General features: G+C 49.4%; 2 protein-coding genes and 3 long non-coding RNA genes across 6 annotated transcripts; 3 read left to right on the top strand and 2 right to left on the bottom strand.

The window, feature by feature from the left end:
• Positions 1-14,177: 14,177 nt before the first annotated feature.
• On the top strand, positions 14,178-15,597 carry LOC122462991. Its single transcript, XR_006285914.1, has 3 exons — positions 14,178-14,258; positions 14,698-14,803; positions 15,339-15,597. It is a non-coding gene; the product is annotated as an uncharacterized LOC122462991 (long non-coding RNA).
• Positions 15,598-15,931: 334 nt separating this feature from the next.
• LOC119567810 lies at positions 15,932-20,630 on the top strand. The gene is made up of 6 exons (XM_043528907.1): positions 15,932-16,292; positions 16,691-16,826; positions 17,059-17,153; positions 18,600-18,752; positions 19,648-19,794; positions 20,512-20,630. The coding sequence occupies exons 1-5, from the start codon at positions 16,068-16,070 to the stop codon at positions 19,741-19,743; spliced, it is 705 nt and encodes a 234-aa protein (XP_043384842.1). The 5' UTR covers positions 15,932-16,067; the 3' UTR covers positions 19,744-19,794; positions 20,512-20,630.
• Positions 20,631-28,275: 7,645 nt separating this feature from the next.
• On the bottom strand, positions 28,276-29,618 carry LOC119567811. The gene is made up of 2 exons (XR_005227801.1): positions 29,570-29,618; positions 28,276-28,709 (listed from the first exon to the last, which is right to left on the bottom strand). It is a non-coding gene; the product is annotated as an uncharacterized LOC119567811 (long non-coding RNA).
• Positions 29,619-33,404: 3,786 nt separating this feature from the next.
• On the bottom strand, positions 33,405-80,688 carry LOC119567806 (butyrophilin subfamily 1 member A1). 2 transcript variants are annotated; one of them, XM_037915210.2, is made up of 9 exons: positions 80,419-80,684; positions 63,495-63,540; positions 58,095-58,211; positions 50,478-50,825; positions 48,175-48,459; positions 46,485-46,589; positions 37,283-37,303; positions 36,321-36,353; positions 33,405-35,055 (listed from the first exon to the last, which is right to left on the bottom strand). In XM_037915210.2, exons 3-9 carry the CDS (start codon positions 58,198-58,200, stop codon positions 34,538-34,540), a joined length of 1,416 nt encoding a protein of 471 aa, XP_037771138.1. In that variant the 5' UTR covers positions 58,201-58,211; positions 63,495-63,540; positions 80,419-80,684; the 3' UTR covers positions 33,405-34,537. The 2 variants fall into 2 exon arrangements, with proteins under 2 accessions (XP_037771138.1, XP_037771137.1); XM_037915209.2 differs by lacking the exon at positions 63,495-63,540 and having other exon boundaries at positions 80,419-80,688.
• Positions 56,370-58,101, top strand: LOC122463004. The gene is made up of 3 exons (XR_006285927.1): positions 56,370-56,445; positions 57,601-57,645; positions 57,840-58,101. It is a non-coding gene; the product is annotated as an uncharacterized LOC122463004 (long non-coding RNA).
• Positions 80,689-118,799: the final 38,111 nt, after the last annotated feature.

The raw sequence follows: 118,799 nt of genomic DNA, 5'->3' as shown, positions 1-118,799 counted from the left end.
AGGGCCCCCCATCCCAGGAAAGGTGGGTAAGGGGGACAGAGGACCCCCTGCAGCCTGGGAAAGGGGGGGAAGGGGGACACAGGGCCTCCCCCAGCCCGGGAAAGGGGGGGAAGGGAGAGGGGGGACACATGGCCCCCCCCAGCCTGGGAAAGGGGCTGAAGGGGGACACAGGGCCCCCCACCCCGGGAAAGGGGGGAAAGGGGGACACAGGGCCCCTCCCCAGCCCGGGAAAGGGGGGGAAGGGAGGGGGGGACACAGGGCCCCCCCCAGCCCGGGAAAGGGGGGGAAGGGAGAGGGGGGACACAGGGCCCTCCCCAGCCCTGGAAAGGGGGGAAGGGGAACAGAGGGCCCCCCCAGCCTGGGAAAGGGGGTAAGGGGGACACAGGGCCCCCCCCCCAGACCGGGAAAGGGGGGGAAGGAAGAGGGGGGACACAGGGCCCCCCCCAGCCCAGGAAAGTGGGGGAAGGGAAAGGGGGGACACAGGGCCCCCCCAGCCCGGGAAAGGGGGGAAAGGGGGACACAGGGCCCCTCCCCAGCCCGGGAAAGCGGGGGAAGGGAGAGGGGGGACACAGGGCCCCCCCCAGCCCGGGAAAGGGGGGGAAGGGAGAGGGGGGACACAGGGCCCCCCCCAGCCCTGGAAAGGGGGGAAGGGGAACAGAGGGCCCCCCCAGCTTGGGAAAGGGGGTAAGGGGGACACAGGGCCCCCCCCCCAGACCGGGAAAGGGGGGAAAGGGAGAGGGGAGACACAGGACCCCCCCCCCAGCCCGGGAAAGTGCGGGAAGGGGGAGACAGGCCCCCCCCCCAGCAAGGGAAAGGGGGGGAAGGGGGACACAGAGCCCCCCCCGCCCGGGAAATAGGGGGAAGGGAGAGGGGGGACACATGGCCCCCCAAGCCCGGGAAAGAGGGGAAGGGGGACAGAGGGCCCCCCCAGCCCGGGAAAGGGGGGGAAGTGAGACAGAGGGCCCCCTGCCCCAGCCCGGGAAAGCATGGAAAGGAGGACAGAGGGGCCCCCCCAGCCCGGGAAAGGGGGGAAGGGAGAGGGGGAACACAGGGCCCCCCAGTCTCAAAAAGGGGGGGAAGGGAGAGGGAGGACACAGGGCCCCACCCAGCCCGGGAAAGGGGGGGAAGGAAGAGGGGGGACACAGGGCCCCGCCCAGCCCAGGAAAGTGGGGGAAGGGAAAGGGGGGACACAGGGCCCCCCCAAGCCCGGGAAAGGAGGGGAAGGGAGATGGGGGATACAGGGCCCCCCCAGCCTGGGAAATTGGGGGAAGGGAGAGGGGGGACACAGGGCCCCCCCCAGCCCAGGAAAGGGGGGGAAGGGGGACAAATGGCCCCCCCAGCCTGGGAAAGGGGGGGAAGGAAGAGGGGGGACACAGGCTCCCCCCCAGGCTGGGAAAGCGGGGGAAAGGGAGAGGGGGGACACAGCCCCCCCCCAGCCCGGGAAAGGGGGGAAAGGAAAAGGGGGGTGTCACAGAGTGTGGGGGAGTCCAGGCCCTGCACCCCTCTTACTGGGATTCACTGAGACTCTCAGCCAGCCAGTAAAACAGAAGGTTTATTGGACAACAGGAACACAGTCCAAAACAAAGCTTGTGGGGACACCCAGGACCCCTCAGTCAAGTCCTTCTGGGGGAGCAGGGAGCTTAGACCCCAGCCCTGGGGTTCCCTGCGTTCCTCCACCCAGCCCTAAACTGAAACTAAGGCCCCCCAGCAGGCTCCCTTCGGCAGCCTGTCTTCACATTCCTGGGCAGAGGTGTCACCTCTCCCTCCCCCTCCTGGCTCAGGTGACAGGCTCTCAGGTCTCCCATCCCCAGGGCACATTCCCAGGTCAACACTCCCCCCTCCCTGCTGTGTCACATCCTCACATCTCTCCCCCCTTCGAGACTGAACTGAGCAGGGTCACTGTGACCTGGGGAAGTTCGGGGCCCCCTCTCCGGGACAGCGCATACGCTATCGGGTTGGCACTTCCCTTCACGTGGACCACGTCCATGTCGTAATCCTGCAGGAGCAGGCTCCACCTCAGGAGCTTGGCGTTGGCTCCTTTCTTCTGGTGCAGCCAGGTCAGGGGAGAGTGGTCGGTGTAGACGGTGAAGTGTCGCCCGAAGAGATAGGGCTCTAGTTTCTTGAGGGCCCACACCATGGCCAGGCACTCCTTCTGGATGGCCAAGTAGTGTTGCTTCCAGGGTAGCAACTTCTTGCTCAGGTACATGATGGGGTGTCTCTCCCCCTTTTCATCCTCCTGCATTAATACCTCCCCCAGTCCCATGTCTGAGGCATCGGTGAACACCACAAAGGGCTTGTCAAAGTCTGGGTTTGCCAGAACTGGGCCACTGACCAGAGCCTCCTTCAGCGCCCGGAAAGCCTCCTGGCACTGCTCGGTCCAGACCACCTTGTCTGGCTTCCCCTTCTTGCATAGCTCAGTGATAGGGGTGGTGTGACGAAGTGGGACTGTTCTTAATGTTTCCTCTGAATAGTGTGTGGGGTGCCTCAGTTTCCCCTAGGCAGTTCTTAAGTATCTAGGGGGTGGAGTAAGGGTGTATGATCATTGCAGAACCCTAGAGGGCAGGTGTGTGCAGGGGTCTGGACACAGAGAATGGCCGACACCCTGTTTCCTGGCCACTGATGGCCTGGGCCCTTCCCCCCTGCAAGGTGAGAGCTGAAGGGTTGGAGAACAAAGGAATCAGGTGACCTCCTGGCCCGGGAAAGGGACAAAGCCCAGGGGAGGAGGGGCTGGAGGGAGTTTCAGTTTGGGGCTGGCTGGGACATGGAGTGAACTGCAGACGTGGTTGTCTGACTCACTGCCCCCCAAAATGGACTCAGCCGAGGGGTCCCGTTCTCTGCACCTGCAAGCTCTGTTTTAGACCATGTTCCTGTCGTTTAATAAACCTCTGTTTTACTATCTGGCTGAGAGTCACGTCTGACTGCGAAGTTGGGGTGCAGGACCCTCTGGCTTCCCCAGGAGCCCGCCTGGGCGGACTCACTGTGGGAAGCGCACGGAGGGGCAGAGGATGCTGAATGCTCCGAGGTCAGACCCAGGAAGGTGGAAGCTGTGTGAGCTGTGTGTCCTGCAGACAGGCTGCTCCCAGAAAGGCGACTTCCCCAGAGTCCTGACCAACTTCGTAGGGAGCAGTTCCAGAGCATCACCCAGGGATTCCGTGACAGGTGGCTATGGTGCTAAAGTGGGGCACAAATCTTCAGTAGTATCCTGCCATCCCAATAAAGGCTTGGACCTGCTTTTTGGTGTGTGGAGCGGGCCAGTCTCTGATCACCTCCACCTTGGTTGGTTCCGGCTTTAGGCGGCCGCTCCCCACCCGATGGCCCAGGTAAGATACTTCAGCCATCCCCACCTTGCACTTCTCCGCTTTTACAGTCAGCCCAGCCCCCTGGAGTCGGTCCAGCACTTGTCTAACCTGGGACACGTGGTCCTCCCACGTCTGGCTAAAGACACAGATGTCGTCAATATACGCCACGGCAAAACTCTCCATCCCCCTCAGGAGCTGGTCCACCAGGCGCTGGAAGGTGGCCGGCGCTCCCTTGAGGCCGAAAGGCAGGGTCAGGAACTCATAGAGCCCCAGAGGGGTGATAAAGGCCGATTTCAGTCGGCATCTGCATCCAGCGGCACTTGCCAGTAGCCCTTTGTAAGGTCCATGGTGGTAAGGTACCGAGCTCCTCCCAGCTTGTCTAGGAGCTCGCCAGGCCTGGGCATGGGGTAGGCATCAGATACAGTGATGGCATTGAGCTTCCGATAGTCCACACAGAACCGGACAGACCCATCTTTTTTGGGGACCAGCACCACCAGCGAGGCCCAAGGGCTGGCAGACGGCTGGATCACCCCCAAAGCCAGCATGTCCCGGACCTCTCTTTCCAGGTCCTGAGCAGTTTTCCCTGTGACTCGGAAGGGGGAGCATCTTATCGGCGGGTGCGACCCCGTCTGCACCCGGTGGACAGTCAGATTAGTGCGTCCAGGCTGGTTGGAAAACAGCTGTCGGTACGGACGCAGCACCCCCCTGACTCAGCTTGCTGGGCAAGGGTTAGCTGATCCGAGAGGGGAATTGTTTCCAGGGGGGATCCAGCTCTGGTCCCAGGGAACAGATCTACTAAAGGGTCATCTCTCTGCTCCTCCCAATGTCCACACACGGCCAACACCACATTCCCCCTGGCATAATATGGCTTCATCATATTCACATGGTACACCCGGCGGTGGTGCGCCCGGTTCGACAGCTCCATCACATAGTTTACCTCATTGAGCTGCTTGACGACCTTGAAAGGGCCCTCCCAGGCGGCCTGTAGTTTGTTCTTTCTCACGGGGATGAGAACCATCACCTGATCCCTGGTGGCGTAGGCACGGGTCCGCACCGTGCGGTCATACTAGACCTTCTGCTTCTTCTGGGCTCTGGCCAGATTCTCCCTGGTCAGGCCCATGAGTTCAGCCAGTCTCTCTCGGAAGATCAGGACATACTCCACCACTGACTCTCCATCGGGAGTGGCCTTCCCCTCCCATTTGTCTCTCATCAGGTCCAGGGGGCCCCTCACCCTCCTTCCATATAACAGTTCGAAAGGCGAAAATCCGGTAGACTCCTGGGGCACCTCCCTGTACGCGAACAGCAGGTGAGGTAAGTACTTGTCCCAATCCTGCGGGTGCTGGTTCATAAAGGTTTTCAGCATCATCTTTAGCGTCCCATTGAACCTCTCCACCAGCCCATTGGACTGGGGGTGATACGCTGAGGCCCAGTTGTGCCGGACCCCACATTTCTCCCACAAGCACCGGAGCAGGGCCGACATGAAGTTGGAGCCTTGGTCTGTCAAGACTTCCTTGGGGAACCCCACTCGGCTGAAAATGGTCAGGAGCGCATCTGCCACGGTGTCTGCTTCAATGGAAGCTAAGGGCACTGCCTCGGGGTAGCGGGTGGCAAAATCTACCACCATCAGAATGTATTTCTTCCCCGACCGGGTCGTCTTGCTGAGAGGCCCCACGATGTCCATGGCCACCTTCTGGAAAGGCTCCTCTATGATGGGCAAAGATCTCAAAGCTGCTTTCCCCTTGTCCCGGGCCTTCCCCACCCTTTGACAGGGGTCACAGGACCGGCAATACTGCCGGACCGTGGTAAAGACCCCGGGCCAGTAAAAGTTCTGTAGCAACCTCTGCCGGGTGCGCCGGATTCCCTGGTGCCCTGCGAGGGGGATGTCATGGGCCAGGGACAGTAGCTTGCGGCGATACTTCTGGGGGACCACCAGCTGCCTCCTGATCCCACAGGACTCTACTTCCCTTGTGAGAGCCCATTCTCGGTACAGGAACCCCTTCTCCCACAGGAACCTCTCCTGGCAGCCTCTCCTCATGGTCCGTCCCACACTGAGGTCGGCCAGGTCCCTGAGCTTCCACAAGGAGGGATCTTTCCTCAACTCGGCCTGGAACTCAGCGGCTGGGGAAGGGATGGGGACCAGTTCCCTCTCATTGGCCGGGTCTGAGGCCACAGCCTCTCTGAGCCGTGCCCCTCGGCGCTCCCTCCCCACCAGGATAGGGTCCTGAGCCTCCGGTGTGGTACCCTCCCCAAGGTCAGGGCGCAGTGCCCCTCGCTGGCTCTGGCTACGGGTCACAACCAGGGCGGTTTGGGGCTTGCTTGGCCAGTCCTCTAGGTCTCCCCCCATCAAAACCTCAGTGGGCAAATGGTGATGTACCCCCACATCCTTGGGGCCCTCCTTGGCCCCCCATTTCAGGTGTACCCTTGCCACGGGCACCTTAAATGGGGTCCCGCCCACCCCCGTCAGGGTCAGGTAGGTGTTGGGCACCACCCGATCTGGGGCCACCACCTCGGGCTGGGCCAGCGTCACCTCCGCGCCCGTATCCCAGTATCCATTGACCTTCCTGCCATCCACCTCCAGGGGAACAAGGCACTCTATCCGGAGGGACAGCCCCGCGCCCACCCTGTAAACCGAGCACCCTGAGTCTAGGTTGGGTCTGCTCAGTCTGTCCCTGAGCCTGGGGCGCTGGATCCGTACGTGGCCTCTCTGGCCACAGTGATAGCAGCTCAGGTCACGTTGGTCCCCTTGAGCAGGTCGGAGAGGCCCAATGCCAGGTGTTCCCCTTTGGAGGGGGTTCTCCCTATTTCCCCGCTGGGAGGTCCCATGGTGACTCTCGCTCTGCATCGGGGGGGGGCTGTTCTTTTGGGACTCCTCCCGGCTACCCCCTGACCGACTGTTCACAAACTCGTCAGCCAGCTGCCCTGCGTGCTGGGGGTTCTCTAGCTTTTTGTCCACCAGCCACAGCCTCAGGTCGGAAGGGCACTGTTCATACAGTTGCTCCAGTACGATTAGGTCAAGCAGGTCCTCTTTAGCTTGGGTCCCAGCTGTCCACCTGCGGGCATATCCCTGCACCCGGTTGACCAGTTGTAGGTAGGTGACCTCAGGCGTTTTACGCTGACTCCGGAACCTTCTCCGGTACATCTCGGGGGTCAGCCCAAACTCACGGAGCAGGGCCTGTTTGAACAGTTCATAGTCCCCTGCCTCCGCCTCTGTCATTCGGCTGTACACCTCCACGGCTTTGGGGTCCAGTAAGGGGGTGAGAAACTGGAGTCTGTCTGCAGGGTCAACCCTGTGCATCTCGCAGGCATTCTCAAAGGCCGTCAGGAAGCTATCTATGTCCTCCCCCTCCTTCCGCTGGGCCAGGAAGCACTTATCAAAGCTCCTTGCAGTCTTGGGTCCCCCCGCACTCACCGCAGCCGGGGCCCCACTGCTCCTCAGCCTGGCCAGCTCCAGTTCATGCTGTCTTTGTTTCTCCTTCTCCTGACGTTCCCTCTCCTTCTCCTCTTGCTCATGTTGACGTGGTTTCTCCTCATGTTGACGTTGTTTTTCATGGTCCTCCAGCTCCCTCATTTTCATCTCCCTCTCCCATTCCAGCCGCATCCGCTCCAGGGATGGGGAGCTCCCCCGGGAGGATCCCCTGCTGCCTGCCGGGGTCAGGGTGTCCTCAGTATTCACTGGGCTTCCCCCAAGCCCTCCCCCAGGCCTAGGTAAGAAGGATCTCGGGGTGTCCTCCGCAGCAGTCTGACCGCTCCCAGCCCGGTCAGGCCCCAGGGCCCACGCTGCGTCCACCGGGCAGCTTCCCTCCGGGACAGGGATCGGGTCATCCAAGCGATCCCTCTCCTCCAACTGGGCAATGAGCTGTTCCTTGGTGGACCTCCCGATGCGCAGCCCCCTCTGCCTGCACAGCTCCACCAAGTCGCTCTTAAGGCGTTTAGCGTACATCTCCCTGCTGGGCACTCGCAGGCCTGGGCAGCTTTCTACGGTTTCCAGGAAAACCCCCTCGTGTGCCAGTCCTTCTTGAGGTCACCACCTCTTTGCCAGGGTCGAGCTGCAGACTCCTCCGCCCCTGGGACCGCTTGCTGCAATCCCCCGGGGGACCCTGTTACAGCAAAAGTCCTTCTCTGGTCACACACTCCCAGGGGTTAACCGCCCCCTGAAACTGTCTCTCGCTGAATCTTCAGCACGCCTGGTCCCCGTCAATCACCCTTCGTTTTACTGTTCCCTAGTCACTTTCTGCAGGAAGCGCCGTTCACGGGGTGCAGTACATCCCACCTCTGCCACCAGTTGTCACGGAGTGTAGGGGAGTCCAGGCCCTGCACCCCTCTTACTGGGATTCACTGAGACTCTCAGCCAGCCAGTAAAACGGAAGGTTTATTGGACAACAGGAACACAGTCCAAAACAAAGCTTGTGGGGACACCCAGGACCCCTAAGTCAAGTCCTTCTGGGGGAGCAGGGAGCTTAGACCCCAGCCCTGGGGTTCCCTGCATTCCTCCACCCAGCCCCAAACTGAAACTAACCCCCCCAAGCAGGCTCCCTTCTGTAGCCTGCCTTCACATTCCTGGCAGAGGTGTTACCTCCCCGTCCCCCTCCTGGCTCAGGTGACAGGCTCTCAGGTCTTCCATCCCCAGGGCACATTCCCAGGTCAACACTCCCCCCTCCCTGCTGCGTCACATCTTCACATCCCCTCTCTTCCCCCTTTCCTGGGCTGGGGGGGGCCCTCTGTCCCCCCTCTCCCTTCCCCCCTTTCCCGGGCTGCTAACATTGGTGGGTGATAAAATAGTAGCAGAGTGGTAACTAATGATGAGGACAGGGCAGTGACACAGAGAAATCGGATCCCTTGTTAAGCTGGACCCATTCAAAGAAAACAAGTTTGAAAATAACCAAAGGAAGGGTCCTATAGCTAGCAACAAAGCATGCAGGCCACACCTACAGAGTGGGGAAGTGTATCCGGGAAAGCACTGACTGTGAAGAGGATTTCGGGGCCATGCTGGGCAAGCCATTCCACATGAGCACCCAGGGTGATGCTGTGGTGAACGGGGCTAAAGCCATCATTAGATGTATGAAAAGAGCAGTGAGGCGCAGAGGGAGGTGACAAACCATGAGGAAGACTGATCATGGAATACTGCATCCAGTTTTGGCATCCACCTTTGAAAAAAGATTTGGAAATATTGGAGATGGGGCAGCAAAAAGCAACGAAATGTTTTGAGGGCTGGAGAAAAATGCCTGCTCGTGAGCTATTGAAAGAGCTCAGCCTGTTTAGATGATAAAAAAGATCGGGAGGTGATGTCATTGAAGTGTTGAAGTGACTTCATGGAGAGAAAATATCGGGTATTAAAGGGCTCATTAATCTAGCAGAGAAAAGCATAACAAGACCCAGTGGCTGGAAACTCAAAAGAGACCAATTCGTATTCGAAAGAGGGCACACATATTCAACCGTGAGGATGAATCACCAAAGGAACAAACTAGAAAGGGAAGTGGTGGGAATTCCCCACCTCTTGATGTCTTCTAATGAAGACTAGATGCCTTTCTGGAACATGTGTAGTCAAAAACTAACTCCTATGCTCTACAGAAACCATGTGATATGCCGGGGGTCAGATGAAATGCTCTAATTGTCTCTTCTGTCCATAAAGTCTGCTAATTTATGAAAAACTGAGCGTAGCATGGGGAGAAGCCTCTGATGTTTTACTGTGTTTGGATTGAGCCCACAATGAACGCTCATTGAGGGGGTGATCCAGGGGAAGCAACTCAAACATCCAATGTAGCTGGACAGGGGCGGGACATCAGCACTGCAAGGGAGGGGTGGGTGTGGCAGTGACATCACAAGGGCCTTTGGCAGGACCTCAGCCTATTGGACAAAGGTGGTGGGGAGGCGATGACCTCACAGAGAGATCTTGACGTCAGCCAGGCAGGACAGGGGTGCAGGACAGGGTCAACCTCGGAGATCCCTGTGGCTTTGCTTCAGCACGTCTCCTTCTCGAGGTCTCTCCTGGAGGACTGAGAGAACATTCACTTTCACGTTCGTGAGCGCAAGGAGGACCCTCTTCGGAGTTTTCTCCTTTTCTTGTAGTGGTTTTGCTTGAAAACAGACGTCCCTGTATAGAAGGTAAGAGCCTTGGAGAGGTTTGGAACCTGTTCAGTCGGATCCATGAGGTGCCGGCTGATTTTTAGGAATGGAAAACACTAGATTGTGGGGGAAGCATTTTATTTCCGACCTAGGACTTTGTCCCTTAGAATCACTGGGGACATTGGGGTTTCTCCTTTTTGTTTTCCCTTTTCCTCTGTCCCTCCTACCTTTCTCTTCTTGCTTCCTTTGTCTTTTTCCTCTGCTCTCCTCCCACCACCAGGACCTCTGTGGGTGGAGCGGGGGCTGGGCGGGGGGGGGGGGGGTGTTGTGGGAGGCCCTCACAGAGAGGTGAGACTGGACTAGTGCTCCGAGAGTGATCCCCTCGGTGGTGACCAGGGCCATTCTTTGGGCTATTTGATGAGAACCCTTAGCCTCCCACCCCTCAAAGTCCCAACCTTGATTGGCTGAGGAGGGGGCTATTGACAGGGAGGAAACTCTGGTCTTTGTTGTTCTCTTTTATGACCAAGCAAATAAGTCACAACCAGTTCTATGTCTGACCAATGTTGACGCTGCTCTCCATTCATTGTCTCGGAGCGGTTCATGATCCTCTCGAACATTCCAATTCTTCTGAAATAATTGCTGAATAATTACTAGGAACAATTGTTGGTCTGTAGCTCATTTGAGAGCAACTCTGCTACTGACTGGCTGCATCAGCTAAGACAAGTCCCTGCTCCTTTCTCAGCCTTCGTTTCTCCTTCTGTCAAGTACGAATAACAATCCTCTCCCACCTACCTCGCCATGGGTGGATGCTGGGGATCCACTGAAGAGTGTCACTCGGAGCAGTGCAGACTAGGGGGTGTCCTATCACACTGAGCCATAGCAGATTATGACCTAATATTCGATTTGATTTGTATTTTATTGTTTTGAAATTGTGAAAAGCAGCAAGTACTTAGCTCAGACTGAAGCATCTCATCTAATTTTCTAGAGCATAGTGTCTCCCCTTTGTGTACGATGAGACAGTTTAATGCACTGTGACAAACAGGAGATGCTCTTGTTTTGCAAACAAATATTTTTGCAAAGAAATCTCACCCTACTTGTTACAATTTCAAGAAACAAAGTGGTTTCGTCTGAATGGATTTTCTGACAGAAAACGGTTTCCATGCAAATGTTCACACCTTATTTCCTGGGCTTTATCCCTGCCTCCGGGGGGGTTGTTGTCTGTTAGAACAGGAGTCAGGACTGTCTTCTCTTTCTGGCTCCGTCACCGCTTTGCTGTGTGACACCTTGGGTAGGTCCAATGGGAACAGGGTCAATTCTCTAACTCCAGGCAGCAGTGAGCCTGGGTGAGATAAGGGATGTTAAGGCCGTATGCGAAGGAGAAAGGGATGTTTCCAGGTGCTGAATGTCAAGAACTCTAAACTTTGCTAAAATGGCTAGTCTCGAGAAACAAGAACTAGTTGGGGCCAAACTTTAACCATTGTCTTTTTTAAAGGCCATTCAGCGATGTGAGTCCCAGAGAGCCATAGAGAGGGGGAGCAACTTGCCCACAGATCAAGAGGCAGCAATGGAAGCAGGAGTGACCCTCCCTCTCAAAGGCAGGGGGACCAGACATTAGGGCCTGGTAGCAATTGCCAGCTGTGGGAGGGAGTGTGCGGCAGTGGTTAGTGAAGGGGTCCATCCATGGCTCTGACACTCAGTGTGACCCTGAGCTGGTAGCTGAGGCCCATTTGCTATCAGTAGGGTTGGGGTCCCATGGCTACAGCCCAGCGGGGTTGGGAGGCTCCAGGAAGGTGTGTAAAGTGCTGGGATGTCAGGATCCTGGAGGCGCTGTGACCTCCGCCCTAAGGCAATGCTCTGCACGCCCCTGCTGCTGGCTGAGTTTCTCCGTCCCATGGCAATAAGACAGACTCTTGTTTTCACAGCCAGTCGATCGCCCTCGTGTCATCACCCTGCCTGCTGGCTGGGCAGGGTAACTCCTGAGGTCACCACCCTCTCCAGCCTGCCTTGGGCTTGGGGAGTGAGGATGAGGGCAAGGGACGTCTGCTGACCCTGAACATCCGCCATCTATCATCCCATCGCTGAGAGCAAGTGAGTGGCATTCGGGTTCCTCCGTGTCTTCCCCTGTCTGTCTGGGGAGAGGAGAAACAGGGGGAGAGACTATCTCCAAAGGGGGATTTCATTTGCCAACAGCCCCCAGGAGCCCTTCACTGTTAGACCGGGCAGGGGCTTCTCCAGAGCCGTCTCCAGTGTGTTTAGAAAGGTTCCAGCAATGGGGCTCCCAGCCCTTCCCTTGTGGGTCACTGTTCCCCAGGCTGAGAGTCTCTGAGCTGGGCCAGACCCTGTGAGCTGCTGAGCCTGGAAATCAATGGGGAACGAGGAGGGCCCTGGTCTTCCTGTGCTTAGGGTCTTTGTGACTTTGACTTGGAGAATGGTTTCCCAGGAGAAGTCCGGGCTCCTGGGTTCTGTTCCTTCTCTAGCCTGGGCGGGAGAGTGGCCTGGGACGACAGGAGGGGGCTGCTTGTCCAGAGGAACTGATGGTCTTTGGGACTGACCCCATTGCTGGAAAAGGATGAGACTTCCTGGCTATTGCAGCAGCAGGGATTAAGAGGGGGAACGTTGGGAGGAGATCATGCAATGAACTCCTGCCCGTGTGTGTAGATGGCACTCCCTGCACTCCTGTGGGGGCAGAGGGGGCTGGTGTGGTTGAAGCAGGGAGAAGGAGGGATGGAAAAGGCCCAGGAGTGAAAGGCTGCCTTGAGCCCAGACTCACCCCTGCTCCCCGCTCGGTTCCAGGATGGCCAGGCTCCTGCGGATGGTCCGGAGGAAGGCTCTGCAGGTGGCCCCAGAGCCTGAGGGAAGCAGCTGCCACCTTCCCAAGGGGCAGAGCAAGCCCTGCGTCCCCGCTGGCGGGGAAGCAGCTCCCATCCAGGCCAGACGGCGGAAGTGCCCGGCCTTCTGGAAAAGGAACCCGGCTCCCGGCGCAGGTGCCGAGCTGGGAGAGGCCCCAACCAGGCACCAGTGGAGCTGGCCCAGGCTGCGGTTTTGCAGACAGGACCCAGCCCAGGAGGGGCGCCGGGCAGGGTGGCTCTGGGGCTTGTTGTGTGGGCAGCAGCGGCCCCAGGAGCCCAGCCCTCCTTCCCATCAGGAGGCATCACCCTGCCCGGTCTCTGAGGCCCTTCCAGCCCCCACCGGCCAGGAGGGGGAAGGTCCCTGTCCCAGCACCGGCAGCTCAGCATGGGACAGCGGCAGCACCTGGGCCTCTGGCAGCAGCCAGGCCGATGGAGGCCACTGCTTTGTTCCAGGTGAGGAGCCAGGCTGGGCTGAGGGAGGGCTGAGGACGGGATGTGAACACCCTGGGCCCAAACGCTCTCCCAGGGATACGGGGGGATGGGGGTGCCCAGCCCAGGTGTCTGACCTGAGCCCTGCGAACCCCACGGACAGCAGCAGCCGTCACACAGCTGCCCCTTCCGCACGGGGACCTGGGGGTGGGGGCGTGAAGAGCTGCTGCCACGTTGGTCCTTGCTGCTCCGGGCGGGGGGAACAGGCACCTCCCCTGGAGTCCTGGGCAGGGGAGGGGGGCTCTGCTCTGGGCTTCTGCAGCTGTTGGGGGCTGAAGGCATCCCTGAAAGGGAGGTTTGGGGCCCGATCTGCCCTGGGTGCCTGAGGTGGGAAGGGGGGTCTTGAATCCTGCTCTGCCCACCACGCCCCTGTCCTTCCCTCCCTGGTGCAGGGACCCCCCTGGATTCGGAGCAGGAGGAAGGGGTGGACATGGCCAAAGATGAAGCTGCTCTCAAGGTCATCCGAGAGCAGCTCCAGTGCAGAGATAAGGTACAAATGTTCCCCACCTGGGCTGGAAGCAAGATTGCCCTGTCCCTTCCCAGCTTCCCCACCACCCCCCCGCCCCGCCGAGGGTCTTGTCCCTCATGATCCACCACCCCTAATGGGGCCCTTTTACATCCATGATGTGGGACCCCCAAGATGGGGGTGTTTGTCCCACAACAGCCGAGGTCGTCTCCCCCCACAGGCACTGTCCCACTTCTTGATCCTGCTTGTGTAGGAGTGGTGGGGGTTTTGGACAATAGGCGGGTCCCCACAATCCCCCATTGAGTCCTGAGCCCTGGAGCTGGTGTGGGTGGGGCAGGAAGGTCCCTAGCTAACAGGTTCTCTCTCGCTATACCCTACTCCTGGTGGGTCCAGGATGAGGGGCAGCAGCTCCTGTTCCTTCAGGCCATCTACCCCGCATGTCTGGCTGCACGGGAGAGAGGGGAGGACACGCTGGAGCCGCGCTGCTGCAAGGCGGCTGTGGTGAAGAGGATCGTGGTGAGTGAGACACGCCATACGGCAGCTGGAGTGAGGAGAGAGACACGGGATTGGCAGGGGTATGGCCGGGCTAACGGGTGGGGGCTGGGTGGTGTTGGAGGGGGCAGCAGAGGACAAGGATTGCTGGGGCTCAAGACTTGGGAGAAGAGAAGGGAGAAATTGTGAGATTGGTGAGTAGTGGGCAGGGGGGGAATTGTGGGGCTGGAGGGCAGCTGAGAGTGGGGGACAAGGAATCACATGGTCCCAGCTCGGTTGTCGGGATGGGGCTGAATGGGGGCAGTTCTGAGAGGGAGGAGGAGAGAAGGGGATTGGGAGTGAGCTGGGCAGGGATCCGGGAAGGGGGACCAAGTCTGATGGGCAGGAAGGAATGGGAGGAGCGGGATGTGGTGGGGGATCCTGCTGGCCATGTGGGGCACTGGCTGTGTCATCTCCTCACTGGGAGGTGTGAGTCGGGCCTGAATCTCACACGCTCCTTTGTCTCTTTCGCGTCTCACAGGAGCTCATCGAGGAGCTTCCCGATGACTCGTCACCCAGCGCCGTCCTCGCCCACTCCCTGGCTGTAGTGGGCAACCTCTGGTACTGAGACAGCCCCACCCCCCAACCCCGCCGGCTCCCCTCACCCCAGTGCTGCTCAGGCCCAAGGCTGGGAGTCACCGTCACTGTCCCTCCCAGGTCACCTCCCAAGAGTGGCGCCTCTGGCAGAGATGGTGGGGTGGGAAGGGTCACTCTCTCCTGGCAGGGCTGTTCTTTTCACTCCCATAACATGACAGGGGCCTTGGGGAGGGGCTCACTCCCGGGCTCAGCTACAGGAGGGGCAGTAGGCTCCAGGGAACAGGAGCTATTCCTATCCTGCCACTGTCTGACTGTGACGCCTTGGCCTTGTCATTCCCTAGCTAAGTGCCTCAGTTTCCATTCTCGCCAGCCTGTGCCTCTATTCCTGTGGCTTGGTGTCCCTGTTGGTGACAGACCCACCCCCGTACTGCACAGTCTAACAGCAGCTCCTCTCTCTTGCCAGCACCATGAAACCTGCCCTGGAGCCAGCCCTAGAGACCCACCTCTTGCGAGCTGCCCTTCACTCCGTCTTCACCCTGGGCACGGAGAAGGACACCACCGACATCCAGGTACCTCCTCCTCCTCCATCCTCCTCCTCTTCCGGAGTAGTCCTTGGTCCCTCCTCTCTTTATTCGCTGGAGCTCCAGATTTAGGGGTGGAGTAGCGGAGATGGAACAAGCTGCAGGGTTGGATCCTTCCCTCCAGCAGGGAAGAGATTACCCCTCCCTGGGGGATTGCTTGCTTGCTTGCTTGCTTGCTTTCTTTCTTTCTTTCTTTCTTTCTTTCTTTCTTTCTTTCTTTCTTTCTTTCTTTCTTTCTTTCTTTCTTTCATAAGCCGTGTTTTGCCCAGAAGCCCAGCTTCCATCCATAGCAACTTGGCTGTTTCCTACTCTTCTGCCTACAAGGCCCTCTGCAGAGATCTGCTAAGCTCATGGATCAAAGGTCCAGGGGTCATCAATTCTTGCGAATTGCCTGCAGTGGGATGTGAAGGAGAGAGGCCAGGAGATGTGTTTGGGAGTCTCCCCAGTGCTTCCCAGAGACCCCTCTTTCCATCCTGTGGCAGGTGTAGGCCCAGGTTCCCTAACTCTGACCCATGCTTTGCAGGCTCTGCACAAAGTCATCCCAGAGGTCCTGGATGCCATGCTGGGGAACCTGCTGGCAGAGTCCCCAGACACAGATAGGCTCCACTTCATCTTGGAGGTGAGCCCCATTTGACCGTAACTCTTTGGGGGACTGGTAAGGAGAGACTGGAAGATCCATTTTCTACTCTGTCCTCCTAGCTGGGTCCCCAGTGGGCCGTCCTTGGTTGGGGAGGTCAGTGCAATGCAGTGTGAGGTCCTTCCTTCTTGAGGGACAGAGGAAGGAGCTGGGACTTCAAGCCAGAGCTCTGCCTGGTTCTGCTGAGCACTAACCACAGGGCTCCTGGCTGTCTTAGGGAGTGAGAGTCTGAAAACCCACCCTTCCCCCACCCCTCCAACACACACACCGCATGAGATTTGGGAGAAGGTTCTCAGAGAAGAGGCACACACTCCTTCCTAGAGAAACAGGAGGATCCCAGGGAATCAGCCCTTCCCTCTTATCTGCTCTGAAATTCCTGGGGGGATTGTGTTCTCAGTCACTCCCTACATCCCCGCAAGGATTTGCGTAGCAGGGAAGGGCCGAGGGTTCAGTCTCCTTTTTGGTGAACTGTTCAGGAATCAGGAGTTCTGGGAGGATGGGACCAGCCCCGACCCTGAACGTTGTCCCAATCTAGAGAGACACTGACAAGTTGTGACCTGCAGGGTACAAGCTGCATCCTGGGGGAAAGAATCCCCTTCTAAAGCTCTGCCATCAATGACTCAGCTATTCCCCCCTGCGCAGAATGTCTCAGGCCCCTGGGGCTGGGGGCGTGGGGCTCATTTGCAAAGCAGGTGCACCTGGCCACTGAGTCTGACCTGCCTCCTTTCCCCACAGCATGTCAACTTGTGGGTCGTGTCCAGGGTGTCGCAGGAGCGAGCCAGGGCCATCAGGAGCAGCAGAGCCCTGCTGAGATACACAGTCACCCTCCCTGAGTTTGACGTAAGTGAGCTCCGACCCCAGCTTCCTGGCTCCAGGCGGAGGCGGGCTGGCTCCAGCGGGCTGCAGGATCTGCTGCTGCCGGGGCTGTGGTATAGGAGGGTTCTTCATGGGGAGGCAGAGTGAGAGCAGGGACTGAACTAGGCTTGAGTCAAGTTCTTCTTGTCCTGGTTCAGTGTTGTCCCTGGGCCTTTAAGGGGACCATGCTCCAGCCCCTGCTTGGCATCCCAAAGCAGCTCCGGGCTCCCATGGTAGCAGAGCAAATGAAGGGTTGATCTCAAGCTCCTCTCCCCCCCGCATCTTCTGCAGAGGAGCTAAGGGGAAGGAGCCCTCTGGCCCGGGGGGACAGGGAGCTGACAGGAAAATGCTGATGGAGTCCCCTCTCCTCTCCCTTCCATTAGATCTCAGCCGAGTTCCCTAGGATGGGTCACCATGTGGCCCAGCTGGCTCTATTTGTCAGCGAGCCAGACAAGGACATCAGCCGGCATGCCAGGGAGGGGACTTACCGGCTCTACCAACTGCTGCTCCAACAGAGGGGTAAGGAACCCAGCTGGGACACGGAACCCAATAGGGGACTATGAGTGACCACAGGTGGATAATGGGACTCCAGACCATTTCTCTCAGATTGACCCCAGCTGGAGGACAAGTCTCTCTCTGCCTCTGTTCTTCTCCACTCCACTGTGGAGCCATCAATGGGATTGGAAGGACACAGAAACTGCAACCAGAATGATCAGAAAAGTCTCTCTCTCTCTCTCTCTCTCTCTTCCAGGGCTGACCATACATGACGTGGAAGATCTCTGGTGCTATGACTGGCACCAGGACAGAAGGCTCTTAGGCTACAAGAATACAGCCAGAGTGGGGGAGGTAAGGACACTGTGCCAGGGCATGACACAGCTCAGGGAGTGTGGCTGGCTGGGTTCCCTGGAGTGGATGCCTCCTGGAGACACGAAAAGAGCCCGCTCCTTATTTCCAGCTCAGAGTTCCTCATTCAGCAACCAGTGGGACAGGCTGGTGCTAAAGGTCCCACATTGGAACCTCGCTAGTTGCCGTGATTTGAGTGTCTTACATAGCTGCATTGCTACGTGGCATAAGGAGGATCCCCGGGTGGGTGAGTTAATATAGGATTATGGCTCTGGGTGTCTCTGTACTCCTTGACCTCCTGGCTGATCCCCAAGTGTCTGAGAGGAGAGCCCTGAGTCAGTCACGATTGCTTGATCAGACCCTTGTTTAATTCCCCGCACCCTGTAGAAGCAGAGAAAGGAGGTGGGCTTTGCCCAATTCCATTTCCGGTCAGGAAGCAGAATGCCCCAACCTGGGAACTGGGTAGGGGACATAGCGAGCTCCAGAGCCAATATGGACCACATGCGCCCCCCTCATGTCTCCAGACCCGGCCAGAGAATGGCAGAGTATCTGGACCTCAGCCACTGTTCCAAAGAAGCACATTGTCACTGAGCCAAGTTGCGGATCCTTGCTGCACAAGTAGAAAATCAAAGACACCCCCCAGCCCCCGTCTCACAACTGTGGTGAGAATATCCAAACCTTCGAACACACCGTAACACAGTGCCCCCAGCCTGGAGTCAAAGGTGAAATGGGTGATTTCCACAACATCACAGAGGAGGCCTTGGAGTGGCTCCTGGATCGAGAAGGGCATCTACAGAACGCTGCTCCACAGACGCCCCGTGAGAGAGACTGTGTGAGCTTGTCCCGCCTCCCACAAGCTGAATTGCTGTAGCGGAAGAAAAGTCTCCGAGGGGTGCCTGGGATGGAGACTGGGCCATGAGTCTCCTTGTCCTTGTCAGGCTGCAGGTTGGATTCCCTGTGAAGAAACCAAGGAGCTGCAGAGGCCATTCCCAGCGACGAGAGAAATCACTAAGCTGCGGGGAAGAGACCTTTGGTCTGTCAGCTCCAACCTCCTCGCCCCCCACAACACACACACACTCCTCTAGTCGCTGAGGTGCAGGAGATCTCTCTGCTGGAAGCAACACAGGGTCTCCTGTGGTCTCTGTGACCTGCGCAGCAGAGTGGGCCTGCTCACACACATTAGAGATCCATTTCCAGCCCATCCTGGCCCCTGCCATAAATTTCCCTCCTGAAAGAGCCACTGGAGGCTTTGGTCCCTAAGCATCTGCGACCTTTTAATAAAGGGGCTTCCCTGAGCCCTGGGAGCCTGAAAGCCTCCTGGGGAATGAAGTGCCTTGTCCACAGCAGCTCTCTTCCCCGCCCTTTGGGGCACTAGAGGCCATTGTACGGCCAGGACTTGGAGGCTGGCTGTGGGCAATCTGCTCGAGCCTCGTGTCCTCTTGGTTTTAGGTCTTTGGAAAATTCTTCTCCATCGGTCAGAAAAGATCCTTCCTGCAGACAGCAGTGCTGGCCATCCACGACCCCCTGCTGCATGTCAGCCAGGCTGGGCTGGTGCTCGTCTACTCCCTCCTGGGGGAAACCCAGCAACTGATGGGGGTCACGGTAAGCAGCTGCAATTGACTCAGGAGCTTGAGGTGGGGACCAGGGCCTCATTCCCATTCTATCACCATTCGCTGGCCTGGTGGCAAGGAGCCTAGTGGGGACTTCTGGACTTCATGGACTTCTCTTCTTAGGATGTGGTGCTCTGCTATCACTCCTGGGAAGGACAGGAGAGTCCCCTAAGTGCCCTCTGGGAACCTTTCCTGCCCCACAGAGCTGCACCCATTTCCCCATAGCCTAGTGTCCATGTCACCCGAGCCACCATCGAGAGTTGCTCCCTTCCCTGGCAGCCTGGGAGGCCAAGGACTGATTGGTGCTGGCGACTGACCAGGAAGGGCTGATGCACATGGGCGTGGGAAGCTGGTCTTGCTGCTGGTAGGGCTGGACCCGCTCTAGAGAGAACGGGAGGATTCAGTCAGCAGGGGCTGCTGACCTGCACCGTTCCCCAGGGCTGCCATTCTGTGGCTTCAGCTTTTGTCACTGGGGTGACTTGGGGAAAGGTCTCAACCTCTCCCCATCCCACTTCACTGCTGCCAGAATCCCTCCTGCCCCCCGCCACCCTGCTAGAGCCCCCTCCCTTCCCTATGGGGATGGAGGTAGGGGTGGAGGAGAGGGTTCTAGGAACTTGAGCGGTGTCCCCAGGTGGGTTGGAGGTGGAACAGCTGTCAGGGGCACGGATGGGGAGGTGGCAGGAGTTCAGCCGACAAGGAGGGGGGTTGGCACTGGAGGTCACTAGAGAGGACAGCAAGCCTCCATCCTGGGGGTCGGGAGGGTGAATCCACCACTCAGACATGAGCAGCTGCTGGGTGGAAATGATGGTGTTGGTTCCAGGTGCCCTTAATCCTCCCTGATTCCTGGGGAGTGTCTCCGTCTCTGACATGTTCTCATTCCCCTGCAGCACGAGGATGTCACAGCCAAGGTCATGTGCCAGCTTCACATCATCAGGCACTTGCACCAGATGCCCGAGGTGTTGCAAGGGCTGTGGCTCATCTGATGCTCTTCAAGGTTCCCCTCCCTGTTCAGCAAGTCCCGCTCCCTGCTGCAGGTACTGCTCTGTCTCACTGTAAATGGGGGGCTAGTGGAAAAGGAAATGGAGGCTCCTGGCACTCACAGAAATTCTCTCCCCTCTCTGTGGAGCTGGGTCCTTCCCTCGGCCCCCCAAATTCCTTCATCTGGGGCAGGAGCTCTTTCCCTCACACCCATACCCCTCCCCTCTTTCCTTGATCTCACCCCCATCCCATTTTCCGTGCTCCCAGGTAGAGATCTTCCTGCCCCATATGGCGCAGAAAGACCTTTGTGTCAGAGCTACAGACTGTCTGCCCAACTGAAGCTGAGGAAGCTCCACATTTGAGGTGAGGATGGGACAGAGGCTCAGGGCTAGCTTCATCTCCTGCCCTTTATTCTTCCTTTGGCCCTTCTCTGGGCTCTCAGAGTGTGACATGAAGAGGAGCCTCCTCCCCCCGTGTCTTGTAGGCCCTGGGATGTGTGACAGCCTCCCAGATGGGTGCAGTCAGAAGCTGAACCACCTCAGGGAGCAGTGGGGGCAGGTCCCTGGTCCGAGGAAACCAAGCAGTGGTAGTTCTCAAAGAGGCTGAGAGGGAAGACCCTGTTCCCTCATTGAGGTAAGAGTCATTGACTTCTTTGGGCATCTGGGTTTCTTGGGGGAGAAATGGGATCTCTGCTGCATAGCCTGGCTGGGATCTTCCCCCATCCCTGGGAGAGAGACGTCTCCATCAATGTGCCACCCTTGTTCTTTTCCTAGCAAGAGACTCCGCAGAGAACTCCTCAAACCTGTTCTCCTGGGAGCGTTTGTGGGAGGAGGCTCCCGTCCCTCAGTCTCCAACTCCATCATGCAGTCTCTTTCACCTAACATCTCCGCTCTCCAGCTCCATTTCCCGCAGCAGGACAAACGGACCTTCAGCTCCTAGAGAACAGACTCTGACCTCCTTCTGATCAGCAATGGGGTTTCACCATCCCCTCAGCAAACCTGTCAGCTGGGCTGGACCGGATTTGAAGGAGGAGGGTATCTAAGAGGGTGGCTTGGCCTATGGCTGCCTAGCCTGGGGCTAGGCCAAATTGATGACCAAGTGAGCCCCACCTGAGAGGAAACAAGGGGAAACAGCAGCAAAAGTCCAGAAGCAGAGCGAGCTGTTAAGTCGACGGCCTTGGGCCAAACCCTGGAGTCCAGGGTAGGACTGGCTTCTCTCACCGTCCCTAAGGAAGGGGACATAGAAGACCCTAGAAACCCAAGAAGGGCAGGCCGAGCTGAAATCAGGCTGAGGCAGAACTCCCCATGAGGGTGGAAGGCCTTGTTTCTGTTCAAGACATTTTTGGACTTTGTTTGGAAGGAGCAGGACCCAGGAAGGAGTGGAGTAAAGGCCAGTCACCTGGTTGGAGGGCTGAGTTCCCAGCCAACAAACTGCAAGAGTGAGTATCAGCGGGGTTGCTAGCCCAGCTAGAAAGCGGTGACAAGAGGCCTGGCCAGCATCTAGCGGTGAGTGAACTCTGGTACACACCTGCTTCCATTCTGGAAACAGCCTGGTATTGGAGAGTGGGTGGGGAGAGCAGGGAGGTGGGAGGGGTTCCTGAGGCTGGGGTGGGGAGGAAGCTGTGGGGCTGGGAGGGGAAGGACATGGCCCAGCTTGTGGGAGGGATCCTGCTGGCTGTGTCTGGAGCCCTGTGTAGCCTCTTCTGTGGGAAGTTCCCATGGATCAGTGGGGCCTGAATCTCTCCTGCTCCTTTGGTCTCTTTGGGCTTCACAGGAGATGTCTGGTGAACTGCCCGTGGACTCTGGGCCCAGCACCGCTCAGAAATTATTCGCTACCTTCAGAGAGACAGGGCACAGCTCAGCCTGTTGGGTAGGCTGGAGACTCACACTTCACTCAAACACACAATCCTGAGGTGCTTTGGGAAGCGCAGTAACAAAGAAGAGATTTAAGTGAAACTAAGCAAGAGAAAGAGACAAATTTCAAACAGACAAACAAAACACAACACACTTTGTAGTGACTTAAACTGAATCTTAACAAGTCACAATCTTTGCCTTAGCAGTTTCCAGACTAACATCTCAGCTTTCCTAACAGACCTTCTTTGATGTCCCTGTAGGGTACAAAACGTCTCTGTCGAATCCGCTGATTTGATTGCTTCGTCTTGTGGTTTCAGACCCTCTGTTCTCCTTCTGGGCTGCCTGGACCCTGATTGTAACATCTCTCTGGCCCAGCCTCTTACACAAATGTGTGCTGCAGCCAGCCCAGCACAGGGAGCAGTGGGGACAGATGATCTCATCCTGTCAGACCAAGAAACAAGGGTCCCATTGAGGCTTAGATGGAAGATCCCAGGCATCTCCTGGAGGTAAGAACCATCCACTCTTCCGGGCACTTGGGGCTGTTGCAACAAAGAGGGAGCTCCTGTTCCATAGCCTATTTGTCCTCATGACTGTGTTTTTTTATTCTCAGAGGATGTGTCCGGGATCCTGGAGACTGTTTTGTGCAGGAGGTTTGAGCGGAGAGAGATCACACACTGTCATGACCCATGGGTCATTAACTCGGGTCTGCAGGGTTCCTGGGAGCAGCCACCCTCCAGCACGCCACCTGGAAGCCTACGAAAAACTGCTTAGCTAGGACTGACGAAGTCCAGACCCAGTTTGAGGCTCCTACTGGCAGAGTCCCGGAGCAGCTAATCGGCCCCCGAGACCTCCTTAAACCAGCAGCAGGAAGAAGAAACTGTCTGAACACCCGAGCTGCTCCCCGGCTCTGGACCGTGTGTTGGCTGTTCCTGCTCCCACTCCCCAGGCTTGATTTCCTGGCATGCGGACTCGGGGTGACTCATCTGACTTGAGGTTCTGAACACAATTTGGTCTTTTGCTTCTGCTCTTCCAGTGTCCTGACCCAGCTGACTCTCGCCTCCTGTCTCATGAGTGTGGACTCTGCTCTGACCACTTCGTCTGGCTGCCCATGACCCAGCCATGACACTGACTTTTCTACAATTTCTCCAATGCCCTTTTCTGCTCTCCAGCTCTGCTCTCCCAGCAAGACACACTGATCCCTTGGCTCCCAGAGTCCTGCTTGCCTGCTAGTCAAGGGCTCAGGGGGAGAGCTTGTCTTGCCCCCTCCCCTACCACAGCTGCTTTTCCTCGGGGAATCTCCCTAGCGTAGAGGAGAATCTGTCCTGGCAGCAATTCAGGAAGTCACAGAAGGGACGGTCTGCTCAGCTCCCTCTGCAATGCCACTGCCCGAGACCATTACGAGTGGGTGCCCAGTGACTGCGCCGGCAGCTCCTTGAGAGACTCCTGGGGGCAGGGTAGTCATGTTTCCCGGTGACCGCGGGAAGCCATGCAAAGAGTGCGGCATTGAGGAGACTCTCCTGCTGTCCCAAAGGGTTTCTGTTCTCCTGCACGGTCAGACCATGGGGCCAGGTTGCAGAATGGGGAAGAGCTGGTTGGTGATGAGTCGGAGGATTCACCATAGAGGTGGCAGCAGCTGCAGATCCTGGAGTCCCTGTGGTTGGGTTACCATGCGTCCGGATTTTCCCGGACATGTCTGGCTTTTTGGGTTTTAAATCACCCTCCGGGAGGGATTTGTAAAACTTTCCAAAGGGTCGGGATTTCCCTCCCAATGCAGCACTCTCGGGGCTGGGCGGGGGAGCTGAGCACTCTGTGGGGGAGCACGTCACTGTGTCTGGCTCCGCACCCCAGAGACACTGCTCTGAGCAGCAGGGTATGGGGGGCTGGAGAAGGGGCATGGGGTCCCAAGGGGCAGTCAGGGGACAGGGAGCAGGAGGGGTTGGATGGGTCAGGGGTTCTGGGGGGAGCCTGTCAGGGGGTGGGCATATGGAGAGGGGTCGGGGGAGACAAGGGACAGGGAGCAGGGGGGGTTGGATGGGGCGGAGGTTTGGGGGCAATGTCAGGGGCAGGGAGCAGTGGGGGTTAGATGGGTCGGGGGTTCTGAGAGGGCAGTCAGAGGACAAGGAGTGGTTGGATAGGTGTGGGAGACCAGGGGGTCTGTCAGGGGGCGGAGGTGCGGATGGGGGCGGGGCAGTCAGGGGACAGGTTCTAGGGGGGCAGTTAGGTTGGGGGGGTCTAAGGAGGGGGCAGTTGGAGACAGGGAGAAGGAAGGCCAGTCAGCCTCACCTCAGTCCCTGGAAAAATCATGGAGCAGGTCCTCAAAGAATCAATCCTGAAGCACTTACATGAGAGGAAAGTGATCAGGAACAGTCAGCATGGATTCACCAAGGGAAGGTCATGCCTGACTAATCTAATCGCCTTCTATGATGAGATTACTGGTTCTGTGGATGAAGGGAAAGCAGTGGATGTATTGTTTCTTGACTTTAGCAAAGCTTTTGACACGGTCTCCCACAGTATTCTTGTCAGCAAGTTAAGGAAGTATGGGCTGGATGAATGCACTATAAGGTGGGTAGAAAGCTGGCTAGATTGTCGGGCTCAACGGGTAGTGATCAATGGCTCCATGTCTAGTTGGCAGCCGGTGTCAAGTGGAGTGCCCCAGGGGTCGGTCCTGGGGCCGGTTTTGTTCAATATCTTCATAAATGATCTGGAGGATGGTGTGGATTGCACTCTCAGCAAATTTGCGGATGATACTAAACTGGGAGGAGTGGTAGATATGCTGGAGGGGAGGGATAGGATACAGAAGGACCTAGACAAATTGGAGGATTGGGCCAAAAGAAATCTGATGAGGTTCAATAAGGATAAGTGCAGGGTCCTGCACTTAGGATGGAAGAATCCAATGCACCGCTACAGACTAGGGACCGAATGGCTAGGCAGCAGTTCTGCGGAAAAGGACCTAGGGGTGACAGTGGACGAGAAGCTGGATATGAGTCAGCAGTGTGCCCTTGTTGCCAAGAAGGCCAATGGCATTTTGGGATGTATAAGTAGGGGCATAGCGAGCAGATCGAGGGACGTGATCGTTCCCCTCTATTCGACACTGGTGAGGCCTCATCTGGAGTACTGTGTCCAGTTTTGGGCCCCACACTAAAAGAAGGATGTGGATAAATTGGAGAGAGTCCAGCGAAGGGCAACAAAAATGATTAGGGGTCTAGAGCACATGACTTATGAGGAGAGGCTGAGGGAGCTGGGATTGTTTAGTCTGCAGAAGAGAAGAATGAGGGGGGATTTGATAGCTGCTTTCAACTACCTGAGAGGGGGTTCCAAAGAGGATGGCTCTAGACTGTTCTCAATGGTAGCAGATGACAGAACGAGGAGTAATGGTCTCAAGTTGCAATGGGGGAGGTTTAGATTGGATATTAGGAAAAACTTTTTCACTAAGAGGGTGGTGAAACACTGGAATGCGTTACCTAGGGAGGTGGTAGAATCTCCTTCCTTAGAGGTTTTTAAGGTCAGGCTTGACAAAGCCCTGGCTGGGATGATTTAACTGGGACTTGGTCCTGCTTCGAGCAGGGGGTTGGACTAGATGACCTTCTGGGGTCCCTTCCAACCCTGATATTCTATGATTCTATGATTCTATGATTCTAAGGCTTAGATAGAGAGCAGGGTCCTGGGAGGGGGCGATCAGGGGACAAGGAGCAGCGGGGGTTGGATGGGTTGGCTGTTCTGTGGGGGGCAGTCAGGGGGCAGGAAGTGGGAGGGAGTAGATAGGGGGCAGGGCTACAACTCCCCCCCCCCTCCCCCCCCGGAGTGTCCTCTTTTTTGAAAGTTCAAATATGGTAACCCTACCCTATGGGCCCAGCCTCCATTCCTGAGAATTCAGGCGAACCTCCCCCTGTTCTCAGGGAGTCTTTGGCTTTGGCGGCTGGGCCTGCCTGCCGAGACAGAGGACTCAATGTTTCCATCAGGCTGCTCAGTTGCAAATGCAGCCACCCAAAGACGTGAAGAATGGAAGCGAAAGAGCAAAGCTGGACCCTCCGCTGAGCTCCTGCAATCAAGTGAGCCCAGCCTGGGAGAGACGAGGGAAAGCTCCAAGGTGGCTGCAGGGAGCCAGGGGAGGAGAAATAAATAGTTCATGATGAATCCTACGGGCTTTGTCTGGTGTGGTGAAGGGTTTCAAATGGGTCTAGTTACTATCACATTCAACTTTACAATCGCTGTGTCTGATTGAAGGGCAGGTCTGGAAAGGTCAGAGGTCACTCGAGGAGCTTCAAGTCTCAGATTCTGTCCCTATTGCCTCCTTTGCCCAGCTGATCTCACCCCAACACATCCCTCAGGTGGTGGCAGTGGTGAGCTCTTTCCCTCTTTTTCTGGATTAGCCGCCAGCATGGGGACAGGATACATGTGGCCAAGGAAATGGAGAGGCATGGGGGTCACTGGCAGAGGCATGCAGAGAACTTGCAGAGTTGCCTGTTAATGCAGCTCCTATGGGGGAGCACGGTAGGGTCCCGTGCACTCAGAGGCACCATTTCCAATTTTGGTGGTGACGGGGAGGATAATTTCATCATGAATCAAAGGGCTACTTCGGCACCTGAAAACTCTAGTATTTTGACAGATAACTTAGCAATGAGCTGACAGGAACACTTGCCAGACTGCTTTCCGGGGAAGACAGCTATAAGAATGGATCCAGGGAATGGTTCTGTATCTCTGAGCTGTTTGGACACTTTCAGGGAACATTCCAGATGCGAGACAGAGATCCCCAAAGTTATCCTGGGTAACCCTGAGAGACTTATGGAAAACTAGCAGATCCCACATCACTGCTGTCACTTTGCACTGACAAACTTGGACTGTCTGAACCTGTTCATGTATTTTACCTGCTTTAACCTCTCAAGAACTTTCATATATAAAAGAAAGAAAACGAAATAAATGACGTAGTTACACCGATATAGGGCCGTAGCGTAAACCCGACCTCAGAGTTGTCCCATTGAAATGGAATTATTCACAGCAGTCATTAAAGTTAAACATGCACGTAAGGGTTTCCAGGGCCAAGATTAAGGCCACAGCTTAGGAGAGGTGCAGACGCAAGAAGAGAAGAGCTGTGCAAAAACTGAAATACCACTTGGAACGTGGCCCAAACAATGCAGCATGACAAATAAACTCATCTTGTTATACAGTAATAGAGCTGGTTCAAAATGGTTTTACACTCACTATGCAACCTTTGAACTAAAAATGCCACTTTGGATTACATTGATCATTTGAAAAAAGTTCCCTTTTTAAAAAAAACATTTTGGATTTCTCTGCCCACTTGAGAGAGAACGCGGAGTTTTTCCCACCAAAACTAAACAAAAATTTGATCATTAAAAACATTTGCAAATAAGTTTGAAGAATATGAGGGGGAGGGAAGTGGTTTCTTCTTCAATTTTCATGACCCTCCCCACCCCCGCTATTTTTGACCAGTTCTAATTATGAATAAATGTCTGTCTGTCCATGAATGATAAATATGTCTGCTACTGAAACATTTACAAACAACGGCTCTCATCAGGAGCACTGAGGTCACATTACGTAGAGAAACACCCAGGCCTGTGGGGTTCACATTCTCAAAGACATAAACCGCCACAGGACGGGAATGTCACACACAACACAGCGTGACTGGCCCGGGTTGGTTAGGTGCATGTTTTGCTGTTGCTGGCTAATTGTGCTTTTTTGAGGTGGTGGGGGGGGGGGAGTTATATTTGAAAGGAGTTCTTCATCCTCTCCCACTGTCATCCAGGGGTACCGGAACAGGGGGGACCAGGGCCCACCACTTTTTACTGGCCATAACTGTGAGCGACTGGATGAAGAGGGAGAGAAGGGAGCGGGGGGGGGGGGGGGTTGGGGGCAAGGAGGGGCATGAAGTGGGGGCTCAGGGAGAAAGGCGGCAAGAGGGGGGGCCTCGGAAAGGGGCGGTTTGAGGGGGCCAGACGTCAAGGAGAAGGGATGGCACAGGGGCTAGGCCACAGTTTGGGTGCCAGCAGCCCCCCCCTGACTTGTAGGAAGCTTTTGCCCATCCTGCCATCGTCTCAAATAAATTTGTTACAGTAAGAAAACTTTGAGCAACAAGGAGACTCAGAGACCCACAATATAACCGCTAAAATCCTCACCCGCCCCTGGAGCTGGGCAAACAGAATTTTCTGGTCACTGGCAATTCCAAAAAAAGAAGATGGAAAAAAACTGGTTTCAGGTTGAACAAAACATTTTTCCAAATTTTTGATGAACCAAAAAGCTTTTTTTAAAAAAAAAACAAAAAGACCCAGGAACATTTCAAGGGTTGTAACGTTTTGAATTTCTAAAATAAAACTGAAGGACATTTTTAAAGAAAAAATTGTTTCAAACTGAAAACTCAAAATGGTTTGTTTGGAAAGTGTCTAAACAAAATGCTTCGACTTTTTAAGAACGGGGGGAGGGGCTGGACATGAACAATTCAGCAGAATGGATATGAATTCGCAAACTGCTGAATCTAAAATAAGTTTAGATGAAAAGTTTCACCCAGTCTAGTCCCCACCATTGAGGGGCATCGTAAGAGGGATCGGCTCTTCTAGCTGGTTCCCCAGCCCAAGTCTGTCTCCATTTAATGGGTCCCTCGCCCCCACTCCAGTTTAGGGTTGCCAATTTTAATTGGACGTATTCCTGAAGATTTTATCACATGACATAATCTTTAATTAAAAATTAATCTTTAATTCCTGCAGACTCCCCGTCATCCTGGAGGATTGGCAATGCTACTCCAGTTTCCTGGGCCACACCCGTGTCCCCACCTAATGGATCCCTTCCTCTGGGTTCCTGGGTCAAGCGTCTGTCCTCCATGAGCAGGTCTCCTTCCCCATTCTCCAGGGCTGGGTCTCGATTCCTGTTTCTAATTCCCTGGGCCTAGTCCCCGTCCCTGTCACACACTGCGGGGAGCTCAGATTCCTGTGAATCCTGCAGACTTCCAGGCTGCCAGGAGGGATGAGTCAGCAGCTTGCTGAAGACGAGTCGCGGGTAGGCAAACACTTTCCCTCTACCTTTCCAAAACCCACATAGGTATAGTGAGACTAGCACCCCCACCACCCCCACCACTCCACGCACCATGAGATGATTCCAGGACGCTGGCTCTGAAACAAAAGAGAGAGAAAGGCCCCATTACTAAGGGACTCCGTTAAATCATCCCACTGCTGCCATGAGGATCCCAGAAGATGAAGACGTTCCTGGGATACAGGAAGAGCTGAATTGGGTCATGTGCACATGGGCACCACTCAGAGCAGCGGGAATGAGATCTCCAGGCTCATTATCCCCATCGGCCAACCTGACGGAGGGAGAAAGGTGAACCCGGCAAAGCAGCCCCTGTTCCAGAGTCTGGGAACTGGGATTTTTAAGATGCTCCAGGATGGGGTCCCTCAGGTCTTAAGGTTAGAGGGAAAGCTTATGATCATCGACTCCAGTGTCTCCTGAAGCGTGGGGAAGGGCTAGCCATGGTGGGAAGGGTGGGGTTTGAAGGCGAGTACATGAAAATGGGGGGGTGGGGTCGCCAACACATTGCTGACGGGTGAGGGGCACGATTGGTTTCTTTGCCTTGAGGAGGGGGCTCAGCTTTTAAAAGTTTTGGGAAGAATAATTTAGTCTGAGCCCTGGCATAACCCAGGCCAGAGAACGTCGCCTACTGATTCCTGCACCCAGTCCAGTGATTTATGGCGCTGACTTGGCATCGAGAGGGATTTTATCATACGCTGAAATCCAGCTGCAGAAGGGAAAGGGCATTAGAAGCTGAAAGACCCCAGAAGTGGCTCTGGTTTTCTACTGAAAATAACCACCCGGGGCTGATTTTCCCAGGCCCAGCGCCTTGCAGTCATGCACCCAGCGCCTAGTGAGTTCAGTGTGCAGGCAGGCTCCCAAATCCAGACAGTGGCACTTCACATCTGCTTTGCCCTGGCGTCAGGGACTGCCCTGAGCGCCCACCCTGCAAACACGTACGCACCTGAGCCCTCCCACTGCCATCCAAGGCTACTCCTACGGATGGAGTTAAAACACGTGGCTAAAGTGTTTGCAGAGGTTCCAAAGAGCTGAGGCTCTGTGTAAAAGGAACATTACTTCAGTTATTCCAATCTTGGGTTGATGAGATGCTCCTGCCCGCCCCCTCCCTTCACAGCTGAGTCTCCCACCCAGTGGAATTCTCCAAGGAACTTCCCACTCCAAGAGACAGAGGTGCCTGAAGTGGCCATTAGCCTCTTAAGTCCCTTTGTGAATCCAGCCCTAACCATTCATCTGGACAAGTCCTCAGCTCCCTGCAGCTCTCCCGTTACCCAGGTCGCACGGTGCAGGTTTCCTCTCACCCATCAGACTTTGTTTTTAAAGGAAAGCTGAGATGCAGGAAAACAAGGTAGCGCTTCCAATGAACAAGTACCAGGTCACCCACCCCATGGGATTCAGCCTCGTATGGTCCTTGCTCCAGACCCCCTAACTCTGTGCTTCTCAAGCAGGGGTACACGTATCCCTGGGGTACACAGAGGTCTTCCGAGGAGTAGGTCAACTCATCTAGATATTGGCCTAGTTTTACCACGGGCTACATAAAAAGCACTAGCGAAGTCAGTGCAAACTAAAATTTCAGACAGACACTGACTTGTTTACACTGTTCTATACGCTACACCCTGACATGTAAGTACAATACTTATTTCCAATGGATTTATTTTATAATTGTGTGGTACAAATGAGAGTCTGCAATTTTTCAGCAATAGTGGCTGTGGCAACATTTGTCTTTTTAGGTCTGATTTTCTAAGCAAGTCGTTTTTAAGTCAGGTGAAACTTGGGGTACGCAAGACAAATCAGACTCCTGAAAGGGGTGCAGTGGTCTGGAAAGGTTGAGAGCCACTGCCCTAACTCACCTCACAGCCTGGGACGTCTTCTCGACTGACGCTCCGCAGGGAAGTTAGAGATGAAGGACAACACCAGAGCCCAGCTTCCCCTTGGGGTGGGGGGGAAGGAAAGACTCACCCCTGGGCCTTTCCTTGTTACAGGGACCCACAGTGACATGGACTCTCTCTCACTCTGCAGCTTCTCAGGCTCTGCTGATGGGAACAGCTGCGGGTGGATAAAAGGCAGCCAGGTTCTGCCTGAGATGTGTGCCGCGGAGCTCAAATGGATCTGCCAGAAAGAAGCGGCCCTGATATAAACAGTGCAACTGAGGATCCACATTTGTGTAGCTGTAATGTGAAGTACCCCCCTGTTTAGTCTCCTGGGTAGGGCCCTACCAAATTCACCCATCCAGTTTGGTAAATTTCATGGTCATGAGATTTTTAAAAGTCTTTTAAATTTCACAGTTTTAGCTATTTCAATCTGAAATGTCACCCTGTTGTAACTGTGTGGATCCCATCCCAGAAGAGGGTCAAGGGGGGGGGTCTCAAGGCTATTGGGGGAGGGGTGTCACGGTGTCGCTCCCCTTACTTCGGCACTGCTCCTGGCAGTGGTGCTACCTTCAGAGCTGGGCTCCCGGCCGCCAGCCACGGAGCTTTCTGCTGCTGGGGGAAGGTTCCTGGAGGTGGCTCTGATCTGGCCCTGGGAGCAGCCCATGCAGGGGACGAGGTCCTGTTCCTCCCCAGCCCAGCCCGAACTTGCAGCTAGAGCCTGGCACACGGTAGGAGCCCCTGCCCAGGACGCCTCCAGCCTTGCCCCTCCCCCGTTCCAGGGTCCAGCCCTGCCACTAGGATAGTCCACTAGGATGCTGGCAGGGGGGTAAGCCTTGGGCAACAGGGTCTAAAGTGGCAGAGAAATAAGCCACTGGGCGTTTCTTTTCTCCGTGCGTCTGAGTGAGAACTCCAAGTGCACACCCAGATTGTACGTGGCAGAAAAGGGTAAAAGGCTTAAAATAGTCAGGAGCCCTAAGGCAGGGGCAGAAGCAAAACCCTGTTTGAGGGAAACAAAGACTATCCTAGCTCTGTATCTAGTTAATGTTCACCTGAATGTCCCCCAAATCGAGCATTTGATTCTTGACAATGTTTCATACAGAGAAACTCCAGGCAGGGAGTGAGAGTCCTATGATGAGCACATTTCCAGTGCCGACCCTGGTAGCTTACTAGCTCTCTCCATTGCTTTCTATGCCGTTGTGTAATGTCCTACAAGGCTTCCTCAGGGATTCAAGGTTTCCTTCTTGAAACTAATATAGGTAACAGGCCCCTGATCTGATTACCCAAAACCCCCAACCAGAACCTACCTACCTGCCTACTTACTTATTTTTTAATTAATTAACCCTGAAATTCTTACCATGCTGTATCTTTGGTCTGGGTTTGTTGCTAGAAGGAGCTTCTCAATAATATGAAGATGGAATAAAAACATACCAGATTGATGACAAAGTTCAAACATGTTGGCCTTGTCTTGACACAGAATGTAATATGGGGTGATTATTTCTTCCCTGCATGGGGGGCAATGTTTAAATGTTTATGGCAATGCCATAAAATTATGAAAAAAAGGTACCAAGTGGTACTATTGCACAAAATTACCCCCTCCACACACAAAATTAATAGTAAATTATAAAAATACTGTAAAGGCACATCTGTCTCCAACATGTGTCTTAACCACAAAATACAGGTTGTGTGTCAATGCTCATAAAAATTAAAAAAACTTACACATATAAAAAAATTGGGATCCCTTTAGTTTCCAGGAAACACAAACCCATAAAAAAAGGTTAACGCTTTCATAAACATGCACAAAATGTAGGTATCAACAAAATCACATTATTTAAAAAAATGCCCAACATGGAAAAATTGAGCTCCCTATGGAAGACTCCAGCAGAAACCATCCCTCTACTAATAATCAATCCATAAAAGACCCATTCAATCCCTAACACTCTTAAGAAAGTATAACTATATTTGTAACTTGTGCAGAGGTCTGTATAAAGTTTCTGTTTGCTTGGGTAATTATAACTTTAATAAAACTTATAAAATAAAATAAACCTTGCACTGGTAAATGTATGTGTGGTCACTACCTTTGGTCTTTGTGTTCCTAAAAACTCTAAATCTAAAGCAAGTAGCAAAGGTAACTTTCACTGTGTTAAGCTTAAAACTGTAGCTGCCAGAGCCGAACCCACGGTGGTGTAATACCACATTGCAAAATTCACTTTAAATAAAATTAAAGGCTACCCCCTGATAGCTGCAGCCCTCAATACCAGCTCCAGCACCACCTTCAGCACCATCCCCACTGCCTGCAGACCGACTTCCATGCTACCACGTCCAGCAGCCACTGGAAAACTCTGGGGTTGGGTGGGCTCTGAGCAATGCATGGAGTGAAATGGGCAGATGTACCATGTGCATTCCACCCCCATAAAACAGCATTCAATAAGATCAACATTTTGACTAGGGGGAAGGAAAACTGGAGGTGCACTTCTGACTTCCAGTTCCACTATTAGTGAGCCCATGGAGCTAGGACTTTAGCTATTGGTCCCCTTTTGCACAGGAAGAAAAGGAGTACTTGTGGCACCTTAGAGACTAACCAATTTATTTGAGCATAAGCTTTCGTGAGCTACAGCTCACTTCATCGGATGCTTATGCTCAAATAAATTGGTTAGTCTCTAAGGTGCCACAAGTCCTCCTTTTCTTTTTGCGAATACAGACTAACATGGCTGCTACTCTGAAACCTGTCCTTTTGCACAGGGTTGCACTTTATTTCACACTGCACACTTCTGAAGAATTATTTGTGGACAGGAAGTTGCGGTGCCTGCAATGGTCTTTGGGTTATTTCAGTATTTTGTTTGTTAATGAATTGGTTGGGTTGGACAATACATTGGAATATGAGTGTCAGGAAATAAAGGAAGAGTCAGGAAGTTGTATCCAAAGATTTTAAATAAAATATCAGATTCTTTTAAAAGCAACAGCAAATAACCAAGAGCAAATCAGCACATAGGAAATAGACACAATGCCAATGTACAGCATTACAGTCCCTCACCACACCTCCACATCACCCAGTGCTGCAAGGATGTAGGTGTGTAAGCCATCCCTTGTTTCCCTTGTTCACCTGGACCCAAACCCTGTGATGACAGCAGGAGTGATGGAAGCTCCATAAAACTGGGGGGGGGGGCCCACCGGCACCTGAACTCTGGCCCTGCCCTCCCCCACTACCCCTTCTCCCAACGCCCTGCTCCCACATCACCCCTTCCTCCTGAGCCCCCACCCTCACACCACCTGTGACCCGTAAGGCCCTACCCCTGCTCACTCCTCTCTGCCCCCCCATCGCTTGCTCTTATGGCTTGTTAAAAGTTGGAGGGCATAGTCCCCCATTTTTAAAAGTGATGGGGCCATGGACCCCTGACTCCCCATTCCGGCACCCCTGGATGACAGGTGCACATTCTGGATGTCTGTATGGGACTGCAAACCAGCAGTGTCTTTCTCCTCGCAGATGCTAGGCAGAGCACAGCAGACCACAGCCATATGGATGGCATTGGCTATGTTGGTGTCCAAATGGTCTGTAGGTGGCACCATATTGCCTTCAGCCTGCCAAATGTGCACTCCATGTCCCTAGAAATCCTAGTGCCAAACACGAAACTACAGCATTCATGTCAACACACGTGTATGGGGTACGGATCATGTGCAGCTCGGCAGGGTGGACTTTTATAAGTGGACTTGACTAATGTGTGCACATGCCTGCAAGGCAGGATGGAGCACACGCTGCAGTGTAGACACACCCTTAGCTACTAACCTGACCAGTGGCTAGAGTTCTCTTGGATTGCAGAGGCTAGTGACAGACAGGCTGCACAATCTTAGGACCAAGGAAATTGGCTTGTCCTCCTCCATCTCTGCTCTCAATGGCTCTTAAATCCAGGGACACCACCCCTCCCCCAGGTTTATAGATACTGTGCATTACAGGCTCTGCAGGAACATTGGAGACCTCCAGCATCTTAGGATGAGGATCCGTGAGTGGCTGATGACAAGTGTCCCAGAGGGGTATTTCTTCCTGTGTCTCAGGGACACAGTCTGAGCTGGGATTGCAAATCCCAGACCCAGAGCCAAGGGTGGATTTTCTCCCCAGCAAAGGAAGCTGGTGGGAAAGTGAATATCAATACCCCTTTATCAGCATCAAAAAATGCCACCTTCCCCACTTCATAGTCCAGAAAAACCCGGATCTTCTTGGGCACCTGCTTCAGGGCCAATGGGGAGCGAGGAGAAGTGACAGCAAGGTACTGATTCCCCCAGTGGCCCACAGCCCAGATCCCCTCCTCAGTGCTAAAGATGATCTCTCCTTTCCTCCTCACAGACTCTCTGGCGATCCCCACAGCCCAGTATCCCCCACATCCCACCTCCACCTCCCAGTAATGTCTCCCCGAGGTGAACCCCTCAACGCCCAGGACACAACATTCATAATCAAATCTCTTAGGATTGTCGAGCCGATCCAGCCGTGTGATTAGCCGTTTGACACTTTTGCAATCCACAGACAGGAGAAGCTGGGGATGAGCCATGCCTGGATCCAGAGTCACATTCTCTGGGAAAGAGAAAATCAGAGCATTAAGGGCAGAGCTCAGTCCTGAGGGAGAGTTTGAACATGTCAGTGACTGAATCTGCCCCAGATGGAGTGTGACTTAGGGAATCACCTTCCTCCAGAATTTACCAGGTCGGAATGGGGAGCAGCTCTGAGATCTCAGCACAGTGCAGGGGAGAGTCACTCCCCTGGCAGAGATGTGTCAGTAACAGAGTGAAGGGATCAGCTGGGCCAGGCCTCAGAATCAGGGTCTATCCCCTCCTGGCCCCACCTCTCCCCACGGAGGGGACTAGTATCCCTGGGGGGACACAGCAGATTATATGAAGTCAAGAATATTGACACAGCTCCCGTCCCCTGAAGTGCCTTATTTCCAGCATGAGTCCTTTTGTTTCCCAGAAGCTTCCTCCTTTCAATGTGATATGGGCCTCCTCACTCTCTTCTCCTCTCCAAATGCTGGATCTCTGACGTGCTCCTGCCTCAGACAGCAACAGGCCACATGGGGCAAGGACTTGACATGCCTCAGATTTCACTGCTCAGCAGCAGGTCCTGTTTCTCCCAAGGGCGGTTGCTTTGGGGAACTGCACTCACCCTCCTGTTAATTCCTATCATCTTCAAAACTGCTCATCATCCCACCCTTCCCTTCCCTTCCTCTCCTTCCCACCACCACCTTCACTCCCCCACCCATCTCTCCTCCGCTGCTCGCTCTGGCTCATGTGCAGGAAGCAGGATCTTTCTCCCCTACATTTCATTTCCTCACTTACCCCAGCCCCTCTAGCTGTAATTCTAGTCAACACTTTTCCCATCTCCATCATCATGGTATCTAGACACCAGACACAGAATTCAGTTGCTCCTTGTCTGCAGAGCATGGCTCTGTCCCTCTCCCAGGCAGTGAGGGCTGAAGAAGAGTGAGGAGGAGACATGAGCAGGAACAGGAAGGCGACTGATGGGAAGACAGGGCAGGCCTTGGCCCTGGGGTAGCAGCTGGGCAGGGTCATGTTCCATTGTACAATGACTGGGAGGTGCTCTCAGAAAGCGCTGCAGGGGGCAGTGCACATGCAGACAGAGGAGTGGGAGGAGCTGTGTACGATCTGGGTGCATTGTGCTGTGGCAGGACATAGGCATAAAATCTGCCTCACATCCTGATGTGCACCGACATACAGGATGTTTGTGAGGTCTGCCCTGAACTACTCACTGCTGCAATCAAGGAGAAGGTGCAACATTTTCTTATGAAAGGTGATGGACATTGATACAGTATGATCTTCAATTACCTTTTTCCAGAGGGGCAGCAAGCTTTCTCCAGCCTGAAACCAACCACATAATCAGAGATGAGAATTCCCCAGAACAAATTCTCTAGGATTCAATAGGGTACAGAATGATACACTGAGGGAAAAATAGACTTATAATGTCTATCAGATGTTTATGATAAAATAAACAATCAGAAACACACCTAGATTGTGTAAGTGCTTCTCTCACAGAGGCTACACCTTTAACACACTCTTTTGTATTATGTCAGATCCCATTAATTATGCAACTGTCAAAAAACTTATGATCCGATTTTTCAACGGACACATTCGAATTAGGATGCAAAATACCTGGTCAGAAAAGCCTGAACCTGGTCCCACCGAGGTCAGTGAAAAATCTCCCATCTATTTTAGAGGGAGCAGAATAGAACATATATGTGCAGCAATCGTGAAAAGATGGCTGCACGTGCTTAACTTTACAGATCGGAGTCGCTCCACTGAGCCCCATGAGTTCTACTCAGACACAGCAAGTCAAATCTGAAAGCTAATCCTAATTTTTGAATTAAAAGTGTTTTTCTTGACAAATTGCCTTTTTCAGAAACAAACATTTTTCTTCAAAACATTGCCAATTTAATTTTAATTTTATGACAAAGATCCACTTTCCACTTCTTTTCTGCACTATTTCTCAGTATTGTCAGGATCAAAGTTAAATCTGACAGCTCCTTTCTTTTCAAATCCCTTATCTTATTTTGTTTATTCTGTGTGACGTTGATCAGCCTTACCTCTATTCCACATTTTTTAAAATCGAAATTGAAAAAAAAAAAACAACCTCCCCCAAGAAATAAATAATCAGAAAAACAACCCTGCCCCCCCAAAATCAATCAACCTAACAAAAAACTAAATAAACGTCAACACCACAATGACAACAAAACTCTCTGATCAATATACAAGTGTGTGCAAAAAATAGAAAGAAGCAAAAGAAGACTTACCAAGCTCTGCAGTAAGTTTCCCTAAAAATGTAGAGAAATAAATATTCATTATTATATCCAGTTTTATCGTCCAGAGCTTCTATCCCCCTGGATACACAGTTGAAAGGCTGTGTTCTCTATGTATGAAATTCACACTATCGGTAAAGAGGGCAGTGTCTGAGTTATGGGAGTGTCGGGCAGAGAGATGTTACAATTGACAATACTTAGCTGTGATGATTCAAAAAGGGCTTGGTTTTAAACCTGAAAGTTGCTAGGAATTTTTTCCTCCCTGGAATAGATGCATTTATTTACTTACCTACCATGGAGTGTTTCTGTAGGGCCCAGCACTATAGTGCTCAGGTGCACTGCACTTTGTTAGCAAAAAGAGATTTCAGTAAAGATACCACAGGCAGGACACAGAGCACCTCTGAAGCCTCGCAATGGCCAGTGTACTCACTTTGATCTGAGCTGCAGCTCCTGCACATCCCCTATCTGGAATCTACAAAATCCTGGCCTGGCGGCTTCACTCCCATTTCTCTGCTGACCTGATACTTGTCATGTGACAATGGTAAAGATCAACAGAGTCATTTTCTATATCACTGACCAGATCATGTTGTTATAATAAGGAAACAGAGCTATCCCTAAAACTCCTCAGTCTCTATCTCCATTTCTCCCTGTACTTCACTGTCCAGCTTCTGCAACAAACCCTCCCTAGCCCCAGCTTCTGGCTTCCTGCACAGATTTATAGTACATATAGCCACACACACACACACCTCTTTCTCAGCAGTTGTTGACATTATTTTGGCAGGTGTTAATAGGATTTTGATCCAAAGAGAATCACAGACTTTGTTAAAGCCAAGCATCTGCCTTCAGGTTCAGTAGAAAGAATAATTATGGCCTTTTATGTTGTGATCCAGCTAGAAATAATGAAAACTACTGCCCAGTGCACTGGGCACAAAGCCAACCCAGGTAGATTAACAGGGCTATCACTGATAGTGAACTCAGGGGCTAAAAGACCGTGTGTGTGTGTGTGTGTGTGTGCACGTGCGTGCGTGTGTGTGTGTTGGAGGTAGAAAACCAAAAGAAACCTGGCAAAGGAGTTATGGGTGTGAACGGAAGCAGATAGGGCTCCTTGGGTACAGAGCTCACTACAGTGGAAGATTGGGGATTTTCTGAGCAAGGAAAGTGTCTGCTGTTGTTGGTTTCTACTGTGTTCTAGGATAAAAGACTTTCCTCTACATATTTTGTAAATAACAAGATGACACCAAGAATAGACCTAACTTGTATCTATCAGAAACAACTCTGCACAAAGGGGAAAAACTGATACCAAGCTGGCATGAAGCCCTTCCCCGCTGTGCAGGAGGGCACAGAGTCCCCCTTGTCTCCCACTTAATGTCAACTCCCGCAGAAGGGGAATTTCACCCTCAGTGAAGATACATCTTAAATCATGTTCTCTATATTCTCATCTCCTACCTACTGAATTATCATCAATACATTATTGTGATATTTCATGTGAGTTTCAAGTTGGTGTTCCTTTATTACCAATAATCACAACAACAAAAATTAACAGCAAACAATTTCATAGAACAGTTTCTATTAGGAGAAAATATTTGAAAAGCAAGTTGTTTAAGAATATTTACAGTTAATGTAGATTGAAAGAAATGTTTTCATTATATGAATCCTTAGCACCTCGATAAACATTAAATTTATGTTTTACTAATCATGTGACTACATTGGAGTTCAATATCAAAAAGTGAGTATTTCCAAGTTGTGAAAGTTCTGAATTCCCTGCAGAATTAGAGCCCAGTCCTGCTTCCTGGCATATCCTACATATCCAGCAACTTTGTTGGGAGCTTTAGGGGTGCAAGGAGTGTAATTTCAGGCCCTAATATTATCAACTGCATTGTTCTAGGACTTGTGCATTTACTGCTTGATCCTCCACTCCCTGAAGTCAATGACAAAGCTCTTATTGATGATAGTGGTGTTTCTGGTTCTAAAATCTCTCCCATAATAAATAATAAATAATAATAATAATGAGGAGACAAATTTGTGGAAAATTTTACTTGTTGGAGGAAAGATAATGACACCAATGTCGGTATCACATTTCCCAAATAAATAAATAAATAAATTAAATAAACAGCGATAAATAAAAATTATTACTAGAAAATAAGAATGGCCAGACGGGGTCAGACCAAAGGTCCATCTAGCCCAGTATCCTGTCTTCCAACAGTGGCCAATGCCAGGTGCCCCCAGAGGGAATGAACAAAACAGGTAATCATCAAGTGATCATCCCGTAGCCCATTCCCATCTTCTGGCAAACAGAGGCTAGGGACACCATCCGTGCCCATCCTGGCTAATAGCCATTGATGGACCTATCCTCCATGAACTTATCTAGTTCTTTTTTGAACCTTGTTATAGGCTTGGCCTTCACAACATCCTCTGGCAAAGAGTTCCACAGGTTGACTGTGCATTGTGTGAAGAAATACTTCCTTTTGTTTCTTTTAAACCTGCTGCCTATTAATTTCGTTTTATGACCCCCTAGTTCTTGTGTTATGAGAAGGAGTAAATAACACTTCCTTATTTATTTTCTCCACACCAGTGATGATTTTATAGACCTCAATCATACCTCCCCTTAGTTGTTTCTTTTCCAAGCTGAAAAGTCCCAGTTTTATTAATCTCTCCTCATACGGAAGCTGTTCCATACCCCTAATAAATTTTGTTGCCCTTTTCTGAACCTTTTCCAATCCCAACATATATTTTTTGAGATGGGGTGACTACATCTGCATGCAGTATTCAAGATGTGGGTGTACCATGGATTTACACAGAGGTATCTATACCTTTCTGAATGATTCACAACATTCTGTTTGCTTTTTTGACTGACGCTTCACATTAAGTGGATGTTTTCAGAAAACTATCCATAATGACTCCAAGCCCTGGTCTACACTAGGACTTTAGGTCGAATTTAGCAGCGTTAAATCAATGTAAACCTGCACCCGTCCACACGATGAAGCCCTTTTTTTCGACTTAAAGGGCTCTTAAAATCGATTTCCTTACTCCACCCCTGACAAGTGGATTAGTGCTTAAATCGGCCTTTCCAGGTCGAATTTGGGGTACTGTGGACACAATTCGACGGTATTGGACTCCGTGAGCTATCCCAGAGTGCTCCATGGTGACCGCTCTGGACAGCACTCTCAACTCAGATGCACTGGCCAAGTAGACAGGAAAAGAACCGCGAACTTTTGAATCTCATTTCCTGTTTGGCCAGCATGGCAAGCTGCAGGTGACCATGCAGAGCTCATCAGCAGAGGTGACCATGATGGAGTCCCAGAATTGCTAAAGAGCTCCAGCATGGACTGAACGGGAGGTACGGGATCTGATCGCTGTATGGGGAGAGGAATCCGTGCTATCAGAACTCCGTTCCAGTTTTCGAAATGCCAAAACCTTTGTCAAAATCTCCCAGGGCATGAAGGACAGAGGCCATAACAGGGACCCAAAGCAGTGCCGCGTGAAACTGAAGGAGCTGAGGCAAGCCTACCAGAAAACCAGAGAGGCGAACGGCCGCTCCGGGTCAGAGCCCCAAACATGACGCTTCTATGATGAGCTGCATGCCATTTTAGGGGATTCAGCCACCACTACCCCAGCCGTGTTGTTTGACCCCTTCAATGGACATGGAGGCAACACGGAAGCAGGTTTTGGGGACGAAGAAGATGATGAAGAGGAGGAGGTTGTAGATAGCTCACAGCAAGCAAGCGAAGAAACCAGTTTTCCCGACAGCCAGGAACTGTTTCTCACCCTGGACCTGGAGCCAGTACCCCCCGAACCCACCCAAGGCTGCCTCCTGGACCCGGCAGGCGGAGAAGGGACCTCCGGTGAGTGTACCTTTTAAAATACTATACATGGTTTAAAAGCAAGCATGTGAAAGGATTAATTTGCCCTGGCATTCGCGGCTCTCCTGGATGTACTCCCAAAGCCTTTGCAAAAGGTTTCTGGGGAGGGCAGCCTTATTGTGTCCTCCATGGTAGGACACTTTACCACTCCAGGCCAGTAGCACGTACTCGGGAATCATTGTAGAACAAAGCATTGCAGTGTATGTTTGCTGGCATTCAAACAACATCTGTTCTTTATGTCTCTGTGTTATCCTCAGGAGAGTGATATCATTCATGGTCACCTGGTTGAAATAGGGTGCTTTTCTTCAGGGGACACTCAGAGGTGCCCGTTCCTGCTGGGTTGTTTGCCTGTGGCTGAACAGAAATGTTCCCCACTGTTAGCCATGGGGAGGGGGAGGGTTGAGGAGGTAGCCACGCGGTGGGGGGAGGCAAAATGCGACCTTGTAACGAAAGCACATGTGCTATGTATGTAATGTTAACAGCAAGGTTTACCCTGAAAGAGTGTAGCCATTGTTTTATAAAATGTGTCTTTTTAAATACCGCTATCCCTTTTATTTTCTCCGCCAGCTGCATGTGTTTCAATGATCACAGGATCTTCTCCTTCCCAGAGGATAGTGAAGATTAGAAAGAAAAAAAACGCACTTGTGATGAAATGTTCTCTGAGCTCATGTTGTCCTCCCACACTGACAGAGCACAGAGGAATGCGTAGAGGCAAATAATGTCAGAGTGCAGGAAAGCACAAAATGACCGGGAGGAGAGGTGGCGGGCTGAAGAGAGTGAGTGGCGGGCTGAAGAGAGTAAGTGGCGGGCTGAAGAGAGGGCTGAAGCTGAAAGGTGGCGGCAGCGTGATGAGAGGAGGCAGGATTCAATGCTGAGGCTGCTGGAGGATCAAACTAATATGCTCCAGAATATGGTTGAGCTGCAGCAAAGGCAGCTGGAGAACAGACTGCCACTACAGCCCCTGTGTAACCAACCACCCTCCTCCCCAAGTTCCATAGCCTCCTCGCCCAGACGCCCAAGAACGCGATGGGGGGGCCTCCGGCCAACCAGCCACTCCAACACAGAGGATTGCCCAAAAAACAGAAGGCTGGCATTCAATAAATTTTAAAGTTGCAAACTTTTAAAGTGCTGTGTGGCATTTTCCTTCCCTCCTCCACCACCCCTCCTGGGCTACCTTGGTAGTCATTCCCCTATTTGTGTGATGAATGAATAAAGAATGCATGAATGTGAAGCAACAATGACTTTATTGACTCTGCAAGCAGTGATCGAAGGGAGGAGGGAAGGGTAGTTAGCTTACAGGGAAGTAGAGTGAACCAAGGGGCGGGGGGTTTCGTCGAGGAGAAACAAACAGAACTTTCACACCGTAGCCTGGCCAGTCATGAAACTGGTTTTCAAAGCTTCTCTGATGTGCACCGCGCCCTCCTGTGCTCTTCTAACCACCCTGGTGTCTGGCTGCACATAACCAGCAGCTAGGCGATTTGCCTCAACCTCCCACCCCTCCATAAACGTCTCCCTCTTACTCTCACAGCAAGCAGTAATAACAGTGGGAATATTGGTTTCGCTGAGGTCTAAGCGAGTCAGTAAACTGCGCCAGCGCGCCTTTAAACGTCCAAATGCACATTCTACCACCATTCTGCACTTGCTCATCCTGTAGTTGAACAGCTCCTGACTACTGTCCAGGCTGCCTGTGTACGGCTTCATGAGCCATGGCATTAAGGGGTAGGCTGGGTCCCCAAGGATACATATAGGCATTTCAACGTCCCCAACAGTTATTTTCTGGTCTGGGAATAAAGTCCCTTCCTGCAGCTTTTGAAACAGACCAGAGTTCCTGAAGATGCGAGCATCATGTACCTTTCCCGGCCATCCCACATTGATGTTGGTGAAACGTCCCTTGTGATCCACCAGAGCTTGCAGCACTATTGAAAAGTACCCCTTGCAGTTTATGTAGTCGCCGGCTTGGTGCTCCGGTGCCAAGATAGGGATATGGGTTCCGTCTATGGCCCACCACAGTTAGGGAATCCCATTGCAGCAAAGCCATCCACTATGACCTGCACATTTCCCAGGGTCACTGCCCTTGGTATCAGCAGATCTTTGATTGCGTGGGCTATTTGCATCACAGCAGCCCCCACAATAGATTTGCCCACTCCAAATTGATTCCCGACTGACTGGTAGCTGTCTGCAAGCTTCCACAGGGCTATCGCCACTCGCTTCTCAACTGTGAGGGCTGCTCTCATCTTGGTATTCATGCGCTTCACGGCAGGCGAAAGCAAGTCACAAAGTTCCATGAAAGTGCCCTTATGCATGCGAAAGTTTCGCAGCCACTGGGAATCGTCCCAGACCTGCAACACGATGCAGTCCCACCAGTCTGTGCTTGTTTCCCAGGCCCAGAATCGGCGTTCCACAGCATGAACCTGCCCCATTAGCACCATGATGCATGCATTGGCAGGGCCCATGCTTTCAGAGAAATCTGTGTCCATGTCCTGATCACTCACGTGACCGCGCTGACGTCGCCTCCTCGCCCGGTAGCGCTCTGCCAGGTTCTGGTGCTGCATATATTGCTGGATAATGCGTGTGGTGTTTAATGTGCTCCTAATTGCCAAAGTCAGCTGAGCGGCCTCCATGCTTGCCTTGGTATGGCGTCCACACAGAAAAAAGGCGCGGAACGATTGTCTGCCGTTGCTCTGACGGAGGGAGGGGCGACTGATGACACGGCTTACAGGGTTAGCTTACAGGGAATTAAAATCAACAAAGGGGGTGGCTTTACATCAAGGAGTATTTCAGGCAGGACTTCACGGAGGGTTCCAATAAGAAATGATGCACCTAAGTAATTGTTCTTATTGGAACAAGCAGGTTGGTCTGGCCTCTGATTGATACATGGCTAGATTTACCTTGCTGCACCTTCTCTGTGAGTGACTGCAGTGTGACCTAGAGGAATGAGTCCCCTAGACGGGGCGGGGTGGGGGGAGAAGCGAATGAGTACAAAAGGATGAGTACATGAGGACTGCAAGCCATCCACATCTCATGGCTGCTCGGCAGAAGATGGTACAATAGGACTGCTAGCAATCCATATCACCTGCCTGCTCACCATAAGATGGTTCAATAGGACTGACTGCAGGACTAAAGAGAATGACCTGGTCAAGTCACTTCTAATGTAGTCCCTGCGCCCATGTCTGCCCAGGCGCTCCTGGCCGACATGGCCAGGAGCACCTCGGACATGATGATGACGGCTACCAGTCCTATTGTACAGTCTGCTGCCACAAGGCAAGGGGTTGCTGCTGCTGTGTAGCAATGCAGTTCCACATCTGCCAGCACCCAGGAGACATACGGTGATGGTTACCTGAGCGGGCTCCATGCTTGCCGTGGTATGGCGTCTGCACAGGTAACTCAAGAAAAAAGGCGCGAAACGATTGTCTGCTGCTGCTTTCATGGAGGGAGGGAGGGAACGGGGGCCTGACGATATGTACCCAGAACCACCCGTGACAATGTTTTAGCCCCATCAGGCATTGGGATCTCAACCCAGAATTCCAATGGGCAGCAGAGACTGCAGGAACTGTGGGATAGCTACCCACAGTGCAACACTCCGGAAGTCGACGCTTGCCTTGGTACTGTGGAAGCACTCCGCCGAGTTAATGCACTTAGAGCATTTTCTGTGGGGACACACACACTCGAATATATAAAAACGATTTCTAAAAAACCGACTTCTATAAATTCGACCTAATTTTGTAGTGTAGACATACCCTAGATCTCTTTCTTGAGTTGTAACAGCTAATTTAAACCCAACATTTTACATGTGTAGTTGGGATTATGTTTTCCAATGTGCATTACTCTGCATTTATCACCATTGAATTTCATCTGCCATTTTGTTGTCCAGTCACCCAGTTTTGAGAGATGCTTCTGTAGCTCTTTGCGGTCTGCCTGGGACTTAACTATTTCGAGTAGTTTTGTATCATCTGCAAATTTTGCCACCTCACTGTTTACCCCTTTTTCCAGATCATTTATGAATATGTTGAATAGGACTGGACCCCGTACAGACCCCTGAGGGACACCACTATTTATCTCTCTCCATTCTGAAAACTGACCATTTATTCTTACCCTTTGTTTCTTATCTTTTAACCAGTTACCAATCCATGAGAGGACATTCCCTCTTATTGGATGACAACTTATTTTGCTTAAGAGCCTTTGGTGAGGGACCTTATCAAAGGCTTTCTGAAAATCTAAGCACACTATATCCACTGGATCCCCCTTGTCCACATGCTTGTTGATCCCCTCAAAGAATTCTATTAGATTTATGAGGCATGATTTCCCTTTACAAAAACCATGTTGACTCTTCCACAACAAATTATGTTCATCTATGTGTCTGACCATTTTGTTCTTTACTATACCAGTTTTCCCAGTACTGAAGTCAGGTTTACTAGCATGTAATTGCCGGGATCACCTCTGGAGCCCTTTTAAAAAATTGGCATCACATTAGCTATCCTCCTGTCATTTGGTACAGAAGCTGATTTAAATGACAGATTACAGACTACAGTTAGTAGTTCTTCTATTTCACATTTGAGTTCCTTCAGAACTCTTCAGTGAATACCATCTGGTCCTGGTGACTTATTACTGTTTAGTTCATCAATTTGTTCCAAAACCTCCTCTAATGACACCTCAATCTGGGTCACTTCCTCAGATTTGTCACACAAAAAGAATGGCTCAGGTTTGGGAATCTCCCTCACATCCTCAGCTGTGAAGACTGATGCAAAGACTTTAATTTAGTTTCTCTGCAATGGCCTTATCGTACTTGAGTGCTCCTTTAGCATCTCGATGGTCCAGTGGCCCTGCTGGTTGTTTAGCAGCCTTCCTGCTTCTGATGTATTTTTAAAAAATTGCTATTATTTTTTGATTCTTTGGCTAGCTGTTCTTCAAATTCTTTTTTGGCCTTCCTAATTATATTTTTACACTTCAAGGAGTTTCTTTTCCCTTGTGTGGACAGTTACAGGACTGTAAACTTTGGGGTATACATAAATTCACCAGTGGACCAAGGGTTCTGTTTGAGTTCAGTGAAAGCTCTTCACAGATACTGTACAACTGATGAGACTTTGATGGGTTTCACATCCCCAGAACAAAGATGAAAATTTTTCACTTTTCTCTAATTTTATGTGTCCCGTTATATATAAATGTGAAGGCTCAGCTGGTGTAACTCAGTGAAGTTCCTTTGCAAGGACATTTCCAAACAAAACCATTATTTTTTGTTGCTTCTACATTTTTCATGTTACTTTTTAGTTTTTCAGATGTAACCTTACTGCTTTTATTAGAAGAAAATCTTGCATTATATTTTCCTTTATAACGTTTACCTTTTATTTTAAATAAATAAATAGTGATGCCAATGAAACATGCGAAAATCATCAGGATCACCGACAGAGCCACCATCCATGGATTCGCCTTTGGGAAAAAGGCAGCTGTAAAAGAAAACCCCAGAGGGACTCACATCACTCTGCAAGTAAGGGCAAAAATCAAAGGATTCCACATCATATAAAGCTACCTCCAGCAGGAGTAGTATAAAACAAAGGTGGAAATACAGCCCTGTCTGCAGTGCACAGAGCACCAGAAACCTATATTACAAGGACTCCAACCAACACAGGCATCAATTCACAGATCAGAGTATGAATCAGCCTGGTTTAATTCACTGCTGTTGTTGCACAGAGAGACAACCTTGTCCAATGCCTAAAGCACTGGCTTCAGACTCAGGAGACTGAATTATGTTCCCTGCACTTCTGGTGCCCTGCTGTATGAGCTTTACTATGTCATTTCCCCTCTGTTGCTCTATTTCCTCTCCAGTCTTTTCCTTGTCTTGTTCATTTAGTTTAGAACTATCATAGTTTATTTGTACAGTGCTCAGCACACTGGGGCTGCAATCATGGGTGGTGCGTAATGGAGGCTTGGGGAGAGGCCGGAAGCGGGAGTGCAGTGGCGGATTACTGCACAGACCCACTGGGCCTATGCCCAGGGGTCCTGGCCAATTTGGGGCCCCTGGAAAAATCCCCACTGCTACAGCCTTGGGGCTGGAGGAGCTCTCACTCCAGGGCCACAGTGGGAACACAGAGCCTTTCTGGACTCGGGGTCACAGCAGACAGGGTGGAAAGGAACAAGTGGGGTGTGGGCCTCGGGAGAAGAGGTGGAGTGGGGGTGGAATGGGGGCAGGTTCGTGGTTGGAACAGGGGCAGGCTCACAGGGGAAGGGGCGGAATGGGGTGGGTCCATGGGTAGGGCCTTGGGCGGAATGGTGGAACGGGGGATGGGCTCTGGGCTTGGCGCTCTGGCCAGGGCCAATTGCTCTGCTGCAGTCCCGGCTACGGGTGAGAGCTCAGCCCCAGCTGGGGCTATGCTCTGAGCCCCTCCTCTCCATGGTCCCAAAAGAGCTCTCAGGCAGAAGCAAAAGCAGAAGCTCCCCCTGCAGTTCCCAGCTGCCTCTCCTCATAGTCACAGCTCCCAGCTTGCCGGCTCTGGCAGCTGTCACACAGGGCGACACCATGTGACCAAGCAGGGCCAGCAAATCCTGGCAAAAGTCTGGGGGAGCGTGTGACCCCATGTGTCCCCCCGTGTCACCACTGCGGGGAGGAAGGTCTTGGGCTTCAGCCCCACTCCTGAAGCCCCAAGCCCCAGCAGGTGCTTCCCATGGGGCTGAAGCCCTGAGACCCCCCCTCCCCACAGATTTGAAGCCCCAAACTCCTGCAGTCATGCCCCAGCTCTCAAACTTCTGAAGATTGTCATATGTGGCTTGGAGAGTCAGTAAGTTTGGCCACCTCTGCTATACAGTATAGGTGGGATCTTCAAAAGTGTCTGAATTATTTAGGAGCATGAGTCTTGTTGACTTTCAGGATACTTTTGAAAATTCCACCATTGGTTTGTTTCTTTTGTAGGGTTTTTTTTCTAAATATCATACTCTAGCCTTCATTGCTATTGATACATTTTAATGTAGTTAACCAGTCTGCTGTTGTCTTTTTTCTGTTGCTGATCACAGTGTGTTGTTTTGGTGGTAACTGACCTGATATATAAAATAATGTTGATTCCTTTTTTTGGTTGGTGTGGGTGCTCCTGACTACACAGGACAAGTTCTGGTGTGAATTCTCTGTAATAACGATGGAATTTTCAATGTCAAACAGTTCATTGGCTTCTTTGGAATTTGTTTCAGAGAGCAATGGTAAATGCTGTCCACTGGCATCTCTCCACAGCACCTCAGGCTGTGGGTACCAGCCAACCGATCGACACACCACCCGGATCCCTCCATCCTGATAATCCTCAACAGAGATGTGAGGAGCAGTACCTGAAGCTAGAGAAAATTAATAAATCAGTATTAATTTATGCACATGTTCAGCCTGGAGGATAAACATTTAAACTTTCCTTTTATTCCCTATACTCATGGACTCAGGAAACAATATGAGCAAGAAATTATAATTATTTCATGGAGCGGGAAGGGAACACTTTTTCCTTCACTAGTTTTCCATTCCAGGATCTACACATGGCAAAACATTGTATTTCATGATTTCATGAATCCCTTAGCTGGTAAATGATCTTAACACTAACTGATAAAGAAAAAGATTGAGAAAAATAAAAGTTATATTTCAAATGTACCTTCAGGTGAAATATCTCTTCTTTGATCATATACAGTCTGCTTTAGCTAGCCCTATGGGTACATGTCAAAGACAGAGGAGAAAAGTCTGTCCATGTCTGGTCAAGTTTAACCCAGAGCTCAGTATATGTGGCTGCTCCTAAGCCCCTCTTCACTGGTGAAAAGCAGTGGAGGAGGAATGGGTTTCACAGGAGGAATTGTTCTCCCTCCTTAAAGTTTTAGCAGCCTTCACCAGAATGAAACAAGATAGCACCAGAGTGACAAGGAGCCAGCAGAACACTAGCCACTCATTTTCAGACGTGGAGTAGCTAGTGTACCCCTTATCCAATGTACTTCATGTTTGGATGAAGAATCATTCCTCGCAACGGACTTGGAGAAATTTTTCAAAAGCACCCAAATGACATAGGAACTTAAATCCAATTTACAAAAGTGACACCCTGGAGTTACTGCTAGGAAATAAATGGAAGGTAACAGGAAATTTTGAATAGTAAAATGCAAATAAGAGTCACTGAGAACCCTCTCCAAAGGAAATACAGGCACATAGAACTATAGGATTGGAAGGGAACTCAAAAGGTCATCTAGTCCAGCGGTTCTCAGCCAGGGGTCTGTGGCCCCACAGGGGGCTATGAGCAGGTTTCAAGGGGTCCACCAAGCAGGGTCAGCATTAGACTTGCTGGGGCCCAGGGCAGAAAGCCAAAGCCCCCACCCTGCTGTGCATGGCTGAAACCTGAGACCCGTCACACGAGGTTGAAGCCGAAGCCTGAGCAACGTAGCTTCACAGGGCCCCCTGTGGTGTGGGGCCCTGGGTAATTGACCTGCTTGGTATCCCCTAATCCTGGCCCTGGCTTTTAAATGCAGAAAAACAGTGATTGTGGCACAATTGGACTGTAGAGTTTTTACAGCAAATTGTGGGGGAGGGGGCTCAGAAAGAAAAATGTTGAGAACCCTTGATCTTGTCCACTCACCCACACTGAGACAAGATTAAGTACTCCTAGGCCACCCCAAACTCGTGTCTGTGTAACCTCCTTCTTAAAAAACCTACAATGACAAGAATTCCATGACCTGCCTAGGTTACCTGTTCCAGTGCTTAACTATCTTCATAGTTAGAAAGATTTTCCTGCTATGTAGCCTAAATCTCCTTTTTTTCACTGCAGCATCATACTGTTGGCTCCATATTCACTTTGTGATCCACTAAAATCTCCACATCCTTTTCTGCAGCATTGCTGCCCAGACAGTTATTCCCATATTGTATTTGTGCATTTATTTTTTTCTTCCTACGTGTATTTCTCTTTGCACGTTTTTACTCAATTTCATGTTGTTGATTTCAGACCAGTACTCCAGTTTATCAAGATCATTTTGAATTCTAATCCTGCCCTCCAAAGGGACTGCACCTTTCCCAGCTTGGTGACATCTGCACATTTTATAAGTGTACTCTCTACTGCATCATCTAAGTAATTAATGAAAATATTGAATAGTACCGGACCGAGGAATGACCCATGTGGGATCCCATTTGATACATCCTCCTAATTTAACAGCAAACAACTGATAACTATTCTTTGGGTTCAATTTTTCAATCAGGTTGTGCACCCACCTTCTAGCAATTTCAGCCAAACCACATTTCCCTGGTTTGCTTATGAGACTGTCATGTGGGACTGTGCCAACAGCCTTACTAAAAATTAAGATATATCACATCTACTGCTTCCCCACACGCTACTGACCTGACACCTTTAGTTCCAATAGGGCTTCTTCATAATCCATACCCTCTTGAACAAAACAGCTATACTGTCCTTCATCAGAAGGTCTGATATTGAAAATTCTCAAGGCAACATTTCCATCGGTGAGACCATCTTTAAAGAGTTCTGTCCTCCGCTGATATTCTGACATCTGCTGCCCATACTGGTCCTTTCCATCACTATAGCGATGAACAAATGGAGAGAGTTGGGACCGGAACCACGTCACCTCCATGTTCTCAGCACTCATCTTGGGGGACAGGTGACAGGGTAACACAATCTCTTCTCCCACAGTGGCAGTGATAGGCTGGTCAGGTCCAACCACTTTAAAACGAGCTAAGAAATGTACCAGGATACAAGGAAGATAAACTCAGAGAAAGCATGGGAAATTCATATACATTTCTTTAACAATACACACAAACAACAAGATCTATTTCATGTATTTTATATTCCATGGGGCATGAAATTATATATGGAGTTTACAAGAAATAATGCATTTCCACAACTGTAAATTATTCACAAAAAGAAAAGGAGTACTTGTGGCACCTTAGAGACTAACCAATTTATTTGAGCATAAGCTTTCATGAGCTACAGCTCACTTCATCGGATGCATTCAGTGGAAGTTTCCTGTGCTGGGTTCAGACGCTCAATAAATCCTCCTGTGTTACGCCAGCTGAGAGTCACTCGGGGCTAGAGAACAGGGTGGGGGTGGGGGGTATTGGGGGGTGTGACAAAGCGGGACTGTTATTAATGGTTCCTCTGAATAGTGTGGGGGTGCCTCAGTTTCCCCATGGCAGTTCTTAAGTATCTAGGTGGTGGGGTAAGGGTGTGTGATCATTGCAGAGCCCTAGAGGGCAGGTGTGTGCAGGGGTCTGGACACAGAGAATGGCCGACACCCTGTTTCCTGGCCACTGATGGCCTGGGCCCTTCCCCCCTGCAAGGTGAGAGCTAAAGGGTTGGAGAACAAAGGAATCCGGTGACCTCCTGGCCTGGGAAAGGAACAAAGCCCAGAGGAGGAGGGGCTGGAGGGAGTTTCAGTTTGGGGCTGGCTGGGACATGGAGTGAAGGGCAGACGGGGTTGTCTGGCTCCCTGCCCCCCAGAATGGACCCAGCTGAGGGGTCCTGTTCTCTGCACCTACAAGCTCTGTGTTTGACCATGTCCCTGTCATCTAATAAACCTTCTGTGTTACTGGCTGGCTGAGAGTCACGTCTGACTGCGGAGTTGGGGGGCAGGACCCTCTGGCCCCCCCAGGACCCCGCCTGGGAAGACTCGCTGTGGGAAGCGCACGGAGGGGCAGAGGATGCTGAATGCTCCGAGGTCAGACCCAGGAAGGTGGAAGCTGTGTGAGCTGTGTGTCCTGCAGACAGGCTGCTCCCAGAGAGGAGACTCCCCCAGAGTCCTGCCTGGCTTCGTGGGGAGCAGTTCCAGAGCATCGCCAGGGGACTCCATGACAGGGGGCATCATCCCCTTCGGGGGGTGGAGGCCCTGGGGGTCCAGAGCGAGGGGACTCCCTGAGGAGCCCAAGGCAGAGACAGGCTGTGACGAAGTGGGACTGTTCTTAATGTTTCCTCTGAATAGTGTGTGGGGTGCCTCAGTTTCCCCTAGGCAGTTCTTAAGTATCTAGGTGGTGGGGTAAGGGTGTAGGATCATTGCAGAGCCGTAGAGGGTAGGTGTGTGCAGGGGTCTGGACACAGAGAATGGCCGACACCCTGTTTGCTGGCAACTGATGGCCTGGGCCCTTCCCCCCTGCAAGGTGAGAGCTAAAGGGTTGGAAAACAAAGGCAACTCGCAGAAGCTACTAGATCGCACGCCCTGGTTCTCATGGGTGACTTTAATTTTCCTGATATGTGCTGGGAGAGCAATACAGCGGTGCATAGATAATCCAGGAAGTTTTTGGATAGCGTAGGGGACAATTTCCTGGTGCAAGTGCTAGACGAGCCAACTAGTGGGGGAGCTTTTCTTGACCTGCTGCTCACAAACAGGGAAGAATTAGTGGGGGAAGCAAAAGTGGACGGGAATCTGGGAGGCAGTGACCATGAGTTGGTTGAGTTCAGGATCCTGACACAGGGAAGAAAGGTAAGCAGCAGGATACGGACCCTGGACTTCAGGAAAGCAGACTTCGACTCCCTCAGGGAGCGGATGGGTAGGATCCCCTGGGGGACTAACATGAGGGGGAAAGGAGTCCAGGAGAGCTGGCTGTATTTCAAGGATCCCTGTTGAGGTTACAGGGACAAACCATCCCGATGAGTCGAAAGAATAGTAAATATGGCAGGCAACCAGCTTGGCTTAACGGTGAAATCCTAGCGGATCTTAAACATAAAAAAGAAGCTTACAAGAAGTGGAAGGTTGGACATATGACCAGGGAAGAGTATAAAAATATTGCTCGGGCGTGTAGGAATGAAATCAGGAGGGCCAAATCGCACCTGGAGCTGCAGCTAGCAAGAGATGTCAAGAGTAACAAGAAGGGTTTCTTCAGGTATGTTGGCAACAAGAAGAAAGCCAAGGAAAGTGTGGGCCCCTTACTGAATGAGGGAGGCAACCTAGTGACAGAGGATGTGGAAAAAGCTATGTGCTCAATGCTTTTTTTGCCTCTGTCTTCACTAACAAGGACAGCTCCCAGACTGCTGCGCTGGGCATCACAGCATGGGGAGTAGATGGCCAGCCCTCTGTGAAGAAAGAGGTGGTTAGGGACTATTTAGAAAAGCTGGACGTGCACAAGTCCATGGAGCCGGACGAGTTGCATCCGAGAGTGCTAAAGGAATTGGCGGATGTGATTGCAGAGCCATTGGCCATTATCTTTGAAAACTCGTGGCGAACGGGGGAAGTCCCAGATGACTGGAAAAAGGCTAATGTAGTGCCAATCTTTAAAAAAGGGAAGAAGGAGGATCCTGGGAACTACAGGCCAGTCAGCCTCACCTCAGTCCCCAGAAAAATCATGGAGCAGGTCCTCAAGGAATCAATCCTGAAGCACTTACACGAGAGGAAAGTGATCAGGAACAGTCAGCATGGATTCACCAAGGGTAGGTCATGCCTGACTAATCTAATCGCCTTCTATGATGAGATTACTGATTCTGTGGATGAAGGGAAAGCAGTAGATGTATTGTTTCTTGACTTTAGCAAAGCTTTTGACACGGTCTCTCACAGTATTCTTGTCAGCAAGTTAAAGAAGTATGGGCTGGATGAATGCACTATAAGGTGGGTAGAAAGTTGGCTAGATTGTCGGGCTCAACGGGTAGTGATCAATGGCTCCATGTCTAGTTGGCAGCCGGTGTCAAGTGGAGTGCCCCAGGGGTCGGTCCTGGGGCCCGTTTTGTTCAATATCTTCATAAATGATCTGGAGAATGGTGTGGATTGCACTCTCAGCAAATTTGCGGATGATACTAAACTGGGAGGAGTGGTAGATACGCTGGAGGGCAGGGATAGGATACAGAGGGACTAGACAAATTGGAGGATTGGGCCAAAAGAAACCTGATGAGGTTCAATAAGGATAAGTGCAGGGTCCTGCACTTAGGACGGAAGAACCCAATGCACAGCTACAGACAAGGGCCGAATGGCTAGGCAGCAGTTCTGCGGAAAAGGACCTAGGGGTGACAGTGGACGAGAAGCTGGATATGAGTCAGCAGTGTGCCCTTGTTGCCAAGAAGGCCAATGGCAATTTGGGATGTATAAGTAGGGGCATAGTGAGCAGATCGAGGGACGTGATCGTTCCCCTCTATTTGACATTGGTGAGGCCTCATCTGGAGTACTGTGTCCAGTTTTGGGCCCCACACTACAAGAAGGACGTGGATAAATTGGAGAGAGTCCAGCGAAGGGCAACAAAAATGATTAGGGGTCTGGAACACATGACTTATGAGGAGAGGCTGAGGGAACTGGGATTGTTTAGTCTGCAGAAGAGAAGAATGAGGGGGGATTTGATAGCTGCTTTCAACTACCTGAGAGGTGGTTCCAGAGAGGATGGTTCTAGACTATTCTCAGTGGTAGAAGAGGACAGGACAAGGAGTAATGGTCTCAAGTTGCAGTGGGGGAGGTTTAGGTTGGATATTAGGAAAAACTTTTTCACTAGGAGGGTGGTGAAACACTGGAATGCGTTACCTAGGGAGGTGGTAGAATCTCCTTCCTTGGAAGTTTTTAAGGTCAGGCTTGACAAAGCCCTGGCTGGGATGATTTGATTGGGGATTGGTCCTGCTTTGAGCAGGGGGTTGGACTAGATGACCTCCTGAGGTCCCTTCCAACCCTGATATTCTATGATTCTATGATTCTATGATTCTAAGTGAGCTGTAGTTCACGAAAGCTTATGCTCAAATAAATTGGTTAGTCTCTAAGGTGCCACAAGTACTCCTTTTCTTTTTGCGAATACAGACTAACACGGCTGCTACTCTGAAACCTGTGAATTATTGTTATACCAGATGTAGGGTGAAACCTCATTGAATCTGGTGGGTGTAATAGCCACCTTTCATTCAGAATAAATGTTAGAAGCAATGAAGCTCCTTTATGGAGTAAAGTAGCTGAAACTTTCAGAGCCACCACTCAAATTACATGCCATGTGCAAGTCTGGTCAAGAGCTGAGCTATGTGGGCATAGTGCAAATACGGAGGGATGGGTATTGCTTTGATAGAGCTGTGTGCTTGTGTGTGAGAGCAGAAGCAGAGAAAAAACACTAAAGAAGCAGACAGAAAAGGCTGCAAAGAAGGGCCAGAGACAGCCAGAAAAGCACTTGAAGCATGTGAAAGCTAAGAGAGAACTTGTTGGTCAAAGTTTTGGTTGAAAGAGGCTTGGAATTGTGAGCAAAGAAATTGCCTCCTGCTGTTTGATTCCTACTGTGTTCAATGATGCGGGACTTTGTGTACATTCTATGTAAATAAAAAGGATTTCATCAAATAAATACCTGACTCCATCAGCAATTTCTCTTTCTAATGGAAAGAACCCATAAGACTCTGAATACTGGCTACCCACTCATGTCTAAAGGGTTAATATTATGTTTATGTAAGCAGGGTCTGAATGAATGCTTCCCTGACAGCTAGCTGGGAGTGGGAGAGACTCCCGGCGTGTTTATGTAAATACAATTTGTTCCTGCTCTGCTTATATATTCAACAGATGCAGAGGTGTCAAAGTGATCAACTTTAACTGGTGTTGGGTACAAATCACCTTAGTACTGATTGCAGGAGCAGTGAAATGCTGTTACCAATGTTGTAATTATTGTGGGAATACAGAGAAGAAGTGCTGTGCTTAACCTGTCCCAAATAAGGGGGACCATCCTCAGTTGAAAGAACCTTGTTAAGCCAGGGGCTCGAATGTCAGCGCCCTGTTAAAGTAAGAGGGGTGGGGACAAGTATCCCAGTGAGAAGGCGGCACACCCTCACCAAGGGTCCTACCTAGACTGGTTCAACCTGTTCCTCCCCACAGGTCAAAGAATAGCATTAAATAGGCTTCATTAGAACCCTTTTTGTTATTTTAATTGTTCAATCAGAGCTGAAATCATTTGTGGTGGGACTGGGTTTCTGCCCTGCCTGCTAAGAGCTAAAATTACTAAGAGACTGATGTGCAGAGGACACAGCAGAGAGGCAGATGGCAGCAGAAGGTGACTGACAGCTGGTGAATGAGTGGCTGTTGAGGCAGAAAGGTGCAACAAGCAGCCAGCAGGGCAGTGGCAGAGAAGCGTGATGAGTGGCTAGCAGGGCGGCTGGTGGAGAAGCAAGGTGAGCGGCCAACAGGGCAGCTGGTGGAGAGGTGTGCCAACAGTGGTGACCAATCAGCCAGCAGGCTGACAGTGGAGAGGCGCGGTGAGCATGGTGAGCAGGCATCTGACAGGATGGCTGGCAGAGAGGGGCAGCGAGCGAGTGCCCGAGCAGCGCTACAAGTAAGAAGCCTCTATACCCCCTCTCCACACAAGGTGGGAGGTGAAGTCTGCAGATGCACCTCTGAACTCTGGGTCTGCACTAACCAAGGACAGCAACTGTGAGTGGGGTGCAGAGAAGGGTTGGGCATGTGAAGGGGGCTTTTGGGTTGCCGGACTTAAGAACCTGAGGGGAAAAGGACACTGCCCAACCTACTTGGGGTTGGGTTGTTTACCCATGGTTTATTTTTATGGACCCTAGTTGCAGTGTTTTCCCAAATTAACACCTAGTTGCTTCCCTCCTTTTATTAAAGTTTCTTTTCTATACTCAGACTCTATGCTTGTGAGTGGGGAAGTATTGCCTCTCAGAGGCGCCCAGGGGTGGTGTGTAAATTTCCTAGGATACTGGGTGGAGGATTGAGCCAGTTCTGTGTTGTATCGACGGAAAGGAACCCCTAGATATTGAACACGGCCCTGACTGCTGCTGGCTCCACCAGGCAGAAAGGTTATATTTTAAAAAATACTGAAATTCATTCCCAGCACTTGTCATGGGGAGCAAGTGAGAGGATCACAAAATGTCCCCAACCCCAGTTACAGTGACAGGGGGATAAGGTTCAGTCACTCTACATTGTGCTCTGAAATGTGCCACAACATAAAGAAAATTAACTCAGAGAGAAAAATTACTTTTCTTTTGCCTCCTCAGTCCTGTCAGCCTCATGCAGTAGTGTGCTATGCAAATAAAATAGGATTAGATCTGATAAACTAGGCAACAAAATTTGGAGGAAATTTTAAAGGGCTGGAAACCTGATCCCAATCCCATTGAACCAATGGAACAGTTCTCATTTACTTCAATGGGATTTGGATCAGCCCTAATGGGCTCTCCTTCTTTTGTTGCTCAGGTTCACAGGCTGGGGAATCCTTTAATCTCCAGAGGGCTAGTTTCAATTTAAGATAGTGCAAAATGTAGCATCCTACTTGGTTAGCTGTGCTCTGCACATGGAACACTGTGTACCTGAGCTCTGTGATATGCTCTGACTTCCAGTACATTTTGTGTGCACTTCAAAGCACTGGTTTTTGACATATGAAGCATTAAGTGGTTTGGGACCAGATTAGTGCCTCTTTCCTAATGTGATGTCCCAGAGACTGAGAGCAGATGGAGTGTCTGAGCTAACAACCCCACTGGTTCTAATGGGACACTTTCAATAAAGGGTCGTCAGCTGTGTATCTCATTTACCCTCTTGTCCAACCTACTGACTTGTAGTCCCTGCTCTCTCTAGGTGATTGAGAAGGGAGTGAGTGGAAGAGGACGTCCACGCATTAAGGTGAGTGAGGCAGTTATTGTCCTGAAGGTTTGGAAAGGCAGCGAAGACACTTTTTAAAAAACCACTGTTGTTTCTGTTTGGAATTTGGGGCGTTTTTTTGTTCAGCCTTCTGTTTACAACTAAACATCTTACTGGGCATCTTTTCAAACCCCTGCTATTTATTTACTTAGATTTTTATCCTCCTTCAATAACAGAGTGTTATCCATTGCTAACAACTTTTAAAAATACATGCGTGAATAAGCAAATCTAAAAACTATCCCAAGAACAATGCAACAACCCAGCAACAGGATAAGCAGAGCAAAATTGAATAAAGAAGTTGCTAATCTTGCTTTGTGGTTCTGTTTACACACTGTAAGTCGTTCCATTGTCTTCAAGTGAAGCCCATTTGTAAGTCACTGTAAGCCCAGATAAATCATATAAGAAACGGCAGAAAGAGACGGGATTCCTACCTGATTCCAACCTGTGAAGAGAACAAGTAATGAAGAAAATAATCAAATCAGGCAGAGAGCATCTGGCTGTGGTGCTATGGCAGAATGAGAGAACCTGCATCCTCATGGGAACTTGGTCTAGATAACAGGATGGACATGGAGAAAAACAAACAAACATCATAATAAACAAAACAGTGATTATGAGATGCTGGTTATTGGATTTTGAGGGACAGAAGATCACAAAGGACACAAATAAAATGGGGTATATGCATTGCCAAGTAAATTTATTGTGTTATGCAGTTAGAGCAGCCATTCCATTAAAGTTGAAAACGTGTTTCTATTATGAGTCTGAGTTTGTCCCATTCCCACCCAATCCACACTGCTCCCCACCTCGAGGTTGCTGCTTCCCCCACTCCTCTATATCCTGCTTCTCCCCTCTGGGTCCTCCCTGCCCAGAGGTTCCTGCTTTTCCTCAATTCCACTTTCCCCTCTCCAGGTGCCTGCTTTCCCCAACTCCGGTTCCCTGATTCCTCTCTCCCTCCATTTTCCCCTCTCCAGGGGAGAGCCCTAATCACTAGGCTATTGACTAGACTGAGATGGAAAAAGAAAAGGAGTACTTGTGGCATCTTAGCGACTCATCAATTTATCTGTAGCCTGAGATGGAATTTTTTCAATCTTTCCTGATGGATCTGTTCCACTTTGAGTAAATAATGAAATATTTATTAGAGCAGGAACTTGAACCTGAGTCTTCTACAGCCAAGAGGAGGGCTCTAATCACCAAGCCACCCTCTCTCTTCCACTGTAGCACTGCTGAACATATAATTTAATACCGAGTGGAACAGCTCCAACAAGAGAGCCTGAGAAACAGAGACAGAGAAATGTACAGGAAATGAGCCAGAAAAGTCACAATACATTCAACTGCAGTGAGAGTCCTGAAGCTTCTTTTATTCCTTTGATAAATTCAGAACTTCTCTTTACATCAGCAGGAGATTTGCCGTGGTTAACTCCAGCTGCTAGTTACTAGTTCTGCCTCACTAGTATACCATAACAGAAATATCCAAGAAAAAAGCTCAGAGACATGGGATGCTTTCATGGAAGTATCTGAATGATCCTAATACATGCATTCCTCTTCCCCTTCTCCTTCCTCTCTACCCACTTCCTTCCCTCCCCATCTCTAGCCCTCTCCTCTGAACTTTGCTTCTATTCTTTACTTAACTTCATAATTTTTCTTTAACTAGTTGATTTTCCATAAGCAGATTTTGTTTGTAAATTGTTTAATGCAAATAATTGAGGTATATGGCTAACATTAGGTAGCAAATGGTTAATATATTATGAGAATTTAATATAGTTTATTATGTTTGTTTTTCTCTGTGTATATATATTTTAAAAAGTTAAAAAAACAAAACAAAGAAAATAAGACTCAACTCCAGGAGGTTTACAAGGAAAAGGTACCAGGAGGGGGACTGCCTCGGAGAGAAAATAAAATCACGCTGCTCTGTAGAACCTTGCTGATCCACCGATGCAAGGAGTCCCCAGGTCCAGCAATGCACTGGAATCATGAGGGGTTAGGGGGTAGATGTTCCCGGTACACTGGAAACATGAGGAGGGTGGGGTGGGGTAGATGTTCCCGGTGCACTGGAATCATGGGGGGCAGGGGGGGGCTAGATGTTTCTGGTACACTGGAATCGTGAGGAGGATGGGGTGGGGTAAATGCGAGCAAAGCAGCTGTGTCCATATCGTAATGCTCCAACCTGCCAGCAGCAGCAGCCAGAGCCCAGAGCTGCTTCCTGAGCCTGGATGGAGGGGCTGCCTCTGCTATTGAAATCAGGTTCAAAGAAATAAAAGTTCAAAGAAATAAAGCTAAGGGGAAGGGTGGGCATGAAATGGTGGATTTGCTCTGTGCAGTTTGTTGCTAGACTGAGAACTGAATTCCAGCATTGCAGTGACTGATCTGGTAAAGTTGTTTTAATTCATCGTGTCTGTATTTTCTGCAGGGTATTTTGCTGTAGTGAGATCAGACACATTTCAGCTTCTTCTGCTATCAAAAAGCTAAGCAGTTTGCTTTTCCTTTTAACTTTGAAAGAATCAGTGAAGGAAATAAAATGGTGCGAACCCACCCTTTGGCTGGGGCTCTTGATCTATTGAATGAAGCCTCCTTTTCCACAACATCCTTGCTGTAAACCCAGAGGCTCAGTCTGACTTCTGTATTTGCAGGGTAGAGGGCTTAATAAGTACAGGTCTGACTTTGGATGCCCTCTGCAAGTCCCCCAGGAGTTCACCGGCTGTGAACCAAGCAGCACTTGGGGATGCAGGGGGAGCAGCAGCGCAGAGTTCGGGGAGGAAGCCCCTGGACACCCGGCTCCCCTCCCCTCCTGCCAGGCACTGAGGGCACTCGGCTGCTGTGGGGACATCCCATGTGCATCTCTGTCAAGGGGAAATGACTCTGGCAGGCTCTGGAGTGCTCTGATAAAAGCTCCTGCAGCTGCCTCTTTCCTTCCCCTTTTCTCTGAAAACCATGTTTTTTCCCCAGCAAAGTGACCACCACGGCTGCAGCCCCAGCACAGAACGGGTGCTCTGGCCAGCATGAGCCTCCTGCTGCCTGCACCAAGACCGGTAGGGCCAGATTTAGGGAAAATGGCACTCTGGGTGAACTTGTATTTTGCTGCCCCCCACATCACCCCTGGCCCCACAGGCTTACTGGGATCCCCCCATCACCTCTGGGCCCTGCTGCTTCTCCAAGTTTGTATTGAAGAGGTGCCACAGCTCAGCCCTGGCACAAATTAAGAATTGGCAGGCGGCCTGATACCAGCAGCTCCTGGCTGAGTGCCCAGCTCTGAAGGCAACGCCACCACCACCAGCAGCACAGAAGTGAGGGTGGCCTGGTATATGCTGTATTGCCACCCTTATTTCTGTGCTGCTGCTGCGGCTCCTGGTGCCTGATGCTCTGCCTGCAGCTCAAGGTCGGTTTCATGCTGTCACAAGGAGGCTGCATCTTGCCAGAGCCCAGGGCCCTCCTGCAGCTCTCTGGACACTACTGGCTCACCGGGGTGCCATTTCAGATTTTGTGGGGTGGGGGGCAACTTTAACCATGATTCCAGAGACTATTTAGGCACCTGAAGACTCTTGGGTTTTTTGCAGATAATAACTTAGGAATTACCTGACAGGAGCGCTACGTCTAATTGTTATATAAAGAAAGAAAAAATATATACAAACTCCAATTAAAGCCACACTTTAAGTTTATATGTAAATTTAGATCAGGAGATAATACAGCAAGATATTCCCAATCCCAAACCTTGAGGTATCAGTTCTGAAGCTTTAACACAGATATCAGAAACACAAGTTTGATACGTTGGACACTATCGTTAATAATAAAAATAAATAAAATCTGACAGACCACTCTGTATTCCTGCCATTATCTACTCTATTTTAGTCAATTGTTTTTCACTCCCCCCAAAAAGTATTTACTTAATTGTAACATACATGATTAAGGTTTTTTCTCTTTTATTAAGAATGGGAATTTATTTTTCTAATTATTTTGGCATTTATGTTTACCAGTCACAACCATGTATGTGACTCACGAACATTTGACTCCATCATTGCTATTAGGTATCATAGTTGGAACTGCATTTATTTTCATATGAATTTTAAGGTTTTTTTACAGATATAACTAAAAATACTACTTGAAAATAAGTGACTTTCATCTGCCCAGGATCTAAAGTTATGTGTTTAGCTAATGTTTTTTAACCTGGCAGTGCTCAGGTGAGTACAAGCTAAAGTTATATTCTAGGAGGATGTTATTATTTGATTATACCATTTTAAATAATTAATGACAAAGCACAAAATAGTAATAAAAATAAGGAAAATTACTGCAGCCAGGACAGATTAGACATTTTAGAACTCACTACTCAATGAATTAAATATAAGCATAAGAGGGAAATAAAATTATGAAATGCTCGCCCCCCCCCCACCCACACACAGCAGACAGGAGGCTCCCAGGAGCAGCTTGGCCGGGGCAGTTCCAAGCAGGGAGGCGGGAGGGGACAGATGGCCGGCCGCAGATGGCCGAAGAGCAGCAGGGGAAGGAGGGACAAGACACCCCTGCTCCGGAGGCACCAGCCAGCACATCATAGAATCATAGAATATCAGGGTTGGAAGGGACCTCAGGAAGTCATCTAGTCCAACCCCCTGCTCAAAGCAGGACAAATCCCCAACTAAATCATCCCAGCCAGGGCTTTGTCAAGCCTGACCTTAAAAACTTCTAAGGAAGGAGATTCCACCACCTCCCTAAGTAACGCATTCCAATGTTTCACCACCCTCGTAGTGAAAAAGTTTTTCCTAATATCCAACCTAAACCTCCCCCACTGCAACTTGAGACCATTACTCCTTGTTCTGTCATCTGCTACCACTGAGAACAGTCTAGATCTCTTTGGAACCCCCTTTCAGGTAGTTGAAAGCAGCTATCAAATCCCCCCTTGTTCTTCTCTTCCGTAGGCTAAACAATCCCAGTTCACAGAATCACAGAATATCAGGATTGGAAGGGACCTCAGGAGGTCATCTAGTCCAACCCCCTGCTCAAAGCAGGACCAGTCCCCAATGTTTGCCCCAGATCCCTAAATGGCCCCCTCAAGGATAGAACTCACAGCCCTGGGTTTAGCAGGCCAATGCTCAAACCACTGAGCTATCCCTCCCCCCTCAGCCTCTCCTCATAAGTCATGTGTTCCAGTCCCCTAATCATTTTTGTTGCCCTCCGCTGGACTCTTTCCAATTTTTCCACATCCTTCTTGTAGTGTGGGGCCCAAAACTGGACACAGTACTCCAGATGAGGCCTCACCAATGTCAAATAGAGGGGAACGATCCCGTCCCTCGATCTGCTGGCAAATGCCCCTACTTATACATCTCAAAATGCCGTTGGCCTTCTTGGCAACAAGGGCACACTGTTGACTCATATCCAGCTTCTCGTCCACTGTAACCCCTAGGTCCTTTTCTGCAGAACTGCTGCCTAGCCATTCGGTCCCTAGTCTGTAGCGGTGCATGGGATTCTTCCGTCCTAAGTGCAGGACTCTGCACTTGTCCTTGTTGTCCTTGTTGAACCTCACCAGACTTTGGGCTACTGCAGTGGCTGCAGCTCTTCTGCACGGCTTGGCACTACTAGAAACCTGTTCCACAATGCTTGGGACTGGGAAGCAAATTCCCTGCTGCAGAACTGCTTCCCCACATCGGAGCCTGAGTTTTGTGGAAGACTTAGTGCTGGTTCCCATGTGATGCTGGACGTCACCCAGAGCAGGAACAAGTACTCCGGAGATCCCAGCTCCTTGGCCATGTGCCTCAGGCCACTGCAACAGGCTGCCCACCATAACACCCTATCCAGGGAAGACTCACAACTGAAACACAAATCAAAGGAGAAAACAAACAAACACCTACCCCTGTCTCAAGTGTCTGTAAGAAACGTCTCAGCAGTTCCAGGATCCTTGTAAAAAGAAAAGGAGGACTTGTGGCACCTTAGAGACTAACAAATTTATTTGAGCATAAGCTTTCGTGAGCTACAGCTCACTTCATCCTTGTAGGTTCCCATCTCCCCCTGCTTTAAAGATACAATTAACGAAGAAGATTCTAAACTATGAATTCAAGTATCAGGGGGTAGCCGTGTTAGTCTGTATCCACAAAAACAACAAGGAGTTCAGATGCAGATGAGTTTTTTTTACCCACGAAAGCTTATGCCCAGATAAATCTGTTAGTCTTTAAGGTGCCGCCAGGGCTGGGTCAGATCAACCCCCAGGAACTTTCCCTGCCTGCAGGAAGCTCTGCACTGTGAAGGGGTCTCGGTGGGGGGAGTCCAGGTGAGAGGGGATGAAGGTCAGTGGGGGGGAGGCTGCGTGTGGGGGGTCCACATGCATGGGGGTTGGGCAGACAGGGGGAGCAGCTCCCCATACATTGACCCCTTCTCCCACTTGCACCCCACACTGAGCCCCTCTGCATTGGGAGCCCTATACACCCAGAACCCCTCATCAAGCAACCTGAACCCAAACCCCCACCCCCAAGCCTCATCCCCTGCATCAAGAGCCCCTCGCACCCAGAATCCCCCCACCAAGCCCCCCAAACCCTGACCATTGAGCCTCATACCATGCATAGGGAACCCCCCCCCCCAGACCTCTAACCCACTGAACCCCAAACAGTGGCAGCCTGACCCACCAAATCCCACTCCCCCAACCCCTCCACCCCCGCACACACACACTGAGCCCTAACCACCTTCACCTGGACTCCCCTGTAGAGTCCCAGTCCCCCTGCACCCAGAACCCCGCACCAAGCCCCTGTATATCCAGATTCTCACACACACCTGCCCCCCACCCCCACTCAGCTGCCCGCACCCAGATTGCACCACACAGAACCCTGGTAGTCTTGAGGAATTCTGTACCGAAAAAGTAAATATTTTAAAATTCTGAGAAGTTAGGCATATTTTATTTTTCAAAATGACACAGTAACACAATAACAATATAATCACACCATTTTCAATTATTTTGGTAATTTATTTCAATGTATTTGGTGATTATACTGTGTTATCTTGAAAAATAAAATTTGCAGAATTTTGCAGAATTTTAAAATATTGTGTGCACAATTTTTATTTTTTTGGCACAGAATTTTTAAATTTTGGTGCAGAATTCCCTCAGGAGTACTACTTGAAATCGTCAGCCTCCATTCAAATCTGGTTCGAGCTTAGCCAAAAGAGGAGTTTCATTGATTTTCTGACTAATTGCCCCACTCTAGCTCAGAGGACCAATCAAGGGTAGGGAAAGGCTGGGTGAAACAACAGGTTTTGAGGCTAAGTTTTGTGGTGACTTTACTTCAGCAGCGTTTTGCATTCCAGAGTCTCCTTGTGCTGCAGCGTTAACCCTCACTTCCACCCTGGGGAGTTTTGGCAGACCTAACTCAGGATTTCTGAGATTTGTCCACTGGGGAGAGTGACTTACTGCAGGGCAACTACCAAGGAGCAGGGTTACCAACCACTCCCTTCCCCTCTCTGCTGGCTGCTTGGCAGTTCCTTAGCCTGCTTCAGCATCTGGACCTGCTCTGCGACACCTGCTGCAGCCACTGCCTTCAGTCACCCTCAGACTCTGCTACAAAGGGGGTGGGGGGAAGGGTAGACAGAGAGAGCCCAAATGGGAGGGGAGAGATGACAGAATGTGTTCAGGGGCCAAACTGTTTCCAGAAATGGGTCAGACAGGTGGAAGCAGGGGAAGGAGAGAGTCAAAGGAGCAAAGTCAGGGGTAGGAGCCTGGGTTAAGAACTGCAGGGATGCAATGCCAGACAGGGGCAGGGGGGATAAAAGTTGTCACAAATGGAACATGTTTCCAGAACTGACCATCATAGAATATAAGGGTTGGAAGGGACCTCAGTGTTAGGATATAGATATTCAGGCCTGTCTGTAAAGGCCTATACTCTAAGAACTTAGGTGTATTCTTATCACTTGGCTAGTTATAGAGGTATAAAAGAAAGAATCAAAATCACTGTCTGCTGGTGTAAGGTCCTTCTCTTACTGTGACAGTCTGAGGCCCTGTGCTTAGGCTAAGGCCTTTGGCTAAGCAGCAGAGGCAGCCATAAGCTGGGAAGCGAACGGTCACCTCCTCACATTCCAAACTAGTCACATTGAAAGAAGGTGCTATTGGGCTGTTAGGAATAAAATCCTGTCCTGATAATGCCTATCGCCTCCAGAGAAAGGGAAGTGCCTAGAAGATGTAAAAGGAAACTTAGTTTGATAGCATCCCGTCTGGCAAGAACTCACTTATCAATAGCTGGGATGTGAAATCCTCATTTCTGTGTTGTTCTATCACTGTAGTCCCCATTTCCCCATTGTTTGTATAATCTCTGTCTGGTTCTGTGATTGTTTCTGTCTGCGGCATAATTAATTTTGCTGGGTGTAAACTAATTAAGGTGGTGGGATATAATTGGTTACATAATCATGTTACAATATGTTAGGATTGGTTAGTTAAATTTCAGCAAAATGATTGGTTAAGGTATAGCTAAGCAGAACTCAAGTTTTACTATATTGTCTGCAGTCAATCAGGAAGTGGGTGTGTGGGGTGGAAATGGGAACAGGAAATGGGGGTGGGGAAATTGGAATCATGTTTTGCTAAAGGGGGAAATGGGAACAGGGAATGGGGGTGGGGAAATTGGAATCATGTTTGGCTAAGGGCAGGAATGGGAACAGGGACACAGGTGTAAGGCTCTGTGGTGTCAGAGCTGGGAAGGGGGACACTAAGGAAGGAAACTGGAATCATGCTTGCTGGAAGTTCATCCCATTGAACATCGAATTGTTTGCACCTTTGGACTTCGGGTATTGTTGCTCTCTGTTCATGCGAGAAGGACCAGGGAAGTAAGTGGGTGAAGGAATAAGCCCCCTAACACTCAGGAGGTCATCTAGTCCGAACCCCTGCTCAAAGCAGGACCAATCCCCAAATAAATCATTCTAGCCAGGGCTTTGTTAAGCCAGGCCTTAAAAACCTCTAAGGATGGAGATTCCACTACCTCCCTAGGTAACCCATTCCAGTGCTTCACAACCCTCCTAGTGAAATAGTTTTTCCTAATATCCAACCTAGACCTCCCCCACTGCAATTTGAGACCATTACTCCTTGTTCTGTCATCTGCCACCACTGAGAACAGCCTAGCTCCATCCTCTTTGGAACCCCCCTTCAGGTAGTTGAAGGCAGCAGGCTGCTATCAAATCCTCCCCCTCACTCTTCTTTTCTGCAGACTAAATAATTCCAGTTCTCTCAGCCTCTCCTCATAAATCATGTACTCCAGCCCCCTAATCATTTTTGTTGCCCTCCGCTGGACTCTCTCCAATTTTTCCACATCCTTCTTGTAGTGTGGGGCCCAAAACTGGACACAGTACTCCAGATGAAGCCTCACCAATGCCAAATAGAGGGGGAATGATCATGTCCCTCAATCTGCTGGCAATGCTCCTACTTATACAGCCCAAAATGCTGTTAGCCTTCTGGGCAACAAGGTCACACTGTTGACTCATATCCAGCTTCTCATCCACCTAGGTCTTTTTCTGCAGAACTGCCACTGACCCTGGTCTATACTACGAGTTTAGGTCGAATTCAGTAGCGTTAGATCAATTTAATCCTGCACCCTTCCACATGACAAAGCCATTTTTGTCGACTTAAAGGGCTCTTAAAATAAATTTCTGTACTCCTCCCTGATGAGGGGATTAGCGCTGATATAGACATTGCCAAGTCAAATTTGGGGTAGTGTGGATGCAATTTGACGGTATTGGCCTCCGGGAGCTATCCCACAGTGCTCCATTGTGACCGCTCTGGACAGCACTCTCAACTCGGATGCTCTGGCCAGGTACACAGGAAAAGCCCCGGGAACTTTTGAATTTCATTTCCTGTTTGGCCAGCGTGGCAAGCTCATCAGCAGAGGTGACCATGCAGTCCCAGAATCGCAAAAAAGCTCCAGCATGGACCAAATGGGAGGTACTGGATCTGATCCCTGTATGGGGAGACGAATCCGTGCTATCAGAACTCCGTTCCAAAAGACGAAATGCCAAAATATTTGAAAAAATCTCCAAGGGCATGATGGACAGAGGCTACAACAGGGACACACAGCAGTACTGCGTGAAAATTAAGGAGCTCAGGCAAGCCTACCAAAGAGGCAAACGGCCACTCCGGGTCAGAGCCCCAGACATGCCGCTTCTATGATGAGCTGCATGCAATTCTAGGGGGTACCCCTACCACTACCCCACCCCTGTCTGGGGACTCCTGCAAGAGGGGAGTCTCACGCAAAAGGGATGAGGATTTTGGGGACGAGGAAGATGATGATGAGGAGGACGATAGCGCACAGCAGGCAAGCGGAGAATCCCTTCTCCCCGACAGCCAGGAATTGTTTATCACCCTGGAGCCAACCCTCCCAAGGTGGGCTCCCAGACCATGAAGCCAGAGAAGGCACCTCTGGTGAGTGTACCTTTGTAAATATAATACATGGTTTAAAAGCAAGCGTGTCTAATGATTAATTTGCCATGAAGACTTGGGATGCATTTGCGGCCAGTACAGCTACTGGAAAAGTCTGTTAACGTGTCTGGGGATGGAGCGGAAATCCTCCAGGGACATTATTAAGGGGACATTCAGAGGTGGCCGTTCCTGCTGGGCTGTTTGCCTGTGCTGAAAAGAAATCATCCCCGCTTTTAGCCACGTGGTGGGGGGGACCCGTTCACGCTGAGCTGTTCGCGTTTGGCTGGCAGGGATCTTCCCTGGTACTAGTCACACGGTGGGAGGAGGGGTGAAGCAATCATCCCAGAGAATTGGGGGGCGGGGGTTTAGTTGGGTTTGTGCTGCATGTCAACCTGAAAACTGCAGCCCCTCCTTTTAAATGGCCAGTCCAACGGGTGCTTGGTATGGGAAAGGAGGGAGCTGCTGTGTGAAACCATTCCCACATGTTATGAAGGTTGAAGAAGCTGAAAGACTGTGGCTTACCATGGCCGCCTGCAAGCCGAATTCTGTTGCCCGGCCCTGCGTGTGTGATCTCTCACACCAAACTGGCAGACCCTCAATATAAGAGGCAAAATGCTACCTTGTACCGAAAGCACATGTGCTATGTAATGTTAACAGCTTGGTTCACCGTGAAAGAGTCTACCCATTGTTCTCTAAAATGTGTCTTTTTAAATACTACTCTCACTTTTTTTCCTCCCACAGCTGCAAATGTTTCAATGCTCCCCCTATCATCTCCATCCCAGAGGCTAGTGCAGATAAGAAGGCGAAAAAATGCACTCGCGATGAAATGTTCTCTGAGCTCATGCAGTCCTCCCGCACTGAAAGAGCTCAGCAGAATGCATGGAGGCAAACAATGGCAGAGTCCAGGAAAGCAGAAAATGAACGCGAGGACAGGAGGGATGAGCAAAATGAGAGGTGGCGGCAGCGTGATGAGAGAAGGCAGGATGCAATGCAGAGGCTACTGGGGGATCACATTGATATGCTCCGGTGTCTGGTGGAGCTGCAGGAAAGGCAGCAGAAGCACAGATGGCCACTGCAGCCCCTGTGTAACTGCCCGCCCTTCTCCCCAAGTTCCATAGCCTCCTCACCCAGACGCCCAAGAACGCGGGGGAAGGCTCCGGGCACCCAACCACTCCACCCCAGAGGACTGCCCAAGCAACAGAAGGCTGGCATTCAATAAGTTTTGAAGTGCAGTATGGCCTTGTCCTTCCCTTCTCCCCCACCCCTCCCGGGCTACCTTGGCAGTTATCCCCCTATTTGTGTGATAAATTAATAAAGAATGCATAATTTTGAAACAACGACTTTATTGCCTCTGCAAGCGGTCCAATCCTCTAATTTGCCTAGGTCCCTCTGTATCCTATCCCTGCCCTCCAGCGTTATCTACCACTCCTCCCAGTTTAGTGTCATCTGCAAACTTGCTGAGGGTGCAATCCACACCATCCTCCAGATCATTAATGAAGATATTGAATAAAACCAGCCTCAGGACCGACTCTTGGGGCACTCCATCTCAGCACTCCCACCCTTCTCCCAGAGTTCCCAAAGGCAGGGTTGATCCCCATGTCTAGACAAGGCTGCCCTTCTCTGTCTGGAATGATGCAGTCAGCTTCTAAGGGAGGCCTCATTCAGTGACAGATTTTACACCCACACCATCCTATAGTGCAAGTTTATTCTTTATGATCCTATGGCTTCAATGCTGACTGAGTTCCTGTGTTGTCCATCCCCTGAGCCCAGGGCGTGTTCCCGGGGAAGGTCAAGTGATGAATTCATATGGGGAGAAATGAATGCTCACTTCTGCAGGAAAAGAACTATAATCAAATAAAAAGAATGAGGAGTCCTTGTGGCACCCTAGAGACTAACAAATTTATTTGAGCATAAGCTTCCATGGGCTAAAACCCACTTCATCGCAACACCCATTGTTTCATGTTCTCTGTGTATAGATATATCTTCCTACTATATTTTCCACTGCATGCATCCTATGAAGTGGGTTTTAGCCCACGGAAGCTTATGCCCAAATAAATTTGTTAGTCTCTAAGGTGCCACAAGGACTCCTCGTTCTTTTTGCTGATACAGACTAACGCAGCTGCCACTCTGAGACCTATAGTCACTGGAGCAGAGTTCTGCACCCTGCATCTTCTATCTGCCAGTGCCCTGACCACCAGGGTACAGAGTCATTGTTGCTTTCTTCACTTTCTTGCTCTGGCTCAGTGACTTTTGATTATTTATTCACAGTGGAACAGCTTCACCAGGAGAGACTAAGGGAACCTCTCATCAGAACATTCTATAGCTCAGTGCTTGGGGCTTTCATCTAAGGCAGATGTGGACAAACTATGACCTGCGGGCCACATCCGGCCCACGGGACCGTCCTGCCCGGCCCTTGAGCTCCTGGCCAGGAAGGCTAGCCCCCGACCCCTCCCCTGCTGTCCCCCCTCCCCCGCAGGCACTCCAGCCATGGTGGTGGCGCAGCTGCCACTCCTGCTGCTCTGAGCAGCATGGTAAGGGGGCATGGAGCGGGGGGGGGGGGGGTTGGATAGGGGCAGGGGGTCCCAGGGGGCGGTCAGGGGACAAGGAGAAGGGGGGGGGGTTGGATGGGTCGGGGATTCTGAGAGGGATTCTGAAAGGGACACTCAGGGGGCGGGAAGTGGGAGGGGGCGGATAGGGGGCAGGGCCCAGGCTGTTTGGGGAGGCCCTCCGTACAGTTTCACAACCCTGATGTGGCCCTTGGGCCAAAAAGTTTGCCCACCCCTGACCTAAGGAGTCACTTGCACTCAGGAGACCCTTTCTCCCCACCAGGAAGAGTGGAATTGAACCTAAATCTCCCACTCCCACTAGTCTAAAAGTTATAAAGAATCTGCCTCTGGATTTTGCATGAGTCCCATTCCAGTATGCTCAGAACACATACAGTGGATCAGGCCCCACAGGTGTCCCACTGCCTGTCTTCTGGTTTAAGGATCCCATTGGTGCTTAGACATGAGTTAGGTGTCTGGATGCCTAGAGTGAGGCAGCAGTGCTCATGCCCAGAAGCAGAAACTTAGGTGCCATGTTGGCATTGAGTGAGTTTCATCTGCCTAGAGGGGTAGGTGGCAGCTAAGAGGGGTTGTCTGGATTTCACTGGGACCTAATTCTGGGAGTTAGGCACCTAAATCTGGGCTTTAGGCACCTAAGTCGCTTAGTGATCTGGGTTTTCACCTCCCTGTGCCTCAGTTTCTCTATCTGTAAAATGGGGATAGTGAAATTTATGTCCATTGTAAAATACTTGAGGTCCAATGATGAAAAGACAGAAACTGACAGGCATGAGATTGTTTTTCAACATGAGTGACTGGATCAGTTTCAGAGGAAGAAGAAGGATTGCAAGTGCTTTGGAGGATAGGATTAAAATTCAAAATGATTTGGACAAACTGGAGAAAGATCTGAAGTAAATCAGATGAAATTCAATAAGGACAAATGCAAAATACCACACTTAGGAAGGAACAATCATTGCACGCATACAAAATGGGAAATGACTGCCTAGGAAGGAGTACTGCGGAAAGGGATCTGGGAGTCATAGTGGATTGCAAGCTAAATATGAGTCAACGCTGTAACGCTGTTGCAAAAAAACCAAACCTCATTCTGGGATGTATTAGCAGGAATGTTGTAAGCAAGACATGTGAAAAAAGAAAAGGAGGACCTGTGGCACCTTAGAGACTAACAAATTTATTTGAGCATAAGCTTTCGTGAGCTACAGCTTACTTCATCGGATGCATTCAGTGGAAAATATAGTAGGGAGATATATACACAGAGAACATGAAACAATGGGTGTTTCCATACACTCTGTAACGAGAGTAATCAGGTAAGGTGAGCTATTACCAACAGGAGAGTGGGGGGGGGAAACTTTTGTAGTGATAATCAAGGTGGGCCATTTCCAGCAGTTGACAAGAATGTCTGAGGAACGGGGGGCGGTGGAGAGGAGAGGGGAATAAACATGGGGAAATAGTTTTACTTTGTGTAATGACCCATCCACTCCCAGTCTTTATTCAAGCCTAAGTTAATTGTATCCAGTTTGCAAATTAATTCCAATTCAGCAGTCTCTCCTTGGAGTCTGTTTTTGAAGTTTTTTTGTTGAAGAATTGCCACTTTTAGGTCTGTAATCGAGTGACCAAAGAGATTGAAGTGTTCTCCGACTGGTTTTTGAATGTTATAATTCTTGACGTCTGATTTGCGTCCACTTATTCTTTTACATAGAGACTGTCCAGTTTGGCCAATGTACATGGCAGAGGGGAATTGCTATCACATTGGTAGATGCGCAGACATGAGAAGTAATGAGAAGCTCTACTCTGTGCTGATTAGGCCTCAACTGGAGTATTGTGTCCAGTTTTGAGAGCCACATTTCAGGAAAGATGTGGACAAATTGGAGAAAGTCCAGAGAAGAGCAACAAAAATGATTAAAGGGCTAGAAAACATGACCTATGAGGGAGGATTGAAAAAAATTGGGTTTGTTTAGTCTGGAGAAGAGAAGACTGAGGGGGAGCATGATAACAACCTTCAAGATATAAGGTTGTTACGAGGAGGAGGGAGAAAAATTGTTCTCCTTAACCTCTGAGGATAGGAGAAGAAGCAATGGGCTTAAATTGCAGCAAGGGCGGTTTAGGTTGGACATTAGGAAAAACTTCCTAACTGTCAGAGTGGTTGTCAAGGTTCCTCCCCCACTCTGAACTCTAGGGTACAGATGTGGAGACCTGCATGAAAGACCAGGAACAGTCAGCATGGATTCACCAAGGGAAAGTCATGCCTGACTAATCTAATCGCCTTTTATGATGAGATTACTGGTTCTGTGGATGAAGGGAAAGCAGTGGATGTATTGTTTCTTGACTTTAGAAAAGCTTTTGACACGGTCTCCCACAGTATTCTTGTCAGCAAGTTAAGGAAGTATGGGCTGGATGAATGCACTATACGGTGGGTAGAAAGCTGGCTAGATTGTCGGGCTCAACGGGTAGTGATCAATGGCTCCATGTCTAGTTGGCAGCCAGTGTCAAGTGGAGTGCCCCAGGGGTCGGTCCTGGGGCCGGTTTTGTTCAATATCTTTATAAATGATCTGGAGGATGGTGTGGATTGCACTCTCAGCAAATTTGCGGATGATACTAAACTGGGAGGAGTGGTAGATACGCTGGAGGGGAGGGATAGGATACAGAAGGACCTAGACAAATTGGAGGATTGGGCCAAAAGAAATCTGATGAGGTTTAATAAGGATAAGTGCAGGGTTCTGCACTTAGGATGGAAGAATCCAATGCACCGCTACAGACTAGGGACCGAATGGCTAGGCAGCAGTTCTGCGGAAAAGGACCTAGGGGTGACAGTGGACGAGAAGCTGGATATGAGTCAGCAGTGTGCCCTTGTTGCCAAGAAGGCCAATGGCATTTTGGGATGTATAAGTAGGGGCATTGCCAGCAGATCGAGGGACGTGATCGTTCCCCTCTATTCGACACTGGTGAGGCCTCATCTGGAGTACTGTGTCCAGTTTTGGGCCCCACACTACAAGAAGGATGTGGATAAATTGGAGAGAGTCCAGCGAAGGGCAACAAAAATGATTAGGGGTCTAGAGCACATGACTTATGAGGAGAGGCTGAGGGAGCTGGGATTGTTTAGTCTGCAGAAGAGAAGAATGAGGGGGGATTTGATAGCTGCTTTCAACTACCTGAAAGGGGGTTCCAAAGAGGATGGCTCTAGACTGTTCTCAATGGTAGCAGATGACAGAACGAGGAGTAATGGTCTCAAGTTGCAATGGGGGAGGTTTAGATTGGATATTAGGAAAAACTTTTTCACTAAGAGGGTGGTGAAACACTGGAATGCGTTACCTAGGGAGGTGGTAGAATCTCCTTCCTTAGAGGTTTTTAAGGTCAGGCTTGACACAGCCCTGGCTGGGATGATTTAACTGGGACTTGGTCCTGCTTCGAGCAGGGGGTTGGACTAGATGACCTTCTGGGGTCCCTTCCAACCCTGATATTCTATGATTCTATGATTCTATGATTCTATGACCCCCTAAGCTTATTCTTACCAGCTTAGGTTAAAAACTTCCCCAAGGTACAAGGTTTACCTTGTCCTTGAACAGTATGCTGCCACCACCAAGCGTTTTAAACAAACAGGGAAAGAGACCACTTGGAGTCGTCTTCCCCCAGAATCTCTCCCCCCCCCCCGCCCAAGCTCTACACCCTGTTTCCTGGGAAAGGCTTGATAAGAATCCTCACCAATTGGTACAGGTGAACACAGACCCAAACCCTTGGATCTTAAGAACAATGAAAAATCAATCAGGTTCTTAAAAGAAGAATTTTAATTAAAGAAAAGGTAAAAGAATCACCTGTGTAAAATCAGGATGGTAAATACCTTACAGGGCAATCAGATTCAAAACATAGAGAATCCCTCTAGGCAAAACCTTAAGTTACAAAAAGTCACAAAAACAGGAATACACATTCCCGCCAGCACAGCTTATTTTACAGGCCATTAAACAAAAGAAAATCTAACGCATTTTCTAGCTAGATTACTTACTAACTTTACAGGAGTTGTAAGGCTTGCATTCCTGGTCTGTTCCCAGCAAAAGCATCACACAGACAGACCAATCCCTTTGGCCTCCCCTCCAGATTTGAAAGTATCTTGTCCCCTCATTGGTCATTTTGGGTCAGGTGCCAGCGAGGGTACCTTAGCTTCTCAACCCTTTACAGGTGAAAGGGTTTTGCCTCTGGCCAGGAGGGATTTTACAGCACTGTATACAGAAAGGTGGTTACCCTTCCCTTTATATTTATGACAGTGGTTAAGCACTGGAATAAATTGCCTAGGGAGGTGGTGGAATCTCCATCATTGGGGATTTTTAAGAACAGGTTGGACAAACATCTGTCAGGGATGGTCTCGATAATACTTAGTCCTGCCTTGAGTGCAGGGGACTGGACTAGATGACCTCTCAAGGTCCCTTCCAGTTCTAGGATTTCTATGATTCTATTATTCTAATTTCTGCTGGCCGGACTGGGGAAACTGGAAAGGGAGACCGTGAAGAAATGAGGTGAAAATGCCACCAAATTTTCCAAAGAAATTTCCCATCTTAATAAGCTGATCAGTGAGATGGAAGGGAAGTGCCAGCAGCCAACAGCCAGCAAGTGAATTCCTGCAGGGGAAGAAGCTTATCTAAGAAATGCAGGTGGAGAATCTTATCTAAGAAATGCAGACAGACCTGGAGAAAGGAGGGGCTGTGGGCAGCTGGGTTAAAAAGCTGAGCACAGAAAGCATGCATTCAGAGGCAGCCTGAACCTTTTAGAGCAGGCTTGAAAAATGACACATTTTCACCCCTATGACATATACTCAATTCCTGTCCACCATTATCTCCTGACTCTGCACAGGACTGGCCTAGTGAGCGGGGCTAGGGTCAGTGAGATGATCTTAGAAAGACTTTACTGACTTAGTGTGTGTGTGTGCTTGTGCATCTGTTCATGCATCCTCTTTTACGTGGCTCCTGCTGCAGAGAAAATGATAGTCCAGTAGTTCAGGTGTTGGTTAACCTGAGAGACCCAGGCTTAATTCCTGCTCTGTGTGAACTCAGACAAGTCACTTCTTCTGCCTGTGCCTGACTTTTCCTCTTCTAAAGTAGGAATAAAAACCCTTCCCCACCTTCCAGAGGTGTTGTGAGACTGAACGTATCAAAGCTTGGGAGGTGCTCAGATAGTGCAGGGATGAGAGCCAGAGAAGCACCTGCAGTAGCTAGAAGTGGAGCCATTTCCTTCCCACATCAAAGCACTAACAAATCACACTGGGTTGTCTCCAACTTTCCTGATTTCACCCTGACTCTTTCAATAGCTGGCATTTCTCTTAATGCCCCAGCTCTTGCAATCCTATGGTGAGAGGAGAATCTCAGCTCTCATTCTAACAGTCAGTTTCTTGTTCTTGTGGTGGAGTAGAAAAACTTGAGAACACGACTAGAAGAAAATCTCAGTGCTCAGAAAACCAAAAAGTCCAAAATGTATTTTTTTAGAAAATAAATCGCATGTTTCCTTTAGTTAATCTCATGATTTTTGAACACTTGGTGCTTGCAAAATTGCATTGGCATTGATCAGTTTATGTTTTCCGGTCTTTCTTTCTTTCTTTCTTTCTTTCTTTCTTTCTTTCTTTCTTTCTTTCTTTCTTTCTTTCTTTCTTTCCAAATAGCGCAAATATATCAAAATACCAGATTTATCATAACACACAAAGTAAGTAAAGAGGGTTAGACTAAAGGGAGGGGAGGAGAAGCAACTTACCTACGTTAAGGGTCTACATTAATATAGACCTCTAAAAAGTGAGCCCAAATGGCTTTGAATTTTTCAGGCCTTCCCCTTGTACAGAATGCCGGTCATTCATTAGGTGTGAGCTCAGCCATATCACTGAGCTGGGCATAAATGTTTGGTGCGGACTGAGTTGTCCATTTTTGCAGGACTAATTTTCCAGCAACCAAAGCTGCACACTGAAACCACACCCCCTTCTTACCAAATATTCCTGATACATGGAGGTTATGTCCAAGAATAAAACATAAGAGGGAGGGCTCCAATTTAGCATCCAATATCAATTTGGCCCTTTTACCCACCTCATCCCAGAATTTCCCAAAGCATATGAGCTATTGTAGCACCAAGACAGTTAAATTTCTAATAGTGATCAACATTTAGGAAGCCCTTTACCATTAGCCTATGTGGGGACCAGTTTATTTGAAAGGTGGTCTGCAGCTGCTTTTTTTAACATTAGATACAATTGTATTCCATTGGGTCGGAGATATCTGTGTATCCAAATCTCTATTCCAAGCAGCTCTTGAGTTATCACTCTTTGACTGAGCTTTTTAGGCCAGAAAACCGTAAAAGGATATCGCTGGCTGAATAAATCCAGGAAGTTTCCTACAAAATAATAAAAGTTCTGGAGATTCTGGAGCTCCCAATACATCCACTCCAAATACATTGGTAAACCAATGTTTTAACTGTTATTTAAATGTTCCAGAGCAGGGCAAGGCAAATTGTTACTGTAGGTCTACAAATGGTTTAAACTGATTACTGTCAATTAGCCAAGACACAGTCATAATTCCTCTCTCCATCCAATCCCTCCACATCAAAGTTTTGCCATTGATTTTAAATACAGGATTACACCATAGAACCGCTTCTACATGGAAGGAAGGATAGAAGCAGAACTTTCTAACTACATTTGACCAGGCTTGTTCTGCAGCAACTCTTGTAGGAGCTCATGAGCCAATAAATCTATAATAATTTGAACCTACAATCATAGGCGCCGACTTTCACTGTTCCCGGTGGGTGGTCGACCCCACCCCCGCCCTTGGCCCTGCCTCTGCACAGCCCTCACCCCACCCCCATCCCATCCCTTTCCCAAAATCCCCACCCCATTCCACCCCCTTCCCCGAAGTCCCAACCCCTGCCCCCCCTCTTCTCTCTCTTCTCTGCCTCCTCCCCTGAGCCCACCGCGTCCCCGCTCCTCCCTGCTCCCTCCTGGAAAGTCCTAAGTGCCGCCAAACAGCACGGGGAGGTAGGCAGAGGAGTGGAGACATGGCTTGTTTGTGGGGGGGAAGGAGTTGAAGTGGGATGGAGGGTGAGGGGAGCTTGGCTGCCAGTGGGTGCAGAGCACCCACTAATTTTTCCCTGTGGGTGCTCCAGCCCCGGAGCACCGATGGAGTCTGCGCCTATGCCTACAATGCATGAAACGGGGAGAGAGAGTACTAATTCTCATTCAATGTAAATTCACGGTGGGGTTAGTACAGTTATATGTAACAGCCACAAAGATGACTTAACAAAAAGGAGGTAGAATAATTAAGGCTAAGATGTGTAATAAACTAAAATTCATGGAAGCCGTGACCTGTCTGTGACTTTTGCTGCCGCAGCTTCATGGTTTCTCCTGCCACCATGGTGGCTGGGAGCTGCGGGGGTTCCCCCTGCCCCTCCCCGTGCGCAAGGCTGTCATGCATGTGCATCGCTGGAACCCTGCCAGGGCCCTGCTGGCTGCCAGCTCTAGTCCCTTGGCCCCAGGGGCTGAAGCGGAAAAGGTCACAGAGGATTCCTTGACTTCTGTGACCTCCATGACGTAAACATAGCATTAAGGACAATTAGTCAAGTAGGGGAAATGAAATCCCCCCCAGAGATAGGGGACAGGGGGAGCTATAATTTGTTCAGAGCCAGGCTAGATTTCTTGCCTGCTCCTGAAAGAAATATTTTAAAAATATTATTGAATTTCTTAAAATAAATGAGGAATGGAAACAGGGAGACAGCTCAGGACCTATGACATTCTGGGAACAATGGTCATTTCCAAAGCAGCCTTAGTGTCAATGAGCATCAGACTTTTAAAACACTGATTCCAGTTTAAGTAAGTTTTTAGCATGTAAAAAGAAAAGGAGTGCTTGTGGGACCTTAGAGACTAACAAATTTATTAGAGCATAAGCTTTCGTGAGCTACAGCTCATTTCATCAGATGTAGCTCACGAAAGCTTATGCTCTAATAAATTTGTTAGCCTCTAAGGTGCCACAAGTACTCCTTTTCTTTTTACGGATACAGACTAACACGGCTGCTACTCTGAAACCTGTTTTTAGCATGTGAATTTCACTTCACTCCTTAGACACACAGCCCCAGCTCCTGCAAGCTCATCATCACAGGCAGATGCTAATGCCCATATGAAGCCCCCATGACTCTCCACACCTGCACAGGGGGCTGACTGCAGGATCAGAGTCCTAATGGTATTGTTTTCACAAAAGCCTCCGTGGCTGTAATGTTACCAGCTTTCCTGCTTTTTCAATTCTCAATTTCTCAACTTTCAGTGAACTAGTCATTGAACTAAACTAGTTGAATAAACTCTAAAGAAGAAAATATTCTCTCTTCACCTGCATAAGAGAACACTGCTCTCAAAAGCCGGTTTAGCATTTCAACAAACTCTGGTTCCAGGGTCCTAGCCTGTGACTTCCACCAGTTCAGTGATTTGCCTTTCTTTAAAACTTTTCCAGGACATGTGTACTGCTTGAATATTATTTTATGTATATCTAATTTAAATGCTTTTAGTAGATTAGAGATCGAGTTTAGGCCATAACATATGTTGTCATAATTTTCAATTTAATTTTCATTTGGTACATTTTGAGCCCTCAGGGAGCACTCAGGCCATAGTCTTAAACTTTTCTCTGGAACCACGAGGGCTAGAAATGTAATTCTACTTTAAATGGAATCTGAAATTTGCACAATCTCAAAACTAGAGATGCCAGGCTTCAGAAAAATTACCAAATATTGTGAGACAACATAAAATCCCCAAACTCACAAGAATGTTATGTGAGCTGACAATACTGTAGCTGGACAAAAAAAGTTCAACAAAAATGATTTTTCACATGATTTTTAGGAAAAAATTCAAAATGATTTTTCTGATCATTTCAATGAAATTATGCTAAATGAAAAAAATATTTCACATTGATTCAAAATGAGACATTGTAATTAAATGGAATAAAAGATTTTATTAACCAGTTCTCCTATCCTTTCTAAAAAGATACACAGAGGGGGAAATGACAATTGAAGAAAAAGAAAAACTAAAAACAAAATTTTGTTTTAATAATATTTGATTAAAAATTGAAAAATCCATAAAATATTTCAAATAAAACAGAAATAATTTTAAAATACATTTTCACAATAATAATTCCATTTTTCCCAACTAGCTTTACTTCTATGGATTTCTTTATGAAATCTCACCTCCAATGGATTTTCACACAAAAGGAGCTGATCTGTCACATAATATATAAGTTTGCCTCTTTTTTATTATGTTATGAAATCCCCTATTCAGCAACACTCTCAAACACAGGATCAAACTTAGACACATGCTTAATTCCCATGATTTAATCAGGAGAAAAGGATGCAATTTTCTATTTTGATTGATTCTGGAAATAATTTTCCTTTTTTCCCTTGAAAGTATCAGAAGCAAAAGGATTCAGCCCCACAGTCAGCTCTAGAAAACTGAAATGACAACAGGCAGAAAAATAGACTGATAACCGCTGGATTTGGCGCAGTAACTTTCTTCCTGTATTCTAAATACTGGAAGTTATTTTTTTACAAATCTTTTCCCTGACATCACTGAGTACAGAATGAGGCCCAGTGTTCTTCAATAAAACAAAATAGCAAAATAAACAAATTATTAATTCAACCTGCTGTACAAATCTCATGGTACATTGCTATGAAAATAATGAGCAATGCATTTGAATGTTAATCATTTTGAATGTACATGTATTGTAGTGTTAATAAAGAGTGAAACAAATTATCAGAGGATTATTTAATCTTCAAATTGTCCGAGCAACAAGCAGTGTATATTAGGAGTTGGTTACAAAGAGTCATTCTGAAGCAAAATTAACCTACCTGATTGTAAAACTTCTCAGAAGGAGCAATCTTCAGGACGTGGTCAGACGTCACTCGTTTTGTTGAGATAATTGCGTTTTGAGTCACTAGTCCAGTTTATCAAATTTTACAGCTAATTCTGGTAATAAAATAGCTACAGAGTTTTCTCATTGCTTTTCCTTACACTTGTTTAAATAAATGTATTTGTGTTCCAGACCAATAAATGTGCTTTCCTCCTCTCGCAGCATTTGCAGAGTTTGAAAGAGAAAGTAAAATGGTAACTGGAAAGTTGCAGTAATTTCACATCCTGTCACGAGGGGCAATTAGATAGATTAAAGAAACAACCCCACAGTCCTGCTGAGCTGGAAGCACATGCACAGGCAGAGTCCAGCATCCAGGTGGCACAAGTTACCTGAATCCATTAATGATTTCAAAGAGACTCTTCCTCCTTTTTTGTGAACTACAATAAATGGAATGGGGGAAAAAAAAACCCACCTTTGTTATCGTAGAGTTAAGGTTTCCCAAAGAAGCTCATACCCTTCCAGAACATCAAGTGCATCAAAAGTTGTTTGCAATGTTGTTGCAGCCATGTTGGTCACAGGATATTAGACAGGCAAAGTGGATGAGGTAATATCTCTATTGGACCAAGTTCTATTGGTAATAAAGACAACTTTCTGAGCCATAAAGACCTCAAGAAGAGCTCTGTGTAGCTTGAAAATTTGTCTCTTTCACCAACAGAAGTTGGTCCAATAAAAGATATTACCTTACCCACCATGTGTCTCTAAGTTCATCAAAACTCAGACTTCTGAAAACCAGGAAATACAGAGTTAATGCAGAGTTGACTCTGCTCCATTGGAGCTGGCAATACTTACTATGAATTTTCTGCATACACTCCAACGGCATTCACTGTGTTAGGTACAGCTGTGTTGAGTGGTGGATGAATTAGGTGGAGCACCTTGGGAGATCTCTGATTCTGATATGAGGAGAGTGGAGGGGGGGGGGGTTAGTTTGAGAAGTGTCTCAGAGCTCTGATTGTGATATGAAATCTGAGTCTGCACCCCTCCCCCCACTCCATATACGCTATCAAAGGAAAGAGGGGCATCTTTAAAAACCTAGCCATTAGAGCCCAATTCTGCTTCCTTGTACCTCACATATTCTCATTGGCTTTGTTGGGAGTTCTGGTGGTGCAAAAAGTGGAATTGCTGGACCTCAAATTATCAGCATTACAGTAACTCGTCACCTAACATTGTAGTTATGTTTCTGAAAAATGTGAATTTATGCAAAATGATATTAAGCAAATCCAATTTCCCCATAAGAATTAATGTAAATAGGGGGAGTTAGGTTTCAGGGAAATTTTTTTCACCAGACAAAAGACATTATATACATATACAGTATAAATTTTAAACAATTTTAAATGAACAGTTTAATATTGTACACAGCAATAAATGATTGTGAAGCTTGGTTGAGGTGGTGGAATAGGAGGGTGGAATATTTCCCAGGGAATGCCTTGCTGCTAAATGATGAACTAGCACTCGACTGAGCCCTCAAGGGTTAATAGGCTGTTGTTAATGTAGCCTTACACTCTACAACGCAGCATGGACTGAGGCAGGAGGGAGGAAACACAATAGATGCAGGGCAGTAGCTGCAAACACTTCCCTGCAAAAACTGAATATGATGATGAGCCCACTCTATCCAGCTGGAGCGCACCACTCCCTCCTCCTGACAGCACATGCACAGCTGCACAGGTGCTGACTTTCCAAAGTGCTGGGGGGTGCATGCATGAGTGAGAGAGATGTGCATTGCCCCTTTAAGTATGCTGAGCCCAGTTCAGGTATGTTGCCCTTTTAAGCAGGTCCCCCAGTTCAGACACGAAGCAACAGCTTCCAGGAAGCTCCCTCCTTTCTGTCCCTGAGCCCGGTCCCCCTCCTCTGCTTTGTGGAGAGGGGGTATGGAGCGAGGGGGGGGAGGAGCAGGGGGACATCCTGATATCAGCACCCCTGTCCCCCACTTCTCCATCAAGCAGGAAACTCCTGAGAGCAGCTCCAAGGCAGAGGGCAGGGCAGGAGCATCAGGGCAGTGTGGGGAGGGCCACCTGAACTGCTGCTGGGCAGCTGCTGAGCCACATACCTTACAGAGAATTTAGGGGAGCTGATGGCAGGGGGGAGGGCTGTGAGCCCCCCTTGGTTCTAATCCCCACAAGGAGGGGCTGCTCTTCTGGAGAATCCTGCAAGCAGTGGACAAAGCAGGCAGCTGCCAAACGACTTATAAGGGAGCATTTTGCAACTTTAAATGAGCTTGTTCCCTAATAGATCAGCAACGAAACAATGTTAACAGAACAACATTAAGTGAAGAGTTACTGTATTGTTTTAGTGATATGACTTGTGCATTCAGTGCTTGATCCTTGACTCACTGAAGTCAATGGCTAACTGATGTTAGTGCAGTATCAGGGCTTTAATCTTTTTCTGGTTAAAAAACTTCACTCAAAAAAGTACATAAATAAATAATCAAACACCCTTATCAGGAGACAAATTTGTACACAACTTTTATTTGTTGGAGGAAAAAGCACAACACTTACCAATTTCTGTATCATGTTTCCCTAAAAAAGAAACAAAAATAAATATAAATTATTATTAGAAACATAAGGTTGTGTTTTGTGAAAGATGAACACTGATTATATAATTCATGAGTCTTTGATGGGTTTCACGTTCACAACACCAAGAGAAAAAGGTTTTCCTTCCTCCATCTCTTACCTGTTGTTTCTCATTATTGTCAGAACTGAGGTTATGGCTGAGAGCCCATGTTTATTCAGACCCCTATTTTCTACTGTGTATATTTTTTTCATACTAATTGTTGGGGTGAAATTTATCAAGCTTAGTGTCATCCCAATTTCTTTTTAACAATAAATGAAATTCCTAAAGTCCATCAGGACTGAGGGGAGAATAACTGCACAGGTGGGGGGGAAGTGGACTGAAAGAGTGAGGAGTGGACAGTGGTTTGATCTCTCTCACACACACACACCCTTTCCCAAGTGCTCCAGTCAACTTGAGGCAGTACTGGGGAGACGTTCTCTCTGCCTGGTAAACGGCTTATGCAGATCACTGCCCCCTGAAGCAAAGGGGAACTTTTGTAACATTTCTTTCCCTGTGCTGCTGGGGACGGGGGCTTGGCCCAGGGTAGAATTTCATTCTTCACCTTTTTCATTTATTAGAAGACAATTTCATGCTAAATACAATACATTTGCCACTGACTTTTACCTTTTATTTTAAGTAGACAAAGAAGCACGGCCAATGGAAACAAACAAAACCACCAGGATCACACTCAAAGCCATCATCCAGGGATTCACCCCTAGGAAAAGGAACCTTCTTCAATGCTTACCCAGACAGTAGGCCATAGCGATCGTTCACCATTTGGTCCGTTCCTGCACAACCGGAAAGGCTTGACAGCCTGAGAGTCCAACATCGGAACAGCCTTGATGAACCCATGGAATAGGGGGTCTACCTCTGGGCCGCCTTCACCCCTTGTTGGTGGAATTTTATCTTGGAAAAAGGAACCTGAGAAATAAAACTCCCAGGACTTGCATTAGTTTGGAAGCAGGGACAAAACTAATTTTTTTCTATTGTATGTGTGCAATAAGAGTGGAAGCATGGCCTCATCTACATTACATAAAAGTCCAGAGACTGATTTTAAAAATGACTCTAGGCAACACAGCTTTAGCACTGATTTATCTGTGAATGAACAGGACTAGTTTGATTCATTGGCATTCAGAGGTTCATAGAGCTCAGGGGCAAATTCTCTGCTCATAAGACCACACTGACTTCAGTGGAGTTATGTCTGCAAATATTTTGGCCCTCAGTGTTCAGCGACATTCAGGAATTGCCAAATTAATTAGAATATTTTTGCAACTCACTATTTCCCCACAATAGTTGGATGAATCATTATCACAATTAATCCAAACATTAAGTGAAGCAAATTAATCAGTCTTCACTTGCTGTTCTTGTGTTTTCAATGTTTAGGTCGCCTAGGCAGGGTGGGCATTTCAGACATGCCTACAGCATTCTCCACATGTGGCTTGTGCTCTGGTTTTGTGAAACTTGTGTAAGTCAGCTTAATAGTGACCTATATTCATTAGCATAAATCAATCAAGAACTGACTTAAACTAAATATATAGGCCACTCTGAAACTGAAATAAGAGTGTTCAGACAAGAGGTATTATCAGTAACTAAATAGATAGTCAGTGCAACTTTTGTGAGTAGACAAAAGCAAAGTGAGCGATGAGCCCAAGGTCCATGGAATGTGAACAGAAAGAGCACCACACAATTTGTGTGACATTTCACACGGTGAAAAGATAGCAAACAAACCACAGCATCAGAATTACTACATTCTAGAAATCATTGAGAGGAAGTTAGGTGTGCAGGAATAAGCTGTTTCTATGCAGTGCTTAATCTGTAATGAAAGAGCTGCCAGGGCTCAAGCAATTTTTTTACTTTCATAACTGATACAGCGAGCCCAGAGGACTATGAACCGTCAAGCCTAGAGGTGCCGGGGCTCAGCCCTGCCAAGCCCTGGCACACATTAAGCACTGGTTTTATGGTTCTGTGATTTGGGTGAATATTTATTCTCAAAATTATGGGAGAGGATTTTTGTTTGTTTGCTTTTTGGGTGGGGGAGTAAGAGTTTCAGGACATTCCGAGTTAGATTAAATTTACATGAAACTCAAAACTCTGGTACACTGAATATTCAAAATTCAGGTAATCAGACTGCCTGAATTGTGACCCTGATAAGATACCACTCTGCCATTTTCTTTGCTTGTATGTAGATTGTAAAATGTGCACCACGGATTCTTCAGTTCTTTGTTTCCTGTATTTTGTTTTGTTTCTGGTGGTGGTAATTTCAGTGTGGGGTTTGACTGGTAATTGACCTGCTCCATAAATTGTTGATTCCTTTTCTTGATTGAGAAAGGTATTACTGATCCAACAGTTTGAATGTTCTCTCATAATAACAGAATTTTCTGTTTCAAACAGGCCGTTATGCCCCAGGGATTTTGCTTCATAGATTGATGGTAAATGTTGCCCACTGAGATCGCTCCCTAGCACCTTGGGCTCTGGGTACCACCCAGATGACTGACAAACCACCCGGATCCCTCCACCCTGGTGATGCTCAATAGAGATGAGAGGGTTGAAGCCCAAACCTGTGTATATATACACACTATACATGTGGATAACCGTGGGCATTTCATCAACATCAAACTGGGATGGTCAAGGAAGGTGCATGATGCATGCATCTTCAGGAACACTGGCCTGTACAGAAATCTGCAAGCAGGGACTTTCTTTCCAGAGCAGAAGATTCCAGTGGGGGATGGTGAAATGCCAATAGCAATCCTGGGAGACCCAGTGTACCCTTTATTCCAATGGCTCATGAAGCCTTAGATGGGAAATCTGCACAGCAGCAAGAGTGCTTCAAAAATAGGTTGAGCAGGTGCAGAATGACTGTACAATGTGCCTTTGGCAGATTAAAAGCATGCTGGTGCTGCATTTATGGCACGCTAGACCTAAATGAGGAAACTATTCCCATGGTGATAGCAGCAGGGGGCGTGCTCTATAATAGCTGTGAGGCTAAGGGTGAAATGTTTCCCACAGTGTGGAGCGCGGAAGCGGATCATCTGGTGGCTGATTTTGAGCAGCCAGATACCAGGACTACTAGAGGAACATAATGGGAGGCTATTCGAATCAGGGAGGCTTTGAGACAACATTTTGACAATGAACACCAGTAATATGTATTTCTACACAGCACTCTGCCATGCTTTGTTAACTTGCTGCTTTGCATTAAAATTTTGATGATTCCTGACCAGGATTTGCAGTCAGCAAGTGTACAACTATCAGCAGCGACCACCATGTGTCGGCGACAAATAAAGATTGGTATCTTTCAGAGTTTGTTTTTATTAAATAACAATTTACAACACACACAAAAGGATTGGTGGGAAGGGAGATGAAAGTGTATGGCAGTGTACGCTCTCATAACTGTGTGTAAGTCCAGCTATCATTTTGGAAACTGTCCAAAGGGGTGGATGGAACGGCATACAGAGATGTTCTGGGATGTTGCAAGGAATGCATGGGAGGAGTTTGGGGAAGGCATGGAAAGCAGTTCTGTAATGGCTGGCGAGGGAGCACTCATGTGTTCTGCCTGGAGCATGATTAGGGACCTCAACATTGCTGTTTGCTCCTCCATCACTTTTATCATCCACTCCTGGCCCTTTTCAATGTGTTCCTTGCTCTCCTTTCTGGCTCCCTGTGAGTTTGAATTTTTTTTCCTTTAAAGTCTTTGTCCACTCCCTGTATCCTCTTTTTTCAGCCTCAGAGGATTGGAGCACCTCTCAGAACATGTCCTCCTTGCTGCACCTTGGTCACTTCCTTATTTGGTGGAGGCGCTCCCCCAGTGTATAGGAAGATCCCCTGAAGGCCAAATCTATAGAAACACAAGAAACAATTCACAGAAGCATGATTTTTAGTTCACGCACAGCACTGAAACATTATAGTGTAAAAATATACCTCTTTTTACATACAAATCACTTTCTCAGTGACCCTTGGCAAGCACACATCTCAGCAAGCATCTTAAACATGGTGAGTGCCCTCCAGGGGAGGGGGAGAGGTTGGGTGCTCAAGATAGGGCAAAGGGTCTAGGTGTTTTTTTAAAGGGATCACTGCAGGTGTCTAGGGACAATATTGCTAATTCAGCCACCATTTTCCACAGGTGGGGGTCATAGAAGCCAATATCTCACTCCTGAGGGTAAGCAAGGATGCAAGGGTGCATCTCCTACAGGCATGGGATTCCAGACCCACTCGGCTGGGCCTGACGCTCATGGGGAGGGAGCTTGAGAGGGAGGTGAGGACCTTGTATTCCCCATCCTTCAGACACATTGTCCAGTATCCATTCCCAGGTGTGAGTCTGACTGGCCCCTTCCTGCTCACAGATTCTCTACAAACCCCCAGAGTCCAGCCTGTCTTGTCTCCCACCTCCACCTCCCAGTAACACCTCCCGTCCGTAAATCCCTCAGCACCCAGGACAATGGGGAAAGTATCAAATCTCTCAGGATTATTGGGAAGATCCTGTGGGGTATGTCCATCTTTCACATGTTTAAGATCCTCAGACAGGATAAACCAGGGATTTGATGTGTCTGGATCCAGAGTCATGTTCACTGGGGAGAGAGTCACAGAATCAGAGCCAGGGTTGGGGGCTGGTCACTGGGATGAAAGGGAAATTAACCTGCATTCCCATTAATCACTGTGTCATGGGGCCCTCATGCAATGCCAGGAGGAAGGATATGCCCCAGGAGTGTGAGGGGAACCAGAGAGTTGTGGGGAGGAGCAAGTGTGAGGGGGTTGGGATCAAAGGCTGGCAGATGGTTGGGCAAGGGAAAGGGTTTCCACCCACAGGGAGAGGGGAGGGACAGGCACCAAAGGGACAGAGAGGATTGAGGGGTGGTGCGGGTGTCAGGGGGGCAATAGGGGACAAGGGGAGATGTAGTCACTGCGGGGCAAAGAGCAGGAGAGAGAAGGTGCCTGAGGAAGAGGAGGTGAGGTAACGGGGAGGCACCAGGGGGACAGAGGATGTTGAGGGGAGGGGCCTTCATGGGGAAGAAAGTGGTTGAAGGAAGGGCCAGGTATCAAGACAGCAGAGGGAAGGGGCTTGCATCAGTGAGGCAGAGGGGGTGAGCAGAGAGCCAGATGTTGGGGGTGAGGGAAAGTGCAGGTATCAGAGGGTGTGGTGGGGCAAGCGGAAGAACAGGCATCAAAAGGTGGAAAAGGCAGGTATCAGTAGTAAGAGGGGGGAAGAGGAAAGGGACAGTCCACATGGGAATAGAGGCAGAGAAGGGAGGAGTGGGACAGTCACCTGGGGAGAAAATGGGGGCAAGGGAAGCCCTGGGCACCAGAGGATAAAGGAGTGGTGAGGAAAGAGGTGGGCACCCAGGGTTAGAGGGGGGCAAAGGAGAAGGGTGGGCACCAAGTGGGCAGCTCGGGAGAAAGAGAGGGGCAGGCCCAGTGGAGCCTGAGGGGGCACAAGGGAAGGGGTGGGAACCATTGAGGCAGAGGGCAGCGAGAGGATGTAGCTGATCTGCAACTGCTAGCAGCCAATATCTCTGATGATGGGACACTAGATGGGGAGGGCTTTGAGTTACTACAGAGAATTCTTTCCCAGGTATCTGGCTGGTGGGTCTTGCCCACATACTCAAGGTCTAACTGATCCCCATACTTGGGGTCAGGAAGGAATTTTCCCCTGGGTCAGACTGGCAGAGATGTGGGGGATTTTCACCTTCCTCTGCAACATGGGGCATAGGTCACTTGCAGGTTTAAACTAGTGTAAATGGTGGATTCTCTGTAACTTGAAATCTTTAAATCATGATCTGAAGACTTTAGTAACTCTTCCAGAGGTTAGAGTCTATTTCTGGAGTGGGTGGGTGAGGCTCTGTGGTCTGCAATGTGCAGGAAGTCTGACTAGATGATCATGATGGTCCCTTCTGACCTTTGAGTTTATGAGTAAAGTAGATCCCACCAAGGGACTTTTGTTTCAGATTATTCAGACTACATGAAGTTATTTAAGTAGTGTCGAAGAGGGTAAACTGAGGCAAGGTACTTGCAGGGCCACCCTGAGGCAGCTGAGTGGGGTACTTAAATGTGCTTCCCCCGACTATATGGTATCAGAAGTGGAATCTGAGATCCCATTCCACCAAGAAGGGATGACCAAGCAGCATGGCACAAGCACTTCCATGATGGTGGGACATTCACTCTCTCAAGGTAGTGTCAGGAGGGCCAGCAACAACTATGGGAGTTCCAGCTCCCATATTTCGAAGTAACTAAGCAACCACAGTGGTGCCTCAAAGAAGGTCAGTGATTTGAAAGAGTCAGCCACCACAGACAACCACAAGAGAAGAAGGCACAGGACTGGTCCAATATTAGGTACCGACCGTGGGCAAGATGGGCAAATAAGATGGGGTTGGCCCCCAGAAACCAGGATGCTGAGACTGACCTGGTTTCCCAGAAGAGTCAGAGAAGAGGGGAGTCCCAGGTTATTAAATACATCCTGCCATGGGGAAGTCAGGCCTAGCTACTGTCATGTCAAAACAGACGACTGTAGGAAGAGTGCACCCTCTTTTGCACCAGGAAGAGTGACCCCTTCATGGGTTAATTTGTTTCAAATGTAGGGAAAGGGGCATGTAAAATAGTGCTTTCCTACAAGAACTTTGGATTTTGGAAAGAAGGGGTGTTGCTATGGGGCAGTAAGAATTTCTAATACTGGGCAAAATGAATAGCTAAGAAAGTAGGTCCTGGGGTATAAGCTTCAGGGGAAGAGGTCAGCCATGGGTTTCAGACTTCGCTCCGCTTACCAGGGATATCTTAAGTTCACTCCCAGATTCAAAGTTTGGGAATTTGGAGAGACTGAGTAGCTCCCTCCAGAAGTCTGAAAGGACTCCAGTAGAAAAAGGTGCAACAAGAAGCTCTAGAGAACAGCAGGCTCTCTGGGCCAGGGCAGCTGGGGAGAAAGCTAAATGTGATTAAAAAGTTATGGTGGTCCCGAGAGATGGGTGTTATAAGAATTCTGAGAGGGATATTTAACAGGTATGTAATTAGCAGGCCCACGTGTGGACTTTCTCATAGAAACTGGCCAAGCAATGGGAGCAAACCCAGTAACCAGTGGACAGGCAGAAGGAGCTACCCACAGAGCAGGAGAGAAGCCACCTGGTTGTGAGTAAGGAGAGTAAATGAGTCAAGGCTCTAAAAAGGAACATGGCATTCAGCAGAAGAAATTCTGCTCTAGCTTCCAGAAGCCCGGCAGTTGAAGATAAAGCTCCAACACCCGTGTGAGCCAAGTACCGGGGAGATTATTCAAATGTAGGAGAAACTCACAGCTGCTGAATGTACCAAGTGCCAGGCACCACACCACAGGGATGAAGTGGCAAATGCAATTGTCAATACCCCTTGTCAAGGATCCCTGGTCCTAAACAAGAAGCAACACCTGGAGCCCTGAATAGTTCAGCCAAGAGAGGAGCAAAGCAACAGGGAGACAGCAAACAAGAGTCTCAAGACAGCCAAACTGCAGGCTGCCAGGGTAGAAAATGAGCTATGCAAGGGGAAAGCTACCCAGGAGCCAAAACTGAAAGAGCTTGAACAAGCCCTAGGCCTTGTGAATGAGATGCTCCAGAAAGGGCTACAGAACAGGAGTAGTGTGGCTGGAAAACTAGAAGAGTGTTTGCTGGGATATATGAGCCTGCTACGCTTGTTAGATGGTAGTAACCAGGAGACCTTGAAACTGAGGATATGTCTGCATTTGAGATAGGAGGTGTGATTCCCAGCTTATGTAGACATACCCTCACTAGCTGTGCTCAATTTAGTGTGCTAGCTGGGGAAGTACAGGCACATTGGGCCACCCATTTGAGTACACACCAAAGAGGTCTAGGTGAGATGGTACTTAGGTGGCTAGGTCAATCTGCCACCTGTACTACCCTGGCCACATGGCTATCTTTAGGTGCTAGCCTGGGTACATCTACGTGAGCTGGGAATCACCTCCCAGCTCAAATGTAGATGTATCCTGAGACAAAAGAAGGAACAGCTCCTAGAACAAGTTAAAGAACTAGAAAGGCTAAAGCCGATGGCTCAGGAGATGGCAAAGATGCATGAAGAGGGCTCTGGTATGTGCGATAACACAGAAAGTCAGCAATAAATTACCAGGAAGTTGCATGTACACAGGGGAGAGGAGTGATGCTGTGGGTGTCTTAGAAGACTTTTTAGGGGAACAAGTTGATCACCCACAGAAGAGCTGGATGTTGATGGGCATAAAGACAGAGGTGGGGGCTACAAGGGAAGCTGCACTAGTGGCCATGTCCTCTATAGCTACCCAGCAAAGCCATCCACTAATGAACTGGAGAGAGCTAGAAGAAAAGGTTGCTGCAGCTGAAGGGAGCAGGGCAGAAGGCCTTGCACAACTAAACACCCTCCAGGCCCAAAGGCTGAGGTCTGGCAGGCGCGAGAGGAAATGCACTGCTCAAGGGACTGGATCTCAGCCCAAGCCAGCCAGCAGGAGCAGGAGCTGGCCTGTCTTAGCACTGAGAAAGTGACCAGGGAACAGCAGTCTTTGTTGTTGCATAAGGAGATGACAAAGCTCCAGAACCAGCTTAAGATTGAGGGTGGAATGAAGCCCAACTCTGAGACACATCCGATGTTGGAGATCCCAGAGGCTGAGGTGATGGCCTTGTGGCAAGAGCTGAAATTATGCCAGAGAGAGAAAGCATGGCTTCTCCAGAAAACTGATCAGTTGGGCAGTGAGGTATACCAGCCGGCTGGAGAAAAGAACAGCGCTGAGGTGGGTTTAGAGGTACAGGACCATTGGGTGGAAGATGGGCTGTCTGAGGAGGGGATTCCACATGCTGAAAGGAAAAGCCACCATGTTAATTACTTTCAAATACACGTTCAAGAAGAATCTGAAATAAGAAGGGACAAGACAGGGGACCTCTCCCCCAGAGGCCTGAAAGAGCAACACAAAGCCTGAACCAGAGCTGGTCTAAAAAGAAGTCCATCCTAAAGGAAAGGCTGTCCACCCCAGGGGAGGAGCAGAAAGGTACTTTTCCAGCTGATAACATTGCACATGGTCATGTGGGCTGACGAGGATCTGAAATGGACTCCCCTAACTCCTTTATTGAAGGCTTCAGGAAAAAAAGATTCAGTGTTTAATAATTAGAAACATTAACAAGAAGATAGTCTGAGTAAAAGATTACCTTGACTCCAAAGGGTGCATGTGAGTCTACTGGGGAATGTTGCTGTCCCAGAGACCATGAGGCAGCCTTATGCTGATTGGGCCAGTAGGCTTGACTGACACAGAGTACAGTAATTAATTGTAGTGTAGACATGCCCTTACAAGGAGTACAAGTTGTTGTGAGCTACTCCATGCTGAAGACTATGGGGGATTTTACCCATCACATGAGCTACATAGAATGTTGGGGACACAACTCCTGGTCTCTTCATACTTCGGAATAAAAATATGGCCAAGGGCCTTGCAGATTTCCTTGTGGCAGCAGGGCAGGAAGTATCCCCTGTAGAATATAACCGACATTACCCATGGTCAAGTCTACCTTTGGGTACAGGGGGGATATGTCACGGGGACTAGCCCTTTAAGGGGAATCAGTGTCCAGGCTACCTGTGACATGCTCACGAAAAGGAAAACCAGCCATCCCAGACCCAAATGGAAGTAACTAAATCCTTAGATGGGTTACCAGAGCTCAGCTGAAGGGACCCCAGAAGGAGGAAGTTGCTGAGGAGAGGGGCTCCCAGGAGAGCGGCTCCCAGGAGAGCTCACTAGAGCAGAGAGCCTAGAGAGAGGAGCTCCCAGAGATGACTATTACAGCAGCAGCAGCTGTAGCAGGACAGAACCCTGCAGGTGAGGGCTGTAGGGAAATAGGTGCAGTCTGAACTGAACCCAGCTCCAGGAAGAAGGGCTGCAGGTTCCTGACTCAAGGAGTGTGAGGAGTTTGAGGGACAGCCAGGGGCTGGAGCAGAGTGAATGAGATTTTATTTTTGGTGGTTTACTTGGACTCAAAATAGGGGACTTTTACTGAGATCTTTCAGACAGTGTGCAGTGCCATTGACCAATCAGGGGATGGTGGGGTGGAAGGAAAGGGTTAATCCCAGTGTGGTGGCACGATGCTGCCCGGCCCTGGCTGGTCTCTGCCCTCCGGGTGCAGCACAGGGCGTGTGTCTCTGAGCAGATCCCTGCCCACTCGCCCAGGCCATTTGTCCCAGGCAAGTTAGATGTCTTCAAGTCACCATAGCCTGATGAAATGCATCCTAGAATACTCAAGGAGCTGACTGAGGAGATATCTGAGCCATAAGCGATTATCTTTGAAAAGTCATGAGAGATGGGAGAGATTCCAGAAGACTGGAAAAGGGCAAATAGAGTGCCAACCTATAAAAAGGAAATAAGGACAAACCATGGAATTAAAAACTAGACAGCTTAACTTCTGTACCCGGAAAGATAATGGCGCAAATAATTAAGCAATCAATTTGCAAACATCTAGAAGATAATAAGGTGATAAGTAACAGTCAGCATGGATTTGTCAAGAACAAATCATGTCAAACTAACCTGATAGCTTTCTTTGACAGGATAACAAGCCTTGTGGATGGGGGGAAGCGGTAGAACATGGTATATCTTGACTTTAGTAATAAAGCTTTTGATACTGTCTCACATGAGCTGCTCATAAATAAAGTGGAGAAATGCAACCTAGATGGAGCTATTTTAAGGTGGGTGCAAAACTGGTTGGAAAACCGTTCCCAGAGAGTAGTTATCAGTGGTTCACAGTCAAGCTGGAGGGGCATATCAAGTGGGGTCCTGCAGGAATCAGTTCTCGGTCCGGTTCTGTTCAATATCTTTATCAATGATTTAGACAATGGCATTGAGAGTACACTTATAAGGTTTGCAGATGATAGCAAGCAAGTGCTTTGGAGGATAGGATAAAAATTCAAAATGATCTCGACAAACTGGAGAAATGCTCTGAACTAAATAGGATGAAATTCAATAAGGGCAAATGCAAAGTACTCCATTTAGGAAGGAACAATCTGTTGCACACATACAAAATGGGAAATGACTGCCCAGGAAGGAGTACTGTGGAAAGGGATCTGGAGGTCATAGTAGACCATAAGCTAAATATGAGTCAACAGTGTAAAACTGTTGCCAAAAAAAGCAATCATTCTGGGACGTATAGCAGGAGTATTGTAAGCAAGACATGAGAAGTAATTCTTTCTCTCTACTCCGTACTGATTAGGCCTCAACTGGGTTATTGTGTCCAGTTCTGGGTGCGACATTTCAGGAAAGTTTTGGACAAGTTGGAGAGAGTCCAGAGAAGAGCAGCAAAAATGATTAAACATCTAGAAAACATGACCTATGAGGGAAGACTGAAAAAACTGGGTTTGTTTAGTCTGGAAAAGAGAAGACTGAGAGGGGACATGATAACAGTTTTCATGTACGTAAAAGGTTGTTACAAGGAAGAGGGAGAAAATTGTTTTTCTCAACCTCTGAGGATAGGATAAGAAACAATGGGCTTAAATTGCAGCAAGGGAGGTTTAGATTGGACATTAGGAAAAACTTTCTAACTGTCAGAGTGGTTAAGCACTGGAATAGATTGCCTAGGGAGGTTGTGGAATCTCCATCACTGGAGATTTTTAAGAGCAGGTTAGACAAACACCTGTCAGGGATGGTCTAGATAATACTTGGTCCTGTCATGAGTGCAGGGGACTGGACTAGATGACCTCTCGAGGTCCCTTCCAGTCCTATGATTCTATGATTCTCTAATGGAGCTGCGCCATGCCCCATCCCGGATATTTCCCTTTTCAGTAATTAACCATGTTTAGCAACCAGATTATTGCTTGGACTTTCAATGGCTTAATAATAAAGCACAGAGGAGCCACATCTCACCATGTATTTCCCTGTGAGATTCTTTTAATCCTGTGGGAGAATGTGTGTTGGACCAGAGCTGAGCACATCACCAATTCTCAGGGACCACAGCCAATTGGAGTAAATTAGAGCAGCCCCTGGGACAGCCTGAGAATTAGGGAGCCAAGACCAGTTCCCTCACTGTCCTCATCCCCCTCCCTGAGCAGATCTTGGCACCGCAGAGAATCTGGGCCTCCAGTTCAAAGAACTCTTCCTGTATAAGTGTCTCCATAATCTGGATGATGTGGCCTGACTCTAAGGGGTGCTGAGTGCCTGCAACTCCTGCCGGCTTCAGTGGGTCAGACCCATGTGCCTGATCCTACAGCTGTGGTGTGTGAAAGCCAACAGGACTCAGCAGGCCCAATCCTCCTCCAAGGAAACCAACATCTGCGGAGGGCTCACAGGGCTGGGCCCTATTTGTATAAAACAATTATTGTTCTTGTTACACTGTCTCTCTGGTGTCAGTAAGTGAAGTTTGTTTTTACAAGTATTTTCAAGGGTTAATATGAAAAATAAAACTGATAATATGCATATTTCAATGCCACAGATTTTCTATTTATTATTTCTGGGTAATATCTGTATATTTGTTTCTTATCACTCCTTCCTCTGGATTTCCCCTTGTCTTGTAAATTACTTGTTACAGTAACATGCTTCAGTTTTTTACACTAACATTTCTTTTGCACACACAGCTCTGAGTGTTCACTTTCCAAGTTTGAGCTTAATCAAAACTAGTAAAAATGCACGTACCTTTCACTGCCTCATATTCCGCTGGAAGGTAAAAGACACCTTCAGTTAATGTTGAGTCACCAAAATTAATGGGCAATAGTCGAACTAAGAGTGACGTCTCCCTCACTGGTGATACGAATGTTCTGAAAGATCGGTCCATAGGACGCTAAGCAGAGAAGAGCGCAGAGCAGAGCTTCTTATTGGGGCAGGGACCCAAGCTGTCCTGTCCCAGCTGTTACATGTACTATCTTATACACCTCAGATACTGCACACATAAACCTGGACCAGAGAGCAGGGCTTGCTGGCTCCAAGTCACCGCTCCATGTCCCTCCCACACTGATCCCTGCAACCTCCTCCCCACCTGCCACTCTTCATCCCCCATCCTCTGCACAGACACACATGCCTTTAAGCCCCACCCCAGGCCATATCTCCACATCCCATGCTGGTCTCCTGCTCCCACTGCACATTATTGTTTACATTCCAGTAGCATCTAGAGGTCGCACTCAGGGCTGGGCCCCTCTGCACTAGGTCCTGTAGACACACACTCAAGGCCAGGCCCCACTGCGCTAGAACCTGTCCACACACACACTAGGGCCGGGCCCCACTGCTCTAGATCCTGTATACACCCACTCAGGGCCAGGCCCCACTGCGCTAGGTCCTGTACACACACACTCAGGGCCGGGCCCCATTGCGCTAGATCCTGTATACACCAACTCAGGGCCAGGCCCCACTGTGCTAGATCCTGTATGCACGCACTCAGGGCCGGGCCCCACTGTGCTAGGTCCTGTACACACACACTCAGGGCTGGGCCCCACTGCGCTAGATCCTGTACACACACACACTAGGGCCGGGCCCCACTGCTCTAGATCCTGTATACACCCACTCAGGGCCGGGCCCCACTGTGCTAGGTCCTGTACACACACACTCAGGGCTGGGCCCCACTGCTCTAGATCCTGTACACACACACACTAGGGCCGGGCCCCACTGCTCTAGATCCTGTACACACACACTCAGGGCCGGGCCCCACTGTGCTAGGTCCTGTACACACACACTCAGGGCTGGGCCCCACTGCTCTAGATCCTGTACACACACACACTCAGGGCCGGGCCCCACTGTGCTAGGTCCTGTACACACACACTCAGGGCTGGGCCCCACTGCGCTAGATCCTGTACACACACACACTAGGGCTGGGCCCCACTGTGCTAGGTCCTGTACACACACACTCAGGGCTGGGCCCCACTGCTCTAGATCCTGTACACACACACTCAGGGCCGGGCCCCATTGCGCTAGATCCTGTATACACCAACTCAGGGCCAGGCCCCACTGTGCTAGATCCTGTATGCACGCACTCAGGGCCGGGCCCCACTGTGCTAGGTCCTGTACACACACACTCAGGGCTGGGCCCCACTGCGCTAGATCCTGTACACACACACACTAGGGCCGGGCCCCACTGCTCTAGATCCTGTATACACCCACTCAGGGCCGGGCCCCACTGTGCTAGGTCCTGTACACACACACTCAGGGCTGGGCCCCACTGCTCTAGATCCTGTACACACACACACTCAGGGCCGGGCCCCACTGTGCTAGGTCCTGTACACACACACTCAGGGCTGGGCCCCACTGCGCTAGATCCTGTACACACACACACTAGGGCCGGGCCCCACTGCTCTAGATCCTGTATACACCCACTCAGGGCTGGGCCCCACTGCTCTAGATCCTGTACACACACACTCAGGGCCGGGCCCCACTGTGCTAGGTCCTGTACACACACACTCAGGGCCGGGCCCCATTGCGCTAGATCCTGTATACACCCACTCAGGGCCGGGCCCCACTGTGCTAGGTCCTGTACACACACACTCAGGGCTGGGCCCCACTGCTCTAGATCCTGTACACACACGCACTCAGGGCCGGGCCCCACTGTGCTAGGTCCTGTACACACACACACTAGGGCTGGGCCCCACTGTGCTAGGTCCTGTACACACACACTCAGGGCTGGGCCCCACTGCTCTAGATCCTGTACACACACACACTAGGGCCGGGCCCCACTGTGCTAGGTCCTGTACACACACACTCAGGGCCGGGCCCCATTGCGCTAGATCCTGTATACACCAACTCAGGGCCAGGCCCCACTGTGCTAGATCCTGTATGCACGCACTCAGGGCCGGGCCCCACTGTGCTAGGTCCTGTACACACACACTCAGGGCCGGGCCCCACTGTGCTAGGTCCTGTACACACACACTCAGGGCCGGGCCCCACTGTGCTAGGTCCTGTACACACACACTCAGGGCTGGGCCCCACTGTGCTAGGTCCTGTACACACACACTCAGGGCTGGGCCCCACTGCTCTAGATCCTGTACACACACACACTCAGGGCCGGGCCCCACTGTGCTAGGTCCTGTACACACACACTCAGGGCTGGGCCCCACTGCTCTAGATCCTGTACACACACACGCTCAGGGCCGGGCCCCACTGTGCTAGGTCCTGTACACACACACTCAGGGCTGGGCCCCACTGCGCTAGATCCTGTACACACACACACTAGGGCCGGGCCCCACTGCTCTAGATCCTGTATACACCCACTCAGGGCCAGGCCCCACTGCGCTAGGTCCTGTACACACACACTCAGGGCCGGGCCCCACTGTGCTAGGTCCTGTACACACCCACTCAGGGCCAGGCCCCACTGTGCTAGGTCCTGTACGCACGCACTCAGGGCCGGGCCCCACTGTGCTAGGTCCTGTACACACACACTCAGGGCTGGGCCCCACTGCGCTAGATCCTGTACACACACACTCAGGGCTGGGCCCCACTGTGCTAGGTCCTGTACACACACACTCAGGGCTGGGCCCCACTGCTCTAGATCCTGTACACACACACACTCAGGGCTGGGCCCCACTGCGCTAGATCCTGTACACACACACACTCAGGGCCGGGCCCCACTGTGCTAGGTCCTGTACACACACACTCAGGGCTGGGCCCCACTGCTCTAGATCCTGTACACACACACACTCAGGGCCGGGCCCCACTGTGCTAGGTCCTGTACACACACACTCAGGGCCGGGCCCCATTGCGCTAGATCCTGTACACACACACTCAGGGCCGGGCCCCACTGTGCTAGGTCCTGTACACACACACTCAGGGCCGGGCCCCACTGTGCTAGGTCCTGTACACACACACTCAGGGCTGGGCCCCACTGCGCTAGATCCTGTACACACACACTCAGGGCCGGGGCCCACCATACTAGGTCCTGTACACATACACTCAGGGCTGGGCCCCCACTGCACTTGGTTCTGTACACACACACACTCCAGACTATAAAAAGACACAATCCCTGCTCCAAAGAGTTTACAATCTAGGGTCCTGACCATGCAAAAGCCCAGGTATAACTTTACTCACAAGCCTGCTCCTCTTCCCCACACCTCTCCAACTACTGCCCCATCTTCCTTTCTGGGTTGTTTCTGCTACCACATCCCCCACCGTCTTATTGTCCCTCCACTGAGACCCTCTGCCCCACCCAGCACCACACCAGCACAAGCTAATAGTCTTTGCCATTAGTCCCTTCACCATTCAGCCTTTCCCTGTCTGTCAGATCCACCAGCTTTACTGAGCTGTCCACACTGTCTTCCCTCTGCACAGAAAATATTTTTTGCCCTCTTGGGCAAAATGGTAAGGGCTGCTCCTGGCAGGCTGGGTCACCCACCTGTCTGCTTCTCCCTCAAGCACCTCAGTGTTTTCTCCCCTTCCGTGCATGGAGAAAATGCCCCATCAATATTTGTAAAGCTGCCCACTTATTCTCTCTTAAATCCCTCCTCCAAACCAAGATATGCTGTGGCCCCAGGAATCTCTCTTGTCTGGAACTGGCTGGGCAAGTGATGAGCTGGACTTCGGTTTCTTTTTATCATTACTTCGCTGCTTGCCCTCCCAACCCCTCACCTCCCTTGTGTTTTTCATCCCTCTGTTATAGCCTGTCTGTCATGCAGAGGGTGAGCTCCCTGGGGCAGGTCTCTTTGTTGTATGGAGTTTGTGTGGACTGAAGGGAGACAGTGGGTGTGTCTGGGAGGCCATAGAAGAGGCTGAGCTGGGAACATCACAGAGGTCATTAGAGATTTTGGTGAGAGTGGTTTCAGGGGAGTGAATGGGGAAGAAGCTCAATTGGAGAGGGTCTAGGTCTAGGACAGGAGCGGCAGAAGATTCCTAAAAGTGCGGGGCCCACCAGCACCCCAACCATGGACCCTCCCCCTCACACCTCTCATTCCCCCAAGGCCCCTCCCTCACAGCGCCCATTCTCCCATGGCGCCGTCTTCGCACCGCCCCTTCTTCCTGAGCCCCTGCGCTGCCTCTTCCTCCCAAGACCCCGCTCCCCGCTTGCTCCTTTGTGCCCCCTCACCCCATTACTTGTTCTTATGGCTGGTAAAAAGTGGAGCTCCATGGCCCCTTGGTGCCCCCTATTCCAGCACCCCGTCTAGGATGGAACAGGAGGAGAGAAACTCCAGACTGTGATTGTAGACAGAGCGTTCATTGAGCTTAGAGGGAGAAGGGAGAAGGGACAGTAGGTAGAGAGGCAATTAGGATCAGGGATGGAAAGTTTTAGGATGGGAGAGACTTAAGTGTCACAGGGTGGCTGGTCTTTTAAGGCGAGTTGGGGCCCAGTTCCACCCTGAGATTAATCAGCTGATGCTGAGGCCAGGGATCAAGTGATGGCTTGAAGATCTCCTGGTCCTAATAAAAGCCTGGCCAGCAAGTTCTTCAGCAAAGGGAGAGCTTCAGGGAGCAGGAAGACTCCAGGAGGAGACCCTGAGGCAGGGAAAAGAGCCCAGTTCCTGTATGATTGTCAGGCAGACAGCTGGTGGGGTGCAATCTTGCAGGGAGGGGCTAGGCCCATGCAGAAGATCCCGGCTCAGGGGAAATTACGTCTGTTGTGCTGGGGAGCGGGGTGAGGTGGTTATAGAGTGACTCTCAATTAATATTTGATTAAAGTTTAACACCTTAAACAAAGCAGACAGAGTGAGCCTCATACCAGAATATCCCATAGCCCAGTAGTTAGAGCACTGTCCTGAGAGTTGGGAGACCCCTGTTCAAATCCTTTCTCCTCATCAGCAGAGAGAGGGGACTTCAACCAGAGTCTCCCACATTTCGGGTGGGTACCCTAACCCCTAGGCTAAAGGTTATAAGAGAGTTTTGCCTCCTCCCAGTCTCCCACCTCTGTTCTTTGTGTCATTGGGTGGCCTCTGAGCATGTCTACAGGATCAGTCTTCATAGGTGAGACAGATGCTCCTTCCTCCAGTTTGTGGGTCACTTTGGGGCTCAGGTGGGAGATAGGTGCCTAAACGTCTAGAGCAAGGCAGCCATGTATATGCCCAGAGGCAGAAACTTAGACACTGAGAGAATTTTTACAGCAGAGATTTCTGTCCTGAGTGAGTTTAGGCACCCACACAGTTATGCATCAGCCAAGAGGGGTCTTGTGGATCACGGTGCCTAAAACTAGGATTGAGATGCCTGTCTCTGGGTTTAGGTGCCTAAGTCTCTTTGGAGATCTGTGCCATAATGCACAATGCAATTCCCCTTAATATGGAGTTAAAACTGAGAGGACATGTACTTGTAACTTAAGGGTAAAAGTCATTACAGGAATCTTGTAATTATCCCCAAACCAAATGTTATATACCCAGAAAATACAGAATTATGGTTATATTTAAAAGAAATCCAAACATTCCATGGTCTAGAAATGCAGCTAAGGCACCTAAACAACCTTAACTCTGCCCTGTAGTAACATCATGAGGGGGGAAATTGGAAAAAAACCCTCAGAACATTGTGTTCCTATAAAATCAGTTTCATTTAATGTAGAACCACAGACACTGTTCTGCACTGATCAGACCTGTATGGTTAATGCATAGAGTCGCTGTAGAGTGGAGCTGAGGTTGTGGGTGTACATGCTCACTGCAGGTGAAATCCTGCCCTCTCCCTCATTACATGTGTATGGAAGAGCCACAACACAGGGGGATCCTGAGTGAGGGATCCTGTTAAATATTGGACAAGTCTCTCAGGGTTCATCTACATTGCAAAAAAAAACCCCAAACAAAACACAACAGTGGGGCCCAGAGACTAGGCCAACTGACTCAGGCTTGGGGAGCCCATGCTACAGGGCTAAAAATAGCAGTACAGACATTCCTGCTTGGGCTAGCACCTGTGTTCCGAAACCCAGTGAGGGGGAGGGCTTCAGAGCCTGGGTTCCAGCCCAAGCCGGAATGTCTAAAATATTAATATTTAGCCATGCAGTGCAAGCCCCAGGCTCTGAGATTTGCTGCCGTGGGTGGGTTTTTTGCAGTATAGACGTACCCAGTCTCCAGCAATGACACCGGCCCAGGATGGCAAGTGTTATTCAGGGCCCTGGATTCAGAGAACCATTTCTATAATTCCCATGGGCTTTATTATTCACCTTCAGAGCCCATTTGTGTGAGCATGAGCAGCCCCTGAGCTCACTGCTTGGGCCCTGGTGCCAATATGGAGACGTTCCCCATCACTCATTAAAACAGGCTGTAACTCCATCAGCTAAAACTGAGCTAAAGGTGGTAAACTGTGACTACTCTGCATCAAATGTGTCTTTCAATTGAGTTAAGTTGGCTTCACTGAGCTAACTCGACTATCATGATATGAAATCTTCAACCCATCCCATTGGTCCCAGACATTGACCTTTCTGCCTCTCCATCGCAGATTGCAGAGTCTCTAGAGGGAGAAAAAGGCAAGAGGTGATATTTCATGCTGTTGTGTTTATAACAGCAAACCCATGGCTAATGTAACTGTTCCACACACTCAAAGGCCACCATTGGAAGGTCCCAAGGGAAAAGGACAAGACATATGATAGTTCTACCCTAGTACAAACCTAGGAGGTGCCTTCATGCCCCTTGGTACCTGGAATGCACATGCTGAGAACAACAAGACACGGAGTACACTTTGGTACAGAAAAACTGATTGAATAAATCTAGTTTCAGAGGACACATACAGTACCTTTTACTTAGGAACAGGCAGGATATAAAAAGGATAACTTTGGGAGAGTAACTTTGAGTGCACACCTTCTGTGTAAGGTGAATTTAACAAGGCTGCACAAGACGGCTTCCTGGACACAGGTATCGTAATGAGCCTTTCTTCCTCTACTATACTATTATTGAGCTTTAGCAATAAACCTGACTGATACTGGTTATTTGGTCTCTTGAATATATTTTGTAATGAAACAGAGTGTGGTTAAACGATTGACTATACAATTTTTCAACAGAAGGGATGTGCATGTGCACAGAATTGGGCCCTAAGAAACTTCCTTCTCTCCTACTTTGCATTGTTTTGTCTGCAAGCAAACAAGTTAGATATGTCACAGCTCCAAGCATAGCTTACTAAGCCTCACATGGGTGTTTCAAACTGAGCAATGCTGATCCCCATGGAATATTTCAGAATCACATTCCATTGGGACCTGTTAGTGAGATCTGACAGGATGAACCCACTTGACACTTGTGAATTCAGACGTGAAATCATAATTTATTCAGATCACCCTTCACCCTCAGCCTATCTCCATTGCCCCAAACTCTTCCAAACATTTAATCAAAGTACCTCAATCCTGGCATCTCCATTTTTGTTTTTAAATCTCTGACTGGTCAAATTGCATTCTCCCTTTGTCATAAATATATAGGGAAGGGTAACAACCTTTATGTACGCAATAGCATAAAATCCCTCCTGGCCAGATGAACAGAGAACACTTTACCTGTAAGGGGTTAAGAAACTCAAATAACCTAGTTGGCACCTGACCAGAAGGATCAATAAGGAAAGAAGATACTTTCAAATCTGGGGGTGGGGGGGAAGTGTTTGTTTCTCTTTGTTTGTTCTCTCTCTGGATGGAGAGAGAGGCCAGGAAAGTAAAACATCTCCTGAAAACATACCTGAAATGATTCATCTAAGCTTACAAACATTATAAGTAAAGGCAAGGAAATGCATTAGATTATCTTTTGTTTTAGCTTGTGAATTTTCCCTATGCTAAGAGGGAGTTTTATTCCTGTTTTTTGTAACTTTGAAGCTGAGCCTAGAGGGGAATCCTCTGTGTTTTAATTTTTTTTATTACCCTGTAAAGTTACCTTCCATCCTGATTTTGCAGGTATGATTCTTTTACTTTTTCTTTAAATAAAGCTCTTTCTTTAAGAACCTGATTGATTTTCAGTGTCCTAGAGACAAAGAGTCTGGTCGGTACTCACATTATTCTCAAGCCTCCCCAGAAAGGGGGTGAAGGGACTTGGGGGAATATTTTGGGAGGATAGGGACTCCAAGTGACCCTTTTCCTGAATTTTTGTGTAAATCACTTGGTGGTGGCAGCAATACTATCCAAGGACAAGGAAAGGAATTGTACCTTGGGGAAGTTTTAACCTAAGGTGGTAGAATATAAACTTAGGGGGTCTCTCATGCGGGTCCTCACATCTGTACCCCAGAGTTCAGAGTGGGAAGGGAACCCTGACACCCTTCTTGTTACTTTACCTTTTGCTCTGCATTGACTCCAGGAGCAGTAACTGGCCAGGGCAATGAGAACACAGAAGATAACACCCAGGATCACACCCAGAGCCACCACCCAGGTGTGAAATGTGAAAAAGAGATCTGCAAGAGAAAGTGTCATTGGCTTAGGAACAAACGTGTCAAAAGAAGGACATTGCAACAATGGTGACACTGTGACTAGTTAAAAGAATCTCACAGGGAAATACATGGTGAGATGTGGCTCCTCTGTGCTTTATTATTAAGCCATTGAAAGTCCAAGCAATAATCTGGTTACTGAACATGGTTAATTACTGAAAAGGGGAATATCAGGGATGGGGCATGGCGCAGCTCCATTAGAGAATCATAGGACTGGAAGGGACCTCAAGAGGTCATCTAGTCTAGTCCCCTGCACTCAAGGCAGGACTAAGTATTATCTAGACCATCCCTCACAGGTGTTTGTCCAACCTGCTCTTAAAAATCCCCAGCGATGGAGATTCCACCACCAACCCTAGGAAATTTATTCCAGTGCTTAACCACTCTGACAGTTGGGAAGATTTTCCTAATGTCCAACCTAAACCGCCCTTGCTGCAATTTAAGCCCATTGCTTCTTCTCCTATCCTCAGAGGCTAAGGAGAACAATTTTTCTCCCTCCTCCTTGTAACAACCTTTTATGTACTTGAAAACTGTTATCATGTCCCCTCTCAGTCTTCTCTTCTCCAGAATAAACAAACCCAATTTTTTCAGTCTTACCTCATAGGTCATGTTTTCTAGACCTTTAATTATTTTTGTTGCTCTTTTGGGACATTCTCCAATTTGTCCACATCTTTCCTGAAATGTGGCACCCAGAACTGGACACAATACTCCAGTTTAGGCACCTATCTCTGAGACAGAGGGGACTTAACACACACCCCTCTCCTTGTCATCTCCCATTGGCTAGCTAAGAGGAGGTGGCACTTAGCAGGCTGGCTTCTGTGAATTGCAGTCTAGGCCCCTGTTGTACAGGGAGACTGGGCACCTAACTCAGGCTTTGTTGTTCCCAGTGATTTTCTAGGTACCTCAAAGTATCAAATACTGACTCTCCTTAAGATCTGCTACACCAGTGTAAATCTGGAGTAACTTCACTGACTCCAGGTTAAACCCAGAGGTGAAAGTAAGCCGGTATGGTACGGCATACCGGTAAGAGCCGATACACAGCCAACCATATCGGCAGGGCCGCTAATGGGCGGAGGGGGGGTGGTGGTAAAAGGCAGCAGACGGAAGCCCCGGACCTTTAAATTGCTGCTGGAGCTCCAGGTGGCGTGGGCTGGGCAGCGCTGAAAGGCTGGCTGTGGGAGTCTGGCCCCAGCCCCGCCCCTTTTGCCCAAGGCCCACCCCTTCCGGGGGCCCAAAGCCACCTCCCCCCCCCGAACCTTGCTCAGGACCCCGGCCTCCCTGCATACCGGTAAGTCCATTAAGTTACTTTCACTGCTGGTTACTATATAATTAGCGTTTGTGGTGCTGAGCGTCAGCACACCTAAGTGTTTTTGTGAATGTAGCTGAATTGCTCATAATGCTGAAGATTCAGGCCAGTAAATAGGAGGCCCAATAAGAATTGTTCCACACTAACAACTGCAGAAGCTCAGTCTATTCCACATACAGCGTGGATGGGCACTGACCTGCTATGGAAATGGTTGACACTCTCTCCTGGTTCAGGCGGGGGTTCCTGACAGAGCAGGACACTTTCTGGTTGGATTCTTCTGTTATAACAATAGCAATCTCTGTTTGAAACAGACCAGTGGCCTCTTGCAATATGTTGTGAGAGGCTGATGGTAAGACCTGCCCCTGGAGATCTCTCCATTGAGCCTCAGGCTCTGGGTACCACCCAAATGATCGACACACAACCCGGATCCCTCCATCCTGGTGACCTTCCACAGGGATGTCAGGATCAGAGCCCACACCTAGAGGAAAATGGAATAAACAGGTGTTAATTCTACAGTACCCATATGTGCCAAAAGTTTCATTACAGCATCTGTAGAGAGCTGGGAAAGTTCTGGTTTATTTTTATGAAAAAATGTGACTTGGTTTCTCCTCTCATCTTTTATTGTTAATGGCCAGGTGTGCAGGGGTTAATGTCTTTGTAGAAACAGAACAGGCAACGCAGTGATGGGGCAAAGTCAGGTAAGTGTGAATGAATGACAGGACTGCCAGCCTGTGAACAAAGCCATTGTATCATGGGATATACACAGACCATTGTATCAGCTTTATACATGTCACATATAGACAAAGGAAAAGCATTAGATCTTATACATGAACTCCACTAGTAACCTCCCTCCAGCCTGACAATTCACCTTTCAGGCTTGGTCTACACTAGAGCTTACTTTGGTATAATTTACATCACTCAGGGGTGTAAATAATTCACACCCCTGAATGACAAAAATTACACCAACCTAAGCGCTGGTGTGGACAGCGCTATGTCAGTGGGAAAGCTTCTCCTGCCGACATAGCTACCACCTCTTGCAGAGGTGGAGGTATTATGACAACAGATAATAATAATAATTATGACAACCTGCCCATGTCAAACAGGTGCCAACATGTAGCAGTTCAGAGCTGAGCTCCTTTGGAAACATGGTCCTTTGGCTCTACGGCCCCTGGCACCTGCAAGAGGCTATGTTGTTTTAAAGGGCAGTGGGCTTCCAACAAGGGCTGACTTCACTCGGGGCTCACACCACGTTATGTTGATGGAGTGAGCCCATCTGGTATACAAGGGGCCTCATGGACACATACAGGTGCCATTTACACTCAGAGGGGGAGATTTTCACAAACACAGGGGAGTTAGGATCAATGGGGGTTGTGCTCCTAAATCCCTTAGAAGCTTTAGAAAATCTCCCTCTCCCTCCATCAGTTGCACCCAATCTGGCCCCAGGTGTTTCCCTTCCATCTTTCACCCTCTCACTCTGGAGCATGACAGTAGTGAGTTGATGATAAAAATAACTGCACACTCCCAACAACGCCCCAAGGGAAAATTAGAAATGGTGATCGTTTCTTACATCTGTCAGTAAATAAAGCAGAACAGCAAATAAATGTGAACCTGGCAGTGGAGAAGTGACTGAACAGGTCTCTGAATCTGTGTGGGCATTTCTACAATCACAAATGATTTCCAGGTAGCGAAGTGACACTTTATCCCCCAAATCCCAGGAGCGAGGCCTGTTGATAGCAGCAGCTCCTCTGACTAATCAGCATAATAAGCCAGGAAATATTCAGGGGAGCAATTTAGTGGGAGTTGCAGTGAGTGAACCCCCTATCTGCAGAATCCTGTGCAGTTATTCCTGAGCCATTCCAATCTCTCCAGGGGGCTCCCTGCTTCGCTAGCACCCAGAGCCATTCTCTCTAGAGAGAGCTCCTGCTTCCAGTGACTGCTTCCCTTTCCCAGGCTGTAACATCCATCCTGCTGGAGGGGTCAGGGAGCCACAGGGTTAACTCCAGCCTGCTCCTCAGGTTTTCATTAAGTTAATACATTTTATATTAAATGGAAGCACCGTCCTCTCTTCGAACATCCATCAGCTTCAAAACTGCAACTAGAAAAGCGCCTGGAACGTCACTGTAACTGGATCCTTCTCATAGCATGGTTATGGCACAAAGTTCAAATTCCTCTGACACACCCACAGTGCTAGTGAGAAGACAGCTTTGGTGCCAGCAGACCAGCTCTTTTGACTGGTGACACAATCAGTTCTGCAGACTTTTTTCCTTGTGCTCCAGGAGTCACTGTAATTATCTCCACCCTGTGTAAAGAATTGGACCAAAGTCTGCTTCAGCAGCCACTAGACTCTGTGGCCATGTTAATTTATTCTAGTGCCCTGAAATATTCTTCATTCCCATTCCCCACCCTCCAAACACATGCAAGACTTGTGGCTGAAAAGTTCACCATGGGCGGCGGGTGAAGCTTCTACTCGGGGAGGCTAGCCCCCCATCCCACTTCTTATGCCCGTGGCCCCGCCCATCCCTTCCCAGCTCAGTGCGGGTGTCCCTCCTTTCCTTCCCCCCTCCTCCCCACTTGGGACCTCGACAGTCACTCCTCCCCCCTCTCAGCTCTCCTTCCCTACCTTATTTTTATTCTGTCCTATCCCTCTCCTTTTGCAAATATTTCAATTGTTAATCTTCTTTTTTGTATCTTTAATAAAAGGTTAAAGGGATTTTTCAGTGGTGTGTTTGCCATGAGACAACGCTGGCTGAGGTCTCTGAAAACCAACCCCCAAACCTTGTTTAACACTGTTTAATGTTAGACAGTGACAGGGTCATGTTAACACCTTTGACTCTTTGGACTCATTTATTCCATCTGTTGCTTGTATTCGACTACGACTGGAAATCAGTTTCCACATGTAGGGTTCAGGAGATGTGCCAGGTCACGTTGGTGTCTATATTCCCTTCTACTGTCGGCCAAGGTGGCACAATGATATTCTGTTGCTCGTTCTGCTTCCTTCGTAGCAGAGTGTCAAGCTCACCTGTCCTTGGCCGTATCTTCCCAGGTCATTAAGTGCAGACCAGCAGACTGTATGTGCTGCTTGATGCAGTCCTTGTAACAGCATCTGGGACGGCCAACCTTCCTACTGCCTTTTTCAAGTCCACTGCACAGAACTCTCTTAGGCAGTCAATTGTTTTCCATACATATGACATGGCCGACCCAGGCCATTTGCCTCTGTGCTAGCATGGCTTCCAGGCTTGGCATGGCTGCCTTCCGTAGTACCTTGTTGTTGGCGATTTTGTCAGACCATTTGATTCCCAGTATGCTGCGTAGGTAGCATTGTTGCAGACAGTTAAGTTTTTGGATGTGGCAACGATAAAGGGGGGAGGTCTCTAATGAGTATAGAAGACAAGGGAGCACAACAGCTCTGTAAAGTTGGCATTTTGGGGACACTTTGACCCCCATCCCCTGTCTTGTCCATAGTCCTTTTTGTAGACAACCAAAAGCTGAGGCAGATGACTTTAAGGGTGCTGAAAGTTCTTTGTCAATGTTAGTGTCATTGGTAACTGCTACCTATGCAGCAGAAGGACTTGATGTTGTTTAATTGGCAGCTGTTCAATTTTATTTCTGGTGGTGGTGGAAGTGATGGGTTTCTGCCAGGAGATGGTTGGTACAGGATTTCTGTTTTCTTTACACTAATACAGAGGCCAAACAGGGATACAACACGGGCAAAGGAATTCAGCAAATGTTGCAGGTTGTTCTCGGAAAGGGTGACAAACGCTGAGTCATCGGCATACAGTAGATCCTTTACTTCACTTTTCTGGGATTTTGGCCTTGAATGGGCAGAGGTTTAGAAATCTGCCATCGAATCGTGTTGTTAGAGTGACATCTGTAGTGGTTGTACATGTCATTCCAGCCAGGAACAAACTTCATCCATCCGATGAAGTGAGCTGTAGCTCATGAAAGCTTATGCTCAAATAAATTGGTTAGTCTCTAAGGTGCCACAAGTCCTCCTTTTCTTTTTGCGAATACAGACTAACACGGCTGCTACTCTGAAAGTAAATAATATAAGGGAAGCACACAGCCTTGTTTAACCTCATGGGCTACAGGAAAGGGATCAGATGAGTCGGCACCCACTGATACATGGGCCTGCATGTTGGCATGGAAGCAGCAAATAAGGTTGATTAGTTTGTTTGGGCAGCTAAACTTTGCAAGAAGACAGCGGAGCATTTGACATAGTCGAATGCCTTACTAAGGTCAACAAAGGCAACATAGGAGGACATTTCTTGTTCAGCAGCTTTCTCCTGTAACTGGCATAGGGAAAATATCATGTCGGCCATGCTGTGTGATGAATGGAAACCACACTGGAATTTAGGGAGTACATCATCTGCAATAACCTGAAACCTTTTCAGCAACAGCTTACCAAGGAGTCTACCAGTGATGGAGAAGAGCAAAATGCCACGATAATTGCCGCAGTTATGTCTGTCCCCTTTGCTCTTGCAGATTGTTACGATTTTGGCAACTTTGAAATCCTGGGGTAAAACCTTATTTTCCCAGCAGAAAGTAAATGGGTCTAGCAAAGCTTTGTGAAGTATAGGACCACCATGTTTTCGCACTTCAGCTGGGATTTTGTGAGCTCCAGCTGCCTTTCCATTTGTCATTTCCATAAGTGCGTTCTTAGTCTCCTCCAAAGTTGGCGGATCTTCGAGTTCAAATCAAACTGTCTTTGTTCAATTGAGTCTACTATTTGATCATTTGCACTTGACTCACGATTGAGGAGAGTCACAAAATGTTCTTTCCATCTTTCTAGTATCATATTGGGCTCAGTCAGGAGGGTGGTGCCATCAGTGGACAGGATTGGACAGTTATTGGCTTTTCATAGTCTGTAAATGGACTTTAACTCCTGAAAAAAACCTCAGGGTTACACCTACACCATACAAATTAATACAACATATAATACAACATATATGCCAGCAGCATGGGGGGCCCGAGCAGCCCCCGGCCCATGTCCTCAACCCCTGGATCCCCCTCCCAGGTCACGTTGAGGGTCCGTAGCTCCCCACAGCTGCCCACAGTACAGTTCTTATCATGGCTGGGCTGCGGCTCCCAGGTCCCACCCCAACTGGAACCAGATCGGGGAGAGCTGTGCAGGCAGCTGTGGGAAGCCAGTGGTGAGTTGCGGACCCTCCACCTGTCCTGGGCCGGGTGGGGAGCCCAGGGGTGGAGACACGAGCCAGGGGTTGCTCTCAATTCCCCTCCCACGGACCCTCCAGTGGGCAGGTGGAGGGTCCGTGCAGCTCCCAGCCACAACTTCCCAGGCTCCACAGTGGCCTGGATGAGTGGTGGGGTTTCAGGGGGAAGAGGAAGGGAAAGGGGTGGGTCCACCCCACCAAAAAGTGGATGAGCCATATCCCCTTGCACCCCCCCATCCCCTACTGTTCCGGCACCACTGGCCCAGGTCACACGTTTTAAACTAGAGTAAATGGTGGATTCTCTGTTACTGTAAGTCTTTATGTCATGATTTGAGGACTTCAGTAACTCAGCCAGAGGCTATGGGTCGAGTACAGGAGGGGATGGGTAAGGTTCTGTGGCCTGAGATGTGCAGGTCAGACTAAATGATCATGGTCCCTTCTGGCCCCTTGAAGTCTATATGTCTATGAATTGGGTGCCCAATTCTCATTAATTTCATATGGGAAGTGGGTTTCCAAATCCTTTATATGGCTTTGAAAATCCCACCCATGATTTTTTTAAGATGCAGAAATTCTGGAGCACAGTTTTGCAGCAAGGGATGAATTCTGCAGCCTAAGAATTGAGGAATACACTAGGCCCAGCTATATTAAAGGAAATAATGTTTACATATGGCCCACCTGCCCAGGCTTCCTGCTGCACTAGAGAGAAACAACTACAAAGTTCTGAGATTATGAGGAGTGTGACAAGGGCAGGCAGCTGGACAGAAGCTCAGCAGCAGCCCAAGATCAGCAGAGAAAACCCTCTCCATGGTGTCAGTTTCATTCAAAGCTTTCCTGGTGCAAGCAAAAATAAAACAACCTACCAGAATCCTTGGCACATTCCCTTCATGCAGCTGGACAGGCTGAGACCTCATGGGCAGGGCCCCTCTAGGGATCTGAGTCAGTCACTCTCCATGTCCAGTGGATGTTTGGATTCTCTGCTGAGACTCCAAACAGCTTCTATATTGGTACCGATTTTGTGATGGTGGATGAGGTGATGTGGGCGCCATTTCCTTATGAAATAAATTAAGATCCAGCAGTTCCCTTCACACAGGTTATCAGAAATCTTCCACGTATCATTGTCCTGTGCTATTACTGACTGTAGCAGTGTCCTAGCGGTGAAAGCCATGTGTGCGCCTATGCCCAGCCACTTCTCGAGAACAGAAACCTTTTGAAGCAGGATCTTTGGATGATATTTGTCCTTCCAGCTGCTTTGATTTCTGAGTTTGTTACCTCAATATCTCCCCTGCATTTCCCCAGAATTTTTCATACAAATTATTGCTGGGAACATTTGTATTCTACTTCCCAGGCAGGTTTCTTTCTTTTTCTTTATTAAATTCTTTCAAAATTAATGAAAGAATAAATATATAAATAATAATGGTCCAGAGACCATGGTGATGGGTGCAATATAAGACCCTGTATAGAACAGAAGGGATCACCCCCTGTTGAGGTAAAACCTGCTGCAAGGGTTGCAGCTGGAGGAAGTCTCCATGGAGTTCCCCTACAGGAGTCCCCTTCACACAGCTCTGTCAGTGGGTGCGGGTTGATCTCCCACAGACTGAGCCAAAGACTTGCCCCAAAACTCTCCAGTGCAGGAGGATCAGCAGGAAGTCAGGAGACCCCAAACCCCAGGCAGTCCCCATGACCATTCCTTGGAAACACAGCACCTAGGGAGCAGCACTAGCAGGGAGTCCCCTATGATCACAGCTGCCCCTGGTGGAACCCCTGAAAGGGGGATGCCCACTATGAACAATGAGGTGCAGAAAATATCACATAGCCCCAAGTGATTTTGTCTTTTCCAAGGAATCTCCATCAAGCTGAGGGAGGGATGATGAGTGTCCCCAGCCCTGGCCCACACATTCTCCTCATCATCTGCTGCAGGATCCATGGAGCACACTCTGGGGGTGGGGGCGGCAGTGAGCCCCATTCACATGGGAGCAGGGAGACCCTGGTGCAGAGGTTTGCTGTGAGAGCAGATCTGGGAAAGGGGACAGTATGAGTCACCCCCATACTTGGTAACTTTTCTTCACACCAGTTTATGCTGAAAGGCTCCTTGTCTCTGCAGGCAGGAATTGTTGTAACCTTCAGACTTTACAGCAATAAATAATATGGTTGCACCATGAAATGTTCCCTTATCAGGGCAAAGGTAGGCTGATGGAAAGGAGCACATTAGCTTTCAGGCTCTTGGGAAGTTTTATTCTTCACAAGAGAAGGAAGAAAAGTTAGAAAACCGCATGTAAAATGGAACAATGTAATAATAGTAAAGTGACCATCTTTGTTCTACTCCTGCTTCTGTCAGGGGAATTCTCTGTCCATCTGTATTTCTGAAATGCCCAGCAACGCGGGATCCAGGTACTCATGAACCCTTTCTAGTTAAAGGCCCTTCACATTCTTCACTTAACATCCACTCACTCCTAAGCTGGCAGGAGGGGGAAAACCCCTGACCTGTGGCCTTGGAAACACTAGCAGATGCTGCTCAAATGCAGAAATTTTGCTGGTATGAATGGCTGGATCCTGCACCCCTGAAATCGATGGGATCTTTGCCTTTAACTCCAGGGAGTGGAGGATCAAGCCCTACTCCTGCAGTCCTTGCATGCGAGTCACATCATCTACTGAGCTCAGTGAAAATGTAGAAAGCACCAGGACTGCAAGATGGGGCCCTTGAATACACTCAGACTTTGATCTTAGAGCTTGTGTCATCCCAGCCCATCTTACCAGGGCTCACTCTTGTTTAAATAAGAGCAGGTCTATCAGCTGTTCTTCCCAGTGCAAACTGTGTGTTCAATACACTTGTCACTGGTTTAACAAGGCCATTGCAGCTCTGCCTCAGATTGAATCCTCCCCCTGTAAATGCAGAGTTAATTAATAACCCTGCCCTTGCTGGGCTGGACTGTTTGGAGAAACTCCTGTACCATCACTACTGCAGAGTCAGATGGTTTGAGCCCAGCCCCCCAGATAGGAGAGGAATGGCTCCGGGTGATCTTAGGGGAGCAGCAGAGCTGGGGGTACAGAGAGGCTGGGCAGCTAAGGGGCTATTGGATGGTAGGAGGAGTATGGGGTTGCTGCAGGTGCTGTGGGAGAGATGTGGGAGAGAAGGTTTATTCATAAAAGGAAAAATGTGGCGGTTCAATGATGAGACAGAACACAGATTTATTCAAGCAAGCAAGCTGGTCAGCTGAAATGGGCTGCTGCCTGTCAGCTTTCCACCTTCCCCTTTACTCTCTCTCTCCCCCCGCACATTACATTCTCCAACAGATAAAAGGAATACACTGGCTTTGTTTAACATTCTTATTTACCAATTTCTATCTACCGCATTCCTTGCTCTCGGGCCTTGAGCCCAGTCCTGAGAGGCTTCCCACGGTTCATGTCATCTGGGCGAGATTCCAAGGTTGATGCCCTTGAAAGGAGCTGTGTGTGCACAAGTCCAGCACAACACTCTGGGTGTGCCCTGAATGTTGCTAAGCGCATAAACCTGTATGAATCCTACATCCCCTCCTTTTTTGTTTATTTGTGCTCGGCCATCTCATGGTAGCCATCAATTTGCTTTTGCAAGCCAATTAACTCCCGGACAGACAAGGTCATAACTCGTGGAGCCTGCCAGGGCGGGTCTCGACAAAGCCTTAACAAAAAGGGAATACCTTGTACACAGCAGCAGCAAAAAATAAGCTTAAGAAGGTAAAGTGTAATTGGCCAGGCCCCAATTAGCCATGCTAGAGTACTGGGAAGAGAGGTTCGAGTAAGCGGCGAGCATCATCTCATTCCCAATTTCCTCAGGGTGATGACATACTGGAATAAGGCACGTATCTAACAATTCTTCAGCTGCTACAAAATCAGATAAACAAAAGTGGGTAACATTTGCTATTGAAGCCAATCTTTCCCACAGGTTATATGTCATTCGGGCCCGTAACGGAGGAAGTGCTCCCGAGCCAACCCCTACAGGGAATAGCAGGCACAAAAGGCACACAATCAATACAGAATTAGCAGTGATTTGGGCGAGAATTGCCACAAACAAAGTCTCAAGAGTCTCTGGCTGTTGGTTTGCTGCCAGTCTTCGTTGAGCCGCGGCGACCAATGCTTTCACTGCTCCCCATGTCACGGGCTGGCTTGGGACGCTACATCTCCTCCGTCTCCGTCCCGCCGTTGTCGACCCGGGAGGCACCGCGTTCTCCTCCAAGGTTAGCTGAAACTCCGGTATGGGGTTCAACAGCTCCTGGTGCCACGCCATGCTGTTTCAGTGCCGGTCGCACACACCGGGCAGGAACCCACAACGGTCCTGCAGGGAGAGACACAGCAGCATATCCCCGACCCCAAGTAATTAAAGGTACTGGGCCCAACCATTGCGGATCGGGCAGCTGACGGTAATAGACACGCGGTCTTTCCAGTACCTCGGACTTGTGAAAATGCCGATCCGGGGGGGTCTGCTGATCTGCGTTCAGCGTTAAATTATTTAAAGGAAACAAAAGGATATGCAGTTGTTGCTGAATGTCTCCTAAGATTCGGAGACGCAGCTCCCCTTGTTTTAATTGTTTGTCAAGCAAGGTTTTTAGCGTGTGATTTGCACGTTCAACAATAGCTTGGCCTGTGGAATTATAAGGGATCCCGTGTTTGAGACGGACGTCCCATTGGGCACAAAACGTGGAGAGGGCTGTGGAGCAATAGGCTGGGGCATTATCCATTTGCCACAGCTGATTCACTGCGGTACCTCTAGGGTTAACGGCATAAGAAAAGGTAGGGGCAGCAGCGGCACAGTGGGGGCAGGAACGAACAATAGAACGTGCATGATCAGCAGGAATGTGAAACTGTCGGGCCAAGACAGAGGCAGACTGATGAAAAAAGGAATGGCTTTCAATGGGGTCAGAAAAAAGGGAATTTACCTGACCACGTAACGCGCAATCGGCGCGCGCATTGCCCTCAGTGAGTGACCCAGGCAAAGGGGTATGACTGCGAATATGAGCAACAAAATAAGGAAAATTACGAGTGGAGATAAGATATTGCAGAGACAAAAATAGGCGAAGGAGGTCCGCATCGACCTGAGGGGTAATGAGGGCAAGGGGTAAATGATCAATCACTTGATAAACATAATGGGTATCCACAATTAAATTAAAGGGACAATCAGCAAAAAGTTGAAAGGCCAAAATAACAGCAGCCAGTTCCGAGCGCTGCGCGGAACGCTGAGGCAAGGTAAAACGAGAATGCCAGCGAGGGGGGTCACCGGACTGATAGGTGACTACACCTCGATGTGGAGAGCCATCAGTAAAAAGAGTAATAGCAGAAACAATGGGTTGAGAGTGGCTAAGACGATGAACAATTAGAGGCACCTTTTGGGTAATTACCAACCGAGGATCTTTTGGGGGATTATAAGAAATTTCTCCCACATAATCACAAAGAGCAACCTGCCAAGCCAAAGAGGTGTGGCACAAGGAATCAAATTCACTACGGGACAAGGGGAACACAATGTCAACTAAATCAGTGCCAGTGAGTTGCACTGCACGGTGGCGGGCTTTGCGAACAAGATCAGACAGGGCATCTAGATATGGGTAAATATTCCGAGGAGGAGTGGAGGAGAGGTACAGCCACTCTATGATAGAGACGGCTGTATTCGTACGGGGTACAAACAGAGCCGCAGTGGGCGTATGAGGGGTGGCAAGAAGAATCAACCGTAGGGGACGGACCTCAGGGGGTCTGTCCACAAACTGCTGACTCAATGCTGCATTGATTTGTCGAATGCAGGCAATGTGCTCTTCGGTGATGGCAATAACTGCACCCGGTGCTCGGGCTCCACGTAGGAGCTCGAACAACGGCTGCAGCATTGAGGTGGGGAGACAAAAATAGGGCCGAATCCAATTTAAATGACCCAAAATCTGTTGTAATTTAACAAGGGTTAGGGGTTGAGGTAGAGTTAGTGCCGGACGAACCGGAGCAGCATAGGTTTGTAAAACCTTATGGCCGAGGTAGTGGTAGGGATAAGAGCGTTGGATTTTTTCTGGTGCCACCAACAGGCCATTTTGGCCGAGAATTTGAGACAAAGATTCAATCTGTTGTTCCGTGACCTGGGGACCACTAAGCAAAATGTCATCCATATAATGGTAGACCTTTAGCGTAGGGTACCGGGCACGAAAAGGGGTGAGGGCCCGATCCACAAAAAGCTGACACAAGGTTGGACTATTTTGCATTCCCTGGGGTAAGACCTTCCACTGATACCTTTGAGAGGGTTGCTGATTATTATATTGTGGCACCGTAAACGCGAATTTTTCGCGATCTTGCGGGCAAAGGGGGATGGTGAAAAAACAATCTTTTAAATCTAACACACAGAGCTGATCGGTTTGAGGAATTAAATTTGGATTTGGTAAGCCAAACTGCAAGGGGCCCATAGGTTGGATGCGTTTATTTATTTCCCTTAAATCATGTAACAGCCGCCAAGCACCAGATTTTTTCTTAATAACGAACACCGGGGTGTTCCAGGGACTAGTAGAGCTCTCCAAGCGCTGTGCCTGCAAATGCTGCTGCACAAGCGAATGAAGTGCTTTCAGTTTTTCTAGAGGGAGGGGCCACTGGTCAATCCAGACGGGCTCTAAGGATTGCCATACCAAGGGTAATGCGGAGGGCAATGTGGGTGAGGGAGGGTTTTGAGCCATCAGATATTAATATCGAGGGTGGTGTCCAGCTTTGAAAGTAAATCACGGCCCCAAATATTGAGGTGGACAGGGAGCACAAAAGGGCGGATAGTAGCAAGGGCACGGCCTCCCGGTTTAGAGACTGTGACCCAAGACAAACTCTGTCGCCCGGGTTTACTACCCCCGATCCCCCACAACTCTTTAGAAGGAACCGTAGGCCAACTAACCGGCCACTCCGGATCACGAATCACCGTAACGTCAGCTCCAGTGTCCACCAGCCCTGTGAAGGGAACATCATTTAAGAGAAGTGTTAACTGAGGTTTCGAGGGGCGGACTGACATTGTCAGAGCAACAAGTGGAGAGGACGTGCTGTGAGACGGCGAGTGAGACAACGTTGATCCAAAGCCGCCTCCGCCCCGAGTTCGATCCTCGGCAGCTGGCACCTGATAGGGGACTAAAATCAATTGTGCAATTGATCGTCCACGCGGGAGCGACTGTGGAAGATGAGTCCACACCTGAACCTTAATAACGCCGGTGTAATCGGCATCAATGACCCCGGGGATGACAAAAAAGCCCTGTTTCCCAGCATGAGAGCGAGGGAGAACGAGACCCACAAAGCCGGCAGGGAGAGGTCCCGTCACCTGGGTGGGTATGGCGCAGACCTTCCCTGGCAGCCGAAAATCAGTGTCCTCCTGCATAATCAAATCAAGCCCTGCACTTCCAGCAGTCGCCGCCCTCATAGAGTCTATGGATTTTAAGGCAGAGGAACGGTTGTCTGAGTGGGAAACACCCCCGTTTGGCCCTGGGTTCGGGGGGAACCCGTCGCGCGGTTTCCCGACCCGCTACGACACTGATTAGCCCAGTGATAGCCCTTCCCACACTTGGGGCACTTTTTCGAGGGCCGAGCGGGCGCCTTTGATGAGCGGCACTCCCGCTGAAAGTGACCCTCCTTACCACAGCGGTAACAACGCTTCCCCTCCCTCCCGGTTTTTCTCAGGGCGGCAGCCAGAACTCCAGCCTTATGGGCTTGTGTGCCGATGTTCTGGCACTCCCGTAGCATGTCTGAGAGCTCTAAAATGCCAGAGGCTTGCGCCGTCTGGAGAGCACGGCGGCAATCCTCGTTCGCATTCTCAACCGCCAATTTTAACAGGATCTCCTGAGCTGCCGCAGCGTTATCCACCTGTCGGAGGATAGCCTCCTGCAATCTGTTGGTAAAATCCAGATAGGACTCTGATGCACCCTGACGGATACTGACAAAGCTTTTGGTAGGCTTGCCTGAATCCGGGACCTTCCGGAAAGCATGCTGGGCGCAGGTGGAAATGAGGGGGAAGAGGGCCTGAGGGAGTTGAGTCTGCACCTCAATGGTAACAAACTGTCCCTCCCCTGCCAATTGCTCATAAATAACATTAACACCTGCTGCTCTAT

The sequence above is a fragment of the Chelonia mydas genome, chromosome 14, assembly GCF_015237465.2.
Source record: "Chelonia mydas isolate rCheMyd1 chromosome 14, rCheMyd1.pri.v2, whole genome shotgun sequence".
Classification (NCBI taxonomy): Eukaryota; Metazoa; Chordata; order Testudines; family Cheloniidae; genus Chelonia; species Chelonia mydas.
This window is presented reverse-complemented; position numbering and strand designations above follow the sequence as displayed.

Excerpts from the sequence above, each read along its gene's own strand:
- LOC119567810 (XM_043528907.1), top strand. The coding sequence starts at position 16,068 with ATGACTCAGCTATTCCCCCCTGCGCAGAATGTCTCAGGCCCCTGGGGC. Across the intron at positions 17,154-18,599 it reads ATACAGCCAGAGTGGGGGAG|GTCTTTGGAAAATTCTTCTC; the intron begins GTAAGGACACTG and ends TCTTGGTTTTAG. Across the intron at positions 18,753-19,647 it reads AGCAACTGATGGGGGTCACG|CACGAGGATGTCACAGCCAA; the intron begins GTAAGCAGCTGC and ends ATTCCCCTGCAG.
- LOC119567806 (XM_037915209.2), bottom strand. The coding sequence starts at position 58,200 with ATGAGGATGCAGGTTCTCTCATTCTGCCATAGCACCACAGCCAGATGC. Across the intron at positions 48,460-50,477 it reads ATTGGAACTAAAGGTGTCAG|CTTCAGGTACTGCTCCTCAC; the intron begins GTCAGTAGCGTG and ends AATTTTCTCTAG. Across the intron at positions 37,304-46,484 it reads TTATTTATTTAAAATAAAAG|GGAAACTTACTGCAGAGCTT; the intron begins GTAAACGTTATA and ends CTACATTTTTAG.